Source organism: Camelus ferus, chromosome 19, assembly GCF_009834535.1.
Source record: "Camelus ferus isolate YT-003-E chromosome 19, BCGSAC_Cfer_1.0, whole genome shotgun sequence".
NCBI classification, from domain to species: domain Eukaryota; kingdom Metazoa; phylum Chordata; class Mammalia; order Artiodactyla; family Camelidae; genus Camelus; species Camelus ferus.
Window position 1 is genome coordinate 31,601,706 of NC_045714.1, and position 144,179 is coordinate 31,745,884.

Sequence of the window (144,179 nt, forward strand, 5' to 3'; positions counted from 1 at the left end):
CAAGGACACATGCTGATACGTGGTAAAGTCAGGAGTCACACCCAGGCTGTCTGGCTGCCGGGTCTCAGCTCCTCACCACCATTGCATGCTGCCGTGAAGTAAAGGTATTTAGAAGGAAAGTCATGATGAATCCACACTTTTCCTAAGTGACTTAGAAAGTGTCAAAGCCTTGGACAAGTTAGACATGTTAAACGAGTCTATTAGCCCAGGAGAAAAAGGATGCATACACTTGGTGTTTCATACATCTTGTTTAAGTTGTCAAGGCCACATCAACGTAGAGTGTCCCATGGGCTATTGGAATTACAGGACAGGAGTTTGGGAGATTGTCAGTTCCTTTCCTTCAGCCCTTGAAAAGTGTGCCGCTTCATCCTGGCCTCTGTGATTAAGGATGAGAAATCTGCTGTAAGTAATGCATCATTTCTCTCGGTTATCCTTAAGATTCTTTCCTTTGGTTTTCAGAAGTTTAATTGTGATGTGTTCTGATGTGGATTTCTTTAGCTTTATCCCATTTCAGGTTCATGCAGCTCTTGAATATGTAGGTTTCTACCTTTCACCATTATTTCTTTGAATATTTGCTTAGCCCCACAATCTTTCTTGTCTCTTGCTAGGATTCTGAGGATATAGATGTTAGAGCTTTTGTTACTGTCCCCACAGGTCCCTTCTTTTCCCCCAGTCTCTTTTATCTCTGTTTTTCAGATTGAGTAAATTTGATTGAATTGCCCTCAAGTTTAGTGATTCCATCTTTTTTCATCTTCACTCTAGTTTTTTTTCCTGATGGTTGTACTTTTCAGTTCCATAATCACTTGGTTCTTTTTTTGTAGCTTCTATTTCTTTGCTGAGGTTTTCTATTTTTTTTTTTCACATTTCGAGGGATTTCATAATTACTTGCTGAAACTATTTTATGGTGTCTGCTTTAAAGTCTTTGCCAGAGAGTTCCAACATCTGATTCGTCTCACTATTGGTGTCAGCTGATTATCTTTTCTCACTCAAGTTGTGATTTTTCCTTTTTCTTGGTGTGTCAAGTGATTTTTTTTATAGTATCCTGGACATTTTGCGTACAATGTTAGGAGACTGTTGATCTTATATAAATCTTCTATTTTAGTAAGCAGCCACCCTGTTTAGTTTTTCCAACCCCTTCCTCTTGCCACCCAAGATTTATTTTTGTAGGCTATCATTTCAACGATAGTTTAGTTTCCTGAGCACTTGCAATGCTGTTCTGGTCTACTTTGTTCTTCTGGTTCTGCTTAAGCTCCCCCTGGATCCCTACATGTGATGCCTACATGGGTAAAGGTACTTCCCTGGGCTGCCTGGTATCATTAGGCAGATATAGGGTGATGCCCTGGGTCCGCTTCTGCCACTGGCACTACTAATGCAGGTGAGGGACCTGCCAGCTATCACCTGGTGTAGGGGCAGTGGATGAGCTTGGTTCCTGGATTTCTCTGTTTCCACCAATGTGGGCAGATTGGGTCCACTGCTGCTGCGGATCGGGTAGGGCACAGGATGGCGTGGCCCACCTGTGTTTTTCTGTTGCCACTGCTATGGGCAGATCAGTCTGCTGCTGTCTGACTAGGGAGATGGAGATGAGTTGGAAATTCATTTCTGCTTCTTGCTGCTGCTGTGAGTGGGTTGGTCCTGCTGCTGCCCCTGGGTGTGAGTCTCCCCAGTAAGTCTCTGGTGTGATTCTCTTTTCCTGGTCCTTTAGGCAGAGGGAGCAGGTTTTCTTCCTTCTTCCTTCTCTCCCCCTCTCCTTCCCTCCCTCCCTCCCTTCCTTCCCTCCTTCTGTCTCTTTCTTTCTTGCTTGTTTGTTTTTTCCCTCTCTCTTTCTTTTTTGTCTATTTTCTGTTGTTGGTTTCAGGTTATAGGCTGGCTGGTGCCCAGGATATATGGGAGATAAAGAGAAAACCCAGGGAACTCATTGTGGTGTTGATCTGCAAGTCATGAGGTCCCTAGCCAGCCCACCTTCTTCTTTCCACCTTTAAGTGTCCTTGTATGATTGTCTGTCAAATTCTTTCCATGGCATTTAGTTGTATTTAGAGGAGATGAGCCAGGAAAAATGAGTCTGTACCTTCTCCTGGAACTTGCCTTAGGATTCTGAGCAAATGTTAGTTAATTTGAGCCATTGTATTAGTTGCTGACTGCTACTGCAACAAATTAGCACAACCGCAGTGGCTTAAAACAACACAAATACATTATCATTTGTTCTGGAAGTCAGAAGTCCAATAATGAGTCTGTGGGGAAAATCAAGCATTACTTCTGGAGGCTCCAGGGGAGAATCCATTCTTTGTCTTGCTAAGGAAAGCTACCTGTGGTCCCTTCCAGCAATGGCATCACTCTGACCTCTACTTCCATTGTCACATCTCCTTCTTTGACTCTGATATTCCTGCGTCCCCCTTATAAGGAGCCTTGTGATCACATGAGGTCCACCTGGATACTCCAGGATGACCTTCTCATTTCAAGATCCTTAACTTAATCACACCTGCGAAGTCCTTTTTGCCATATAAGGTAATGTATTCCCAGGTTTCAGGGATTGGGACATGGACATCTCTGGGGGCCAGTCTTCTGCCTCCCACAGCCACTACATTTTTGGTGTGTTACAGAGCTAACAGACACACCTTTGTTTCCAGCCTCCCAGCTCTCCTGCACGGAGGCAGCAAGAGTTATGTTTCTTCTGCTGTCTCCGAAGATATTTTAGGCATCCACAAACATTTCTCTTTGCCTCCATTTCCCCCCACAAATGGTGGTTTACTATATAGAGTCTTTTTCTCCAATTAATAATATAATTTGGAGATATTTCTACATCAGAATAAAAAGAACTTCTTCATTCTTTTTATGGCTGCATAGTAGTCCATAATGTGAAAATGCTATAATTCATCTAACCACCCATACTATGGGACATTAAAAGCCCTGCTGGGATTTAAGGGGATGACTAACAACGCCCTTATTTTCAAGGGAGGTGGGTGCCAGCCACGGTCATGGCTGAGAGGGGCTTTGGCTGAGCAGCAGTAGCGTGGAGGCCAGATTAGAAAAAGATAACGAACTAGTGAGCATGGAGCAAACGGGGCCACCTTACAATTCCACTGGGCTTTCAGGCACATTTTACACACATACATATTGAATAGTCATTAACTTACGAGAGCCCCATAAAGACTCTGAGACATAATAATCATCTATTAGCTATAATTTGCAGAGAAGTAAATTCAAGCCCAGAGAGGGTAAGTGACACTCTTGGGGTTGCACAGCAGCAGAGCTATCTCAGGGTCTTCTCTATTTCCAAATTCCAGCATCCTGTGACTTAGCTGTTTCTTGAGTCCAGAAGATGGGAGCAAAGGGAAGAGGAGGAGCTGGACAGAGGCCAACATGATTAAATGAAGGGATTTTTTTTGTGCATGAGTGTGTGTGTGTTAATAATTTTTTTTAAGATAAAGGAAACCTGTAAATACATGGCAGAAAAGGGAGAGGAAATGGGAGACGATTGAGGATACAAGGAGGTGAAAATCAGGGGAGGGTTAGGCACTGCATCCTTGCTGCCAGGAGTTCTAACTCACATATCTGAGAATCCACACTTTACATCCAAACGGACCACACACCTTTTAGAGAGTCAGTGTGGCGACAAGCATAAATCAGGATCCAGGGCATCTTGCAAAGGTAATCAGAACACTTCCACAGTTTTAATACACATGAATTACATTCTCATGAAATAATAACGGGTGCTTAAGTCATCTGACATTAAGGTGCAAATACTGAAGGAAGCAGAGGAACAAAATAACAAGAGATGGAGGGATCCTACATCTTGTGTCTTCTGTGAAGGCACCGCCAGTGCGACAGCAGTTGGACAGGACTCACTTGGGTGGATCTGGAGAATTCTTACTCTGATGCACAGCTTGCAGGGATCTAAGAAAAAAGCAATGAGAAAATAAGGCCAGTGGCTTGCAAACAGGTAAATAAGCCTGACTCTGGTCCACAAGCCTACTCATCCCAAAGGGGCTGTCATCTGGACCACCTCAGTATGTTCTTTCTCTGCATGTAAACTTGCTCAAGGAGACTGAGCTCTCAGATGCATAGGGAAAGTGTTTTTCCCCTGGAAAACAAACATCTTTATTAACCCTGGACAGGACTGATCTTTTCAATTTTTTGCCAATCATATGAATTTTATTTTATTTATTTTTTTTCAGGAGGAAAAGTTATTTATTTTGCAGTTTATAAAATGTGGGAACATACACATAACAGAAAATTTACCATTTTAAGCATTCTTGAGTGTGTATGAAATACATTCACAATGTTGGGCGACCATCACCTCCATCCATTCCTGATCTTTGTCATCGTCCCAAACAGAAAATTTTAAGCTTTGAACACTAACTGTCCATTCCCTGGAGGGGACCCCAGGCCCTGGTCAACTCGATTCTACTTTCTGTCTCTATGAATTTGCCTGTTCTAGGAGCCTCACTTCAGTGGAATCATACAATATTCATTCTTTTGTGTCTGGCTTATTTCTTTTAGCATATACTGTTTTCAAGGTTTGTCCATGTTATAGCATGTATCAGGATTTCATTCCTTTTTATGCTGAATAATATTCCATTGTATGCGTGGATGGATCCCATTTTGTTTATCCATTCACCTGTTGATGAGTATTTGGATTGTTTCTACCTTTTGGCTACCGTGAATAATGGTACTATGAACATTGGTGAACAAGCGTTCGTTTGAGTCTCTGCTTTCAATTCTTTTGGAGATTTCTCTAGACGTAGAATGACTAGATCATATGGCAATTCTGTGTTTAACTTTTTGAGGAACCACTAAATTGTTTTCCATAGTGACTGCACCATTTCACATTCCTACCAGCAGTGCACCAGGGTTCCAATTTCTCTACATCCTCTCCAGCACTTCTTATTTTCAGTTGTTTTTTTTTTTTTTTTGATAATAGGCATTCTAATAGATATGAAGTGGTCAATCATATAAATTTTAAAATGGCAACATCTTTTAAAACCTGCATTTCTGTCGTGACTTATATCAAGTGGCTATTCACATTATCAACTGAAAAAAACTTGCACAACTTAAAGCTGCAAATTATGTTTCATTCAGGGACCTTATTAAGAACGATAGCCTTGGAAGGCAGCTTCTCAGAGACCTCTAAGGAACTGTTCCAAAGAGGTAAGGGAGGAGCCAGGATATGTAGGAGTTTTTGCTGAACAAAAAACAAACAAACAAAAAAACCCATGTAATCCAACATCAAAAGGTTACCACTAATCACAAAAACCAGACATCTCAAGTTATTGACTTGAGTGCTTTTCTCTGTATGGGAAGACGCAAGAGTCTGGGGTCATTGAAATTATTCCTTTGATGTGCATCTTAATTGTCTGAGGCCAGTATCCTGTTTTTCTCCATCCTGAGTTTCCCTCAGGGTGCACCGTAGGGATAAAGCCTCAGCCTGCTTAGAAATTCATCTGCCACTCTGCCCTCTGCGGACTGTGCCCCAGCCACAGAAACTGCCTTCTGTCTGGACACTTCGCGCTCATGCTAGGCTGTTTCATGCTAATTTTGCACATGCTGTTCCCTCTGCTTGGATGCTCCAGGCTTTGTGCGGCTGGCTCTGGCGAATCCGGCAGCTCTCAGTTCAAAAGCCACTTCTTCAGAGTCTTTCTCAGACCACCCAGTTTAGAGTGCCCCCACGAGGCTCTCCTACAACATCACCTTAATTGCCCCAGAGCACTTCTCACTATTTGAAGTTACCTGGTCTTTGTCACCCTCCCTGGGGGGTAGGTACCGACAGCAGGAGACCTTCCAGGTCGGGCTCACTGCCATAGCTCCGGCTCAGTCATCGTTGTAGAATGGATGAGCTGTTCGGTCAAACAAGGGAGACTTTTATCATTTTGATAGAGGTTGCCAAGTTGCCCCGAGAAAAACGTTGCCAACTCACCTTCCCGTCGATGGTCAGTCAGGGTCTCCCTGCACCCCTGCCAGCACTGGAGTCCTTCCAACGTTTTACCACCCTCTGGAATACAAAAGTCAAGAAACAAAAACTAACCCCAAACAACTAAGGGTATCTTATTTAAATCAATTGAAATTTATTTAATTTCATAAATTGTAGTTCTTCCTGTTTGAGGGTATTTGTGCAAGACTTTATGCCTCTTAGCCACTTAGGTATGTATTTTTTACCTGTTGGTTCATGTCATTTGTCAGGTTTTTTATTTGGTGGTTTTTCTAATGATCTGTAAGGATTCTGTTTGTTAAAGAAAAAGTCTCTCTCTTAGGTGTGTTCCCAGTATTTTTCCTCATTTTGATCTGTTTAGGACAATATTCTTTTGCCTGCAGAATTTGAATATTTCTAGAAGGTCAGCTTTACCAAATTTTTCCTTTAGGAATTTCAGGCTTTGTGCCATTCTTAGAAAGATCTTCTCTATCCCAAGGTATCTAGATCTCTCTTATCTATGTGTGTGTGTATATATATATATATATATATATATATCACTCATTTTTCATTCTAGCATTTTTATGATTTAAAAAAAATTGAAATCTTTAATCCATCGGAATTCATTTTGATACCAGGAGTGAGATGAGGAATCTAACCTTTTTTACTTTCCTCCTCCAGGGTGGGGAGCCAAGAATTCTAAGACCATTTGCTTTAAATTCCACCTTTTCCTTATGGATTTGAAATGCTACCTTCATCATATATTCAGTTTCCATCTGCATTTATATCCATTTACGGACTGAACTCTTTTTCTTTGTCTATTTTTGTTTCCTTGTTGCTTTAACCATTGTAGAGTTAAAACTGTTTTCATGTTTGACAAGGCTACATTCTTCTCTTTAATTTGCTGGCTACTGATGCATGGTTTGCTTTTTAAAGGGATTTGCACTATGGCTGCGAGGTAAAGAGAGGCAAAGGTAGATGTGGGTTTGTTAGAGCAGGCAGATGGCTCGACATGAGCAGAGAAAGGGGGACACAGACCAAATGGCAGGAATTGGGCAGAAAGGAGGGTCACAGGCCAAATGCAGGAAACCACACATCATGTAAGCAGCAGGGATCCTTGGGCAGAGAAAGAAAAGCAGGAACCTTGGGGCTATTAAGGGATCATGCCTTTTGGGATGACAAGTGGCCTGGAGAAGAACGAAGAAAGGTGAGAAAAGGCAGAAATTTCTAGTGTCCGAATGTAACATTTTGCTCATTATGCCCTCATTTCAATAAAATTAGCCTTGCAGATCAGAAGTATCCATCACGCACCGACGCCATGACACTTCCAATCCAGACTAAATAAGGACAAAAATCCCTCCTCCCTTTGGGAAGGTGGAGTTGGGATGATAATCAGGGAATATGACCCCAAACCCTTCCCTTCCCAATGAATATTCTGCCCATTCATTTTTACACCCTATGTAACTAACTTGCCAAAGAAACTCAGGGCAGCCGCTCACCTGAGCCTGCCCGCTCTCCCCTGCGAGTGGACTATCCATCCTTTAATAAATCCTCACTTTACCTGTTTTAACCTCTAAGTCTTGTCTCTGAATTCTTTCTGGGACGAGACAAGAACCTGGAACGCCGGTTGCATCTATCGGCAACATCTTGACCTGGTGGAAGTTGCTTGCAGTATTCCAGGAGACAGATGGCAGAATAGAGACTAGGACACAGAAGAAAGCATAGATTATCTGTCCCATGGTATTACAAATTTCTGTCATTTTCCAGTATACCACTTTTATAATTATTGACACGTCTGTATGTTAGCTACACTATTATTAATTTAACTTTTTCACTAATTCTGAAACCAAGCAGGACCCTGTGGGGCCCTTCTGGGTACAAACCATTCCTGTCCTCCCCATTTCTTGTTTGTAGGAAATAGGCTTCATTCAGCCTCCTTGACTGAGTTTCTAAGGGCAGTTTCAAACAGTTGCTAGTCAGGGAGGTGAGGGAATGCAGAGACAAGGGTGGAGCAGTCAAGAAGCAGCTCAATGCAGCAATAGGGCAGGGTCCTCGTTCCTCCTCAAGGAATATATATAACAATGCCTTTGAGCCCTCTGTAGGAACTAAGGCCCCACCCAGATGGAGGAAGGTAACTTCAGGCTGAGTACTAGATTCTGGGAACACCGCCCTCCTACCCCACCATCAGCCAATCAGAAGAAAGTGTGAACACAGTGGAACATAACGAAGACTCTGACCCCCTTCCCCAAATGATTAACTTCCGTTTCTCTCTTTAGCAACGTTTATGTTCTGGCAGAATCTTTGGAGCTGGTTTTTGGACATGAGTCCACTTTCTCACCAGGTTGTCGGCCTCTTGAATAAAGCAACCTTTCCTTTCTAACCAATACTTGTCTCTCGAATATTGACTTTCAAGTGGTGAGCAGCCAAACCTGGGTTTGGTAACAATTCAATTCACTTTAAAATGTTAAATGCTTACATTAGATGTAGCCTATGTAATATCCATGAAAGCATAGATCAGACGTAGCCTATTTTTCTAACATGTTAAATCAAATAGATAACAAAGGAAATAAACATTGTTTGTCCATGTAGCACCTGCAATTCTCTTGTGTACTATCAGTAGTTCAAGAACACTGACCTGAGAAAACCATTCTCATCAGTTCTTCAAAGACGAAACTGTCCTCTCAGGAGAAGGCTGCCTGAGCGGGCTGGTAATGCCTGTTGCTTGAGCCGGATGCTGGTTGCACAGGTGGGTTCAGGTGGTAAAATCTTTAAGATGTTCACTTTTACATGTGATTATAAACACTTTTACATGTGATTACAAGTTTTAAAAGTAAGCTTTAAAAAAGTTTTAAAGTATCACTGTATTGTTTTGTGCTAAGTACTAGTAACAAGGTCTATTACATACGTAAGTCATGCAAAGAAACAGACTTTGAAGTGAATGACAGTTACATGAACTTAAAACACTGGTAGTGGTTCTCTTCCTTCGAGTTCTGATGCTCCTGCCAGCAAGTCCATCCTCAGAGACCTCTGAAAAGATCACAGATCGTATCCTAGATAAGTCAGTTCACAGGATGATGAGATGTCAGTGAAGTGATCTGTAGGGCAGAATTAGACAATAATGCCAGAGGCTAAAGCCTTAATATCTTTATCTCTTTGTCTTTATTAAGGGTAAACAGAGATAAATGGAAAATGCCATCCTAACCTCATGAAGATCAAATTAAGGGGCCAGACTGCAAGGAATCAAATATTTTGTACCGACCTGTCACAAGCACTTACTCAGATACAAACAAACACACGCCACACTCTTTTTTCACCCTAAAGTGATTCTGGCTTTTAGACTTCGAAATTCTCTGCTTTCAGAGTTTACCTTTTTTCTGAGCATCCACAGCACTGACATAAATAAAGTTTACAAAGTCACTGATACTAAAATCTCATTGCCAAATAGAAGCTGCTGCTTGCCAGCATGGAGATTCAAATAGCTTGGATCTTTTGTCCCTTAAAAACTGTATAAAATAATCCAGTTTCATTCTGCTGGTAGTCATGGAAACCAATCGCCAACATTTCAGGGGCTGAATAATGCTAAAAACTACAGCATTCTTCAAAAGCATCTATGAATTTGCTTCACATCAAAAAACAGTAAAACTAGCAACTTCAAAATTCAACCCCTATAGATTTTCAAAGGTAAGTCCCGCTGGTTTCATAGTTATCTGGAGGCCAGCTGGAATCGGAGGAGCCCATGGAGAAAGATGCAGACAATTGCTTGTCAGAGGAGAACCTGGAGTCCTGGTCTCTCAAGACCTATTCATTTTGCATTCCCTACCATTTAAGTCTCCTTCCAGAGGTGCCTCTGCACTTCACTGTGGATCCTGTTTCTTACCTCTGATCATCCCAGAACCGGAAACCTCAGTATGTAATTCCTGACTATTAAAAGGCTTCTCTCTCCATTCCAGAGTTCCCAAGAGACCTGGCCGGAGAGGGCATGCTCACTCTTAGCATACACTTGTAAGAAGATCTATTTGTATCATCTGCTTTCTGGAATCTTCTGGAGTCTTATGCCAATTAAATTTCACTTAAAATTTCTCCAAATCTTGGTATTGCCAAATTCTCTTGTTGTTCCCCAGATCAAGTGATATAACCTTTCTGTCAGAGTAATTTGTTTGAAGGACCGTCAAGGGAGAGATGAGCGGGAGACTGCCAACCACAATATCAGAGAGCTTAGTGCCAGGTGATGTCATCCTACCAACCGAATCCTGTAACGGGGGTCAGGACGCTGCTGAGGAACAGAGCACCTGCCAGCCCGGGCTATTTAAAGCTGCTCCCTGGCGAAGCAAGGACAGGACAGGGGTGAGAGGCCAACTGTTCGGAGGGTGACAGAGGGCGCTGGCAGCAGGCAGACAGAAGGTAAAATTAATGAGAGGAAGAAGTCCACTTGCACAAAGGATTCCTTTTTCTCTTCCACCACAAATTGACAAGGTCGCATCCACCAGCCTACCATAATGTAACTGAGCCGACGCGATCTCTGGTGGGTGGCACTCATTGGTTTTTTTCTCATCTTTCACATTTGCAATCTGGTGGAGAAGAAAAGATTTTTTTTTTTTTAATTTGAGAATCTCAGCTGTTATTTTAGATGGTTCAAATGTTCCTTGCACACCCGGTTAGTGCTATAAAACAGGAATTTCTGACTTTGGAGCGGTGAGGGTAGGATTAAGATGTGATGCACTTCGGGGAACCGTATTTAAATCTTTGTATTATTTCGGGACATACGTTCTCAATCACATGGTCACAGTTTTACAACTTGATAAAATTCTTATACTTGATTCAGCACAGGGCTTTGTATCTTTCCAAAAAGTCATTGAATGAAATTCTGTCCTCTTAGGTTGGGTTCTTCCAGAAGTAAACTCTGAGTCAAGGATTCAGGTACAAGACATTTATTAAGGAAAAGCTCCCAGGGGACACCAGTAAGTGAATGGGAGAAGGAGGGCAGGGGAAGAGAAGGAGCCAGGCAAGATCAAGACTTCACGAGAAGCCCCAGCCTTGGGCTGACCAGGAGGGGAGCTCTAGAACTGAATTATACCTCAAAGCATGTCCTTCCCGGAGGCAATGAAGCTGGGTTTTTGGACTCCTACACCAACTGGTCACTGGCCTTAGGTCAAAGGGAGTGGTAGGTTTGGGTGGGAGGTCGGGTGGCCACAGAGGCAATAAAGTCCCCAGACACTGCTGGCTCTCCATATGGGCTGAAGTGGCTCCAGGACCAGATGACAGATGGCAGCCTTCGCCAGCAAAGCACTTAGCTGGGAGCTGGGTACACGGGGCTGGCGGGAGACCTGAGGGGTTCTGGGTGGTGCACCAGCGGTATCGGCCCCGAGGCTACCTTCCACGTGCCTGCTCCCACCACCAGGCACCAGTCATGGGTCTTTCATAATATTCTGCTGCAAGAGGAAATGAATAACATCTTTTGAAAGTCCTGGGGTCAGCTTTTCATCCTCCAGAGACTCACTTCCTTCTCCTGATGGGTAGAAGTGGGCGGCCCTGGAACGCCTCTGCAAGGCTGAGCAGCCGTCCCGGTTGAAGATGACCCGGGCCATCTGCAAACTGCGGAGGGTGTACTTCTGGTTCTCCTGGCCCTTCAGTTCACTGATTTTCTGAGACAGGCACCGGCAGACAGACGCGGAGAGCGGATTTCCAGAGGCCGCCTGTGGATGGCCAAACGCTTCATAGAATGTATCCAGAGACTGCCGAAGTCCATCATCCTGCAGCTTGGTCTCTGGCTGGCCCTTCACAGAAGGGTCAAGACAGGAGTTCTCAGAGGTCCAGCAATCATTTTGTTCAGTATTTAGGTTACAGGTGTCTGCAAGACAAAACACATTCCAATACTCAAACACATACTTTAAAATATCAGAAAGCAAGGCAAGACCAGATGCTGTCTCTTCAATTTAACACACTTGCTGTTCCTGAGTAACTGGCGACGGCAGCTGATTTCAGAATCTATTTCCATTACGCCACTTGTTTGCTCGAAATAAGAACATCTTACTTGCATATATCAACGTTCTTAACCTGGGAGTCCTTATAGAGAAATTCAGGGTGGCTGTGAACTAGGATGGGAAAAAATCCCATCTTATTTTCTTTTACCTCTACCTGCAATTAAGCATTTCCTTCCACGATGAATGTAGGCAACACACATATTAGCAGCAGTACCTGTGACTCTTACCAGCAGATCATAGCTATTTTTATTTCCTATTAGTGTTTGTTAAAGATGTTTTAAAATATCATTTATGCTTATCACTATGCTATGGCCCAAACCATGTCCCTCCAAGATTCATATGTTGAAGCCCTAATCCCCAATGAGACTATAATTGGAGGTGGGGCTTTTAGGAGATTGTTAAGGTTAAATGAGGTCATGAGGGTGAGGCCCTAATCAGATAGCAGTGGTGGCCTTACAAGAAGAGGAAAAGATCTCCCTCTCTCTCTCTTTCCCCCTCTCATCCCCTTCATGGGCAAAAACCAAGGGAAGGCCATGTGAGCATGTGAGGACCCAATGAAAAGGTGGCCTTCTGTAAGCCAGAGAGTCTTCACCTCAACCTGACCATGCAGGCACCCTGATCTCAGACTTCCAGCCTCCAGAACTGTGAAAAAATACATTTCTGTTGTGTGAGCCACCCAGTTTATGGTGCTTGATTGTGGCAGCCCAGGTAGACTGACACGCTGCTTTGAAATTACCATAGTTATGAGTTCTGACACTGGATCTTAATTATGCAAGCATTAATTAAAAAGCATTATTAACCATGACAATATTCATATACTTGTTCTTTAAATATTTTAATAACTACATTTTCCTTAGTAATCCTATAGATTTTACTTTATGTATTTAAAAACATTATTCTGAGAATGGGTTGAGAGGTTTTACCAGATACCAAAGGGATCCACAGCGTAAACACAGTGAATACCCCGAATGCAGACGGTCTGGGTATTTACACAGTTCAAACATTTTCTTTTTCTACTCCCCACAATAATCCTATAGACTCTTTACCTCCAAATTAAAATGACCACCTTTGTGCTTTTTAGAGGACAAGTAACAAATAAACTAAGTGATTTAAAAATAGACAATAAGATAAAATGACTATAACTCAATGAAAATGTTTAAAAAAATAATAATAGACAATAAGAAACCAGAATTGATCTAACTAGTTCTTGATCAAACTTTCTGTACCTCTCTGGGCACCCTAATTCTTAACATAGAAATCTCTTAGGTATTTTGAAACAAAGAATGTTCCTTTCAGTGTGTTCCAGAAAAGACTATTCAAAAGATTAATTCGCAAGTTGCAGAATTCCTCATATAGCTATCAGTTTTATTCTTTAAAGTTTCACACTTTAAAGCAAAATATATTTTCCTTTTTTCACTATGATATAAGCTTAGGAAGTTACTAGGTTTAATTCCACAAACACCCCCACCTTTGCTAACTCAATTAGCAGCTATAATAAAAATATTTCTACTTGCTAATGATGAAGAAAGTTGAATCATGCATGTGGGTGGAGTTTTAGAAAAGGAGATAGGATGGGGGGTTTTGACTCTAGTTTTGCTACCAGCTAGATACGTCATCTTCCTGAGCTTCAGCTTTCTCATCTACAAAAGAAGAGTTTTACTAAGTGACCTCTGTCTTAGAACTTCCACGGTAATGCAAGGAATGGAGAAGTACATGATCCAAAGCAGTAGGGTATCCAAAACGAACATGGGCACGTGTTCTGTGAGACACACGCACGCAGGACCACACGTGGACAAGCATTCACTAACTCAACAAACATGTACAGAAAGTTGATGATATAAATGTAACTCATTGCAAGTTGCTACAAGATACATAGAGGATGCTGAAGACCGTGTCTTCACCTGAGATAGGGGGACCTTCACTAGGAAGAGGAGACATACTTCTAGACATCAAATGACTGAAAAATACTCACAAGATATACACAAGCCCAGCATCACTTCTCAGATAGTCCTGCCTAAGGTGCATCACCTGAAGCAAATACGGGGAAGCAGCAGACAAAACCAAATTGAGGGACACTCTGCAAAATGACTGGCCTGTACTCTTTAGAAGTTCCTAAAACCTAGGAAAGACTGAGCAACTGTTCCAGGCTGACGGAGACTACAGAGACAGGACAACCAAATGCAGCACCTCCTTCCTCTGGCTGCTTTCGCTGCAGAACATTCTTGGGACTCTTGAACGGGGTCTGACGGTAGTAACGTATCAGTTACCTTCCTGATTTTGATGGTTTCACTGGGGTTACGTAGGAGAATGTCCTGGTTTTGTAGGAAAATCAGTGGTGATGGGCATTAGATTGGCAACTTACTCAAATAATTCATGAAAAAAAATTACTTGTACTTGCAAGTATTCTCTGAGTTTCAGATTGTTTTGAGAAAAATATTAAAACAAACTTCTGGAGGAATAGTTGTTAAAATCTCTCTGAGTAGCCTACTTTAATGTTAAAACAAGCAAAAATAGTCTTAGTCCAGAGCTTGTCAGACGTACTTGCTAACAGGTGGTACTGCTATAGGGAGCCAGGGGGTGAGGCGCAAGGGTCCCACAGCGGCAGGGTGAGGTGCCCCTTCCCGCCTTCTCCCCCATGGATGATCTGGTCCTGGGGTATAAGGCAGGAAGCCAGGGGCTGAGAAGGGTTAAGGAGAAGAATGTAGGAGAGAAGGGAGAGTTCCCAGTAACACTTGGAAAGGTGGAGAGTTCCTGAAACTGCCCACCGGGGGCAGCCATTTATACAGAACCCTCCTTGTAGCTGAGCACGGACTTATTAAGCAACTGGTCAATCACTCTGGTACGCAGATTTACAATTTTTCACCTGGGCTTCATTTTTATATGCCATTTAATTTTTGAAATTCAGCGTCCATGAAAGAACCTAAAAAAATTAGCCAGTCTCCTCTATTTTTCATGCAAGTGTCAGGCAGACTGCAATCCATCTTCAAAGAAACCCTCCCTCTCCTTTCCAGAAGAGCAGTGACAATGCGGGTTGAGCTATTTACTAGGACAGTTCTTTTGAATACTGTCTCTGGTTCATTTCGGTCTTTGATTTCCTTTTAACATTTGTTTTACTACCAACTACAAAGCCATCTCTCTAATCATGTGGCCATTGTGGACTTTTGGACACATACTGTTTCTTCACCAGGATATAAAGCTAATCAATTCTTTTCCTGATGCACCTACACGTGGACAGAATGATGGATCTTTGATAAAGTCGCTCAGTTCCTGCTCAGCAGTGCATCCTCACAGCTATATTCAAACCCCATCTTATTCTACCTGTTGTTAGAGCTCAGACTTGTAGGGGTCTCAACTGGGGACAGTGATGTTTACTCTAGGGACACACTGGGGATGTTTTTGTGTCAGTGATTGGGAAGTGCTGCTTGCATTTAGTGAGCAGGGTCAGGGATGCAAACATTCTGCAAGGCACAGGACAGTCCCATGCATCAAAGAACCATCCTTCCCCGAATGCCAATAGTGCTCCCCCCAGAGAGGAACACTGGCTCGAAGAATTGTGGAAGGAGTGGGAAGTGAATGCTGAGGCGCACTGCGTTGTCACTGACTTGCCTTGTGTTCCCCGAGGCACTTGGCTATCCGTCCCCACACAGTGAACGCCCTTCTTGCTGGTTCTTATTCGCGCCATACATTCCTTCCCTCTCAGACCTTGAGATGGCTTTCTTCCTCCCGAGTTCCAATGATTTTAGCATTATTTAAACTGGATGAAATTTCTTTTTTACTTCAATATGCTTTCCAGCATGAATAGATTTCTTTAGGATTTGCCAGAAGAAAGGGAGAAGGCCGGGACTCGATCTAACAATGCTTTTGTGTGCATTGCTTCAAGGTCACCTAGCCATCAGAGCATCTGTTTGTTAAATTTTCTTTCAACCAAGGAGAGAAGAGATAACAAAAAGATGTTTGACATTCTTATAAATCTAAAAATATGTTTATGTCTTTAGGAGTCATAGACGCTAATTGGAGTTCAGTAATCCAAGACCAACAGTTAGCAGGGAGCAGGAGATTAATGGTTGCGTTCTGCGAGATGCCATTAGCCTTCAGAAGCCCAGGTATTTAATGGGGGTTTCTTCCAGCGAATCTTCCACGGCTACTTCTGTGGTTGATAAATGCACTGCAGGATTTTCTCTCTATGAAACACTTTAGCCTTCAACTTTAACAAGTTTCCTTTAAGTGGATTTGATATTTAGAATTCTGTCTCTTTCGTGCACCAGCATCAGTAGCCACCCACTCTGCCTTATTTGTCCACAGTTTCTTTTACCAGCAACTGCTAATTGGGAGGATCTGTGATTCTAAGGTTGTACAGAGCTGAGACTTAATAAAAAATACGGAGAGTTATCAGGATTTAAGGAAAGAAGGAATATGTGGTTTGTATGGTCGCCTGTGTTGCTTGGAGAGGGAGCCACCCCTCTCTTAGGGCGCTGCACGGCACACTCCTGAGAGTGGCCCTGCTGCCATGGTTTGTCTGTTGGAGGCTCCCTGGGTTCTGTGTGGCTCTAGGAAAAAGTCACGGGCATGAGGACAAAGTGAGTGGGAGGAGGGGGCATGTCCTGGTCATCAGTGGTCACTTATTGGCACACTTTGGCTGCAGTGACTCATCTCCTTCATGACAGTTGTCAGAAGGTCTCTACACAGGTGACACCAATTTTAGCATATTAGGGGCTGTGGCCCAAGGATCTGGGGCCCCGCTCTGCTAGGCTGCATCCTCCTGCTCCAGATCTCACTTCCTTTTCCTCAATACCCTCTTCTATTCCTCTCATTCCTGCCACCCGACTCCGTATTCTGTGCAGGAGAAGAGGAGTGAACAGGATCACTGGATGAACAAGAATAAGTCCTACCTCCAGCCCTACAGGCTTCATGGAACTGAGACTGGTGCTAGATTGCCTTGCATCGTTTGCTCGAGAAATCCGCTTCTCTCCTGATTCTTGAGTACATCAAGAACATTCATTCCCTCTTCAGAACCGGTGTACTTGCTGTTCCTCCACGTGGAACATGCTTTCTCCACACGTCTGCATGCTTGGTTTCCTCCCCACCTTCCTGTCTCTGCTCAGATGTGACGTCCTCAGTGAGGCTTTCTGTATTAGTTAGGCTGGGCTGGGTTATGCTACATAACAAGCAAGCCCCAACTCTCAGTGGGCATAAAACAACAAGGGATTATTTCTTATTACTTGCACTCTGTGTCATACTACAAGCAGATCTCTATCATCCTTGCCCTTACCCTGGAACCCAGGCCAAGGGGGCAGCCACTGTCTCAGTATTGCTTAGTGACTGTGCAGCGGAGGGAAAAGAGCACAGTGAAGATGGTCACTGAGTGAGCCCTGTCACTTCTGTTCACATATCATTGCTATTGTTAAGTTGTATGGCCAAGCCTGATTTCTAAAGAATGATGGAAAATTCTACTGTAGGGAGAGGCAGAGATTACTGGTGAACAATTATTCAGTCTACCATACTTTCCTTGACCACTTTATTTAAAATTGTACTTCCTCCACTCCCCTAGACCCTGGCTGTCCCTAACTCCCTTGTTTGCCTTATACTTCCTATACAAACCTAACAGCATCTAACGATAGATGATTTGTTTATTTGTGTGTTATTACTAGGGTGACCAGTATTCACCAGGGTGACTGGCAGGTTTGCCCAGGACAACCCTGGTTTATTGCCTGTTGTCTTAATTAATTATTAATAGCACCCTCTTGCACTCTCAGAAGGGCCCTGGATTACACAATCCATGATGTGACTACAGATATCATGAATACAGTGCACACACGAGCTGATGCTGGAGGAGTGAGGCAGATATGTCTGGGTCAACAGTGAGATGTTCCACTGCCCATTCCTGGGGTGGGGGTGGGGCTGAGTTTTGATGCCAGAAATAATCCCAGTCTGTGGTATAAATAACATTTCTACAGACTTTTGTTGTTTCGCTTTTGGTAACCCTTCCATGGATTTGTTCGCCTGCTCTGAGACAATCCTCTCTTCCTTTCCCCTCTTTTTCACACTTGGCATTTCTCCTACCCCCTTGCTGTCCAAGAACATCTTGATTACTGCCCTGCAAGTGAAGGGCCTCAATTCACTCACCCCAACAGCAACCTGCTTAGATTCCTCTTTCTGGTTGCAACTGTCTGCAACCCTCCCAGGAATAATACCAACCTTGGAGGCAACTTACTTCCTATCTTATTAATAACATAAAATTAATGTCAAAAAAAAAAATCAACCAGCTTAAGCCTCCTTTTGCCTGATTGCAACCCCGATGGTTTATACGTTTTAGAATTTGCAACTGTTCTTTAAAGGACAAAAACCACATACTCATAAGAGGGGCAGGGAGTTGTGAACATCAAGATATTTAATCCAAATTAATACTTCAAAGGGTGAATGGTCTGGTCAGGTGCTTTGGAAATCACATCTACGTCTGTACATGTTTACATCTGAAAGCGAAAACTGGATGAATCACCCATGTTGTCACCTTTCATCTTAATGACGAACAGATGCAAAGCACAGGGGACAGAGGCCTCTAAAAGGCAACCGCTGAGAAATAAAACGATGCTGGAGAAGTACAAAAGTAAGTGCGATGAGTGAACAGCCCTAACATTAAGTGCCCAGGGCAATTAATAAGGTCAGTCTGTACTGTCTGATTTGTGAGTTACCTTTCCTTTACCTTGGAATTTTATGTTTTTTTCTTAAGAAATTAAAATGTTCTAAAAATTACAGGGAATTATAACATCCAAGTTCACACCACTCCAAATTGACAATTAACATATGGTCATATTTGCTTCAAGTCTTTTTTCTTATGAAAGAATTAGACAATTCAATTAAAGTTAACCACTTCTACACATAAACTGATTCCTTCCAGCCCGTTTTTAATACCTTACGTATATATGTATCCATACTCAAGACAGAGCGTTGCTTTGTGTGTGATGGTCACTTTAATTTTATTTCCAATGTACAAAGTTTTGCTTTTTTTCACTCAGCCTTATGCTTTCTTACTTCTAGCCACTGTTGGTATACACATATGTGCATCTGCTTTATAGTATTTTAATATAGGAACCTGCGGCATTAATTTTCATCCGTTCTCTTGCTGAAGGACATGTAGGCTGTGTCTGATTTTTCACTATCACAGACAAGGCCTGACCGAGCCCCTGTGCACTTGTGGGAAGCTTTCTCTGGAAATACACCCAGAAGTGGAATTGCTGAGTTGAAGGAGACGTGCGTTTTCAATTTCACTAGTTCCTGCCAAATCGCTCTCCAAACTGGTTGTAGCATTTATAGTCCCACCGGCAGTGTCTAGGTTTTCCTGCTTCTCCGCAGCTTTGCCAAAGCCTGATAACTGTCAGGCGGTTCAAGTTGTGTGTCCTTATTTGGGCTCACATTTCCCTGATGACTCGTTAGGCTGAGTGGCTCTTCGGTACATCACGGGCCACTCGGGTTTCCTTACGGTGAACTGCCTGTTCATAATCTTTACCATTTTTCTACTGGGTTTTTGTCTCTTTTCCATCTTCTTTTTAATAGTGTACAAAATGAACTGCAAGGAAAACAGTATCTTTGCCTGACTTTTCTCCAATTAATCTCTTGACTAGATTGTTCCAGTCTAAAAGGTATAAAAAAAATGTGAAGGTGAAAAAAAGACTTTGTGAGAAGCTTTGCGTTCTCTTTTTGTTTTGATGGCAAAACTTCTCAAGCAAAACAAACGTCATGGTGTCGCTTATCACCACCAAAAAGTGGTACTGTGTTCCTAGTCCATTTAATAAAAAAGAGTCATACACCAAGCCTCATCCGGGGGAGTGGGGGATGCGCTCAGCTTACACAGTCTCATTTTCCAAATAAGAAAATTGAGATAAGGACCAAGTCTCCAGAGTCACTTGATGAAGGGGCTGGCAAAGAGAACATGAAAAAGGCTAGTCTGCTCATTCATTTTCTTCATTAAAGTCATCTTCCTATGGCTACCATTATACCACTGCCATAACGGGGACCAGTGATAGCTGTACATGTGGGAGATGATGGCAAGGCAGGGGGTTCAAAAGCCTCCCTAGATGATTCATAATCAAAGTTTAGGAACCAAAGGAGCCTAAAAATGCTTAACAATTCTCTCCTTTACAGTGAGACGGAGGTTTAGCCTGAGGCTTGATTTAAAACAGCTTGGTTTTGCATTTTGTTAAGTAGTAACCAAGTTAATGGAACAGAAGCTGACCCTTTTATAGCTAGAAAAGCCATGGGGAATTGCCTGGTCCAATTTTCACTTTCTGGACCAGAGCCTTTTAGCCAGAGCTGGAACAGGACCTGTGAGCCCTCGACCCCATCCACGCTCTGGGCATAAGGAGCCCTCAGGAGGGATGACAAGGCCGTCAAACAAGGGACCTGAGAGACCCTCCTTCAGGAGCCATTAGGAATCTGCAGCTTCACAGGAACATTTAGAGCAATCATTTTAGTGTTTTCCGCCCACCAACCCAATGGCTTTTAAAATCTCATTTACATGGGATGTTTCAGCAGATTTGTTTCATAGCCTGGCCTAGATAGTAAGGAACAATTGTGAGCAGAAAGAAAAAGCAAATGATTCGGATCTAGGTTGCCATGGCAACACTGCTATTTTTGAATATGACTGTTTACTTCAGCGGACTTAAGTTAAATGTGAGCTGCTAATTAAGATGATGCTTGGAAACTTTAACCTGAACCTCCACTGTAAGAAGAAGAAAAAAAAAAGCACTTTTAAAATGATGCTTGAAGTGTTGCTGGAGACACATTTAGCAAGAAGATCATTCCCCTTTGCTGGGGAAGCAGAAACCTGATTCTTTTTCCTCGAAGAGGAATGAGGGCCTACTCACAATCTGTCCAAATCAGCAAGTTAATATTTCCTAATTTTAAGATTTAAAGAGGAACAGAACAGAATTCGTATCAAAACAAAGCCAGTTCCAGGGTTGACACCAGCAGAAAGACTTTCTGGGACTGTGACGGACGAGGGAAGTCCGATGATTTTCTACACACGGCCGTGTTTATGTTTGTATCTGTGTAAACAGATTTCACTTCACATCAAATCAAAATCAAGTGTATCTATGAAGGAACAGCTTGAATTGTAAACAAATACACCAGAATATAAACATGTAGCTGAGTGATTCCCCCTGCAGAGTAATCACCCCCAGGGAGGGGAGGCAAGCTCTTATTTTAAAAATGCTGACATTACTGAGAACGTGTTGGAGCCTCTTAGAAAGTGTCCTTGTTTGCTCTGGAAGCTTCTTCTGGATGTCCTCATGGGTGGCACATCTCCATCCTCAGAGGATGGAATTACCTTTTTGGAAAATGTCAAGAGGCATTAGGAGTGAAATCTGGCCCATGACGTGGGTGATCATGCAGGGTAACATGGCATGAGAAGCAAGGTTTAGTTCCAAAAGGAAATTGCTTTTCTTGTGTTTCACATGCGGATTCTGAAAGCAGCTCTCACAAGGGGATTCCAAAGTCGGTTCTATGCCATGGCAGGCATCACGGTTTCAATATACACTCAGATTTGTTACCTTAAAGGACAGACTAATGTGGATTTAAGTTCTGGCCTTGGTAAAAAAAAAAAAAGCTCATAGTCATAGATCAGAACTCTGAGGGGGGAGGGTATAGCTCAGTGATAGAGTGCATGCTTAGCATGCATGAGGTCCTGGGTTCAATCCCCAGTCCCTCAATTAAAAAATAATAATAAACAAATAAATAAATAAACCTAATTACCTCCCCCACCCCCACCCCCAAAAAGAACTCTGAATGCTTTTGTCCTGACAAATAAGATGCTGGCGAGTGTGTACTTTGTATTTAGAAGACTTGCATTTGAGTCCTACGATGGCCACTTACTGGCAATGTGACCTTGGACAAATTACTTAACATCTCTGGATTTCTACGCCCTCATCTTTATTTATTTATTTATTTAACTTTTTTTTATTGAGCTATAGTCATTTTACAATATTGTGTCAAATTCCAGTGTAGAGTGCAATTTTTCAGTTATGCATGAACATACATATATTCATTGTCACATTTTTTTTTCGCTGTGAGCTACCACAAGATCTTGTATATATTTCCCTGTGCTATACAGTATAATCATGTTTATCTATTCTACATTTTGAAATCCCAGTCTGTCCCCTCCCACCTCTCGTCCCCTTGGTAACCACAAGTTTGAATTCTATGTCTATGAGTCTGTTTCTGTTTTGTATTTATGTTTTTTTTTTAGACTTCACATATGAGTGGTCTCATATGGTATTTTTCTTTCTCTTTCTGGCTCACTTCACTTAGAATGACATTCTCCAGGGATATCCATGTTGCTGCAAATGATGTTATGTTGTCGGTTTTTATGGCTGAATAGTATTCCATTGTAGCCCTCATCTTTAAAATGGGGATAATAATAGCTCCTTCCTTTATAGGGCTGTTGTAAGAATTAAATGATTTATTAATATAAAGCCTAGCTTGCAGTAAGTGCTCAAGAAATAAAAGCTACTTTATAACTACCATAGTGACGAGAGTTGTTACATGTATTAGGGTATTTGTCATTTAGCATCTCGGATTTTTTAAAAAATTTTTTTGTTTTTTGGAGGGAGTAATTAGCTTTTGTTTGTTTGTTTATTCATTCATTCGTTCGTTCATTTATATGGAGGTACTGGGGATTGAACACAGGACCTCTTGCATGATAAGTATTTACTCTACCACTGAGCTATACCCTCCTCTCTAGCATCTGGGATTTTAAAAAGTGAATTGTAAATGCTCCAATATGTCTACTTTGCAGTGATAAATGCATATCATAACAAAAGTCCAGACAAACAAGCATTTATCCCCGACTGGAAGGAACATCACCTTTACCAATAACTACTGCCCCATCCTGGCGTCAGAGCTGACGGGGTGAATCATAGTGAACACCACCCATCTCACAGCAGTAGGACTGTGACTGCAGAGAGGTCCCAAGTGCATGCTCAGCAAAGCAAACACGATCCCAGCGTGGGTGGAAACAGCAGGTGCCTCAGTGTGTGGGCATGTCAAACACAGAAGCCCAGGCTGCCGGAGCCCTCCAGCTGTCCCCCACCACATCCCCCCAGGAGCACCAGCACCAGAGAGTGGGCGGGACTGAAATGACTCAACCTCCAGGGAGCCTGATGGTGGTGGTGGTTTTTGGAAGTAGATGGAAATCAAGTGAAGAGATTCAGGGAAAAGTTTAGGTTAATAAATACACTGAAGAAAGAGAGACCAGCTACCTTAAAAAAAAAAAAAAAAAGACTGAGAAACTAGGCAGATAGATCTTGGGTTCACATAAGAACTGCTGGTTGAGTCAGAACTGAAGGGCTGAGTTACATTTTCAAAAGCAAGACGAGCCTGGGAAATACAATGAGCAGCTCCAGGAGCTCCTCACTGCTCAGTCTCCTTCCCTCGCCTTCCTCTTCCCACTGACAGTTGAATCTGAAGAAGGGCAAAGCTTTGAGCCCCCTATTCTGTAACAAATAACTTCAGAGAACATGGAAAACTCAGAGGAAGTGGGGAAAAAAGCCACAAATAAAAATTTAAAATAGCGTAATATACAACCTATGCAGAAAAGGCTTATAAACAGCAGAGAAATGAAAGCTGAGGCTGACTGAATGGCAGCAAATATGGGCTGTGAGAGGCTCAGGATGTACTTGTGTTGAACATGTTTCTAACACGGAAACATGAGCTACACGAGGGCTAAGAGTGGGTGCAAATATGGAACTGAATTTCCATCTTTACAAGGACATGAAAAATCCTTCCTGTTACCAAATATCTAAAAATGCTGGCTAAAATACTTTAAAAAAATCTCTTAAAATGCATGATTGAGCTGGAATAAAGTGAAGAAAGTCCCTAGAGACCAAAAACAAAACAAGAGCGGGTGTTCCAAGAGGTAAGTGAATCCTGAGCCGGTGGCTCAGCTTCAATGGCCACACAGCATTCAGGATACAAAGCCTAGATCGTGGCAAGATGGGGTGCTTGAAAGGAGATCACTGCACAGGGCTGAGAGCCCTGATGTTCCACCCTCAGAGAAAAGATGAACTAGAACAAAACATACCTTGTAAAAGGATTCAGTAAAAAACAAAAACAAAAACAAAAAACTTGTCTGTTTTGGCTTTGCTCTGAGTGGGGAGAAATGGAACCATCTCTCCAGAGAGTTAACCATGAGCCAGACCTCACATCTGTTTGTGGCCTGAGTTGACACTATTCTGTGGTCTAAAACCCTCTAAGCCAGGGCTTTATTTTAGTATGGTTCAGACAGATGTGCCCTCATATGTTTAGAGAAAGCAAGTGAAGATCCTCTTTAAAGGAATGTACTCCCACTTCAAATCTCAAAAGAAACCCTACACAGAAAGTTCCATGGAATATGAGTTTACAATAAAAATGATACTCACAAAATACATATTGAAACAAGTTACCTTTATTGAGAGGGAGTAAACAAAAAGAACCAGTACCAGAATGAGACTCACAGAAACAGATTATGGAGTTAATAAGAAAGAAAATAGGGAATAGAAAGTTTGAGTAAAGAACAAGAGACTATGAAAAACAAGCAGGTAAATTAGAAAAGGAAACAAAAAAGCTTAGGAAGTGTAAAATTATAATAATAGGTATTTATACCTCGGCAGATGGGTAAAACTGAAGATAAGACACTGTTGGACAGAGAATTAGAAAATGAACATCAGATGTGAAGATATTGCACAGAATTTAACACAGAGATACATATGGGAGAAACAAAACAAAACAAATTTAAGAGCTGTGTAAGTCAAAGTGAAATGTTCTAACGTGCATCTAATTGGAATTTGAGAAAGAGATAACAGAATGTGGGAAAGGCAATGGACAATGAGTTAATGGGTGAGAATTTCTTAGAACTGATAAAAGCATGAATTCTCAAATTTAGCAATCCCAATGATTTGCAAGCAGGACAAATAGAAAGAATTCTATGGATAGGTACAAGATAAAACTGTAGATTGTCAAAGGCAAAAACCCTAAAACCACCCACAAGGAAAAGACAAATTACCTATAAATGAATGATAAGGAAGCTGACTCAACAGCAACAATGCAAGCAAGAAGGCAGAGGAATAACATCCTCAGAGTTCTAGGAGAAGATAACTAGCAATCCAGGGCCACTCGGGAGGTGGTGAGGAAGTGAAGACACCAGGCTCTTAACTGGCCGTTGAACACAATGATCAGTGTCACAGCCCGAGTGCCTGCAGATCCAAAGCGCATTTTCTAGGAGGGCTTACAATGGACAACATTCTACCAGCGAGGACGATTCATGGGGATTTCATCTGAAGGCAGAAGAATGAGCTGCATAGACGTTTCATGTTTTCTATTCCTTTGGTGACATGAGTCTGTTTAATTCATTAATATGGTCCAGCGATCCTTGCCACAGCATCCCAAAGCTAGACTTTGATCCCAGATCATGCATGATCACCTTCAAAAGTGTAGTTCATGTCCACTCTGCATTTTGTTTTTGTAAGTTTCGTTCTGTGATAAGTTAATTATGCAAAATCATTCAACTTCGAAGTTGTACTATTAAAAGTTGGTTTTATTAAAAATGTTGATGCTCTGAATGTTTTGCAGGTGTTGTTTTGTCTATAATCAACTGTTTCCATTGTTTTTCAAAAATTACAAACTTGAACTGTGTGTTGAAGTCCTAACCACCCTCCATGTGGTGGTGTCTGGAGGTGGGGCCTTTGGTAGGTAATTAGGTTTAGGTGTGATCATGAGGGTGGGGTCCCCGTGACGGGGTTGGTGCCCTTCTAAAGAAGAAGAAGACAGAGTTCTCCCTTCATGCTGAAGAAGGCAATGAGGACAGTGGGAAGGCGGCTATCGACAAGTCAGGAAGCGAGCCCCCACAAGGACCCACCCTACCAGCACCTTGATCTTGGACGTCCTTGCTCCAGAACTGGGAGATGTAAATGCCTGCTGTTGAAGCCACTCACTCTTTGTGGTGTCACTCTGGACACCTGAGCTGGTGAAAACACAAGTCTGCTTCTTCCCGGGCAATGTTAACCCACCACACTGCCATCACCCATGTGGGTTTCACAAGGCCATCCCTGGAGGCACTCGGGGACACCGAGCACCTGCTCTGGGCACCCTGGCTCCGGTATCTCCAGTTCCACACGTGAGGATGACCCCACTCCTTCTCCTCGCCCCATCCCAGCCTGTGATGAAGTCCACCTCACCTCCTGGAGATGTCATATTTCCTCTACTTCATGTAATCTGAAGTTAGAGAAACCAAAACCGGCTGTGTGTTAGCTGCTGAGAAGAAAAGCATGATTTAGAGAAAGTTATTTGCTGTGGTACAGAAAGAACAACCTAGCATTGAGGCTGCATTTTTTTCATTTTTCAATCAGTTGAGTCAGGATGGCACAACTCCAGCCTGAAAACTATGTCTGTTTCTCCCCAGCTATATTCTAGATGATTAAGAAGTCTTTACTATCCCGTTTTCTTTCTGCCCTGGACCTCATGAGAAATGTTGATTCTTGAGAATGTGAGCTTTGGCTACAGAGCCAAAAAATATTGACCATCTCTCCCTTAAAAAAATAAATAAATAAAATTATGAACTTGATCTTCCTAACTCAGCTCGTGCTGCTGCCCTCGTGCCCTCAGCACCACAATACTAATTGTTCAGCCACTGGCCCACAGACCAAGCACTCTTTTGGAAAACGGGGAAAAATAACTATTTTTACTGTCTTGTGATACTCAATTTCTTTGAAGAGATCACATGAAAAAAGCAGTATAGCTTAATTTAAAGAACGCAGTTAAACTTTCTTCTAGCCAATGAACTATGTCAATCATAAGAAGATAAGCAGAAGTTATGACTCACAAAGTTATTACTGGTGATATTTACTGCCTTATTTTTTTAAAATTTTTTTTTGGCGGGGAGGAGGTAATTAGGTTTTTTTTTTTTTTAATTTATTTTTAACTGAGGCACTGGGGATTGAATCCAGGACCTTGTGCACGCTAAACGCGCACTCTGCCACTGAGCTATACCCTCCTCCTCCTGACTGCGTTGAAAGATTTTGCTACCTAAGGTCCTCCTTAAATTCATTTCATTTCACACATAAATGAAATCGTTTTCTTGCATAAACCTAGAAAGGGGTACACATTTATAGGGGACTATGAAGAAGAAAAAAGAAAAAAATGACCTGGTTATACTGGTTATTCTGGATGACTGAATATTTTTGACCTCTGAGTGGCAAAATCTCAAATGCATTTGAAACTTTAACTCCTAAAGGGAGCCAAAAAACTCCCCCATGCATGCAATAAATCCTTCATATACATTTGTTTTCCTATACCTTGACCTGAGTATTGGTTAATTGTGTATATACGTATGTAGAAATCTACCAAGTTGTAACACATAAAAACCTGTGTACTTCACTGTATAAAAATTGTATCTCAATTAAAAAAAAATCTATACACACACATTCCCTGTCTTCAGTAAGTTTTAGATGTGGCACACATATTAAGGTTTAAATAAAAAGGTTCGTAGGTAGTTCTAATGTTCATTTAACATCTAATGTTCAGTTAGATTCAGCTGCCCTAAAACAGCTGGAACATATCTTGATGAGAATAACCATCCAAAAAAAAAAAAAAAATAGCTGTTCAGCAAATATTTGTTTCAGTGAATGGATGAATAAATGAATGAATCAACGAACTGTGTTGTTCATGGTTGTTGAGAGAAAGCCCTAAGAATATTAAAAAAAACAAAAAGGCAGGCCAGATGTTTTAAGCACTTTAAATGCCTTATTAAACCTCACGACAGCTCTCGCAGTAACTTGATCTTTCGCTGCAGCCAACGTCAATCACTTTGTCTACTTTAAGCAGAAAGAGATGTATTAAGAAGTAGAACACAGTTCATATCACTGCTGGGAAAGCTGCAGAAACAGACACGGAGCTGAACTTTTAGGAGCTCCTCCTCTGGACAGCCGAAGGGGCTGCTGAAATATAAAGAAGCAGGAAGCTGCTGCCACAGAGGCTGCTCCAAACTCAGATTCTGCTACAATTTGGAAGCTTCGCAGTCGGGCAGCTGCCTGTTGAGTCAGGAAGCTATGACTGCAGTTGCCAGTTTCAGAACCACGCAGCCTCTGCCACACCCGACACCAGCCAGAAAGGGATGTCCCATCCCCCACCCCCTTCCCCCGTCATCTAGGTGTGAATTCGGAGGTTTACGGGGATGCATTGGGTTAGCAGATCTAACTCCAGAACTCTAGCTGCAAGAGATTCTAGAAACGAAAACTTCCATCTTCTAGAAGGCAAAGAAATCATGCTAGGAGGAGGCTGGAAGGGGCATCAAGTAGACTAATGGATAGACCGGCAGATAATGAAACTGAGGCACAGAGAAGAAGAAATGTGGTCAAAGACACACAGCTGGTAAACGGCCAGGATTCAAAACCAGAAAGTCTGGTCCCAAAGACTAGTAAGACACAGAAGAGAATAATAGCACAGTGCACAGGCAAGCTCACGGGTGTGAGGCCTACAGTCCTGCCCACATACTTTCTTTCCTCATGAAGAGCAACTTCGAATTCACTGTATTTATTAATCCTGACATCACCTCTAGAATTTTGTCTTGTAGTTTCTTATCTTCGAAATTCAAAAATGTATCATTAATTTATTTGACCATTTTATTTTTGGTCTAGGAAGTGTTCTTACGTGTGTCAGGGTGGGGATGGGGTGAGGGAGAAAACAAACAAACAAAAAAACGTTTTGGCACCAACGAGTGACTAAAGCCATCCATACTCAGGCTTCAATAACCACCTCCAACTCCAGCGCCTCATCGTCATTCCATGGTACAAATTAAAGGAACATTTTTTTCATTTATATATTTTTATTTGGAAATGTTTCAATCAGTACAGTGAAACTAAATTTTAGAGACCCTGGGTGTCATTAGTTCGGATATCCATTCGTTTATTACAAAAGAGAGATGTGGAGATTATTTACATGATGAAAAGATTTCAGAACTTCAGTGGAACGGGCAGCTCCATGTGATGCCATTACAGTAGTGATATTTCAGTCTACGTATTTTCCAAGAATGTCACCATCTCTAGATAAGAAATAACTCTTGTCATCTAGACTATATTGGTGTCCTCCATACTCTGGGAGAAGTAATGTATCTCCAACTTGCATGCTCACTGGTTGAATCTCTCCACCTTTTCCTTTAGAGCCCGATCCAACAGCTACTACTGTTGCCTGCGATACTTTTCCTTGAGATAAAAAGCATAATGCCTCCTTTGGTTACAGTTTCGGCTGCACTCCTTTCAACTAATACGCGTTCAAAGAGAGGAAGAAACTTTCTAAATGCCTGTCCTGCCACGACTCTGGCCACTGCAGTTCGTGCTCTGCAGCCGCAAGGAGAAACCATAAAGGGACATTTAAAAGTATCCTGATGTCATCTTAGGACTTCCTAATGGAACATTTACTGATTCTATTTTCATCAAAAAGTTTTGAGAACTACGTTGGATGGAACTGAATGATGGTAATTTAGTCTCTGCTTCGAAAACTGACCATTATTCAGCTGTTATAGACTGGAAACATTGGGACCAAAGCTTGTGGTGTATTCTCTGTTATCTGAAACTGTATTTCCACACATCCTTAGCACGGTTCTGCCTGTTAGTCTGCCTGCCTATCTATCTATCATCTATCTCCATCTACTCACCCACCCACCCATCCCTCAGTGAGAATGACCCAGATAGCAGAATAAAAACATTAAACTATATCCAAAATAAATATTTCGGTAAGTACAGACTAAGGCTGAGAGGTGTGAGGAGGGTCAGTTCTAAATCATAGGATGGAAATGTTGAAATCTGCCCACAAAGGAGAATGTGTCAGCTATTTTTAAAAGATTATAATTTGGAACAAAGACCCTTCTGGGGTGGAGGAAAGAGAAAATGCTTCATTTAACATGAAAACTTATAAGTTGCAAATCTGTCGGTTTGGGAAGGGTAACATTTGCTGAAGGTTAAGTACATGGCAAAGGTACATCATTAAATCTAAAGTAATTAAAAAGCTCGTTTTAGTATCACGTACATCTACTCCATCTTTAATAAGCACACAGCCTCACCAACCAGGAGCCGCAGTCCAGTCTATCTCCATGGTGCAGAAGGAAATGATAAATGTCTTCAGCTTGACTTCTAACCAAGTGCGCCTGAATTAATCATTCTTTGTGCAAGGGAAAATGGATTTGGTTAAACAAATGAGCCTGCCAGCCAAGGACATCAGCCAGATGCTGGACTAAATTTCATATTAATCAAATGTACATCAAACTGAATCAGTGACCTGTGCACAGAAGTAGGGCTGCTTAAAACGTATATTTTAATTCCTCATTTTTATGTTTATAAAAGTAATAAATACTCAGAGCTTTTAAAAGTCACATGAGGCTAAAAGTTTGACCTTGAGTAACAAGAATTCCCTGCCCCTCTATCCTCCTTCCTGTCCCTCAGGGTCTCTACATTTCAACTTGCTGCTCCCTGGTTTTTAAATTCTTTTTATGTCTAATAAATATGGTCTTGTACGCTAACTTGTCAGTCTTAGACATTGTTCGTCGATGTCATTAGCGTCATGCACATGCACTCATATATGCACATTCAGTGTGTAAGTTACTCTAACTACATAAAGTTGATCCCTGCTTTATTGTACAATGTTATTGTTTCTGTGCTTAATTGTTATTTCTCTTTCGCATTTACTTGCTTTGCTTTGTAACTATCCCTAACTCTACCCACACCCTCCAAGAGCCTCGCAGGGTAATTTCCACCTGTCCCCCTGGCAGAATAGTCTTTTGGTTGCCCAGCCCTCTGAGAGCTCTCCACCTTCTGGCTCCAGCCTGCTCCACAGCTGTTGACCTGGGCTTGCCTCCCCTCTGTTGCTCTCCTAAAAGTTTTGTACTATTTCTATGGCGATTTCCTCTGCCCCACATTCTGGGTTTTTTTGTTTGTTTGTTTGGTTGGTTTTTTTTTGCACATTTCTTCTGCTCTATCATTGTCTCTGTTTCTTCCAAGTTCTTTATTTCTCTTTAGTCTTGGTTTTTATATCTTATGATGGAGGACTTCCATAAGTATCTGATCTTTAATATTCGATTGTGATCTTTGGTTGTAAGTTCATAATTTAAGGGTGAGGCAATAAAAAGCTAACTGGAAGCTCTTGCCGTGGTAGGGCTTAAGAGACTGGTGGACTTCATATAGGGTGACTAGGAGTGATTCAGGTTTTCCAGGGGTGGATCCTCTCATCTCCAAACTGGCCAGAGAGTGATGGATAAGGATGCTGTTTTAGACAGGAAGTTCTAGACAGTCTTCTCTGAGGAGACGGCATTTAACTGGAACCCTAAATGCAATGAGGGAGGAAGCAATGTGACTATCTGGGCAGATGGGTTTCAGACAGAGGAGATGGCAAATGCAGAGTCCCTTAGATAGAAACAGGTTTAGCAAGGGTGAGGACCAGCCAGGAGGCCACTGTGGGTACAGCAGGGTAAGCAAGATGGATACAGAAGGGACAATGTGCATTTATAATTTATGGAGATAATTTTCACATAGACCTTGTCAGAGATGTTAATAAGCCTAATATCAAAATATTTAGTGATATTTTATAAAAATGAATCTGAATCACTTTTACAGTATGAGACATCAGTTAAAAAAATCACTATGTTTGGTTAATCAGACAGGCTAAGAGTTATGTGAAATTATTTATCCTTGTTCAACCTTGTGAAGATTGTGAAAGGTGAAAACTCTATACCTCATAAACACTGACACTAGAGACTCTGAATAAGATATAAATCTGTACACATGCCTGAGATAAATCACCTTTGATTTATGTTGTTCATGCAGTTCATGTTGTTGAGAAAAATCGAAAGCTTAAAAAAGAAATAAAAACAAAAACAAACCCAACCAGTTGCCAAGGCAACAAGAAAACAAATTAGACAGAAAATTTATTTTCCATCTCAGCCCTACCACATTCAGAAGCTGAGTATCTCCCTGCCCTGCTTTTGAAGTTCTGTTTAACCTTTATTCAGTCATTCTTGGAGATGGAACGAGAACTGAGAGTCCACAGAACCGTGGCCTTCACCAAAGCTGGGCAGGGGGGCAATGCGCTCGGAAAAGGCCCCGTAAGAGAGGGGGCGTGCACCCTGTGGGTCACAGGCTAAGGCATAAGAATTGCTTTCTTTACTTGGAATTATCCTGCGACTTTGCCTGTATTGAACCATTTTACAGAGAACTTCCACTTATGAGCTAGACACCAAATGGTTGTTGAGAGACTGGAAGGTCAAATAATGTGCTGGAGGATTGCCAAATCCTTCCCCGCGAACTTCTGCAGTTTCAAAGAGTGACTCAGAGCTGACATTAAACGCCATCTGTGCTCCTCCACCAGCCACCCCGCTAAAAGCCCTGCTGCTCGCAGGCTGCCAAGCCTGGCCTTGATTCTCCCAGCTTCCTCTACCTGGAGACGGCTGCTCCTCGGGGACCCCTGCCCACACGCCCCCTCTGTGAAGCCTCGCCAGTTCCCCGGGTAGAGCAGGCTGGCCCCACCCCACGTCCCGCAGTGCTCAGTGTTCGGCTCTCAGCGGCTCTTCCACATCCTACAGAAAGCCCGTGGGCATCTGTTTTCTTATCTGACCATGGCTTCCTAGAGACAGGGACCCTCTCCTAGCTATAGTGGGACACTGTGCCTGACACAGCCTGGGCGAAATGGTTTTAGGGAATGAGACAGAATGAATTAATAACTGCTCTCGATTTTAATGCTAAAGAACAGTCCCCAAATATCAACAAAACAAGTAGTGGGCAGAATCGAAAGCTGGCAGGTGGGTGGGAGGAGGCAACTGTGTCTGGTCCCAGCTTGGGCCCTGGCCGGCCACGTGACTACTGAACCTCTCTCATTTCCCAAGGGTGTCTTTAGAATGCCACCTGTGTCCTGAGAGAGGGCAGCAGGTGTTCCACAAAAAAAAGGGGGGCTGGATTTTCTAATAAGTTCAAGATGGTGGGATTGAAAACACCACTGTGGACTTTGCACAAGAGTGTCTTCCTTGGAGGGGGACGGACGGAAGCGCCTGACAAATGCTGACGCCCTTTCATTCCTGTGCTCTGCTCACCCATCTACACTCTGTAGAGTTTCTTTTCCATCAGACTATAGATTACTTGTAATTAAAAAAAAAAATTAAGCTACTTTACTAAAAGAGTTGGTCAAATTAGAATGTAACCCAATTGGATGAATTTGTATATTTTTCCCTATAAGTGTTATGGAAACCATCCCTTTCCTAGGTCTTCTTCTGCATAAAAGTTACGCACTGTTAATTTCTCTATCAAAAAAAAATTTTTTTTAAACTTTAGAAAGTTATATTTGAAGAAAAGGATTCACAGGATAGGAGAAACGCTCACCCTGGGTGCGGGAAGGCTCCACCATAAACCTTCCTCCTGCAGGCAGCTCTGTTCCAGCCTCCAGGGAAAAGGCTTAGGCATGAATGGTAGCTCCCCATCCGCCTTCCCAAACCCTGAGCGCTGCCTTCCTGATAAGGTGGACATAAATTCCACATCTATGAACTCGCCCGTAAGCAGACATCTGCATTCCAAAGGTCACAAAGATGAAGGGAATCAAATGTAAACAGGTGTGAAGTTTTGTCTCTTCAATGCCGAGGGCGGCAGACACATCTTAGATGAATGGGGTTCCAGGCAAGAGAGTGTCAGGGCCATTTCAGGTAACGGAGCCCAGGCCAAGGATTAGACAAAACAGAAATGATAAAGTAGCAATTTCAAACTTCACCCTCTTTCTCTTTTCTACATCTCTTTCTGCAACTAGCCTTTCTGTAGCTATTCCGTGTGTGTGTGTTTCTCTGTCTCTCTCATGCACACAGCACAGGACTCACATTAGATGGACTCTGTGCAGGACAACCATTTATAATCACACGGTTAAGCAGAGGTTGAGAGATAACGTGAATGTCACGAGGCTCCAAACAGAGCTGAGCCAGACAAACGCTGCGTCCACTAAGGTATCTGGAAGGTCAAGAGGAACAGTCCGTCAGTGTTCCAGGGGCGGTGTTTCTTGCCAATGAATACTCTCATTTAAATGACTATCATTTAAATACTTTAAGAGCCTAAAGAGAAACAGGAACAAAAACTCAGAGGAGTCTGGAGCGAAAAACTGAAGGAAGAGGCAGGAAGGACAGAAACAGGAGTCTCTCTTAGGGCTATTTTGAGAGAAAAATGCCAGCGTACAAGCCTGCACGGCGTGTGCACCCAGGAGCATGGCAGATGGGGAGGTCCGGGTTGTGACGAGGAGGACAGACAGGTCAGCCACCTGGCACTGGGATAGGGAAGGCAGTTACCACGTGGTTCCAGAAACATGAAAGACCAGCACAGCCTTGGATGACTGACTGCCCAGAAACCTCTACCTGGAGAACCAGATCTTCGGCAGAGACCTAGGATGAATGGGATTTTAAGGTCTAAAAGATGCTGAAGTCTACGAGATCTAAAAGATCGCATGCTGCTTTCAGGATGCGACTGCGCACAATGACATTAGCACACGGAATGGCTCTACCCTGGGAGAACTCTAGGTCTCTTCAGTGATTCCAAACCACTGGAATGTATCTGCCAGCCATGCTCATCTCACAAATGTAAGCAGTGGATGAGAGAAGTTAAATATCGTGACATACTGTTCTACAGCAAGGCATGAAAGAAAGCTCAGCTCTTCATCCAAGGGACCCCTTCACACATGGAGAGTAAAGAAAACCAACGCGGGAACACGTGCGGTTTCTACTCTACCCGAGAATCCCTCAAAAATTTGGAGAAGTCTCTCCTAAACTCACTTCCATTCCCCTTAAGATATGAAAATAAAACAAAATAAAATAGGGGAGAAGAGAACAGGGAGCACGAAAGCAGTGGCATCAAAAGGAAAGCAAAATAAAACACAGCAAACTAGGAAGAGTTTCTCTCTGCATGGAAGGATTATGGGTGTTTATCTTCTTCTTCTCTGTGCTTTTTAAAAATATTTCTCAATCTTCTACAACAAACATGTAAACAAGAAAACTAAAATTTAAAGAGAGAGAGATCAAAGGGATCGGAGGAATCACACTGAGATGATGCAAAGGAAGCAACACAATTATTGCCACTTAAATGCAAATGTCTGCTCTGCCTCAGGCAGGGTCTCTGTTCATCTTCCTGTTTTTTTCAAGGGCAACCGTCATTTGTCAAATATTTATTAAATGTGTGCCCCATGCCTGACCCTGGAGAAATGAAAGGTGGGGCTGTTGTCCTCAACAAACTTGGAGTCAAGAAAGAATCCGAAGAAATAAAACACCTAGAGCACTATAAAAATGTTCTTTTGATGACGGCTGTCATCTAGCTTATAGAGAAGAGAGGCAGTGCTGGAAAGAGTTTCCTGAACTGGGAAAGCGGAGCTGACTCCGAAAGGAAAAGGGATTTGGCTGAACTCCCATGGGTCTCCACAAAATGAACACAGCTAGGCTGAAGTGTCTCCGTGGTTCCTACTGGTAGTTAGTATGTTTCTGTTTAAAGACAACGCAGTACTAGTGTGCCCTCGAACCTTCTGTCAAAGTGTCACTGTCAAGTTCTACCTTTTCTAATGAGTCAGCACGAAAATTATAGCAATGTCCTATTTTCAAATGGAAACATTTTACACGTTTTATTAAATAATAATATAGGTCTATGAAAATGCCTAAATCATAGTTCTATTTATTTCCACAAACTGAACATACCCAGTATAACCAGCACTCAGATCAAGAAACAGATCAGCACCAGAACCTGAGGAGCCCCCTCCAGTTACTACCCTTCCAAGGGTTACTGTCATTCTGACTTTTAACGCCTAGGTTGCTTTGCCTTCTTTATACTGTACACAAACGGACTTAACACTGTAGATACAGTTGGTATCTGGCTTCCTTCACTCAGCCTTCTGTTTGTGACACCCCTCCACACTGCTGTGTAGAGCAGCGGTCAGTGCATCTTCAATGACGTGTGTGTTCCATTGTATGAATACACACGTACTGACCCATTCTGCTGCCGCTGGGCATTTGTGTGGTTTTCTGGTTAGGGCTGTTGTAATGAGTGCCGCCAGGACTGCTTCAGTGCACGCCCTTCCAGGCACACACGGGGGCATCTCAGCTAGGTGTGCATCTGGGAGTGGAGCTGCTGGGATGCAGGGTATACAAACGTCCCATTTTTAGAGATACTGCAAATACGTGTCATAGTCTATCTGAGAAATAAGGGCCCATCTCTGCTGTTTGCTTGCTCCTGGCTTTGAAGATGGAGGCAGGCCTGATCCAAGTCTGATCTTCTATCATTGGAGATGGAGAGCCCCTAAAGCATTCTGTTTTCAGCTGCCTTAAAAATACTGTCTTCATGGACGTTGCCTATGCTTATTTTTTTCCCTAAAGAAAAGGCTGTGAACCAAGAAGGGCAGAAGAAATTACACTGCTGTTAAAGGCAAATTACATGATAAAGGACAAGCTGTCTACCAAAACACAACTTATAATTAAAATTATCTTCAAAATAAATCCAATTATCCACATAAACCCAACCACTCACTGGTAAATTAATGACAAAATGACAATGTTGAGCTTTTAATTGCTACTATTGCAAAACCCCAAGCCTACTTCCGTTATCAGGCAGAATAGAGGCAATTAGTTTGCAACAGATGAGCCAGTGAAACCTGTTACAATGCGGCCCAGGAGTTAACAGCTCCCAAGTTTATGAAGTCCATCTGTCTAGTTTTTTCAGGCTTTCACTTTAGACAATCCTCCCAACTAATTGCTTTTTGTTTTGTTTTGTTTTTGAGCAGGGTCTTTTTCTAAGATTTTCAGTATATAAGCTTCATAAGAGCCCTGTTATCTCAAACCCCAAGTTTAATTTCATTTTCAGAACTTATTCTTTTTTTCCAGAATGTTAAAGCTCAAGCAAACCACAGATGGAAAGATTACTGAGCAATGGTAGGGCTTAAATAAATTAAGGTTTCCAGGCTGTATTGCTACTTCCTATTTCCAAAAAGTAATCTTTTTCAGGTTATCAAACATCATTTATGACCTTTAAAGAGCCTCCTGAAGTCATTCATTCATAATAAAATCTGGTTAGACTATTATGATAGTGAATAATGTAAAATGATGCCAGTTTTCAATTGTAAGACCTGATAATGTCTTTGATACAATTTCAATATTACTGGATAGGTTTGAAATGGTCCAAATAACAATCAAATATATTTTGCTTGGCACTGTGAGATTAAGAAACTACAAATACACACAATTAGAAAAGAGGAATAAGAAACAGAATAATTTTGGGAAGAAAATTTCCCCCAAGATTATATTCCCTATGGAGATAAAAGGAAATGGGGATTTGTTCTTGGCACAAGACGGGCTTCCATTCAAGTAGAAAGGGCGGGTACTCTACTGACGGGAAAGCAGTAAGGAATGACTTGAGGGTCATGGAAAGCAGCTTCATGGGCCCTTCCATGGCACCTGGAATCCCCACTCTGCTGGCCTCCTGAGGTTACGACACGTCACAGAGTATTGCGACCAATGTGTTTATTCATTCAACAGATACTTGTGAAGGATCAATTACGTACCATACACTGCTCTATGGTCTGGAGATTGTGTGATGAACAACACAGGTTATGGCCCCTGCCCTCATGGAGCCAAAGACCTAGAAGAGGAGGTAACACAAGGAATAAATGACTCCACAGATAAATTCTAAGAAGTGGCACACAGGGGCCCCAGCAACTAAATCTGTAGGGAGAGGGCGTCGGAGGCGGGCGGCCTGGTTACGTACGACACGCGACACAGTTAACCAGTGTTAAAGATGCTGAATCCATTATTCATAACCAACACCATCTGGAGCCAGCTAAGTGCCGTTTACTGCATCTCCTCATTAGTCATTTCAATACAACTGATTTTTTTTGAGCACTTGTTTCTATTTCAGCCAGTTGGAGGCACCACAAAGGGACGCAGAGTTGAGTATGGTGCGGTCTCTCAAAAGAGCAGACGATCAAGCCTATCGAGGAAGCGGGCCCACAAGTAGTCCGCCAGACCACGACGTGAACTGCAGAGTCATGGAGCGCTAAGGGACTCTAACGGGAGGCAGGGGACAACTGCAGAGAACCAGGGTATTTGGGCTGGAGCCTAGGATGATGTAGCGCTTCTCCAGGCCTAGAATGAGGAACGGGCATTCCGGGGATAAGGGAATGGGCATGAAGAGTTGAAAGGCGGTGCAACAGGTCACGGTGTGTTTGATGAACAGCCTGCAGACTGGCAGGGGGGACCTGAGCAGGGGGGTATGACAACAGAGACAGGAGGGCCTATGGGTGGAGAGACGGGTGTGGGCCGACTGCAAGGGGCCGAGCAGGGGCTGTAGACCAGGGCACCTTGGGGCACTATGCAGATATCTGCCACCCACCCTCTGGTCTAGAGCCACTCCTTACCCAGTGTCACCCTGCTCTGCCCTGGGAGGCTGACTACGTGGACTGCATTGTTAGGTGCCCTTGCCCTCCGTCTTGGAGTTGGGAGCCAAAGGGAGTCCCGGCAGGAGATGCAGGGAGGGAGAAAGGTGACGCCAACTGTTTCCAGACTGGCTCCCTGCCTCAGTGGTTGCCGTGGGCTGGCCGCATCCCTTCTCCATGCTCACAATCCCCTGCAGGCAGGCTCCTGTGAGCGCTCTCAGGCCCACTGCACTTCCCCTAGCATTGTCCCCACACCTGCTCACCCCTTTGTACATGATCTCCTTATGAAGCCTTCCTCACATTACCTGGTTGGACTGTTACCTGTTCCCACCAGGACCTGAACGGATGCAGTCATGCAGCAAGGAAATTGGGAAGTGGCTGATGAAGGCATTAGAGGCAAACACAGAGAGGGAGATGCCTGTGGGAGAAGGAGGGGACTGGGGATGTAAGGTCATGACCACAGTGAAGAGTGAGGTGGTGGGGGAGGTGGAAGGCCAGAGGAGTCACATACCACAGCACTTAAGTGACACCTGCTGTGTGCCAGATGCTATTCCACAGGCTCTAACAGAACTCACTTAAGTCTTACAGCTGCCTTATGAGGCATCCCATTTAACAGATGAGGAAACTGAGGCCCAGAGAGGCTGAGTGACTGGCTCAAGGTCCAAAGCTAGTAAGCTTGGATTTAAACCAGGGGAGCCTGATACCAGAGTCATGTTCTGTGCTAGACTGACTGCTCTGGCTGGGGGAAAGAAAGGGAACTCAGAATTTAAGATCTTGGAGGAGGCAAGGCACTGGCGACACCAACTCTTGGGAAAGCCAACCATGTAGCTTGCTAAAGTAAGGCCACTCGAAGAAAACCTTGCTACCCTATACAAACTCTGCCCCCAATGACAATGCAGAATCCTGTCCAGGTATCAGATGGCAGAAATCTAAATTAAAAAAAAAATGACCATGTCCAAATAAATTACAGCTAGTTCTTCCATAAAACCATAATTATTTTATGTTCCTAAGAAGCCTCACATTATCAAAAAACATATCACATAAATAGTTACTTCAAAATGGGAAAAGGAGGATGGTGGTTAGAGTTGATAAGACTAGATAATTTTTCCTGTTTCGAGTTTTGACAATAAAGTTTAATTATATTTTGTTACCATCTAAAAAGAATGACTTGATAACAGACCGACAGAGAACCAAAAGTAAAACCCAAACAGCACAGAAAAATAACCTTCAGTCAAGTTCACAACCAATGAAGATAAGAAAGAGCCCTGGACGCCAGCTGGCCTCCGGCCATTCACACAGCAGCCGTGTGCCCTGTGCTCTGGAGCAGTACTTCCTTCCTCCGGGCCCAGGGCTCCTCTGATGGCGCTCACATCTCACCCCCTAGTGGTCCAGAAAATGCAGACCATGCCTCCCACACTCGGATGCATAATAATCAGATCTCAGAATGAAAACTTACACCATAAGGAAAATATTGATCAGTGATGTTTGTTTAGGGTCTCCCGCAGCAGGTAAGACCATGAAATCATCAGGGCTCTGGAAGATGAGGCCAGCTAGAGACACATAACTCCAGCCCCACCGGTCCAGTGACTTTTAAGTTGCATCTCACACCTTAACTCGCTATCTGAACTCAAATCACTTCCACAGCAGTCGCCTTCCTTTCCTTAAAGGAGAAAGAGAGGAAGGGAAGATGCTCCCTACACAGACTCATATATTTTTCATTTGCACAGTGGGCTGCGAGGTTGTAATGAGGAATCCAATAACGAGCTCTTAGAAATGTTGCCGGAGGCCTGCAGCCACACGGTGGGTGTCCAACAACGGCTGCTGACCGTGCTGCCAGCCTCTGCCTCTCTCTGCTCATCCTGCACAGTCAAGATGGGGCCCCAGGGAACGGTTTATTTCCGTAGTTGTTCACTTGACATCACAGGCAGTTTGCCGTGATCATGTGCACACTCGGCTTTTCCATGCAAGTGGGGTAGCTGGCAGATGACACTTGTTAACCAATGTTTCATACATTCCTATTAACAGGTGCCAAGAAAACCTACACTACTGTGAACATTAGTCCTTTCGGGCTCAAACTGCTAGTTTGTTTTTAAGGAGCACACCCTCTCTTTGGGGTACAACAGGAGAGAGTCAATAAAGTCCTTTGAAAGGGATGTGGTTTAGCTAAGGGTCTTGTCAATTTTTAAAACGTCCTATTTTCCTGATGTCTCAACACCCCCACAAACAGGCTGTGAGCACCCGCCAGGCAACCGGGGGTTGTGATAAGGCTGGACTCTGCGACAGGTTCCCCTTCTTGCCCTCCCCTGGCTGTGACCGAGTGACATTCAAGTACACTGATAAAATCCCTTCACACCTTTTGCTTGTGCGGGGATCAGGCCCGACCCTGATGGGGCCCTTGCCCACCTGCTCTCACTTGCCCTCGTACCCTACCTGCTTGTTGAGTCTGCTCCCGGCCGCTCCCCCATGTGCCCCCTGCCTAGGCTGCATGCCTCCCTCCTCTAGGACCTGTGAGTATTATAAATGCTTTCATTTCATGTGCCCATCACTTATGTGGCTGTGTTGACATCATTCTTAAAGACCCCACAAAGGGCACCGAGTCCCCATTCACAACACACTAAGCATCCAGTGGTTTTGAAAAGGAAGCTAAGCCTCTGATGACTGTGGCAGTTGGGAAGATACTATATCTCAATCTACACTGTAGAAAATTGGAGATTTCACCATTAAATTGTTCCATGGATATATAGTTCCCTTAAAAATGCCTGTTTGGGAAAGAGAGATTTTTTTCAGCTGGATATGGTCAATTTATCTAGTGTATATAATATTAACTAAATATGTTTCTTTTTTTATTTTAAATGTTTCTACTTAAAAATATTTAATCTAGATTTTTAAAAATAGGATTTATCCAGTGACTGATAATATTTCTCTCCCTGTTACCACTTGTTTTCATCTTGCTCAATTCCCTAAGCCCCCTCCTTTGCCAAGAAGTTGTTCATTTCACTTAAACCATGACCACGGGTGAAATTCATGTCAAAGTTACAGTCCACTTCAAACTACGTTTGATACCTACCATAAAAAGCAGCACCTCTAGTCCTCTTGACTAAAGAGTAAAAGTAGACAGCTGTGGGCTTTAGATCCTTGTGCAAGATGGTGGCTTGGCTGGTTTTGGAGATTCTACATGGCTGTTGCTTCACTGGGGAAATAACACTATATCAAGGCAAAAAGTAGATACACAGGCTAATAACCCGTCCCAGATCTGGACTATAGTGTTTAAAAATACAGCTCTTCAATTACGGTGGGAGAGGAATCTTCATTCATTCATTCATCATTTAACACCATTTCTTGAGTAGCTGCTATGCGTCAGGCATTATTCTAGCTGCTGGGGATACCTCAGTGAACAAGAGAGACAAAGCACTTGCTCTCATGCGGTTTATGTTCCCACTAGTCAAACAATAAATGAACAAATACAGAATTTAACTGGAGACAGTGACAAATACCACGATGAAAGACAGATCAGAGGAAGGGGGTAGAGAATGATGTGGATGGGGGGGCCAGGATGGATGGGGGAGGCCAGAAAGGCTTCTGGATATTATTTAAAGGGATCAGTACAGTTGAGCCAAGTCTCTCCCCCAACACACACCATAAACAGGCTCCTACCCAAGAGACGCCACCTCTGGTGGGTGTGTCAGCAGGATGCAACACGAAACACATGGGACATTAATGTTCATAGTGGCATCATTTGTAAGAGTAAAAATATTAATAGCTAGCAAAAAAAAAGAATAAATTATGGTATATCTATATAATGGAATGTTTTCCAGCCATTAAAAAAGATGTTTTTGAATTTAAACAACATAAGAAAAGGCTCAGGGTACAATGTCTATAGGAAACTGCAACAAATGGCAAAAACTGAATCAGGTCTGTGGGTTAGACAATAGCTCTGTATAAATGTTGATTTTTTTCTGATATTGATAATGGTGCTATAGTTACATAAGAGAATATCCCTGTTGTTAGGATATTTACACTGCACTGGAGTATTTATGGGTAAAGGAGCAGCTTGCCTGCACTTACTCTCAAATGATTAAGAGAAAAAATAATACACAGAGAGAGAATGATAAAGAAAATGTGGGAGAACATTCTCAATGGGAGAAAATGGGTGGAGGGTATAATTTTTCAGAAAGGCAAATCACACAATGGAAAAAGAGCCAATGATATGCACAGACAATTCACATGAGAATAAATTAAAGAAAATTGTGTAGGGTGATGCTCAAATCTCACTAATAATCAGAGAAATGCAAAGTAGGACAATGAGTTCCTGGTTTTCACCCATGTCAGCAAGGGTGTGGGAAAACAGTCACTCTCAGACACTTTTGGCACAGCCTTTTGGAGTGTTATCAGCACTTACCTAACAAATTTGGAAATGTGTGTGCCCTTTGATGCAGCAACTCTACCTTCCAGGCACCTACTCTACAGAGTGAAAAGAGCAGCATGCAAAATTATACACCGAGAATCATCCTCATTTGGTTTTTAAAACCCCACTGTCCCCTGGGGGGCAAAATCTCCGCTGGTTGAGAATTGCTGTTGTGAATCCTTGAGTAATCTACACAAATGAGGGAGGATGGATGCACTGTTCTAAGACACAGAATAACAGTAAGTTAGAAGAAGACTAGTCCTGGCCTGGAGCTGGAGCTGCTGAGGGCCCCCTGTACTGAGCCATTCTCGGTGGCAGAGGGACAGTCCCTTCAGGAGCAAGCTGGACTGTGGCACTGGGGACCCACCTCATGCAAGACAAACAGCTTTTTCCAACACGGAAGGTGCTAATCAGACACCTGACCATAGGGTTGGGCCCATAAAGGGAGACAGGGAATTAAGTGTGAACTCGGAGCAAATAAATCTAATTCTAAGGATCTACTGAAGGATATTTAATGCTATTGATATTCCCTCTAAACAGTAGTTAGTATTCATTTCATGGAATTAACGTGGGTTGCCTACTTTCGTGCAAACCTATACATTCAGATCCTTTCTCTTATTTAGTCATACATCTAGTTCTTTGGTGATTTTTTTTTTTAAAGCTGTCACTTTAATCACTTATGAACACAGTTTTAGAAAGAAAAATCCACCCCAACGTTTCTCACCTCCTCTTATGAGAAATTCTTTTTTAGTTCCACCTTTGGAAGTACATTCTAATAATGTATGTGCCACAGCTCTGGATCTACCACTAAAGAAATGCGTTTAAAAATGCCACCCCCTTAATTCCTTCGTGGCATATTAATTTGATGTTCTAAAACAAATATTTTACCATGAATTAACTCCTAGCAAATAATAAGATCAACCTAACTAAACTGGCTTCTGTCACACTTCCACCATCTTTAAATGTGTTTGCTATGCATTTTTTGTTTGTTGGTTTCCTAGACACTTTTAAAGAGATCTTTTGTTAGTTATTAGGCTTCATTATAAATATTCTTTATTAAAAGCTACTAAATCACTATTCTTTCAAACACAGCAATACATTTCTCAAGCTATGATTCAACTAATGAGAGGATTCATTCACCAAATTCATTGGGTAAGATATGTATGAGGAAATCTACTACAAGATTCTTTGTGAGAATAAAAAAGTGAGGCCAACCTAAACATCCATCAACAGACATCACATTAAATAAATTATGGTCCAACCATACAGTGGAGTACTATGCAGCCACCAAAAATATGAGATCTCCCTGTACTGATATGACAAGATACCTTAATACAGCATTAAATGAAAAGAGTAAGATACAAAATAGTACATATGGTAAAATTCCATTTGTATTTCTAAAAAATAGATATGTGCATTGTTTGTGTGTGTTAACATGTGTATGTGTGTATATATGTATGTATGTGTATGTATAACTATATGTATATACAAATTTTTTTAATTTTTAAAATTTTTTACTGATGTGTAGTTGATTTACAATGTTAGTTTCAGGTGTACACCAAAGCCATTCAGTTATACATATACACACATATATATATTTTTTTCTTTTCAGATTCTTTTTCATTATATGTTATTACAAGAAACTGAAGACAGTTCCCTGTGCTATACAGTAGGTCCTTGTTGTTTATCTATTTTATATATAGCACTGTGTATCTGTTAATCCCAAACTCCTGATTTATCCCTCCCTCACCCTTTCCCCTTTGGTAACCATGGTTTGTTGTATAAGCTTAGAATTGCATAGAAAATATCTGGAAAGATACACAAAAGTTATCTGTGATCATCTCTAGGTAGAAGTGTTGAAGAGACACAGGACTTTCACGTTTCATTGCATAGTCTTCAGTACTATTTATTTTCATAGCTTTTTTAAAAAAGGATGACTAATACCTTCATCACTAGTATCATAGCTACCATGCATATACCAAAGTGGGGACCTCACTGCCTGGAATCACTAACGGCTTCTAGGGAGCACGAATCCTGAAGCCTGATAAGAAAGGCTGTATGCCTGAAAGGAAGACTCCAGCGCCATCGCTTTTGCAGCAATGTTCAAGTACTCCTAGGCTGCCTGGCTTACCAAACTGGGAACATTCCACAGAAGCAGGACTCTAACTTAGGAAACTGCTCTGAATAACGCAGCGTCCTGTATAGGAAGAGGGACAGATATTATTTTCAGAAGTCAGGAGTTTTCATTATATTTCTGGATTTCAATTTTTTTTTAAACCAAAGTGGTGTCATTGTCCCAATTCTGAATCACAATTTAAGCACAATCAAATGTGGCCAAGAGCTGCCCTTGGCCCAGCACAGGAAAGGGACACAAAGCAAAGGCTGAGCAGAGAGAGCAGGGCCCTGCAGGGCTGCAGCTGAGAGCAGCGGGCACTGTCCTGGCAATGGCCGCCAGCCAGCTGACTTCTAAGCCCGTGTGCGCTGAACACAATGGGAATTTAAGGCAGAAAACTACAGATGATGGTTACAGGACCACTCACTTGCTCATAGGTATTAAAAGCAAGTCGTGCCGTGAAAGATACAATGTGTGGTGTTCCAGTGGAGAAGATGGAGACAGAGGTCTGGGAACCATCACTGCCACTCTGCACCCTCTCCCACCCCAGGTTACTCGGTTTACATGCCCTGGATGCAGAGAAACAAAAGCAGGGGATACAAATAAGGAATGTTGGTACCTTGGTAACAAATAACAAATCACCTTGGATACAAATAAGGAATGTTGGTAACGGATCAGCACACCACAGGCAGGCAAGATGGCTAGGAAAGCCAATTCTCCCAGCACACTGAAGTGGCACGGTGACGCTAAGTCTCTCTGTCTGTGACCCAACGCAGATGCCAATGACTTCAGCAGCTCCTGCATCAACACCGTGGACCTCTGTTCCACTTCCTTCAAGATTACTGTTTGATTTCTTCTAGGTGTAAACCTAATTCTTTTCAAACGTGGGGAGTAGTTTATCAAAACTCATGCCTGACTGGTAAGGGTGGAAACGGACACCAGGCATTTATTGGAGATAATCTGCTTTCTCACAGTAATGTAGGGAAATGACTGGTGCTTCTTCACCATCACAAGAGATGGGAGATATGACAGAAGAAAAAGAGACAAGTAAATGTTTTAATTCTCAACAGGGAGGAAGAAGCTATAATCCACAAATCTATGCCTTACGGACCACTGAGCCGGACACTTAAGAGTTAAGCGTGGGGGTGGGACTGTTACTTGTGACACCAATTGTGTGTCCAGTCCCACTGGTTAGGCATCATGATCTCCGTAAAACAGATGAAAAAACTGAAACTCAGAGAAGTTCTTAACACATCTAAGGACACCAAGTGAAAAGTGATAAAGTCTTTCAAATCCCCAAAGCTGTAGTTTCTCTCCATCCAGCAGAGAAAAGGGGGTCGCCAGGCCAGGCCGCCAGTCCTGCCACATTAGGCTTACCTCTTCACCTCTGCCTGGTCACAAATTAAGCAGGGAGTTCAAGCATTTACTTTCTTATTTTGTTATCTGCCCCAAATAAACGACCTTTCTCCTATCTTAAGACACTGAAAAACGTACCACTTGTAGAGGGGAAGTTGGGGCACTGATTGATAAGTGACAGCGAGCAGGGGAAACACAGTCATGTTGCTGCAGCTTTATGACCGTTAGACCAAGAGTTAGGCATGAAGGGGCAGCTTCCCTAGTCCAGAGAGACAGGATCACCTTCCGGGAGGGGAAAGGGGCTCAGGCGGTCAGGGTTGTAAGGGTCTTGCTTCTCCCTCAGCTGATCGCCATGGGATGTTGCCTGGGTTCCTGCCGCCTGGATTCCAAGATTGCCCAGGCTGGACAAAGGTTTTATTCACAAGCAGCACATAACTCTCTTTTTAGTAAATAAACTGCCCAAGAGTCTTTGAATAGGTGGAATCTCGTGGGTTGTTTGTTGTTTTTTCCCCCCTAGGCTTCAAACACTTCAAGTTTGCCAAGTCAATAGCAAACATCTCGAGATCCTGCTTCTGAGCGCAAATCCCTCTCAGATGCACCAGCATGTGTATCCACGTACCCATGCCAGTCGCACGGTGTCAGGGGCACTGGTGTACGTGGGTAGGTGGCAGACACCTTCATCCAGCGTAACGCCTGTGATGGAATCCCTGCCGGGTCGTCACTGAGATGTTCTCTTACAGTCAGAGCAGCTCCAAGACAGTGAAAGACGATATAGGATGTGGCAGACCCTGAACAAACAAAACCAGCCTGCAGGGACCTTAACGTCACGTAAAAAAAACACACAGGAGACTGAGCGGAAGCTAGATTATCCTTTTCTTGAACAATACTGATGTTTTGCATTAATTTTAATGATCCAGCCACAGGAACGGGCACTCTTCTGAGTGAGGAGGCAGGAGACAGGCTCCCAGTCCCCATGCAGCAAACCCACCATCACCTCTTCTTGTCATTCTTGTTTTATTCCTTTAAATGTGACAGTCAAGGTCTTGGCTTCCAGAAGGTTACCCCCAAAACATGCTACGTTTGAACCCCCTCTTTATTTTTTTTTCCTGTGCAGAAAGTTTTCATTTTTTTCTATCAGATTTTTGAAGGGAACTTCAGTCAAGCACAGGGAAGAACAAACGTGCTCAAGGCTCTCTGATTGTCGAGAATGTCATGTTGAAATTCACCCCTCTTGAGTGACATGGGCTGTGGGCTTGCTGAGTGCCTGGTGAGGGTGAGAAGCCAGGACAGCGAGAAGGGAAGGCCAGGGCTGGCATTCCAGCCAGAGGGCAGCCAGAGCGCAATGTCACCCATTCCCCTTGACTGGCCCTGGCCTGGGGTGTGTGTGACAGAGAACTCAATGGTGTGACCACCAGGAGAAACCTCGAGAAGCGTTGCTGTATTACAAGGGGGTGGCCTGAAGGAGCCACTTGGTTAAGGGACAGTATTGAGCACGGTGGTCACTGACAAAGCTCTGCACTGAGACTGCCTCATTCCACCGTAGCCTTGGTTAAACAACCTAGCTGGGCCTCAGTTTTCTCAGCTCTAAAATGGGGATAAAATCAGTATCTCTCCTCTTGCTTATTGAAGGATCACCTGGGATAGGGCCAAGTAAACAACAAATGTCGGCTGTTGTGACAACTGTTTGTAGGTGACTTTATATCCATTTGTCATCATTTTAATGTAATCAGCCTTTGCAGTGAGCACTTCCTGAGGGTGAGAGATGGACTATAATCGCCATGCTAATTCTTTTCCTTAAGAACTTGCAGCCTCATGTCTTCAAAGTATATTCTTAGCTCTGCTACTTAACTATCTCAGAACTTCTATTTTCAAAGGACCAAAGCACGTTTATCTCCTCCACATTTTTCTAAGATTCTATTTTGTGCAGATATCATATGAAGTCTGCAATGATTTGAACATTTCTAAGCTCAGGAGACAAAATGACAAAGCAGATTTTCCAACCTCTGCCACTGATAACACTGACTGACTGAAAATGTCTCTTATACATACGATGCTTCGTTCAGTGCTTTCATAACTACTTTCAATTTTATTTATGTGGTTCTTTATTTATATCCCTACCGTATCCCATCAAGGGCTGAAGGTGGCTTTAAGGACACACGGTCTGACAAGATAGCATAAAATAAAGCCAGAGCCAAGGAAGAAAAACGAGGAGAGCACACCTAAAGCCCTGGGAACCAAGACGAAAAAGACTTTACTCCCATTTCACAGAGAAGGGAACCAGGGCACAGAGCCACTAAGGGACTTTCTGAAGCTGTGTGGGTTAAAAGCTAGAAATACCTGAGACTAAGGCAGCCGTAAAAATGGTATCCTGGGACTCTGGAGTACTGGGAAATTAACTTAAAACAAAACAAATGGCAAAGAGCCCACCATCCAGGTCAGCAAAGCTCCAGGGGGAAGTCCTGGGAGCTAGATGCAGACAGAACTTGGAGGGGAGGCAGCGATGACAGCCGGGATGGTAATCGTTGGTGCTCACAAGGTGCCGGGCCCCATTCTAAGGACTTTCTAAGCATCACTTCATTTAATGCTCACCACAGTGCCTAATGATATAGGTACTAGGATGATTCAAAGTTTGTAAATGAGGAAAATGAAGCCTAGAAAGACAACGTAAATTACCCAAAGTCATGGAGCGGGTGCAGTGTGTGGCAGATCTGGACCCCGGCAGTCTGACCAGTGCCCACCCCTTACCTCCAGTGTCCCATGCACACAGAGGCTGCCGGCAGGAAGGCTGAGCCTGGAGGACCAGGGGCATCCTTCCACAAAGCTGAGAGGGTGGGAAGAGCAGGCATGGTGTGTGGGTTAAGAAAGCTGCAAGGAAACACGAGGACGCAGCCAGAAAACGAGGGAAGTCAGGATCTAAATCTTCAGGGTGGGACGCCCTTTATCTGGATCCTGCCAGCTTGCGGGGAGGGAGAAATTCCTTAAGGTGACCTCTCAAAGGGTCAGGACACTGACTTGTTTCCAAAACCAAACTTATCTGCGAGACAAGCTAGTAGTAGGATGATGCCGATGATGATTATTAACAACAACGACAACATCATTTGCTTTTTTCCTGTGGTAAGTTTAGAGCCATCACTCCATCAATTAGTATTTCCTGAGCACCACTAACTACCAGGCACTGTACTAGGCGTAGTGACTTGGAACACAGGACTTCACTGAGAAGATGATGTAATTTCCATAGCACATTAAATATTTTTTAAACATTAAAAATTTTCTAAATTTTAAAATAGAGCACTCCTAATTCTCCCAGCTCTAGGATGTGGGTGGGTATCAATCTCCCAGACTGTTCACATTACGGGACTCTAATCAGTTGCTCTGCTTTCTGTACAGGTTCCCTCCTCCTCCCCGTAGCCTCAGGAGCCGCCCCACCTCCACACACGCTGAGCTGTGTCTTCTTCCTCCATCAGCTCCCCTCCACCTTGGCCTTTCAACAAGTCAGTAAAGCTCTATGACAGGCATTTCCAGTTCTCCCCTCTCTGGGCCGCTGCCAGGATTGCGCTTCCTGGCTCCTTTGTGGAAATGGGGCCACGTCATTCGTTTGTTCTGGGCAATGTATTGTGAGTTGAATCCCTGATGCTACTCACTTCTGCGAGGATCATTTAACGGCCAGTGTGAGGCTCTTTGAAGTTCTTTTCCCCCTTGTACATGACAATGGTAACATGTGAGATGGTGGCTAGGTTGCTGGGTGATGTGCCATCCTGGCTGCCCCAAATGATCGTGTGGCATTGAGACAGGAGGGGAGGGGGCAGGGCACAGCCATTCAAGGAACAACAGCAATTAACACCAAAATGGCAGAAGATTCAACTCCCAGTTGGCCTTGAGGATTAAGATGGCGGGAGATTTGACTTCTAGTAGACCTGGAGCTTCACTGTACGCTCATTATAACATATTAGCATGATAAATGTCATGCCCACAGGTGCCGTGACAGTCCCAAGACTAACCATAGAAGGTCAAAGAGCGGGTGGTGGCCAAATTCCTGGGAATCCCAGCCCCTTCCTCAGAGTAGCTGGAACAGTCCTCCCACTTGTAGGCATGAAGCTACCGAGCCCATAAATGCTGGGAACACCGCAACTTATAGCCTCCTCTCTCGCTCCCTCCTCTTCAGAGACAGCCCGCACTCTGTCTATGGAGTGTGTACCTACTTTTATTCTAACCTGAGAACCCAACCCCCACACCTTGTGGCCTTTCTCTTGCCTTACACTCTATGCAGTGTGCATCTCTCTAAATAAATCTACCTTTACTCAACTGTGGCTCGCTCTTGAATTCTTCCCTGTGTGAAGCCAAGGACCCACACTTGGCAGGGCACGTCCCAGGGGCTCCACCGAGACCTGGGACACGGCCTCCCTCATGCCCCACACCTGTTTTTTTTCCTGCATCACTTTGGGTCAGTGTTAGTATGAATAACTTCTCTGTAAGGACTCTGTCCCAAGACAAATCACTTTTTCACCCAGTCCTGAGCAACATGAAAAAGCACAAGGCTGGTCTCCTCCCGAAAGGAATTCAGTAACGAAGAAGTGGGAGTCCAGAAACAGCCCCAGTGGCAGTACTGGTTGTAACAGCAGTGGCAGTAATGACAGCTGGCCTTCACTCAGGATGCTAAGCTCCAGGGGCCTCACTCAGTTCTCAGGACGACCGAGGAAGCAGGCAACACTATCAATCTCATTCTACTGATGAGGAAACAGAGCAAAGACAAGTATGGCAACTCGCCCAAGGTCAGGAAGCTAACAGGTCAAGGTCAAACCCAAACTAGTCTGGCTCCCAAACCAAAAATAAGAATGCAGAATACAGGTTTTTAAAGTGAGGGCAACATTTACAACCAGAGGGAAAAGGATATCAGTAAGTAAACAGCATTAAGACGACTGGCTCCCCTTTCGGAAAATAATAAAGCTGTCACCTTGCCCCACACCTTACATCAAAATAAAGATTTCAAAGTTAAAAAAATAAATAAATAAACCTTAAAAATACCAAGAGGTACCTACTTATATAATTTTGGGAGTAAGAATGATTTTCTAAATATTACACCAAAGCAGAAGCATCGATTGATAAAACTGACTATATATGAACCTAAAATCCCTAAACATCAAAAAACAACATATTTATCTGTAATTGCCAGAAATTGGAGATGAATTAACGACCATTAGTAGGGAGATAGTTAAAAATATTATAGTATGTTTGTACTCCAGAACACTATGCAGACCTTAAAAGGACTGAGGTAGTAACATTAAAGAATGGCTGTGATAAAATGTGTAATTTCGAAGATGACTTGCAGAACAATATGCTTTTGTTATGGATTTTTTGGGTAAAACCTATACATAAATAACTTCACTAAAATACATACATTCACATGCACAGATATAGCCACACTGGGACGCATTTATGGGTAGACCACCAAAAACATCTGAATACACGCAACACTACTGGTTACCACTAGGATGTGGGAAGCAGAGGATGAGAATAAGGAATGTTCCGTTTCTGCTTTCTTTTGGTCTGCTGAGTGGTATTCCACAGGATGAATGCACCACGATTTAACTATTCTCCTGTTGAAGGATTATCTGGGCAGCTGAAGTTTTCAGCTATTATGAACAAACCTGCTATGAACATTCATGTATGGGTTTTTACATGAATCTTAAGTTTTCATTTCTCTCAGACAAATGTCCAGGAGGGCAACTGCTAGATCATGTGGCAACTGCAAGTTTAATTTTATAAGAAACTGCCAAGCCTTTTTCCAGAGTGGCTGTGCCATTTTCACATTCCCACCAGCGACGTAAGAACGTTCCAGTTCCTCCACCTCCTCACCAGCATTTGCTGTGGTCTTTATTTTCTCACTTAGCGTTCTCAGAGGTTCCACCATGGTTTCAGTTTGTACTTCCCTGATGGCTAGTGACGCTGAACATACGTGCACGTGCTTATTTGCCACCTGGACACCCTCTTCAGAGAAACGTCTCTTCATGACTTTTGCCCCTTGTCTAATTGGGTTGTTTGTTCTTTTCCCGTTGAGTTTTGAGAGTTCTCTATATTCTCTATAAACACCAGTCCTTCGTCATACATAGGATTTGCAAATCCTTTCTCTCAGTGTGTATCTGATCTTTTCATCCTCTTCATGAGGGCTTTCAGAGAGCGAAAGTTTTTCATTTTGATGAGATCCACTGATCAATTTTTTTTTTTTTTTTTGCTGTTGCACTTTTCATTCTCCCATTTCCATTTGCTTCTTTTTATAATTTCTTCGCTGAGATTTCCTATTTTCCATTTGGTTCTGGAGAATTTGTAATTGATTGTCAAGCATTTGTATGTTGGTTGATTTAAAACCCTCGGTCATTTAATTTCAGATTGGTGTGATTCACCTCACGGGTGGTGTCTGGGACTGCTTTTTCATTTAAGTTGTGACCTTTCAGTTCTTGGTGTGACAGGTGATTTGAGGTTGTATCCTGAAGATTTTTGTCTATTATGTTTAGAGAATATTCTGTTTAGAGAATTTTGGTCCTATTTAGATCCTTGGTTTGAACAGGCAGTCATCTTCCTCAGTTAACTCAGCACGCAGGTCGTGGCTTACTTCTGTGGGCTGTGGTTTGATTTTCAGAACCTCTGCTGCTCATTTTGGTGTGTCTGGTGCTGCCGGAGCTTCCACAGGTCCCTGCTGGTGCACAGACGGCCCGGCCTATGGGTGTCCCTTGGCAGGGGGAGATCTCAGGCCCCTGAGCAGGCTTCCCAGGGTGGGCTGCTTGTTGAAGTCGGATCCCCCTCTGCTGCTCCCCAGCTGCCCCAGTGAATGTGAGTGAAGGAAGGGCTTCCCAGGCCAGGTCACTTGCTGGGTTGCAAGAATCCTCTGTTTGTGCCTCCTGGATACCTAGGTCCGGCTTAGAAAAGGGGAGGCGTCTCAGGCCCAGCCGGAGGAGAGCACTACCTCTGGCCACTTATTGCGCTGGGTCCCTCATAGAGCCCCCCTTGCTGGGTGCTGGGCTACCCTGATGATGTTGGATGGACAACCGGTCAGTCGTGGGGACAGGAGCCTACATGGCCTCTTCTTGTTGCCAGGTGCAGGTCAGGAGGCAATGGTCCTGGTCACTTTCTTCTGCTAGGTGGGAAGAGATGCCTGCCTCTGTGCTGTTCTTTCCGCACTGGGGCCCTGGACCAACTCATCTTCTTACCACTGCAAATGTTCTCCTTGGTTGCCTCTTGCATTTCCAGGGTTGACAGCTGTACTCAGCACGGGGAAGCAGGGAGAAATGGGTCTATGTCATCCTGTTAGATTGTAAGTCTCCAAAGATTTTTAAAATCTCCTAACATTTAATGCCACTATAATTTCATCGAATAAGGCACACTTAAATCGTTTGGTCTTATCTTTTCAAAAAAAGCACAACTTTTACTTGGCAAATGTGCAAAAAAATTCTATCAAGCAAGGTGAATGAAGCGGTGTCCTCAAATTATATGACAATGTGAAGTAACTAGACCTCACACTGGTGGTGTGAAGACACGTTAGCTTCTCAGACTTCAAATGAGTAAAACAATCTCTATCAACTATTAAGTTTTAAGGTGCAAAAAACTGCAAAGAATGAATTACAAAGGCTTAACACTTTTGGTACATGTAAATTCTTTTTCTAGGTAAGGCTCAGGAACATGAAAAAAGGAGCCACTAGAGGGCAGCAGACTCAAACTCTTCCCCACAGCAAGATATGGCCGAGCTCTAGACCCAGCTTAGGTATTCCTGGTTAAAAACGGTGGAATATTATTTTAACCCATTCTCCTCCAAATTCTACTTCTAAAATGGCATTGGTCCCTGGGTAACTTCCTCATCTTTTTATTTATAGTGTGCCTAACATTCCCTAAGATTTCCCAAAAATTTCTTTGTCAAACATAATAAAGACATAACAACAACTACTGAAGATATTATGAAGAAATAGGAAAAGGGGCTAAATCTGTTTGTTTTTAGAATTTATTTAAATTTTCCACTCAGTTGTATTCTTTTGTAAGCAGAAAAAAACCCCACAATGCTATATAATACGTGGTAAAAATATAATTTTCTTAAGAAAACAGCTTTAAAAGGCAGTCTTTAAGGGTTTCCTTAAAACTGTGCTCTCACGTGCTGTAATGAGAGATATTTGCTGAAACAACTCTACTTGGAACATACTTTCTCCATCATGGGGAAACGTAGTAATAATTTTCTGTTTTCCATAGAATTTTATCTCCTCACAGATACTAGTTTCTCTGCTGTTCTCTTATCAAAGAAAAAAGCTGGGGGCCATAGAGAGAGACCAGTTTGGACTAGTCTGAACCCTTTTCAAATGAGCCGAGCAAATCTGCAGGGCTTACGTGAGAGTACACGCCATTCAGTGTAGAAGCTTTCTTGTCCTATAGTACATGTAAGATTAATCACAGCTTAAATTTGATGGTAAAATTATAAACTGGTGATCAAGGGAGTGTGATACTTTGTATCTGTTTAAAAATCTTGTCAAACTTCACTTAAGTGTGTTGTTCATTTATTCACTGAACCAGCTTTTAATGAGCACCTACTATGTGCCAGGCATGGCACCCTTACTCCCTACTCACCCGTCAGGGTTTAGGTTTAGAAGGCACCAGCTGCAGACACTGTGATGAGACCAAGCAGAGAACAAAACACGGACCCTGACCAGCAAGCACCAGGGTCCCAGGATGAATTAAAAAGCACTTAACCTTCAGAGCTATTTTCTAATAAGTTGGGTTTCTGTAACTCTCAGCCTTTTAGCAAAACCCAGCTCCATCAAGAACTCCAGGCAGCTTGAGGGTCCAGAAAGGCAGCCACTCAGCAAACAAAGAGCTTGATTTACAACTTCAAAAGGCAAAGGGCCAAGAATAAGAAGAGTTTCAAGGCCAGATGGGAAAATTTCTTCTGGACAGAAAGTTACTGAGGGTTCCATCCTTTCCAGCAAAGTAAAAAATCCAGACTTTGGTTTTTTTCTTTGGTTTTAACATAAGAAATTGGATCCTGTCTGGCGTGAGAAATTTATCTGAAAAGGCAATGCCTTCCTTGCAGTTAGTCTGCAGGCAGTTAGAGCTTCTTCAATGACTGGAAGACGAGGGGTTGAATGGGGGAACTTCGGGGACCGCGGACACAGCACGGGTGAAATAAGCCAGAGCCCTGGGTGACCAGGAGGGCACTGATGCCAGCTGAAGACGTTCCGAGTCAGCAGAAAGAGGCCAGCAGGGACTTTTCCTGCAACTATTTAAGGCCATAACTTGCTCATACCTTGATGTTTGCATTTCTTTGAAGTTCTGCCTTTGAAGTCAGTGTGACCCAGGCTTGAGTCTCAGTTTTCTACAATTTGGGGGGTGATAAATTAATACGTAACCTTTCGATGGCTCCATTTCCTCATGGGTAATGTGGAGAGCACAACAGTATTTATTTATTTATCGTTTATCCCTTGGGGTTGGTTGTGAGACTCAGAAAGAACAAGGCATGTGAAATGAATAGCACAGTGCCCGGAATGTAAGTGTACAGTAAATGATAAACCACTACCTTCGTGTCTTCCCTTAATTGTGCAGAGTCTTCTTTGTCCCATAAGTAATATGAGTGCGCCGAGTAACGGTATATGCTTGACTATCTTCACCAAGTTGTTGGCTCCTATTTTAAGAAGACACAGCTGAGTGATGAGCCGTGAACGAGTGCTCACCTGGAGAAGCCCGTGAAGGAAGTATCGGGTCAGATCCCGGGGCCACTGCTGGACAGCTGGACTGGAAAGATGAATGCCTGTCGGTGTGGCTTTTGACAGGAACGTGGCCTGTTTTTTTAAAAACTGTGTTTGCAGGCAGAGTACACAGAAGTAAACTGGTCTCTTCTCCCGCAGCAAGTGACCTTGAAACTTGAAAGTAAGGCTGATGAGAGATGACACAGATAGCAAAGGACATTCCTGAGCCCGAAAGATTACTCCACTCTTACACTATTAAGATCTCCACTGACTGTTGAACGTCATCTACAGTTTAGCAGTCTAAAATAGAGAACCGTATTTTTTAATTTTTAAGAAAGGGATAGAAAAGTCACAGTTAGAAGTAGTCTGTACAGAGAGTCACCAAGGAAATAGGAGTTGCCGGGTTACTATGTGACTCTGGGCGACTTCCTTCATTATCCTGGGGTTCAACTTCCCCTGTAGAAAATGAGACGACTAGGTGAGCCTGGAGGTTTTCGAACCCTTTTTTTGGCCCTGACAGCCGTTCTTTCAATGAATGATTATCTGGAAGTGCACAGTGTGAATAAACTGATACAGATGAACAAGAGCGTTGAGTCCAGGGCCCCTGGAAGCTCGCTGCCCTCTCCCAGGCCTGACCTCCCAGCTCCCAGGGGGCTGCCTGGAGCACAGTTTGAAAACCACTGGCCTGGAAGCTGGACCATTCTCTAACTCTGTGGGTCTTAATCACATACACTTACAGTTTATCCTTCACTTCTTGAGCCAGTTAGGACACACTCCTGCCCTCCAACAGTGGCCAGCAAAGAATTCAAAACCCATTCAGAACCTGAAAATTAAGCTTAGGTGGCCGAATCTGCAAAACTCAATCCAGAAAGTGGTAACCAGTGCACAGATGCACTGTCATGAAGGATTAAACTTCCCAAATAAAATCCATCCATGTGGTAAGTGACAGGAAGTTCTAGATCCTGCTCTGTGATTTCTCAGAGAACTGGCTCATCAGTCCCTTTCTCTCCCTTCCTGACTGTATCTGAGGTCCCGTTCAGAGGGAGCTGGGTCATCAGCCACTAGGTTAGATATGACTTAATGCAGCTATAAATTAGAAAACGTCTTTAACATTATTTACATGTTTGAAATATACTCTGACTCTTATTTAAAATGACAACATCACATCTAGAATTCTACAATTATGATGTAAATTCTATTTTTGAGAGTTTCAATTTAAGAGCTTATGATTTCTTACGGAAATAAAATTTTCTAGAATTACAAATGGATACCATGTGAATCACAGAAAGGAAAAAGACATACTTATCTACTCTTAAATATTAAATTCCTTGGATGAAATGCCTAAATATACAGGCTATAAAATGGCCTTTGAAGACTGGGATGTTGACAGATTCCAAAAGAAGGACAAGGGGCATCAAACCACTGTTTACTTTAAACTCACAGCTGCTTGTCAGCAGGGCCTTTAATCATCAAAGACATTGTTTAATACTCAACTTTGTATACATTCGACCGATTTCCCCAACAACTGCTCTTAGAAGTTCAAGTGGGAGGAAAGGGCGGAGGCTTCCCACTCCCACACTGCAATGTCAAAGCGACAACTGCAGAGAAACACTGTGTCCTGCACCAGAACGCACCCTGAGCACTCTCCAGGACAAAGGTTTTGGGGGGCCCTGATGAGACATGTCACGTGAGCTACCCAGTTTATCAAGCTACAGTGGTACACACAGGATTGCACCTCCAGGAAGCCTCCGGGACCCTGGACTTGAGAGGTTTCGCCCAGACCATGTGCCATATCACTCCACGCTTCCGTTCCATTTACTCTATGCTTTCCTTGAGCCCGGTAACAAACGAAAAAGGGAACAAGTACCTAAGAGGCAGGGAGTTCAAGTCCATCAACAAATAGGTACTTGGAGCTAAGTGATAGATTCAGTTCATCAGTCTCTGGCATGGACTGGAGCAAGCAGGGAGGGGAGCGCACACTTCGAGGGGGGAAGCAGTGCAGCTGAGGCCCTCAGCATAAAGTCAGGCCCCGCAGGAAGGGCGGGCCTATGCTCACGAGTAGCTGGGGACACCAGCAGGGGCCTAAATCCATCTGCTGTGCACCCCTATGGACTTGCCACTGGTTAAAATGTTGCAGCAGGGCTGAACTGGTTGTTAAATATTTTGAGCAGATATCCCAGACATCAGATGACACAGAGCTCTGAAAATGAGGCATAGGGGGCTGAACTGAAGTTGGCGGGGAAGCCGGAGTGGACCAGGACACCTCAAGGGGGCTTAAACAGAGGAAGGTGAAGAAAAGGAGGTTTCAGGAGGACCTTCTGGGCAGTGTGGGTCTTCTGCCTGACCTCACCAGGAAGGGCAGGGGGAGGGAGTTTCGTAAGCCTGAGCCCGGCCAGGGTGACAAGTTGTAGTTTGCTCCCTGGCACTTCATGAGAAGTGGCTAGTTAGTCACTTTTGGACAGACGAGCTCTGTTTATTTAGACAGATAGAGCCCGGTCTCACTTGGCTTTGGGGACCCAGACTGAAATGACCAAGGCGTTGAGGTTTTTCTGACTAATACTCTCGGATTCTTATCAACCCATTAGCTTCTTAGAAAGTGCTCTTAAGCCTCATGTCCCCTGACATGAATTACCTCCTCTGGGGTGTGGACAGGGTTAGATCAGGGCATCTGAGCAGGAGCAGTCGGGACAGAGGTCACCTGCCCAGAGTGAGGAACAGTCATGAGGGGAAGTGGGAGGGAGGCGTGCAGGGCTTCCTACAAGCAGCCGGGCTGGGACGAGCAGGGCAGTGACAGGTCCACAGCCAGAGCCAGCTGCACGGTGACCCGGGAATCCTTACAAAAGGAGCCGGGCCCGAGCTCCATGGGTGCAGCCAACAGGAACCAGGTACCAGGGTGGGTGCAGCCCGGGCCGAGTTACCCTGGGGACTAGTAACTGGAAACCCTTGATGTTTCACTAGTCCCTAGAAGAGCAATTTCCTAACAACATCCAGCAGCAAACAAGCAAACCAAGAATGCAAGTGGGCTTGGGAACCGGGTGCGTTAAGGAGCTGAGATAGACGGTAGCCGTGGGAACACCAGCAGAAACCCGTGTGAAGGCAGGCCGTGCCTCTGAGCAAACTGATGCTCAGAGCAGAGCAATCAGGCTGGGCACTTAGGAGAGCGACTTCCCTCAGAGTTTGGGACCGTTCCACCTGAAGGTCACTGCTTCGTAGTGACCAGATTACCAGTGACAACCTGAGTGGAAAACCTCTTTCCCACAAAAGGCAGCTCTGGAATGTTTACAACAAAATAAACAGTTTTCGATGCTGTGCAAATGTCCCCTAGTAACAGCAGCATGAAGGGCCTTTTGTGGCGGGTGAGCCTGAGCCCAGCTATTCCGGTGTCACATAAACACCAGAGAAGGCGCTATTAAATAATCGCGCGGCTGTCCTCCATTTGACCCCAGCGTGATCCTTGCTCCCATCCTGGCTCCAAGATACCATTTTTACTTATTTGTTGGGAAGCTCGGGGCGATCTGGTCCATTTTTAAAACAGTCATAACGAGTATCGTAAATAATGAATGGACTAACATACAAAAGCCCTGCAGAATGGCCGAGCGTACAGCCAAAGAAAATTGTTCTTAAGCATTTAAGTCTGAATGAAATGGCACCAAAACTTAACATTCTTCCCTAAAACTACCCCCTCCAACGTGAGCTGTTTGCTCTATCAAGCTAACAAACTCGCCTTAATTACTTCCTGCAGCTCCTCATCTCCAGGGTGTCATCTCCTTGGTTATTTTCCAGGTTAGAAAAGAGCAAAAATTTTTTTTTCAATGAAAATATGACTTTCAACACTGCCTTTGGATTCACCCCAGCTTTGCCACTTACTAAGTGACATCGGGTAAGCTTCCTGACTTCTCCAAGCCTCCATTTCCTCACGTGTAAACTAGGGTTGATTTCCACTTCCTCACGTGTAAACTAGGGTTGATTTCCACTTGTCAGATTTGTGATAAAAACTGACAGTGGCAAAGTTTGTGAGACTTAGTGTGGAGCCAACAACACAGAAGCCGACAGGCGGCAGGTCTCCGTAAACGGGGGCCATCACTGGCTCACGCACCCAGCTCTGCAGAGAGAAAGGACCAGGCACAGACCCCGACCCCGGATAGCACGTGCAGACCAATGTGTGTGTCTTAAACACATGCTGCAGAGGATCAAGGATCCACTGGGAAGGTCAAGCTCAAGCTGTGTGGGGGGAGGGGGAGCGGACTGTGCAGAGGCGGAGGTGGGGAACCTAAACAGGATGCATTCAAGGACATCAAACGCACAGTCCCAAATCTCTACTCTTCCTGCCCTTGATTCCAGAAATTGAGACTTTCCTTTAGGTTTAGGCTCAGTACTCTTAATTTTAAAAAAAAATTTTTTTTAACTAAGGTATAATCAGTTTACAATGTGTCAATTTCTGGTGTACAGCGCAATGTTTCAGTCATACATGAATATACATATATTCATTTTCATATTCTTTTCACCATAAGCTACTACAAGATATTGAATATATTTTCCTGTGCTATACAGTATACACTTGTTTATCTGTTTTACATATACCAGTCAGAATCTGCAAATCTCGAACTCCCAGTTTATCCCTTCCCACCCCTCTCCCCACTGGCAACCACAAGTCTGTATTCTATGTCTGAATCTGTTTTTGTTTTATATGTAAATTCATTTGTCTTTTTTTTTTTTTTAGATCCCACATATGAGTGATATCATGTGGTATTTTTCTTTCTCTTTCTGGCTTACTTTACTAAGAATGACATTCTCCAAGGCCACCCATGTTGCTGCAAAGGGCATTGTTTTATCATTTTTATGGCTGAGTAGTATTCCATTGTATAAATATACCACAACTTCTTTATCCAGTCATCTGTCAATGGACATTTAGGTTGTTTCCATGTCTTGGCTATTGTAAATAGTGCTGCTATGAACACTGGGGTACAGGTGTCCTTTTAAATTAAGGTTCCCTCTGGATATATTAGGCTCAGTACTCTTAAACAAAGAACTTCCTGTAAAAGCTAACACTTGAAGCTGCAGTCAGTGTTTTCTAGTCTGGTTAAGCTTCAAATTGTTTTGAGAGATTTTGATGGTGACACAGGAAGGCTGTGGACACCTGAGCGACAGGAGGAGGCCCAAGCAGGGAGAGAAAGTGAAAAGAACCAGGACTCCGAGGGCACAAACAAGGAGTGACTCACCTGTGTGTGTGTGCCTTACAGAAGCAGCACGGAGTTGAGACCGCTGCACAGGTGTCTATAACTTACTCTGCACCCATCAAATGGCTGACAGTTTGGCCACGTCTCTGGCACTTACACATTTGAACTTTTATTCTGGGAGGCAGAGAAAATGTGACAATCTCTTCCTCCAACGCTGATCACACTATGGGGCTAAATTCAGGCCTCACATAATTCGGGGCTGCCTCTGACCCCAACCCTTATACATGGAACTTTCCAAAGTTATCCATAACCAGCCGTAAGCTACGTGTTTGTGGGGAGGCCCACCACATGCCAGGGCCTAGGCCTCACACACACTCACCCTCGTTATGCTGACCCACAACAAGGCAGGTGCCGTGGTCTCCATTTCATAAACGAGGAAACCAACACAGAGAGAAGCCAAGTGACTTGCCCACGGCCAAACCACAGAAAGCAGCAGAACCAGAATTCAAAGCAGACAGTCTAACCCAGCACCACCACAACCACCACCACTGACACCATGCAAAATGGTCATCTCGGCATCAGAGCACTCCTTCCCGTGCTTAGACCTGTGTGAGGGTTTCCAAAAGAACCTTTTTTTTTTTTTCCGCATGAAATGTCTCAATTTTTAACAGATACTCCAATACAAATATTCCAGTGGTCAATTCACTTCAAATCCATAACAGTTGCTTCCTTAGGGAAGGAGAGGAGTGTAGAGGCAGCAGGATGGGAGGGGAAGAGGAATGGTTAAATGAACTAATAACCTGAGTCTGGAAAGAAAAAGGATAAGGCGTGATCTAATTCTCGGTAGGAACTAGATTAAACTGGAGGCTGACTGATCCTGATTATTCTATGTCCTGAAAGTCAGAACAGAATCTTTACACGGTGTTTGAAAGTTGTTTCCTCCCCACAGAATGCTTAAGGACAACGACAGGTACACACGCTACTTACTGCCTATATTGAACTCATCATCCTTAAGGTCCACATTTTCTTAGAACCTGAGTGCTCTTTAAAAATATTTTTTTGGGGTTTCTTAATATTAATAACAACAATAATACTGCAAAAAATAGTAACAATTGACTGAGCACCCATGTTCAGCAAACATCATGATAGGTCCTTTACATTGTTCCCCGAGTGAAACCTAACTCACCAAGGCAAGCATTTTCATCTCCATTTTGTAGATGGTTCTGGAGCTCAGAGGGGTTAGGAAACATGACCCAAGTCACACAGCCAGTAAGTGGCAGAGCTTTGAATCCAGGTCTGTGGACCTCTGGGTCTGGATTAGGCAATAAACACAGAGGGGAGGGGCTTTACAGCCAGAGATGGTCACTAACTATGCCAAGGAATTATCATTAAACTTATCGATAATAGACTTTTTGGCAATTTAATCAGGGAAACTTGTAGAAAAGTTGTTACCTAAATCCAGAGTATATTTCTGAAGAGGAATACTAAAATCCCAATTACTGTTACCTATGACACACCACAGGGCCACGTGGCTATTTTCTGAGGTTTTAAAAGAAAAAACAAACAAACAAAAAAACCAATTCCACTCTCTCCCTACTGAACCAAGTGCTCCCTGGCCTCTGAATGCCTCTGGATGGAGATCAGAAAGAGGCTCAGACAAAAAGCCTCCAGGAAATGGCTCCTGTCATGGTTACACCAGGGAGGCTATCCTTTGAAGTCTCTCCCAGCAGTTTTGCTTAGATAAGATGTTTTTCTACCCGAGACAATGAATCACTCCTCAAAGACCTGCTGTTAGAAGAGAGAGAAGCAAACTATCACATACCTCTACACGTCAGGATTTTGCTTGTGTTTTAGTGTTAGTTTGTTCTCAACTCTGCTTCTTACCTGGATCCACATCAGAAGAGCACGGCATAGAAAGGGCTTCTGCAGAACCAAGAGCCTCACTGTTGGCCTCCTGGCTGGGTCTCTGCAACACATAATCCCTTATGTCATAAACTGACGGCAGGTCCAAAGCACTGCTCTCCTCCGACTGGCCGTCTGGAGTGGCTTCCTGGGCTGCCATGGTCCTGCCATGGAAAAAAATAAAAGTTCAGTACAGAAGGCATGGCGAACAGGAGCCACCATTATAGTCATGGCTTAAAGCGCCTTAAAAGCCAAACAACAGAACAGTAGAACCAGACTAATTTGCTTCCCTGTTATTAATGGCCTTCCTTGTCTTTACTTTAGATCCAGTGTGTGTTTACCATGTTTATTCATCATGAGATACTCAGCACAGAAAGAAACCATGAATAATTCCAGTCGGAAAATAAACTGCATGTCTGATAAGGATGAAATACTGCCCAGCACTAAACTTCAAGGACTACACGGATACTTAATGAACAGGGAAACTGTTCGAGGATGTATTAAATGGAAAAAGGTTTTTAAACTATAGGTGGGGGCTGATTTTATTTAAAAAGCCAGATTTTATAAAATAAAATACCACATGGATTCTGTGTGTATGAAACACACAAACCTATAGCTAGGGAAGAAACCAAGTCTGGAAGGGTGTATTCCAAATTAATTTCAGTGGTAATTAATTCAGTGGTTTCATTGCTGGGTAGTGAGATTACAGGTGATTTGCATTTTCTTCCACAGCCTTCAGACAACTGTTACCATGCCAGGACCTGGGGATGCAAAGGTGAATGTGACAGAGGCTTCCTTCACGTTGCTCAGGTTGGGATGATCCAATCACAGAGACAGTGTTAACACAATGACAAGGTGGAGAGGAGCCCAGAAGGAGGCAGTAGGCTTCCTGGTGGCAGTTGTCCCCAGGCATGAGGCTTGGCCAGGCCACGGCCAGGGGACAGCATGAACCCCAGAAGAACCAGTTTGGGCAACACAAGCAGCATGGGGTGCCGAGAGTCCAAAGTGAGAGTTAAGGACAGTGACACATCGGGTAACTGAGGAGGGACAAACCCTGTGGTCTAGAGTGGACGGCATGGGGCCTCTGCTCTTCCTGTGCCGGCTCTGGGAAGGACAGTAAGGCCTGGATGCTGTCAGCAACTTGGATACACAAAGTCTCTAGCTGAGCTCTGGAGACTTCAAAGGTGGCTTATTGGGTTCAGCATTCAGACATTTCCTGTTAAAAACTGGGTGTTCCTTACCCTTTCTGGGTTGATGTCTACCTGTGGGCACTGGGTTCTCTACTGGAGGACTCTCTGCAGTGCATCCAGCCCTGCCCAACTCTCTATAAGTTAACTGTGGGCCTGGGGAGATCCCAGACCCTCTGCTCCCCTCTGCCTCTTAAGTTGTTATCAGTAAGTCTTATAGTCAACACACATCCCCAGCCACCATGCACCCAGCAGAGGAGTTGCATGGTCAGATCTGCAGATCTGGCAGCTGGACAGCAGGGGGATTTGCAAGGGCCTCAGCCCGGTGGCAGCACTGTCAGAAGCAACAGGAATTCATTCGCCTGCAGTGGTCCCAGTGTGAGTGGAAGGGCATGTGAACCAGGGCAGGGCGCCACCAGTCAGGAGCAGGGGCAGACTGGGGACATACTTAGGAATGAGAATGAGAGCCGAGCTTAGTAACTAACTGGATAAAGGGGCTAAAGAGGAACTGAGAGTCAACAAGGAATGGCAGCTTTGGCGATTGGGCTGCAATATCAACTGAGTCAGAGAAGACAAGGGAATGAATAGGCTTGGGAGGAGCAGGTATTCCAAATTATGGAATACTATCCAGCTGTTAAAACGACAGAACTTGAAAGATGCATGTTTGAATGACAGAAGCAATTTCAGAATAAGACGAACAGTGTAATAATGTGAGTAGTTAACATTTATTGAGTGCTTGTTGGATGCCAGGCATTGTGCTAATAACAGCTTCACCTGCAACAGCCCTGGAAGCAGGTGATCCTGTTACCACCCTCACTCGCAGTCCCACCGTCAGCCCGAAACACAGAGTGGGTAACTCACCCAAGGAAACCCACCTAGAAGGAACCAATCTAGGATGAACCCAGCTCCAAGCCCTCCCAGCCTTCCCGGCCTGCACGGCCTCCATCCTGCAGCGTGAGCCACTGCCTGATCAGGCAAAGACAAGGGGTGTATAAAAACAAATCAACAGAGAGACCTGGCAAGACCCTCCTTGTCTGGAGGCACCAGTCACATGCTATTGTGGACATTCGCTCAGGCAGAGAGCGAGCCAGGACACCAGCTGATTGCTTCTGACAGGAGTGAAGTGATCAAGGTTTCCCAAAGAAGCAAGAACATCCTGTCTCTTCACACATGCTATATCAGCCAACCAAGCCTGAAGTTTCCGCAAACTCTTCTGCTGCAGGCATCTGTGGCTCCTCCTCCTGCCCACCTGTTACCAAACACTGCCCTGGAGGCTTCTGGAAGGTCAATGAATGACATCTGCATACCCTGCCTGCCTGCAAAGATGCCTCAAAATCAAGCATTAATAGAAGGTACGGCGGGACAGGGAGGGTATAGCTCAGTGGTAGAGCGTGTGCTTAGCATGCACTTGGTTCTGGGTTCAATCCCCCGTATCTCCATCAAAATAAATAAATAAATAAACCTAATTACCTCCCCCCCAAAACAAAAGCAAACTAAAATAAAATAAGATATTTATTAAAAAAAAACCCAGAAGTTATCATTAGTGATATGAAATGAAAGGAATCCTTTTTGAAAATAAAGAGCACCTTGATGTGACATCTGTCTTTTCTTTTAGAATCACTTATATTAAATGTCAAATATATTCCAAACTGGGCACGTGAGCAAAAAAAAGCCTACCAAAAGGCAGAATCCTGTTTATGACAAAGTAAGTACCTGTGCATGTAAAAATTATTTGAGACGCAATGAATTTACACAGGAGAAAGCAGGCAATAGGGACAGACGAGACCCTTTTTACAGTCTGAAGCCACATAGGCCGGCAAGGAAAATGCAGTGATTATCCTCTGCCCCAAAACTTCTGTTATGTGGTTCGACTTCCTTCTCCAGAAGTGCTTATTTTCCTCTCTTAAAAGTGCCTTAATTACAAATCTAAATATTCTTTCCCAGTCCTGGGGATTATAGGATGCCCCGGGACTGCAGGGACAGTACATAAAGCCCTGCTTACCAAGAGAATTCCCATTACCATCTTCCCAGTACTCTACATATTTGCACAAACCTACCAATACAACTCAGTCCGAGTCCACGTACAAGAAGTAGTTTAACTTCATTTACTTTTTTTTCAGTTAAGCCTCTTTCCTCTCAGTACTTTAAATGAAAAATTTCAAACAAAAGAAAATTTGGAAGAATTATACAATGAACATCCAAATAGCTACTTCCTAGATTTCTTTATTCTTATTCATTTAAACAAACAAGAACAAACAGTTCACCTGTTTCTTCTACCCCCAACTTCTGTCAACCACTAATCTTTTTCTTTATCTGTAACAATATATACATACATATATACATTACATATATATAACTTTTTTCAGATTTCACATATAAGAAAGATCATAAAGTATTTGTCTTTCTCTGACTTATTTCATGTAGCATAATGCTCTCTGGGTCCATTCGTGTTGTTGCAACAGCAAGATTTCATTCTTTTTTATGGCTTTGTATGCTGCAGGCATAAAGGCTCTCCACCAGATTCTCTCATGACCCCTGCTTCTTCCCACTGCATTGTCTTTCCTTCTCTTGGGTAACTCTTCTGAAAAATGGAAGCAGAAGGAACACTTCCGAATTTACTCTACAGTCCAGTATTATCCTGACAGCAAAACTAGACAGAGATATCACAAGAAAACTACAGACCAATATGATAAACATAGACACAAAAATCCTTGACAAAATCCTAGTAAAATGAACCCAGCAACATCTAAGAAGGATTATACTCCACAACCAAGCAGAACTTATTCCGGAAATGCAAAGTTGCTTTAACATGTGAAAATTAATCAATGTAATATACTATATTAGTAGAATAAGGGACAAAACCCACAACAGATAAACACACACACACGCGCGCGCGCACACACACACACACACACAAAATCACTTGACAAAGTCAAATATCCATTCATGATCAAAACACTCGACAAACTAGGTACAGAAGGGAACTTCTTTAATCTGATAAAGGGCATTTTTGAAAAACCCATAGCTACCATCACTTCAAGGTGAAAGACCGAATACTTTCCCCTTAGATCAGGAACAGTTCAATATTATCTGCTCTCATCACTTCTATTCAACATTGTACAGGAGATGTTAGCTGCACTATTAGGTGAGAAAATGAAATAAAAGCCTTCCAGATTGGAAAGAGAGAAGCAAAACTATTTTCTATTAGCAGAAGACATGATCTTGTGTATAGAAAGTCACAACGAATCCACTTAAAAAATGGCTAGACTAATTAAACAAGTTAAACAAGACTGCAGGATACAAGATCAATATAGAAAAATCATTTGTATTTATAAACACTAGCAATGAACAATCTGAAAATGAAACTAAGAATATAGTTTCACTTACAATAGCATCAAAAAGAATAAAATACTTAGGTATACTTTTTTTTTTAATTTGTAAGGCATGTACACTGAAAACTTTTAAAAATGTTGAAAGAAACTGAAGATCTAAATGAGTGGAAAGACATCCTATGTTCACAGAATGGAAGACTATTTTAAAATGGCAATATTGCTCAAATTGATGTATAAATCAATGCAATTCTTAATGAAATCTCACATGGATTTTTTTTTCTTTTTCACAGACACTGACAAAAATTCGTATGAAAATGTAAGGGACCCATAATACCAAAACAATCTTGAAAACTAGGAACAGAGTTGGAGCACTGATAGTTTCCGATTTAAAAATCAGCTACAAGCTGCAGTAATTATGATTATGTAACTGGAAAAAGGACAGACATGTATATCAATGGAATAAAACTGACTGTCCAGAAGTAAAATGTTATATTTACGCTCAACAGATTTCCCACAGAATGCCAAGACAATTCTGCAGGGCCAGAACAGTCTTTTCAACCCTGGGACAACTGAATATCCACATACAAAAAGGTAAAAAGGCTCAAGTACTTTGGAAAACAGTTTAGCAGTTCCCCAAACGGTTAGTCACACTTGGGTCGGGAAATTCCATTCCTAGGTGTTTGTCTGCTCAAGAGAAATAAAGACTTATGTCCACACAGCTTTTACACAAATGTTCACAGCAGCTTTATTCATAATAGCCAAAAAGTGGAAACAAGCCAAATGTCCATCAGCTGATGACTGGATGAATAAAACGTGGTATATGAATACAAGGAATAGTTTCCAGCAGTAAAGGAATTAAGTTCTGATACAAGCAACAAGAACTTTTAAAGCACCATATTTAGTGAAAAGAGCTAGTCAAGAAAGGCCACGCATTTTATTTCCACTTAAATCAAATATGCAAACTGACAAATCTCTAGAGACAAAAAGTAGACTAGTAATTACCTAGGACTGAGAACTCTAGTGAATGGAGAGGGACTGCTAATGGGTACAGGGCTTTTCTTTTGGGTCATGAAAACAGTCTAAAATTAACCTGTGGTGATGGATGCACAATTCTGGGGATATATGAAAAACACTGAATTTTACACTTTAAATAGGCAAATTTTATAATGTGTGAATCATATCTCAAGAAAATTGTTTTTTTTTTTGTTGTTGTTGTTTGTTTTTAAAAAAGGGACCTAACCGCATGTAGCTCCACACGCAGCCCGCACATTCTGGGTCTTGCCCAGAGCACTGGCTGCCGGGACCTCCTGGAGTCCGGGGAGGAGAAATTTGGGAGTGTGCCAGGGAAAGCAGCCATAACTTCCCCATTATGGAGAATGGTCTCATGCCTTGTGGAGACCCCCTCCCTCACCCCCCAATCCAAGTCACTCCTGAGTCCATAGAGAAAACTGACCCAGAAAAGGCTCCAGATCTCGATTACACTCACCACCCTGCCACAGCAGCAGCCCCGAACCGGAAGCGGAGGCGCCATATTTGTTATGGGAAAAGCGAAGTTTGAACGGAAGTCGTCGGAACCATCTTTGCTGAGGGCAGTGAAGGGCAAGGGAAGGCAGCTGTGGTCGTCGTGACTGAGGGCACTGAGCCAGCCAATTATACTTTCCATGCATGGCTAGTTTGAGCAATTTCTAGAGGTTTATTGATAAATGTGCTTGGTAGACACAAAAGGGAACAGGAAAAATATTTTACAATTTTTGAAACTTAAATGTCTACATTAAAAAAACATAAAAAGTAGAGAGAAAGTAACAAAGAGAACGTTAATATTTAAGTATGTTGCATGCAGTTAGCTGTATACAACTTCCAGAATTGCAGGGCCACTGAAAAGAGAATGAGGGTTATTGTTCCACTTCACCATTTTATGAAGTGTCCTCTACACTCACTGCCTCCTATAGGTGCCTACATTGAGATAGAACCCCATAAATTAGGAGCCCTACACTTAGGATGAATATTTTAAATAACACTAACTGAGCTTTGGCCAACTACATACCAGATACTCTAAGCTTAAAACATCCTAGCTGACTTACTGACGTTTCAAAGGCAAATTTAAAGACACAATTAGAAGTAAAACTGACTTTCCTTCACATTCAGACAAACCTAACACAGCAACAGTAAATTTCATTTTCCTTCCAAATTTGTGCTTTGAAATCAGTGTATAATTTTGATTTTCACTTTTTTTCCATGTAATATATCTCATAAAAGCATTCTTTCTAAGTAACATGACAGATTGTAATTAGAAAAAGCCTGGAATGACATTGTTACTGTCCTGTTTGTTTTAGAAAATGACAAAATTCAAATACAATTGAATAACATTAATTATCCGGATTACTATGCAACCATTAAAAATGATTTTTAAAATAGCAAAAGAAAATCTGAGGTGGGGAGGGTATAGCTCAGTGGTAGAGCACATGCTTAGCCTGCATGAGGTCCTGGGTTCAATCCAGCACCTCTATTAACATAAATAAATAAACCTAATTATCCCTCACCTAAATAAATAAATAAATACATCAAAAAAAAAAAAAAAATCCTAGACCATTCATTGCAATCTCAGTTTTCATGTCTCTTTAGTCTCCTTTAACCTCTGTTTCTCAGTCTTTCTTTGTATTTCTTGGCATTGACATTTTTGAAGAATACAGGTCAGTTGTGCTGCAGAATGTCTCTCAGTTTAAGTTCGATGCTGTCACCTGGTTCTCAATGGCATTGAACATTGCTGATCACTCCTTCTGTCTGCAAAGCCCTTTTCCCTGTGTTTCTCTGATACCACCTTCTTCCAATTTTTCCCTTTCCTCTCTCAAAAGTCCATCTAAATCTCCCTTACAAGCTGTTCTTTCTCTTCAATGTGGACCTCTCTCAGGGTTTTTGACTTTTGTCTTATTTCCTTCTGTGCAGAAGATTCCCAAATTTCTAAGCCTAGTTCCCTCCTAAGATTCAAATTAACATATCCTCCAGCACCTTTAACTCAACCTCCCTGTACCTCCCAATTGATGTGCTTCTGTTACCCAAACACTGGGTTTGCCTTTTGGTGGGTGTTGAGCCAAAAGATACAACCAAGCTAAAGACTGGGAGAAGGAAAGATTTATTACTTGCAGCAAGTAAGGAGAACACCAAGATTTTTCCCAAAGCAAAACTGGAAAATATTTAAGCTAAGGGTACATGCATATTCATGAAGGGGCTTGAGCAGAGGCTAATTCAACATAGAATTGGGGCAAAAGTCAACAGGGTCCAGGCTTTAGATGATTGAAGTCATAAGGATCAGTAAAGGTGGACATCCCTTAGGTTGCAGTTGATCTGGTGGTTGAGCCCTCCAGGGGAGCTTAAATTCTGCAGAACAGCTCAAGAAAGGGCTTGAGGCTAATCTTTACCACTGAAACAGTACTGGGAGTCTTTACGACAGATTCATTATCTTTACTGTTGTAACTTCTCTTACCTGATGACAGTCATTTGTTCCTGCATTTTTTTGTTCCCTTAAGATCATTAATTGTTGAGACCTGTTAAAAGGTAAGCATTTTGGCCAGGCTTAGATCACAAAATGGCTTAGCCCCAAAATGACTTCTCTTATGTCAAGAAAGCCATGCCTGGTTCTTTCTCTGGGGACTCCCCCCCCCCTTCATGTATCCCCTTACACTCCTACCCCAGAATCTCCTGTCTCAGTGAGTTGGATGATTTCGTTGCCAAAGACAAACTTTTTTCTCCTCCTTCGTTAGCATGTTATCCATAGTAATCAAAGCCTCTCTTGCAGATTCTTCGGTTACCAAACTCAGGTTCACATGCTCGCCCCTCAAAAAGCCAATACTCGAGAAACAAGCACTGATTGGAAAGGAAGGGTTGCTTTATTCAGGAGGCCAGTCACCTGGGGAGAAGCTGAGCTCAGGTCTAAAAACCAAATCTGAAGATTCTGCTAGACTATTTTACAGATAGAAAGGGTAAGTTAGGCACAGTTAATCATCTGGGTAGGGGGACAGAGTTAATTATCTTCTACTGGTGCTCAGTCTGACGTTACCATCCTCCACTTGGGTGGAGGCGTTAGTTCCTGCAGAAGAATTCAAAGATATTACATGTATTCCTTGGGGAGGAACCAGGACCTGTTTTATCCCTGCACTGTTGTTTGTTCATTGCTCCTCCTTTGTTTTTGCATTCCCTCCCTTCCCTGATTAGCAGCTGTTTGAATCTGCCCTTTGGAACTCAGGGAAAGTCTAGGAGGCTGGGCCTCTTTCCTAAAAACAAGAAACAAGGATATGGAGAGCATTTGTACCTGGGAGGGCCCCCTATGGCCCTGTTTGGTTTCACTTTCTCTTAAAGATCTATTGACTTATCTTTTCATTCTCTCTGTCCTCACTGCAGCTTTCTGGGTACAGTTCCCCATTATCCACCACCTTGATGACAACAGTTTCCTGACTCCACTGCAGCCAGAGTTTTCTTTTTAAAATGAGGAGTGGTCACCACTCTTGCCCTCAGCCTAAAACTCAGATTTCTTAACCAGGCTTAGAGGACCTCCACTTTTTATCTCCCTTTACTATCCCTCAACCCTCTGAGACAGGAGGGAAGGGAGCAGGGCATAGCCATTCAAGAATGACATGGCAATTAACACCAAAATAGTGGAAGATTCAACTCCCAGTAGGCCTTGAGGCTCAAGATGGCAGGAGATTTCGCTTTTAGTAGACTTTGAGCTTCATTACACGCCCATTGTAATATATTAACATGGTAAATGGCACTCCCATAGGCGCCATGATGGCTTCGAGGCTAACCTTGAAAGAGCAAAAGGGTGGGTTCTGGCCCAATTCCTGGGAATCTCAGCCCCTTCCCCCAAAAGTAATTGGAATAATCCTCCCACTTGTTAGCATATGAAGCTACTGAGCCCATAAAAATTAGCAACACTGCCTTGTGGCCTTTTGCTCCCTCGTATTCCAAGAATTCCAACCCCCACACCTCAGGGCCATTCTCTCATCTTTTGAAACAGCCTATACTCTATGCAGTATGTACTTCTCTAAATAAATCTACCTTTATTCAACTGTGGCTCACTCTTGAATTCTTTTCTGTGCAAGCCAAGGACCCATGCTTGGCGGCTCTCGTCCCAGGGGCTCCACTGAGACCTGGGGCACGGCCCTCCTCTCGCCCCACATTTGCTTTTCCTGTATCACTTTTTCTCACCTCTGAGCTTTTACTTATACAATTTTCTACTTTAGGAGCACTCTTTTCTTGTCTTCTTTTGTCTCTCATGTTTCCAATCTCAGTTTAGGGAATTCTTCCAGACACCTTCTCTGACTGGTCAAGTGTGAGTTTGTTGTCCCTCCCAGGAAAGCTGACATTCCTCCATTTACCTTGATCACTCTAAAGTCCTTTGCCCTTCTTATTTCTTCCACTAGACGTTAAGTGCCTCAAAGGCAAGTACCACGTCTATTTCATACTTGTAATCCAGAGCCCAGCCTAGTGACTCTCATGTCAGTGCTCAAGAAAGTGCTGTTATATGCAGGAATGAATAAATCTCTTCCCACATTTCCTGCTTTCCCCAATCCCCGACCCCACCCCACTCAACCATTCCGTCTTCCAAGAAGTCTAAAAAATGTGACTTCTTTCACAACCCCTGGAGCCTTTTGCCACTGCCATTCTTTCCCTGAAAAACAAGTTTGTTGGCTTATAAACTAATTCTCATTTCATCTCCTGTGGCCTTTCCATGATAAGCTTTATCTTTCTGATGGGCTTCCTGGAGCAAATTTCTGAAGTCTGGAGTGACTTTCTTTGCCATATAGCTTACCTCTGACCATCCTTTTTTTTTTTTTTTTTACCATTTTCACTTGGTCAGTGCACAAGAAATGAAAACAAATTCAACTCATCATCAAAACAAAATAGTCAATAATTGGGATATTTAATCTGCAGAGACAGCAAAATTGTTTGCTGCATTCCAAAATGGCCAAAAGGGAATGCTGTTTTGCCATTGATTATATAATGACTGTATAAATTGAGTTATGTCACAGTCTCATGAAACTCTTATATTTCATGGTTGATTTTTCTGCCATCAGCTAAGGCAGCTACTTCAGCCAAATCTCTTTCAGCAGAAAGAAGTCACTTTAGGTGAAAGACCGAAATAGCTCTTTCAAAGTGGAGTAATGTTGTTTGCAATGACTTTATCTCTCTTTGTCACTCTGAACCTTGATCTAGTCACTCTTCCATCTGGGGATTTAGCATAAGAAAGAAGACAGGAAATCTTACTTCAAAAGTTAGGTAATTGATGAATTTCAAATCATCTTACTGTTTTCCAGTCCTGCAACATTATAAAGCCAAAATGAAGCAATACATTGATAACCAAGGGAAGACAATCAGATAGACTGTAAATCCTCTTACTAGACTAGAAACGCTATAAAGGTAGAGGTGTGGATTTTATTGGCCAATGAATACCAAGCACTGGACAGTGAGTGTCTCATTTAGTACCCTCTTGTATATCTATAATGGACACAAGCTTGGATATTAAGACCTAAAATCAATATTAGCACAATGCTAGGGAAATGGTTTCAAAACTGAGTCCCCCTAAAACCAAGTTCCATTACTAAATTTATGATGAGTCTCTCTGTCCAAAACTTTATTCCCTTTCTTGTCCCCTCTGACCTCAGTCCTGTGCTAACTGAACACTAGTCACCCAGAGTCAGATGACTAAATTGAGTTTGTCGATAACATCGTTAATGTGCTAAATTGCTATTGTAGACACCATCATTAGTGTACAAACTGAGGTTGTTTCTCCAGGGCAAGGTGAACTCGCAGATCCCTGAGCCATGAACCACCTGGCTAGAGAATCTTAAACCAGAAGGATCTTAACTTTCAAAACCACGATTAAGAAGTGTCACAGAAATGTCATAGATGATAATCAATCCCAGGCTGTTTGTTCTTCCCCTTTAAAAAGCCCCTAACCCTAAGACCAAGTTGGAGTGGATCTGAGGCTTGTCTCCCACTCTCTTGCTTGGTGTCCTGCAGTCAGTGCTGTACTTTCCTTCACCACAACCCCTTGTCAGCAGGTTGGTTTTGTTGAGCGTCAAGTGAATGGAGCAGATTTTGGTTTAGTAACAATGTACGCTCCAAAAGTTCTCCTGAGTTGCGCAAGTCTTTGTTTTCCAGTCCTGGGAAGTGTCTTTCTATCAGTGAGAAGGTCTTCCTAAGCATTATACAAACCCCAGAAGGTGTGAGAAAAAGAGTGAAGATTTGACTATATAGAAATGTGAAACCACCCTAAACGCACAGTGGAGCCACAGGCAAATCAGACAAGGAGTGAATACCCATATTATGCAAAGAGGTGGCTCCAGGGGACCTGGTCTGTAAGGACGTCCAAGGTCAGCTGTTAGAAGGGACAAGCAGAGTTCTAAGGTAGCTGCATGAAAGTGCATAGAAAACTTGCAGTCAAGATACACTGGCCACCTCTGGGAAGTACCTCTAGGAAGTAGGATTGGGTGGGGCTGAGTGAAGAGCGGATAGTGTCATTTTCTACTTTATGTATATACATATTTTGTAGACTTTTTTTTACAACCAGCACAAATTACTTTTGTAATTCAAAATTATAATGTGCTAATAATAGTACTAAATAATAGTACTAAGTTTAGTAGAGAGCCCTGGACTGTGCTAAGGGCAATAATGAAATGGATTTCCACATTTAATCTTTATAAAGGGGGATGGTATAGCTCAGTGCTACAGTGCTCGCCTAGCATGCATGAGGTCCTGGGTTCAATCCCCAATCCCCAGTACCTCCATCAAAAAAATAAATAAACCTCATTACCTCCCACCACAAAACAAAAGACAAAAATAAAATAAAATTTGAGTTGTATTTTTTTTTAAAAATGCTGTGAGTAAGATACTATTATTATGTCCATTTTACATATGAAGAAATCGAGGCATAGAGAATGTAGGTAACTTGTGACAGAGCTTGTAAGTGGCTGGCTGAAAAGCTATTAAAATATATAAACTGCAAAGAATGAGATTGACTATTATAAAAGGAATCAGGGTTCTTATTCCCAGCTTTAGAGAATAATTTAAAAGTAAATTTTAATTAAACAAAATTGAACTGGTGCATGTTGAACTCAAAAGTTATTTTTTAAAAGCATTGTTGAAATAGAGCAGACTCAGCCCTGAATTGAGTATCTGTGACCCAAATCCTTTGTGTGCTTTAGAAACATGCCTCGTATGTGCTATAAAACCCCTGTGGCAGAGTGCCTCATTGCTAAAGGGTCCATTTAAAGGCCAAGAGAGGGGCAATCATTGACCAAGCATAAAGAGGAGAAATGTGTAATTATAAAGCTTAAATGCTCCAAATCGATGGACGGAGAAAATAAAAATGTAAAGATATCCTTTTCATCAGGTTTATTATCTTCAAGTAGGTCCCTCCTTTGTTGTGAGAGAAGCAGAGTGCTCACTTCCGGTCTGCCCGTGCCCCCAGGAGTCAGCAGCCTCACAGTTCCTGTGGTTCCCAGATGCTCCTGTTCTATAAAAAGGAGGCAGTAAAACCCATCTCCCCTCAGTGCCTGAAGGCAGCGTGTGAAACATACTCCCTGTTTGCTGTCAAAGATTTTGTCGTAGCTCCCTACCTCTTCTCTGAAAGAGAGAAGCACTCACCTGCTGGCCCCCGATAACATCTGGTTATAAATACCCATTATCCAGAAGTCCCTGGAGCAGACTGAAATCCACTAACCTCCAAGGAAGACAACGAGCCAGATGTTCCTGCAGTTCCAAAGGGCAGAGCCAGCCTCTCAGGAGGGTGAAATGGGAGGCTACCTATTAGGTCATTTGAACAGTACAGGCTAGAACATCCCTGCTCCAGGATATCTTTGTTCACATTATTTACGTGAAGTTCCACCATTAGAAATGCATTCCTTTGAATCATAGAGTCCTCCCTCAGAATGAAAATAGCCTTCATATTAGCTCTCCATGTGGTCAGGATTCCAAGTTGAATCATTGGGCATAATGCTAAAAGGCCCCTGGCCCTTGAGTCAGGAGGTGAGAGGGGCCTGCCCAGGAGAGAGGCGGACCATCTCGCCCCGGGCCAGCCCTAGGACCCCCAGGGCTCCAGACCTTCCAGGTCCGCATGTCCACATATAAACAAAGCCAGGCTGACAATCAACTTTCCTGCAGACATGAGCTTCCCAGGCAGGAAACCTGGAGACTTTTCCTTCCTCTGAACCCCAGAAGACTGGCTTTTTGTTTTTTGTTTTAAATTACATCATCATTAGAGATTTTCTAATCCTTTCCATAGAAAGTGAGTCAATATTCTGCTCAGATTAAGGATCCCAAGGTCCTTAACAAGAATGCCTTTTCCCCTCTGCAAAATGAACTCACTGCATCCACATTCGTTCTCCTAGCATATAGCCTGCCTCAGCTCCGACACCACCAAACTAGGGCTGTTCCCATCAGCCCTGGGCATCAAGAGGTTTTCATAACAGAAGACTATTCATGCGGATTTAATCTATAGACTGCCTGGGGCTGAGGGGGTGGGCAAAGAGGGAACTAGCAAATTGCACATGTTTGGACATCTACTGGCCCACAATCAGTCAGTCAGTGGTGAGACAGACACACCCCACGCATCAGCCCCTTCAGAGAATCAGCTCAGAGATTAATAGCATTAGGAAGCATTAGAACTTTGAGCTCTGAACAAGGGTTTACTCACCCAAGCATGTCACAAAAGGCAGTGAGAGTCTGCTCTGAGTTAAAAGTGATAAGATAAACGTGTTGCTAGTTTTCTTCTAACAGTTGTCCCTAACTTTCCTCCCAGAATCTTCCCAGCTTCTCTGCCTCTCTGTACCTGACATCGCTCACCCGTTTTACCCAACAAACTTAATAGTCTGGACATGATGTCTTCAATATACATTTAACTGCTTCCCCCTGACGGGTCCTTCATTTCCTCCTTCCTGGATCTCTAGGGAAAAAGTTCTCATGATGATGGAGTTGAATTAAAAGAAACTCCTTTCCCCCGAGGAGACAATAGAAAGTCAAACAACTCAGTTTTCAAGGACTGCCTGGAAAAGTCACTCACGGAGCACAACGGCGTCTTTGTGAATTCACCCTCACCCACTGCACTCACCCAATAGGGGCTGGTCTTTCAGCGGATTTCTCTGGGCAGTGCAGGCTCCTCCCCTTCACCATGATTATTTCAAATTTCTCTCCTCTCCTCAGCTGCTAACTTGCTTCCTAACACTGTTAAACATCCAAGCCCAGCCAGATCTGGACCACCTGCTCCTCTTTCCCTCCCTTTAACTCAGAGATAGCTGACAGTCCCTTTTTGTCCTTCTATGCCCCATCCTCTGTCCCGAAGTTTCACAGGACATCACACTAGTGATCTTCGCTCCCTCCCTCTCCTCCCCTTGTCTAGCCAATTGCTCCCTCACATTTGGTCCTTTACATCTCCATCTACATATCCATTCCTTTACCTGTAATACACATAGTATGTACAAGTTGCAAATATTTCCTCCAAGGTTGTCACTGGTCTTTTTGATTTTGTTTATGATTTTTGTTTGTTTGTTTGCTTATCGTGTTTTCAGCCATGCAAAAGTTCTTCTTTTTAAATAAACACATTTATCAATCTTTTCTTTTATTGCATCTAGATTTTGAGTTAGAAATATCTTTCCCCACCCTCAAGATATAAAGGAATTCATACATTTTTCTTCTAGAACTTGTACACTTTCACTTTCACACTTAGATGTCCAATCCATTCAGAATTTATTCTTGCATATGATATGAGATATGGATTCAGTTATATAATTTCCACATGGCTATTTATATATCCCAACACTGTTTATTAAAAAGTTTTATGGGGAAGGTATGGCTCAGTAGTAGAGCATGTGCTTAGCATACACAAGGTCCTGGATTCAATCCACAGTACATCCACTAAAAAAATAAATAAATACATTTAATTACCTTCCCCTCCAAAAATTAAAGCAAATAAAACAGATAAGTTGAAAAAAAAAAAAAAAGAGTTTTAGCCCCAGAGATTTGAGATGCCATCTTTATCGTATCCTGAATTTCCACACATATTTATGGATTTTCTGTTTTCTCTGTTTAGTTACACGTCTGCCATAAAACCAAAACAAAACAGAACTAACCATTCCTCAATCCTACATCCGTCTCTGTCTTTTGCCTTGGCTCGCCCTCCCCTTCACAAATTTTTCAAAAGAATTTTCCATGCTATGCTTCCATTTTCTTACCATTCACCCCTCAGTTTCCTCCAATGTGTCTTTCACCCTCATCATTCCATCAGAACATTTGCGCCTGAGTCATAGCCACGGCGCTAAATTCCTTGGGTACTTTTAAGCATCTTATTTGACATTGTTGAACACTCTTTCTTTGAAATGCTCTCCAGATTGGCTTTCAGGTCTCTGAAGCTCCTGGTTTCTTCCTTCTTCCCTGGCCAGCCTGGTCTAGTTTCCTATGCAGGCTCTTGCTAACCTACCTGGCCATTCAAAGTGCCCACTTCTCACCCCTTTCTACACGCTCTCTCTAGGTCATCTCATTTCTGCCTACAGCTTCAGTTCTAACCAACCCACACCCACCTCCCACCCAGTTCTCACATCTAAGTGAACCCAAGCCTATTTTTCCAACCTCCTTTATGATATTTTTCACTTGAATATTTCAGAGGCATCTCAAAGTCAATGTGTTCAAAACTAGACTCAAGAAAGACCAATTTCATCTGATTCTCATCCTCAAATCTGGTTCGTTTTCTTCCTCTCTCACTGAATCACATCACCATCCATCAGGTGAAGAAACCTGGAAACTCAAGTGTCATCCTTGATGTGTCTTTCCTCACATCCCAGATCTGAAGCATTGCCAAGTCCTCCTAAAGACGTCTCCTATCAGTCCATTTCTTCCCACAACACACCTTCAACTAGGTTATCCTGACCTCAAACTGGATTCCTGCCATGGCCACCAAATTGGTCTCCATGCTTCCTACTCTTACCTCCACCCCCTGTATTTCATGGTTCACTCAGACGAATCTATCTGAAATCAAACAACTTCACTTGCTTTCCAATGCTTTTAAGATAAGCCAAAATTGTAACACAGGCTGCAAGAAACTCTGTAGTCTGGCCTCTGATTACCTGTCCCATCACACTCCCTTCCCCATGCTCTCTGAGCTCCACTGAGCAAGCTGACTTTCAGTGCCTTTCATATTCTTCCCCATGGAGGGGCTTCTCCTTTGCTAGGCCATCCTCTGCATCCTTTCCCCATCCCAGCTCATCCCATGCTCTCCCGAACTGGAATCAGTGCTCCCATTATAACCTCTCTGGGTCCCATGTACCTCCCCCCAGAAATGTTTTAATCACAGTTAACCATTTTCTGTTTACATGGGAGATTCATTTTTAATATCTGTGAGGACAGGACCATATCAGTCATTTGTTTCCAGTTTATCCCAATACATACCTCTGTGCATAGAAAATAAATGAATAAACTCAAATCAACTATACTTCTTTCAAAGTCCTTATTTTCTACACTTTAAACTTTTAAATAAATAAGATTTTGTTTTTTAAGAATATATTTTTACGAAACATGGGACAGCAGCCAAGTATAGAGTCTGATATTATGTCTAGGATATTGCAAATCAGGAAACACGAGTTTTAATAGCAGTTTTAAAAACTTCAGTGGTGAATTCCGAAGAAGGTTTTAAATACTGTGTACTTCCCCAAAGCATGCAAAGTACAGCCACCTTGCTTCTATTTTTTCATTATGTTAATTGCCTTCATACTCCTCTCTCCCACTGGATGGTCAAATTCTTGATGGAATACCCCATTGTTACTGACTTTTGTGTCTCCATCATGTCTGTCATTACAGAGCACATAGAAGGTGCTCAATCAATGTGGATTAAATTGACTAATAAACGTGCAACATTTTATGGCATGGTTATTAATAGCACTGTGAAGATAATGTGGTGCTAACAATAGTTGAGGAAGAATCGAGGGGATTTCCATTGCAACTTAACCAGAAGTAAAATACAAGCAGAAGTACCCCAAATAGGATAAGCCAATGGTCAAAGACTTGAACAAGCAGAGGTGATGTCAGGTAAAACCATGAGGTACATGTTCAAAGAGACATTAGGAAAAGGCCAAACAGAAAGTTGAAGAGGACACAGGCATCTGGAATTGACAGAATATCAATATAGGTGAGGCTTTCCAAAAGAGCAGTGAGTATGGACAATTTAGAATTACTTCAGTTGTATAAAACAGAAATTTTACTTAAACATGACAGAAGGTTTTTCTTCATGTAAATGAAGTCCAGAGGCAGCAATTCTAGTGCTGATATATTGGCTCCATGACCATCTGGGACCAAGACTCTTTCTATCTTTGCTTTGCCATTTAAACTTACGGCTTCTCATGATCCAGAATAGTTGCTTGGGTGCAAGCCATTGTCTCTGCCTTCCAGCCACAGAGAAGAAGAGAGAAGAAAGCCACATACCCAGTTAAAAATTAGGGAGAATGAATAATGGGGGTCAATTAACAGTCCGTGCCTCAGCCTAGAATCAGAAGAACTCAAAGAGAACTTTGTGATGCAGAGAATGAAGTAAGAAGAAAATCTGTGGATTGAGCTAGTCCCCACACACTCACTGCCAAGTGCTACACAGCTGCATAGGTGGTGACCAAATGAGTGATCCTGGTGCCTGAGGGGGATCACAGCACCCCATTTAATCCCTCACTGGTGCCTGGTCAGCTCCCTCCTTCACTCCCACAGAGGCTGTTCCAAACCTGCATCAGTCTTCTAAAGCCACTGGCCTCCCTCCTCTCTGAGCTCTGTCAACTCAAATGAAATGGACGCTTTTAAGCATGGGTGCCTCAGCTTTCCATTCCACATCGACAGCCATATCTCTATCATTTCACCCCTAAACACCTATCTTCTAGATTTTTTGTTTGTTTTCCTTCTTTCTTTACTTCTGTGCCCTTTCTCCTGATCAAGAGAATTCCTGCCTCTCAGGAACCTCTCTCTATATCTATCTGAGAGATTTTGAGATTGAGAGATTACCCTGGATTATCTTGGTGGGACCAGTGTCATCACAAAGGTCCTTATAAGAGGGAGGCAGGAAGTTCAGAGTCAGAGAAGATGTGACAATGGAAGCAGAGGTGAGAGAGAGACACACAGACAGACAGAGATGAGACAGAGTTGAAGATGCTCTGCTGCTGGCTTGGAGAGGGAGGAAGCAGCCACAAACCAAAAAGTGCAGGCAGCCTCTCGAAGCTGAAAAACAGCAAGGAAACAGATTCTTTCCTAGAGCTTGTAGAAGGAATCCAGTTCTGCTGACCCACTTTGGCCTCTGACATTAAGAACTGAAAAAAGGACACTTATGAACTCATCTACAAAATAGAAACAGAATTGCAGACATAGTAAACAATCTTATGGTTACCGGGGAAAGGCGGTGGGAGGGGATGAATTTGGGAGTTTGATATTTACAAAGGTTAGCCACTATATATAAAAATAGATTTTTTAAAAAAGGTTCTTGTGTATAGTGCAGGGAACTATGCTCACTATCTTGTAATAACCTTTAATGGACAACGAATATATGTATGTACATGCATGACTGGGACATTGTGCTGTACACCAGAGATTGACACATTGTAGTTGACTGTACTTCAATAAAAAAAAAGAAAGAAAGAAAGAAAGAAACTGAAAGGTAATAAATTTCTGTTATTTTAAACCACTAAATTTGTGATAATTTCTTATAATAGAAATTGATAGAAACCATTTATTTTTGCTGTTGCTTATTTCAGAAACTAAACAAGACTTTCAGTAAAAAGCTGTTTCAGGAAGAATTATTTCTCTAAATATTTATAGATAAGATTGGATCAGTGTGACGGGAGTTGAAATGAAGGCCTGGACAGCGACTTCCGGAAACAATACATGAAGATACGGAGAAAAACAAAACTCTCAGATCACTGACCAAAAAGCAAATTTCCTTCTGCTTAGGACATAAGTACTCCCATGGAATGTAACATAAATACACTGCATTTGATACTTGAACTTGTTCAGTTTGTTGTGACAGGCCTGGATTGTATTTATGTAAATCAAAATATGCTTTAAATTTGGCAGGAATCTACTGGCCCTTCTGACCCCAGGTTGTAAGAAACAATGATGAATACCAAGTGTCAGTAGACTATTCATGTCTCATGAGCAGTACTGTGAAATTGGGCATGCCCAAATGCTGCAATTCCCTACAGCTGAAAACATGGAACACTTTACTTTCTCATATCTTTGTTGTCTCATATCTCGTAAATTACAAGATTCTCTTGAGAAATGTCTGAATCACATCTTCCATTTACCCTTTCAGGTTTACTCACTACCCTTCTCCACCCTGCTCTTTACCCTGGGAGGCTGTCCTAACATGGATTCATGCAGTAGGCTCTCTGGGCTCCTTGCCTTCTGGCTTGAGAGTTTGGCAAACAAAGAATCCCAGCTTATGACCAAAGGAAGTAAGAAAGGTAAAGAGAGAGTGTATGTTCTTTCCAGTTCTTCCAGTTTCCTCCTAAATAAGCTGGTCCTGGAATCCTTGATTAAGAGTCTGTTTCTGGGGAAATCCAGCCTCAGACACCATGGTGTCAGGGAACTGCTACCATCCTCAGGATGCGCTCCCATGGTCTTGTTTGTCCTGCCATAGCTGGCTAGACCCAAGCTGCACCCATCAAGATTCCCTCTCCCTGGGATTTTGAATTGGAACAGAGAGGATGTTGGTCAGTGCCTGCAGGAGGCTGGGACGCTCACACGCGAACAGGAGCTTTGCAAAGTCAAAGTGTACCTGAGGCAGGAAGCCCCATAAAAAGACTGGCAGGACCCCTAGGCAAGGCCGCTGCTCTCCTCCCACTAGCATCCAGTTCCCTGGCCCAGAGTCTTTATCTCACTTTTTGCCTCTAAAGCGGCTAACTTACACCTAATATTCTATTGGTTCCCTGAGCTCACTTTCCTTCACTCCTGATTGGTTGTTATTCTCACTTCTGATTGGTTATTACTCTCACTTCTGATTGGTCCACTACCCTAACTTCTGATTGGTCCATTCGTAGTACTTCATTTGCATGGAGCTCACTCCTGATTGGTCTATTTCTACAAAGCTTGTTCCTGGTTGGTCAACTTCTGTTGTACTTTATTTGCATATGATGTTGCAAAGTGTAAAACTGGCAGCCTATAAAAGGCCTGTGTAAATCGTCTGCGATCCGCTGGTCTAATAAACCTGCGTTCTGCAAGTCTGAGTGCTGCTTGGTTTCTCACTGGGATGCAGGTGGCTGTCACAAATGAGCTGTTGCACGTTTTACCCCAACATACCAATGGATAGGAGAAGCAGAGAAGGCCCGTTTGCAGGATGGGGTTGGGGGTATGGGGTAGAGTGTTAGGGCCTGGGGAGACACACAGAAAGTGAGACAGAGAGAGAGATAGAAAGGGAGGTAGAAGAGAAGACAGTGGGCCAGAGAATCAGAAAGGAGGTAGGACTTCCTGTTCCAAGCTCCATCCATTCCTAAAGCCCTCCTACGTCTGGCTCCTCGTCTGTGAGTTATGCCAATATAGGCATAATATAGGTATAAATTCCCCCTTGTCTCCTAAGTTAGCTCAAGTAACTTCTAAAACATACTACAAAGAGTCAATTAATCCATAAAAGCATCATAAAATCACACCCACTCTCTCAGTGAGCCAGGAAGTTCTGCTCCACTACACTCCCAGTGAGAAGTCCCTTCTCACAGCCCTGAAAGCACAATGAGTGTTAATCTCCCCACAGGTGAATGAGCAAGTCTTCAACCACCCTCTGGCCCAAAACCTGGCCTGAAGGCCTTGCTGGCACATAGAGCAAGATGTCTGTGGTCCAAGACAACCCAGAATGGAACGATTTATTCCCTAATTATTCTGGCTGGAGCAGCACAAACTCACCTAGCTGCTCCAGGCTTAGTGATACGTGGCAGTTAGAGGAAGTCAGACGTGCATGAGCAGGAACAGATTATGTTACTAATTCTGCAAACTCCCCAGCTCCTCCTTGCTGCCTGCCAGGGCTCCAAATCCTCAGCCTCTCCACCTTCCCTGCCGGGCCACCTGCGTTTGGGTGTCTCCAGATGGTGCTGTTTTGGGGGAGCAGCAGGACTCTGACCAAAAGGGTCCTGTCTTGAGCAGCCTGCCACCATTCATAAAATCCTTATTATTGAGTTGTACTTTTGGTTAAGATATTATTTCCAGAATGTCACTGCTAAAGCACAGAGGTACAATTAAAGCACAGAAAAAAGCCTGGAAACCTAGTCATTACCGTTTGGGCTCCACCACTCCGGGTAGGCCATGGAGCAGCTCAGTGGCCCCAGGCTTGGTCACCGAGATCCCCACTGCCACTCCACCCTTCACAGATGTCCATCCACACAGATCTGTCCCATGCGGTCCTGCCACCTCGCAGGACATCTTGCATGGGCAGGGGCTGGATCTACCTCCTTGTCTCCCAACGGCAGGATGGAGGCGAGTGTGGCCAGAATGGGGAATCCAACATCACCCTCCACTGTGTGCTGGAAAAAGAAAAATCTCTTTCTCTTCTCTCTCTGGGACAATCCATATAACTCCCCAAGGGACCACCCCTTCTTTTTCTTTTTTTAAGGGGTGGGGGAATTAGGTTCATTTATTTATCTAATGTTTTGAGGTGGGGGGAGGTAATTAGGTTTTCACTTATTTGTTTGTTTACTTATTTTTTTTAATGGCAGTACTGGGGATTGAACCCAGGACCTCCTGCATGCTAAGCACATGCTCTACCACTGAGCTCTACCTTACCCTCTAAGAGACCACCTCTTCTAAACAAAAGTCTGAGACTGGGGAATGTTTTCAACCCCTGTGTTCCTGGTCAAAACCTGAAAGGTTGTTCTTGCTGTTCCTTCTGAACAGTAGGAAGATTTCTTCTCCCAGTTTTTGGTGATCTGAGAGAAGATATAAGAAAGGGCTTGCATAAAAGAAAGAAGCATTCAAGGGCCTTAAACTCTGCTGAAATTGGATTCATTCATTTGTTGAATAAATATCTGTTGAGTGCCTAACACTAGGCACTGGGAATACAAAAACCAGTCTCCTTTTTTTTTAAGCTTAGAGATGAAAAATGATGGCTATAGATCAGATAGTCACTCCAAGACAGTGTCTCCAACTAGGGGCAATTATGCCTTCCAGGGGACATCTGGGGGTGTCTGCAGATATTTTTGTCACAACTGGTGGGGTTGCTGCTGGAGGCTAGTGAGTAGAGTCCAGGAATGCTGTTAAACATCCTCTAATTCACAGAACAATCTCTCCATAGTAAAAAAAATTATCTGGCTCAGAATGTCAATCGAGGTAAGGCTGAGAAACCCTGTACTGAGGCAGTGGTTCTTAAAGTGTGGTCCCCGACAGGCAGCATCGGCAACATTTGGGAACTTGTTAGAAATACAGATTTTTCGTCCCCACTGTAAATCTACTGAATCAGAAATTCTGGAGTGGCAGCCAGCATACTGTGTCTTAAGAAGCCTTCCGGGGGATTCTGATGCACACTGATGTTTGAGAAACACTGAATTAAGGAATGAAAGAATCTATCATTACAAAATGAGGCAAATACCCTGAAGCTTTTACCAATGCTACTCAGAAAGTGATTTGCCCACTCCTGGCAGCATCGGCATCATCACAGAGCTTGTTAGAAACAAATTCTTGGTCCTCAGCCTAGATCCGCTGAATGATGGGGAGCTGTGTAGGGGCCAGATCAAGAAAACCACTAGAGGCCATTCTAAGTAATTAAGACTTTACATGATGGGAAATTGGGGCTTTCTGAATGATTCAAGTTCCAACAAGAAACAGGAACAGGCTGGAGACAAGATCGGGAAACAGTTCGGAGGTTACCGAGGTAGCTCCCCAGGCAAATGATCCATGGCGGGGGGAGCAGGGGTAGAATGGAGGAAGTACACAAGGGAAAATCTCAGGAAGCAGAGGGCAGAGGATGTGATGACTGATTGGATTAGGGAAGGAAGGTGGGTCCGGAATGCTTTTGATTGCAAGTAACAAGAATTCTCACCTTAGAATGGCTTAAAGAAAGAGGACTTTACTTTTTTTTTTTTTTTTTCATAACAAGAAGTCTAGACTGAGGCCACTTCTGCCTTTGGTTCAGTGATTCAACAATATCAAGGTTGGTGTCTCTGATTCTCTTGGCCTTTCCTTAATATTTGTCACCTCATGGTCACAAGATGTTTGTTGCCTCTCCATGTATCTTATCTGTGTTCAGGGACAGAAGGAGGAAATAAGACAGAATTTGTTCCTTTTAACAAGAAAGCAAAATTTTTGCAAAACCCCCAGCAGATTTCTATTTATTGGCCAGAACTGCATCACATGACCTTTTATAGCTACCAGGCAGTGTTAGAAAATGTTTATCATCAACCTCTCCATGGCAGAGAAAGAGTTTGGGAAGTGGCATCAAGCCCTACAACCTACAGTCTCTGTAAGGGAGGAAGGAGGAAACTAGAATGACTCTGGCTTGAGTGAATGGGGGGACGCTGGCAGCAGTCCCTAGGATAAGACATGAGAAGAAACAAGTTTGGGGTGGGAAGAATCACCCATGCAAATTCCTTTAGCAGCTAAGGGAACATACAGAGGTCTCTGGGATAAGGACATAGGTATCTTTGAGGGGCCATAATCCACCCACCACATTGTTATTAGGGCCAGTCCCTTGATATCACAATTTATAAACATTCCAAACTAGTGAAGAAGGAGGCTCTCTGTGGCTCAACACATTTGCAGGTGATTGCAGGAACCCCCTATCGTGTTCACATCTACCAGCAGAAACTTACAGGCAAAGAGCACTGTCACCCAGCAACTCACCAGAGGTACCTGCCCTGTTGGAGTTGAGAATGAGTTTGGAATGGAGTTGGGTGCCAGAGAAAGCAAGAGAAGAAAGAGGAGAAGGAGAAATTGAGGCAGAAAATTCTCTCAGCCAGCTGCACAGAGGGTTTGCACTGAACCTCTAAACAGAAAATTTGGTTCCGGGAGGGAAAAAGGGATGTTAGGCACCAGTGTTACATTTAACCCAAGGAGTATTTGTTAGTTTGGGACTGATTCTCCAGAGAGACTTCCTGCCTCGGTGAGTCTTTGCTTTGCCAAATTCTCTCCAAGCTTCTCCCCGCTGCTGTTGATCTGACCAACTTCCCTCCCACTCACTCTAACTCCTCTCTTGTTTAGATTTAATATCATCTCAGGTTTCAAGAAGGACTTGTTATTGTCAGAGTGTGTACACTTACCAGTCATTCTCATTTCCTCTATCTTGGCTCTTTGTTAATAAACAAAGCATAATTTGCCCCCCTCACCAGTCTGTAGGAAAAAGGATATTAATTATTTTTGTTCAAACTAAGTAAACAGATTCAAAGGCCAGAGATATTTTTAGCATCTACACTAGCATATGAGAAAAATTAAAAAGTAGTTTATGCTCAGTGTGGCACCTTGTACTTTCCAAAGATGGCCACAAATTAGTATCTCCCTTCTCTCTCATTCTTATATCTGACACTCCTTCCATCAATAGGTACAGCCTGTGTTCCTGCCCCTGTAATCTGGGCAAGCATGTGACTAAATGGAACTGACCCTATGTGTGACTTCCAAGGCCAGATCATAAGAGATGGCACAGCTTCGCCCAGCTTCTCCTGGGATCGTCACTCTGAGAACCCAGCCCCCTTGCTGTGAGGAAGCCCAGAGATGTGGAGAGACCAGCCCAGCCCAGCCCAGCCCAGCTGAGTGCTCAGCCAACAAGCACTGCCAGACATGTGAGTAAGCAAAGCTTTCAGATGATGTCAACTTCAAACTGTCAAGTCACTCTCTGCTGTTTGAATCTTCCCAGATGAGGCCCCAGGTATAGGGGAGCAGAGACGAGATATCCTCACTGTGCCCTTTCTGAATTCCTGATCCACGGACCCATAACTATAATAAAATTCTGGTTGTTTTGTGCTATTAAGCTTGGAGCAGTCTGCATGGCAGCCACAGTTACTAGAACACTCAGGTAGGTTGGATGCAGAAATACAGAAAGACATTCTTGCCAGCAAACACAATAACTTAACAGGATGCCTGAATCTTACAATTTCCCCCCTAACATGCTTCTTAAGAATAACAAATGTCTCAGGGCATTAATTTAATCCAGAGCTGGCCTTTCCTTCTTCCTCCCATGCAATTCATTTTTTCCAAACAATTCATGTGGCTGGAGTTCAAAGCTGCAGAGATTTCATGAAACTTCACAGAACCCAGAAACAAGTCGTATTTAAAAGGATGTACTTAGTTTTTTCTTAAAAAGTGTTTTTGGGAAACGTAGTCAATGAGGCAACAAAGCATGAAGGAAACTCCTTTTTGGGGAGAGGGAAAGAACCGAGGACAAAGATTGAGAGTGAGGTGGCAAATCGTAACTATTCAGTAGAAAAAAATAGTCCTCATTTTCGCTTTTCTGAGGTTTCCTCATTCTTAGAATTTTGGAGATTATAGATCTGTCCGAATGGAGCCCTTCTCTGAGGTAGTTTTGGGATCTATTTTGCTAGGTTAAGTCTTGCTTCGACTCTGTCTGCCCTTCAAAAATATTGGTGGACTCTTGAGTTCAGGAAGTAATTGTTTCCTGATAAAGTGTTTTGTGAGGTCAGTTATGTGGAGGAAGCTGTTCGTTCTTTTATTCAACAAATATTTGTATTGGCTCTGTTGACAGGACGGAGCACGCGGTTGAGATGGGCATTTGGGGTGGGGCTGAGGCATGGTTTGATCAGTCTGAAATAAAGGATGTGTGACTATTAAGTGCTGCAATGCTGACACCAAGGAGCTTGTTCATTTCTCTGTAGAGTCATTTAAACTTACTTTGTGTTCTTTGCAATTCTTTTTAAAAATGTGAAGTAGAGAATTGCTTATTTAATAATTACGTCAGATACTTAATCTTATTAATATCAGCTACTTATTCTTTTGAATGTAACTGCTTTTTTGATGGCTAGCTCAAGAAAGTCAAGGCTGGCTGTCACGTGTGGGTTGGTGGATACAGACTGTGAATTTCATGACAGTTTATTAATCCTTGATTTCACTCCAACATACAGCTTATGGGAAGAGAAGACTGAGAAAGCATGGATGGTTGAAATCCTCTGACAGTCTCTAAACCACAATATTGACACCGTCCACCTCTGTCCCCCAGCCTTGTAGGGCAGAAAGCGATTTGCAGATAGGCTGAGTGCTGTTTCATTACCCACCTCTCCCTGCCCTGTTGCTGCTGCTGCTGTTAGTCAGCAAGAAAAAGGTGATGGTCTTTCTGATGATGACTAAGGGCATAATAATCGTCCTCATAACACACTGGCATCTCTAAGAAGGCTTCTGATTGCGTTTCATTGGTCCTATCCCAAGTAGGAGTCAGAACTTTAGAAATATTAACTAACTTCTTTGACCTTTGTAGCAATTTTAAGAGGTTTCTATTATGTCTCATTTAAAGATAAGGAAACTGAGGCACGGGTAACACATCCGAATTCATACTAAATAAGTTGGGATTTGACTCTGGCTCCAGAGCCCATGCTCTCGGTCATTACATAATGATGCTTCTAAAAGTTTATGTCACTCTTTATTATTAAAAAAAACACCCCCAAACAAACAAGAATTCTAAGAGGCCAAATTGCTGTTGCAATTGGTCTTTGTTCTGGCTTCATCTATCCAGTAATCAACAGAAGCAACAATTGTAGTCTTTTGTAGCTATTTTTACACAAAGAGCTTTAGAACATATTGTTTTGGAGAACCCATTCTTGGAAAGGATGCACGTATGACTAGCAGACAGCACAATCTGATTTGCACAACATTTTCCAGTAAAACAGTCGGTTTTCAGAAGCTGCCAAGGTTTCTAAATCAAAACTTGGGACAATGTTCATAATGGAAATACTCAGAGGCCAGGAATTGGCTAACTTCTCATGGTCATCTGAGGCAGTCTGGGAGGACTTAACTGGTCACTTACATATGTGCTATCATTCCATCATATCTCTGTTTATAACTTTACAAACCACCATCTTTGTGGATATGAATGACTGCTAAGGCCAAGTGGAAATTTCAGAATAATCAGAGGGTTCATTTATGTTATCAACATTAGTTGGCTTGTCTGCAGCATTTCCCTTGAAAATTTCCACCATCACCTCATCACCACCCCTACATACAAACACACACACACACACACACACACGATGTGATATACGAGAGAAAAAAAGTCTTGTGTTACAACTTCTTCCATCAAGAGATGGAGTCACTCTTTTTGGTGACTTGAATCTAGATTTGGCTATATAACTTTGTTTGTTCAATGGTACATTGCAAATGGGTTACAAACAGAGGCTTGAAAAGTGCATTGCTTTGGGGCTTACCTCTGGTGCTGGGAGCTCTTCTGTCATCATGTAAACAAGCCCATGCCAGCCACTGGATGATGAACGACATATGGCGAAGTCATCCTGTCACCCCCAGTTGATATCAAAACAAGTGCCACACAAGTGAGTGAACTGCCTCCCTCTATCCCTCGCTCCATCCCCAAGCCAATCAGCCCACCAACCAGCAGACAGTTGAGTGAGGCCATCCTGGGCCATCCAGGCCCAGCTTAGCAGGCCCAGGCAGACAAAAAGCTCATTTGACCAGCAGAACTGTGGGCCAGTAAAATAGTTGCTGTTTGGGGACGGTTTATAAAATAGCAAAGGTTAACTGCTACTCATCCTTACCTACCCACATGGCTATTTGGGAACCTGTTGTTTTCTTACATGATTTGCCTCTCCTCCCTGCCTTTCCTCACTCAGCCACAGTTGATTGGCTCAAGGATAATGATTGACTCAAGCTTGGCCAATCAGATTCCATCCCTGGGATTTTTCCAACTACGTCTAAGAAAATGAAGTAATCTTCCTCCAAGAGTAGAATTTGCAAGATGTGAAATTAGGGATTTGCTCATAGCCATGTTTCCTACTGGATAGATAATGCTATTCTGTAGTGAATAGGAATAAAACCAGCACAGAGAAAAAGTAGAAATGAAAGATGGAGAAAAAATGCATTTAAATACTTAAACATCATCCCTGATATGGTCACAGTTGGATGAGTTAAGTCTTCCTTGGGTTTCATGAGCCAAAAACTTCCACCTTTTCCCTAAGCAATTTGAGTTGGGTTTCTATCACTGGCTCCCACAAGAAGCTTGATTGATATATCCTGTTTATTTGTGTACATTATTACTTATGCAATAAAGAGATCAGTGATTATATCTTATGTTCAGTAGGATTTTAGGGACTGTTTTGTTTATCTATTGCTATAAAACAAGTCACCCCAAAATTAGCAGCTGAAAACAACAAGCATTTTATTATCTCTCATGGATCTGTTGGTTGACTGGGATCAACTAGGTGGTGCTTCTGCTGGTTTCATTTGGGGACTCTCATGTGACTGTAGTCAGATGGTGGCTGGGGCAGGAGTCACTCGGAGGCTGAAGGCTCAATAGTTGAAACATACAAAAATCACTTCTTTACTTACACATCCGGCATCTCAGGGCTCCTCCTCCTGCACATGGCCTTTATCTCCACCTGACAACTCATCTTCCAGGACCTGTTGACAGTTTCTGCCTTTCCAGCAGGATAGCTAGACTACCTATACGGTGGCTTGGGTCTCCCCTGAGCTTGTTCTTAGAGATTAAATTTCCTTACGACCCAGGTTTGGAAGCTGCACAACATCACTTCCACTGCTTTCTATTGATCAAGCCAGGCAGTTTCCAGTTCTCCAGTTTCCAGGAGAGGGAATTAGACTCTACTTCTTGAAGATAAGAGTGGCAAAGAAATTACAGCCATTTTAACCTACCACAATAACTCTGATTTTAACAGATGTTATTTAAATTTCAGCTTCAAAGTGTGTGATATTTGGAGACTCAAGGTAAAGAAAACCTAAACTTTAAAAACGTTAATGGCCAATAAAAATTTCCCCTACAGCCTCGTATTTCCACGTCTATGGATTTTCTTTTAGACTAGCACCTGCTTGAAAAGGTGATTCAGCTCTTCTGTTAAATATAACTTTCTCCCAAAAGTGAGTTATTTGTGTAATTACATGTTTAATGTTGGCCTCCCTCACTAGCTTAGGGAGTTTGAGAAAGCAAGTACCATGTCTCATTGGCACACAGTGTCTACCTGTCACACGATGAATGCTCCTTAAACGTTTCTTGAATGAATAAATGCAGTGATTCTAAACCAAAGGTGATTTTGCTCCCAGGGGACAATTGGAAGGGTCTGGAGACATTTTTTGTTGTCACAACTGGATGAGGTGTTGCTATTGGCATCTTGAGGGTAGAGACAGGGGGTGCTGCTAAACATCCCACAGTGCACAGGACAGCCTCCAACAACAAAGAATTATCTGGCTCAAAATGTCAATAGTGCTGAGTGTAAAAACTCAGGATGTGAAACTGATTGTGTTGTCATAGCCTAGTCTATTGGGAGTCTACTGAGCCATGGATTTCCCAGTCTTGTGTGCGTTATCCCAGTTAATTACCCCTGGTTTCCAGATGATAACTGGTTCCACAGTGGAAGAGGAGCCAGGACTAGAAGCCCAAGCCAGCCCTCACCGGCCACCTCCTCCAGGGATCCTCACTGTCCTTCTGCTCCAGCTTCAGAGTGTAATCCTGAATTGGATGCAGATGACATGATACACTAGCTATCTCACATTTGCAGCCCCCAGATCCAATCTGGACCTTTCTCCATTCTTTCCTATGTCCTAGAACTCTGGCCATGTGGGCTGCATTAATGGGCCCCTTCCCTCTGGCTTCCCTTTGGATTCAGCCAAAAAGAGTGATGGTAGAAGGAGAGTGAGCCTGGAGAACTGGTTTTCTTGGATTCCTCCCCGCTGGTTGCTGTAGACTGGCTGCATCCTTCTGCTGAAAGCCAGAGCTTCTATCAAGAGGCTACTGCTCTCTAATGTAACTGCTACCGCCTGTTGACCCTTCAGGCCCAGGGCTGTGCCCCCCCCACCACTCTTACTAGCCTCACCACGCTATGCCACTCATTTTGATTTCCCTTAATCTGCCCTGCATCTTTCTAAATAGTCTGTGAAATTCTCATCAGTTACCCAATTTGCATGTGACATCAGTCTTTTTCTGGGAAATACACTGGGAATTGCAAGACTTCCAGATGCTTTCCTGCAAGGAAGACTTTCTATCTATAAAGGCCTACTGCCTGTCTCATCTGTTGGTTTTCGTCATCTTGGACACCAGCAAGAACCCTAAGCAATCTGAGGGCACCATGCTCATTTGGATAATAGTAGTCTATGGAGTTACTCTACCATGAGTTGAATCCTACAGTTAATGCTCCTTCTTGTCCTTACTATCCACCATTGCATCTCAACACTCCAGGTCCCAGGACTAAATAAAACTAGGTCCTTCCATTTACCCAAGTGCATCGTGCTACTGAGGCTGGCAAGCACCCGGGACTGGTTTCCTGCTGAGTTGCGGTGTGTTGGCCCTGAATGACCCGTCCTTTCCTCACCCTTTGCCCAGCTCTGAACTCTTGGCACCTGCCTGCTGCTGGCATGAAGTCTGCAGCGTCTTTGCCAGGGATGACTGTCTCTCTGGCCCCTGCTTCCCTGCCTCTCTCTCTCTGCTATATCTATATGGTGCAATATTTATTACAATTACTTTTAAATTTGTTTTCCTTATAGATTTCCAATATTATCAGATGCTTTCTCAGGCACCTTAAAAAGTTATTCAGAGTCATCTAAGGAAGAAAAGGAGAAAAGAACTAATTTCTATAGCTATGTGTCATATCTTGCTATGGCAATTACTCTTGCTACATTAAAAAGTATCTCAAAACTGAGCAGTTTAAAAACAACCATTTTATTCTGTTTGTAGAGTCCATGGGTTAGGGTTTCAGGTAGCGTGGGAGTCTCTGCTCTATGATGTCTGGAGTCTCAACTGGGAGGACTTGAAGGCTGGGGATGATGACAGCTGGGCCAGAAGTCATCTGGAGTTCTGTTCAATCTCGTCTGACTTCTGGGCCAGGATGACACAATACTGCAATTGCCAACTGAAGGGTAACCTGTGGCCTCACTATGTGCAGCACATGGCAGCCTCAGTGTTTTCAGACTTCTTACATGGTAGCCCAGTCTCCACAAGTGAATGGTCCAGTGAACAAGGCAGAAACTGCATGGCTGTTTATGAACCAGCCTCAGAAGCCAAAGCAAGTCACTTCTGTTGTTTGCCACTGGTGGAAGACATCACAAACGCACCCAGATTCACAGGGAGAGGAAACAGACTGCGACCTTTGGTGACAGAGTGGTGAGGTCACACTGGAGAGAAGTAAATGAGGCATACGATACTGCTCAGCCATCTTTAGAAAGTGCAGTCTGCCCTAAAAAACCTGCAAAGCAATCGTTTCTTTTAATCTCAGCAACTCAGAGATAAGTGGTGGTTCTCCCACTTTACAGACAAGGAAACAGAGGCAAAGAAGGTGAGGAACTTGCCCAAAGAGGAAGTGGCAGACTGGCATAGATGCTGATCATTGAATGATAAAGCCTGCTTTTCAAAATATATACCAGGATTACATACAGACATAATGGATGTGTGTTTTCTATCAAGCAGAAACAATATATAATCTTGAAGTCATCTTTAGGTCTTTTCCTCCCTTAAATATAGTGTTAAAGATCTGGATTTCCATGTTTTCCCTGGCTTCCTGTAAAATATGATAACAATTTATATTTTCCAAAAATGGCCAGAACCATATTGCCTGGGTCCACATGTTCTTCTAGAACTTGCAACTCTGCTATCAAGTGGTAGATTTAATTTCTCCTCTCCTTGAAGCTGGGAGGCCTTGTGACTGTCCAGGCAATTGAGCACAGTAAAAAGTCATGCTGCTACGTGACTTCCAAAGCTAGGTCATAAAAACCCTCTGCCTGGCTCTGTCTTTGCGGGATGCTTGATCTGGGGAAGCCAGCCATCAGGCTGTGAGGAGCCCCAAGTAGCCCAAGGCAGAGAGAGCACATGGAGAAGCCTATGGTGAAGAAACAGATCGCCCAGCCCGTAGTCAGCATCCTGCTTCAAGATGTGAGCGAAGGAGCCTTCGGATGACTCCGGCTCCAGCCTCTGACTCTTCCATCAGAGGCCCCAGACGTTGCGGAGCCACACAATCCTGTCTGAAATTCTAGGACGTAATTATCTGTGAGCATAAGAAATGCTTGCTTAACACCACTGAGCTTTGAGGTCATTTGTTATGCAGTCATGACTACAGGAACACTGTATCATCTCCTTACGGTCTACTGTACTTTATTGGCTTGGGCTGTCTTTATTGGTTTTGCCTCTTCATAGCCAAGTAAGTCTCCCCAAATTATTAATGAAGTGATTCTTGACTCTGGCATTAATATAGGATTACAAGATATAGAAGATTGAGAATTAAAATCCCAGACTAATATCAGGAAATCCTTGAAGCATTTTTTTTAATTGAAATATAATTGAAACATAACATTATATTAGTTTCAAGTGTATAACACAATGATTCAACATTTGTATATATTGAGAAATGACCACCACGATAGGTCTAGTTTACATCCATCAACACATACAGTTATAATTTTTCCCTTGTGATGAGAACTGACTATACTTCAATTAAAAAATAAATTTAGGGGGGTGGGAAGGGACAGACTGGGAGTTTGAAATTTGTAAATATTATCAGGCATATGTAGAATAGATAAACAAGATTATACTGTATAGCACAGGGAAATATGTACAAGATCTTGTGGTAGCTCACAGTGAAAAAGAATGTGACAATGAATGTATGTATGCTCATGTATAATTGAAAAATTGTGCTCTACACTGGAAATTGACAAAACATTGTAAACTGACTATAAGTCAATAAAATACAATGTTAAAAAATAGTAAAGTAATACATTTACATATTCAAAAAATAAAAATAAATTTAAAAGATAAAATATATATGTAAATTTTAAAAAAGATATGCTCTTTGAGTAACTTTCAAATATACAATATGGTATTATTAACTGTAGTCACCAGGCTGTACATTACATTTCCAAGATTTATTAATTTTGTTTTGAACACCTTCACCCTTTTCACCTAGTCCCCCAACCTTCTTTCTGGCAACCACCTACCTATTCTCTGTCTCTCTCTGATTTATGAGTTCTTCCTTTTTTTTTTTTTTTTAATTTCACTTGTAAGTGATGTCTTACAGTATTTGTCTTTCTCCCTCTGACTGATTTCACTTATTGTAGTGCCCTCAAGCTCCATCCATGTTGTCACTAATGATAAGATTTTCTTTCTTTTTCATGGCTGAATAATATTCCATTGTGTGTGTGCATGCGTGTGTGTGTGTGTGTGTGTATACATATACATCTCTCACATTTCCCTATCCATCCAGCCATCCATCCATCCATCCATCCACATTTGGGTTGTTTCCATATCTTGGCTATTTCAAACAATGCTGCAGTGAATATGGGGGTGCAGATATACTTTTGAGTCAGTGTTTTCATTTCCTTCAGATAAATACCCAGAAGTGAAATTATGGGATCATATGGTAGTTCTAGAAACAGGCACAATTAATCAATGGTGATAAAAATCAGAATGGCCTTTGTTGTAATTCTCTAAAATTAACTTTCCAACAACAATTTGCCATGGAGAACATATTTTGAAATTTCAAACTCTGCCTTGTTTCAGTAGCTTCTAAGTAATCGTGTTCAACTCATCTCTGGGGACACTCCAGGTTCTGGGGATGACGTGAGTCCTGCCTGTTGTCTCTGGTGTGCGTGGTAGATATAGTATTTCCTCTTCTGGATGGGGCTCTGCGTACTTGCAAGGGATGCTGTCCTCTTGTTCCCTGCCTCGCCTCTTCTCCAGGGCAGATGCATTTCCAGAGTCTCTCCAGCTCCATCTGCTCCATGCTGCAGTGTGAGCCACACTGGCTGGGAACCAGAGTGTCACCACTGCTGCCACGGGGCTAGGAATACAGGACAACCTGCAGGCCTGAATACCTGTGGGCAGAACTTCAGTTTCAAATCACTACTCTCACTTTGAATTCTATCCAAAGCAAGACCCCAAGACAAGATCTTGGGTGCAGGTGGTTTATTTGGGAGGTGACTCCAGGAAGCTCAGTGAGAGGGGAGGGAGAAAAGCCATGAAAGGGTAGATTAATATGCAAGTCACAATTTAGGACACTTTGGACCCAGTTCCCCTGGGGACCCTCTGAGAAACTGTATAGAACGTGCCTCAGACATATCACTGTGAAGGATAGGGAAGGTGGCGGGTTTATGCACTGTCATAGACCAAATCTCTGTGCCCCTCACCCCAAATTTGTATGTTGAAGCCCTAACTCTGGGAGTAGCTGTATTTGGTGGGGGGTCTTTATGGAAATAATTAAGGTTAAATTAAGTCATAAAGGTGGGGCCCTGATCTGGTAGGATTAGTGTCCTCATAGAAGAGCCACCAGAGCTTGCTCTCATAGATCTCTTTCTCTCTCTCTCTCTCTCTCCCCTCCTCTCTCCCTGTACCCACACTTGCTGAGGAAAGCACAGGGGAGAACACAGAGAGAAGGCAGCCATCTGTAAGTCAGAAAGCAAGGCCTCACCGGAAACTGAACGGGCCACTTGGTCTTGGACTTCTAGCACCCAGACCTGTGAGATAATTCATTTCTGTGTTTTAAGCCAGCACGCTGGTATTTTGTCATGACAGCCCGAGCAGACTAAGACCTGGGTGTTCCATTCTCAGTGACTGAGGGTTGCCCTTGAGGGCACTGAAGTTGGCTTGACAAGGTGGGGAGTTTCGTCAGTACATACAGAACTTTCCACCTCGGCTGCAAGTGAACTCAAGAGGACCGTGGGGATGTGGCAGGTCCAGACAGTGTCTGCTCTACCGTGGTTTCCAATTTTCGACTTAACGAAAAGCACTGCTGTATTGATTATTCTTGTGCATGTCCCATTTTACACATGTTGAAGACTAAACTAGGACTAAATTTGCTCATTCACACGGAATGGGTGTTATAAATGGCTATGGATATGACCAAATTATTCTCTTTGAGGATTGTATTATTTTACATTCCATCTGCAATGTCTGATTCTTCAGGACCTTTCCAGCACAGCAAGCCTCGTAGGTGGACCATAGTGTCTCCCTGTGGTTTTCATTTGTAAATTTCTTTTGAATCATTGTCATAGAGCATGAGACGAACGTGACGGTGAAGGATGCTTTCCTGGCTCATTGTCAACCTTAGGTCTTACATCTGTTTTTCACTGAGAGCATGGATAACACAAGGAACCTCAAAGGTTGTAGTGTCTTTGGCCTGGCTGGGGCAGGAAGGAAATCCCCTTCAGTAGAATCTGGTCTTGGTATCATTTGATCTTAGTGGTGGCCATGGTAACAAAGGCAGCAGAATTTGTTTCAAAGCATCAAAGGCTTGGAGCAGATTAAAGCCCAGGAAACCACAGCGAGGGTGGGGTTGGGAGGCAATTGTGTGTACTGCTGGGTAGCTATGTTTGTGAGCTCACCTAAGTTCCTCCCTGCCTTCTCCCAGGAGAGGTGGGATCAGAGACAGAGAAAAGCCATGTGTGCTGTTACAGTGTTCCTGTATTTTTATCTCTGCATTGGGGGCCACAGTTATTTTGCTGGGCTTCACCAAAGACTCTATATTCCTCCAGAAGGGAGAAGGACCATAGCGTTCAAGCAGTTGAAAACATTATTTGCTGTCACCTCCACTGTTCCCGTACACAAATCAGACAGGGGATGACTGCCTGGAATGCTGGAGAGAAGTCACAAAGCCAGGCTGGCCTGCACCCTCTTCCTTCCCCTGGATGCCAGTTCTCCCTTGAGTTTGCATCCTGCAGCTTGTAACTCATGTCCCCATAGTCATTAAAGGGACTGTATTCAATTTCTGTTCAGAAATGTGTACTATATGAAACTGTTTTTAGTGACATAAAAATTGCAGTAAGAGAATCAAGGAAGTCCCGGGGCCTTTTGCGGAGAGCTGACACACCAGATAGCAGTGGCATTTCTGAACCTGCAGCCTACTCATTCCTGGAAGTCTCCACAGGGTTGCCAGCCAGAGGTATCTTTTTCTCTCTGATGAGATGAAGTCTTTGTTCCATGCTGATCGCATTACTGGCATGTTTCTATTTTAGGCTAACCTTGAATGACATGGGTTCTTTGCTAATACAGAATCAAATAATTGGTTTACTTACAGCAGGCCTTCTGATTTCTCTGCTCCATCCCTGGGGCAGGCTGTCAAAAGGACACCTCCAGCATATGGTGGGAAAGCATAAAAGACGCCTCTGTTTTCAGGAAAGGCAGCTACTTCCCAGCCTGGGCGCAACAGATGCCTGTGCCCCTAAAATCTGCATGTGCTGTAGTTAAAAATGACTGTACGTTTCCTTTTTTCAGTGTACTGAGCTGATTCCAGGCAAATATCATCTGACAGAAAGGAATGAGCTACGCTTGCAGCTCAGCCACATGAAAGAGTTGTCATCTCCAGTCCCCAAGCCTCCCTCAGCAGCTAGCCTCACAGTCTTTCCCTCCCCTTGCCTTTCCCCGCTGTGCGCTAAGCACCCCCCCCCCGACACCCCTGTTTTTCTAGGCACGCGTTCTAACACTTAGGTTTGGGGATCCCTGTGAAACTGTAGCTAGAGAAAGAGGCAGCCAGGTGGTTCATTCATTGATTCAGCAATATTTCCTGTGTTGTTCCCTTTTCCCACTTAAGTCCTTTAAAATCTTTTTTAGTGGATTTTGAATTAGTCCAAGGATTGAATCGGCCCCTGCATGTATCAAATCAGATTAAGCCTGAAGCAAACCTGGGCTTTTGAAAGTAAACGCAATTTCTAGAGAAAAATCAAGCATGCCAAAGGTGTTCAGTAGAACTGGTCTAATCAAATAAGGAAATGAATTCCACCTGACTCCTCTTCCTAGTTTTAAATTCACTTCTCAAGAAGGAAGCCTGCTCACCTCAATCAACCACAGAATGCTGATCGGCTACAATGTGATAACTAAGTTCTCCCGATGGTATAGACAATATAACATCCTTTGTACTACTATTAAACCCATTACAAGGATGAACAGGGAGAATCAGAGAAGTAATGTAATTACGATTTCACAGGGAGACTGGAAGGGCGGAACCACCTTCAAAGCTCAAACTTCTGGCTTCTATTTATGTATGTTATTTCTAACAGCACACTCCATAATATGTGCTCCTTAAAAAATACTAAAAGTGAATGAATAAATGATTGGCTGAGTAAATGAACAAATGAATAAAATCAAAGATGCAAACAAACAAACCAGCAAAATCTTTCTAATAGAGAAAAGATTTAGTCCCAAACTCTCCAGTCAAGGTGAGGTCAACAGTTTTTAGAAAAATATTTCAAAGTTTTTTACTTAATTCAGGATAAAATTAGATTTGTTCACCTTTTCTGAGAGTAATTTATTGAATTGATTACAGTGCACCCATCACTTTTGAGATGAAAAGGATTCAAGAAGAGTTTGGTTGGGAACTGTGGCTTTGACTTTATGTCCCATAACTGAGTGGTGCTGGTATTACCAAATTATTAAAACAAAAACAATAATTGGATTCAACCATGCTCTGAATAAAAGCTGGATTATAATTTTGTAATAAATGCTGTGCAACCACACATGGTATCAGTAATGTAGTATTTATAATGACATATAATACAATACACAATTATATTATAATATACAGTTGTTACAGTAGATTCAGTGCCCGTATGTTATAAACCAATAATTGAAAGGAAAGCCAGAATTAAGGGATGAAGTTGAGAAAAGGTCAATCATGTGTCAATTTCTTAAACCTTTATATTTTGTAGGCTTCTTGAAATAGTTTGAGAAGTGGATTCACCCACCCGGAATGCACCAGTACAAGGCATTCTGCCGGCTTTCCAGCAAGGATGCAGTTGGCAACTGTACTGGCATCTTCGTCTCACCAATCAGGTAATGGATAAGGAGGTTAAGAAGCTCACCTAAGGTTTTACACTGTGCGTCAGTAACAAAACCAGCCTTCAAACCAAGCAGCATCAGACACTCAGTGCGACGTGCCAGTTACATGTTCTGTGAATTGGCAGCCTTGCAGAACTTTGAATGTGACCCTCCTTCTTCTCATATTCTGAATGTTAATGTAACTCTTTGTTTCTCAGAAATTTCCTCTTCAGAGACTAAAGAGTTTGAATACAGTATAAACACATAAACCCCACAAGACAAAGGTTTTTTGTTTTTGTTTTTGTTTTTCTTTTTAAGGAATGGCTCTTAGGAGTGGACTTCAGCAAACTCACTCTTGGCCTCCTGCATGAGTTTTTGTGCTGGTGAAATCATTTCAAGTTATGCCAGTTTCAGCCCTGCAAGGTTACAAAGAGAGAGAAAGAGGCTGAGAGAGAGAGAGAGCACGTCTATTTCTCTTTCTTCTCCAATAGCGCAGGCAGCTGATGGGCTGAACAGCACATTCCAGACCTACCTTGAAGTGAAGCCAAGTTCCAGGAAAAGGCCTCCCACAGCTCGAGTCCTGGGTCCATGTCCTTATGTGCACTACCCTAGGCACATGCATGTATTCATAAAGTATACGTGTGTGCATGGTTGTGTAAGCCAGTTCCTTGCACTGTGTCCCGCAGTTGAATTTAAAGTCCATCAAATAGTAACACAAGGCCAACTACTCCTGCAGGACCCATGACCCTGTGCATGGTACCCAAGGCTGCTCAGGGTGCAACAGGCTGCTGTAGCCTGAGATGCATAGCACCCCAGCCCCTCGGGGTCTCAGATAGCTGAACTACATCCTCCACCATCCTCTGGGAATCCTGTTTTCTTCCAAATCAAGAACATAAAAAGAGGCAACTTCTGGCTTGGATACAACCTCAGCCAATCATCTCCCTCAGATACAATGAGTGACCAACCAGCTAAGACAAGCAACTGGGAGCGTAACCTTTACAGTTAGATCCAAGTTCAAATCCTGCCCCTGTCACTTAGTGGCTATGGGACATTGGGCAAGGTACATGATTGCTCCAGTGTCCTAGTTTGTTCACTGGAAGCAGATCCTGAGGCTAAGTTTCAAGAGCAAATAATTTATCTGGCTGATGATCCAGGAAACCAACACGGGTGTGGGGGAAATGAGATCAGAAAGGGAAGACAGACAACATAGGACAGGGTGTTGCTGGCCAGGAAGGTATCTTTCTCAACCTTCTAGGTTCTTCTGGCTGGTCTAAGAATTAAACTGACATGAGAGGTTAACAGGAGAAAACGGAACAAATGTTTAATGACATGTATATGTGGGAGAGAGCTAGAAAAACTGAGTAACTCACTAAAATCGCTGAAGTCCTCACCTTAAATACCACCTTCAGTTAAAGACAAAAGAGAATGTTTAAGTAGTAGTTTGGGAATTCAAAGGAGGAGGGCAATTCCTGGAGATGGAAAAGCAAACGTTTGGTAAATAAATGTGTGCTGGACCACACAGAGACAGAGGGACACAGAGTGGACTCTGGTCTCTAGGTTCTGTTCCCCAACACAAAAAGCCCATATTCTTCGCAGATATCTCCAGTAATAGCCCTAGTCTGGAAATAGCCCTGCTATCTAAATTTTTAATTATTTATTTTTATTGAAGTATAGTCAGTTTACAATGTTGTGTCAATTTCTGGTGTACAGTATAATTTTTCAGTCCTACATATACATACATATATTCCTTTTCACTTTCTTTTCCATTATAGGTTGCTACAAGATATTGAATATAATTTTTTGTATGATACAGTAGAAACTTGTTGTTTATCTATTTTATATATAGTCATTACTATCTGCAGATCTTGAACTTCCAATTTATCCCTTCCTACCTTTCCTGTTGGTAACCATAAATTTGTATTCTATGTCTGTGAATCTGTCTTTGTTTTGTAAATAAGATCATTTGTATCATTTTTTAAAAATTCCACATATAAGTGATATAGCATTTTTCTTTCTCTTTCTGGCTTACTTCACTTAGAATGACGATCTCCAGGTCCATCCATGTTGCTGCAAATGGCATTATTTGATTCTTTTTTATGGCTGAGTAATATTCCATTGTATAAATATACCACAACTTCTTTATCTAGTCATCTGTTGATGGGCATTTAGGTTATTTCCATGTCTTGACTATTGTAAATAGTGCTGCTATGAACATTGAGATGCATGTATCTTTTTGAATTAGAATTTCCTCCAGATATATGCCCGGGAGTGGGATTGCTGGATCTCATGGTAAGCCTACTTTTAGTTTAAAATTTTAAAGCCAATTAGAGAAAAGATCAAGGTTTCTTCCCAAGTCTCTCTTAATCCACATACCAGGGAGATATTTTAGGGTGGCAAATTTTGCTCCCCTACTGTGTGTTACCAACATGTCACCACTTTAGACAGCTGCAGCTTGATGCCAGTGGGGACCCTGGGAGATGGTGCAAAGCATGCACCTAAGAGTCTTCCCAACCGCAGCACAAAGGAGTTGGGTCTTTATCAGGCATGGATTGAGGGCTGTTTAGGGGTCTGGGGAACAATGATCCCTTGGCATTTGTGACCTGTCCCCCTCTCTCGATTCTGCAAGCCAGAGAAAACCCTCAGGCAAACAGTTGTAAGTGTGGACAGTTGGAACTCTGTCCCTGGATCCCAACTATGACAAGTGTGAGGGGATACGGGTAGAGCACTATATTTTCTGTTGGCTCTAAAACCCACCTCTCAGGGCCCACACATAATGCCCTTTAATCCATGGAAGCTGCTATCACTACAGCCAGAATTGAGTAGGATGTGGAGAGAAGGTGTGGTAAACTGAGTAATGGCCCCTCCCTCAAGATGCCCACATCCTGATGCTTGGAAACTGTGGGTGTGTTAACTTACATGGAAACAAAAGGAGCTTTGCAGATGTGATTAAATTAAGGATCTCAAAATGAGGTGACTGTCCTGGATTATCAAAGTGGGTACAACGTCATCACAAGGGTCTTTGTAAGAGGGAGGCAGGAGGGTCAGAATCAGAAAAGGAGATGTGATGATGGAAACAGAGGATAGAGTGATGTGGAGCTGCGAGCCAAGGAAGGCAGGCAGCCTCTAGGACCTGAAAAGGGCACAGAAATGTAACCCCCCTAGAACCTCAAGAAAGAATGCAGCCTTGCTGACCCATTTTAAACGTCTATCTAATTAAGCAAGAACGTCATTACACAGACTGCCTCTGATACCTTAGCAGCCTAAGTAAACAAACCAAAACTTAAGCCTGTAAATGCCTCACGGTTAAGAAATCAAAATCTAAGGGCAACTCATCACAAACAGCCAACTAGACTTTCCCAACAAAGGCAACCGCTTAAGCTACAGTCAATCAGATAATTTCCTTGCTTTGCTTCCACTTTTTGTCTATGAAAGTCCTTCCCTGAGACCCTGCCGGTGGAGTCATCCTAACCACTTCCAGTCTGATGCTGCCCAATCCGAATTTATCTTTGCTCAAATAAACTCTTAAAATTTTTAATATGCTTTTATTTATCTTCAAACAGTTTTGATCTGCAGCACTATAAGATAATAAATTTGTGCTGTTTTAAGCCAGCTAAGCTGGTGGTAATCTGCCACAGCAGCCAAGGGAGACAAATACAGAGTGGTCCCCTAGGGGCAAGACTAGCTAACACACAGTAGTGTTTCCTATGAGCCAGCACTAAGCACTTGAAATACACTCATTTAATCCATAAACCAACTGTAGGTGTATTTACTAAGTGGACTTTAACTCATTTTGCCATAGTGAATGTCCTTTCAGAACTCTTCTTTTCTGTAGCTTTAATGTCAAAAAGCTTTAATTTTATCATTACAGTTTCCTGAAGCATACAACCAAATCTTTTCTGGAAAAAAAGTACATCAAATGGGCAAAAGGAGAAACACAAAAGAGTGAAGGCTGACTCAGTTCTGCCTGAAGCAGGTGGAATAAAAATTGGCCGAGGCTCCTTTAAATCCACCTGATTACAAATGGATACTTTTTACCCTTTGCAGTGTGCTCTGGCTGGGTAAGTTCATTTAATTATTCAAAGGAAGACACCACTGTATTTTCACTGCAGAAGTTGCAGCTTGGACTAAAATCTTACTTCCATCATCTCCAACAGTGAAGTTTCCAGGTTGAAGTAATGGTCATGTCAGTGATGTGTCATTCCTGGAGTCCATTCTCTTTACTCTGCAAGAAAATCTGGAGCTGGGCTTTGGGTTGTAGAAAAATGAAGTTCCTCACTCACTAAAGCTGCATCAGCAGGCAAATCCACCCGAGCCTCTAGGCCAATGAACATATTGATGTGAATATAAAAGTTACCATGAAGATAGCAATGCAAATTTTTGTATTCTGGGAAAATTCTTGGAGTTTGGAGAAAGAATCTCTATTAACTTGCAGGTCAGTATGCTATTATTAGTCTTTCTCTCTCTCTCTCCCTTTTCCTTGGTTTCTCAGTTATTTCCAAATAATGCCAGATATAAGGGGGAAAGGCACCTACACTATCACCACATAGAGAAAGAAAGACTGATGACTTATTAACAGGAAAGTCATTTAGTCAAGACTTTTAGAAACAGATTAGCAACACCATAAAGAGGGAAAGAAAGGTTTATTTGACTGAATCTTCCTTGGGTCTTTTGGAAGATTCAGGCTTTTATTGTATCAGCTTTCTACCTGTTACTTTATATGTCTTCATTTTTTGGCCATAAATTTCTCAGGGCAAGACCTCAGCCTTATCTTTGTTTCTCCAAATCCCAGGCAGTTCCAGACACAAACATCTTCAGTGCTTACTGAATGGAATGACAAGTTGACTATATACATTTGTATGTGAGCATATAAAAGTTCTTACTTTACTGTTGTCAAGTCATTACAGATTATAGCTGAACATCCAGCACAGAGCCTGACAGAGCTCAGTAATCACTTGTCAAATATCAACATAGGCAAAGCTGTGAAACCTGAGCCTCAGCCTCCCTGAGCCCCACCTGAGCCCCACTTACCCCCTTCTCCAGGACTCTCAGAACAGCCAACCCTACTTTGGTGATTTCATTCACCCACGTGTCATGAAACTGAACTCAACAGAGCTTGGGTCTGCTCACCTGACTTGCAGCAAAGCCAGTCTACTGACAGAGGTTGTGCTGAAGGAAAGTACAGCATTTATTGCAGGGCGCCAAGCAAGGGAGTGGGAGACAAGCTTCAGAGCCACTCCAACTTGGTCTTGGAACTAGGGGGTTTTTTTAAGGGGAAGAACAGAGAGTGGGATTAATCATTGTTGTGTGACATTTCTTAATCTAGTTTGGGAATCAAGATGTCTCTGGTTTACAATTCTCAGGCCAGTGGTCCATGGCCCTGGGGATCCATTAGCTCACCTTGCCCTGGAGAAAAAACCTGACTTTGTACGTTAATGATGGTATCTATAATAGCATTTTAATGCATTAATGATGTTATTGACAACAGCAAATTTAGTCATCTGACTCTGGCTGATTAGTGTTCAGTTAGCACAGGATTGAGATCAGAGGGGACAAGAAAGGGAATACAATTTTGGATACGGAGATTAATCATAAACTTGGCAAGGGAAATCTATTTTAGGGGGACTTGGTTTCACATGTTTAGTCACTTCAGTGCCATTCAACAACTATTTCTTGTGCTCTGATGGAGATGTGGAGAAAGATATAGCAGTTCACAGCCTGCACAAAATCGTTCAACTCCAATCACCAAATGACTTTGGCAGTTGTGATCTGGTTCACTTCTTGCATTCTTGTCTTCATAGGTAAATCATTCTCAGGACAAGAAAAACATTCTTTAAAACACTTTTAGAACAAGAGATACAGGAATAGCAAAGAAACAAAAACAGGGTTAAAAGGAAGAGAGCAAAATACTGGAATGAGGACCACTGTGAGGAAATACTGCAGCGTGAGGGATTAACCTGGAATTGAAAAGGGGAGAGAAAATGTACTTTCTCCTTAAACCCAGAGTAAGAAAATACATTCAAAAACAGAACTACAGAAAAAAATTGTACATTTTCAACTTGGAAAGGTCATAATGAAATCAGAAGAGGTTTCTTGAGTTTTAAAATCCAAGAGTCTCTAATATCCGTGGGAGTAGTTCTGACATACTTCTAGATGAGGTCATGATTTCTCAAGTGGCCAGAGAGATGTCTCCTGCTGAGTGACCTTGGGTGAGTTGCTTGACCTCCCTATGCTTCCATTTTTGCATCCACATCCTCATGGAGCTGTGATGAATCAATGTCTGTAAAGGGCCTAGAATGATGCCTGGCACCTAGTAAGTATACTGTAATTATTATCTGTCATCATAGGTTTTTGTTGTTGTTAGAACAACTCAGCAAAATAAAATTCCAGCCAATCGTCTGACACATTGCTTCACACATACATCAAACAGGCCAAACAAATAATAAACAGCAACTACATTGACCAAAAAAGGTAAAAAAATAAGAAACTTTTTATCTTTGGCCTTTTTAACCATCTTAGACAAACCAGCTACTTATAGTTCAGCTAAATACATTGTAGGGGAGGAAAATCTTCTACTCTCTTAGGTTCAGTACCTGGAGACTGTGAATTAAACTGACAAAAGCCAGATGAAGGGACAAAAAAATTACCTTGTATGCATACAAGAGCCAACCAAAGAAGCAGTTGACTTGTCAAATGGTTAAAATTAAAGGCTTGTATACCTAACTTAGTAGAGGAAAGAGAGTGAGGAGAAATGGCTAATATGGGAAGAACAAATAGATTTCTTAAGGAAAGACATATGGGTTTTTAGAAGAACAGATGGGAGGTGTCTGTGATAATGTCTGTCTATATAGGGATGAGTGGTCTTTCTGTCTTCTTCAGAGCCATAGAACTCCCCCTTTTCTAAGAGATTTATAATAGCTTCATTTCCCAGAAGTTGCTACTTTCAGTCAGAGACAAGAAGCTTTAAGGAGGCTTTTTTCTGCATCTGTTGAATCTTAAAAGTCTTCAGCTCAAAATAATCTTTATAGTAACTCGGGTTCCAAAAAAATTAATAAGTGCTCAGAATAAGTTTTTTTTCTCCTTTGAGTTTATAATGAACATGGTCACACCATAAATCAAGTCCAAAGTAAGACAGAGAATGTTCTGACACCCTGTTTTGTCATCCAAGATCATTAAACAAAGCAGACCCCGAACAGAAATATAAAATGTAAATTAAAAATACCCCCCAAAATGCTTCTCAAACTACTTTTAAGGAAAAAAAGCAGAGCCTTGGAAGTTTCTGGTTCTTTTTTCCTCCCTTGTTGCAAATTCCCATTATGGTTCTGGTTGGGTGGTGGACAACATGTGTCACCTGCGGGTGGTCCTGCCAACGGTGATGAGACGGGAGAATTTTCTCCAAGGTGATATTGATGCTCAGATTGGGCCACCTCAAAATATGCCACAATAGCATACTGATGATTTTGAATTGAAACTGCTTGAGAAGTAGTCGTTGCAAGAAGGCAACTCTGAACCTCCTTTGTCTCCCTGAAAAGCAGGAAATAAACCTCATATGAAAGGTGCACTCCTTGCACCTGGAGGTAGAAAATTCAGAGCCAAGAAACTGTACAAACCAACATCGTTACTTCTTAAATTTACTACCTCAAGCCCAAACTCTGATTAGATCCTTTGCTAACTTAGCACCCCAAACCTAAGTTCCTCTGTCCTGGCCAATTCCTCACAAATGTACGATTTCTTTATCTGAAAGGTATAAAAACTGCCTACTTTGGCCACTTTTTTCGGTCTCATTTCTGTGGGACCTCCATGCGTATAAATTCAAATGTATTTCTTGTTCGCCTGTTAATCTGTCTTGTGCTGATTTTCCTATAGGTCCAGTTACAAGAACTCAAGAAGGGGAAGTTTCCTCTTTCCAGACAGTTACCACATTTAGATTCTAAGACCAGAGGAAGGTGACGGATTGGACAGGTCACAGTGGCCTTTCTCACTTCTCTCTCTGTCTCTGTTTCTCAGTCTCTTTATCTCCCTCTCAACTTCTCCCTTGTTTCTGTCCAGTCATCCTCACCGGTGTCAACATCATCAACTGTTTACCACAACTGTCTCAGCCCCTCATCATCTCCATCTTCATTCTCCCAGCAACTTCTTCTTCATCCTCGTCCTCGCTGCCATCAGCCTCCTGCTCTCTCGATATTATTTCCATTAGCAGGGGCATCTCTTCTGCTTTCAGCCCTGGGCAGTGCTCTTGGAGCTGCTGGGGCACGCAGGGCCTCTGATGCAGCCTGCAGACTCGGGTTACAAGAGGCACACGGAGGTGGCTGTGGGAGCGAGACCAGGACCATCTCAAAGAGGGCTTTTCAGAGCGACCAGTCAAATGCAACTCTTTTTAAGGGACACACAGTCTGACATAATCGTCAGACTGCGTACCAGAATCACTCAGAATATCCATATATGAACTTACTTCAAGGCTTTTAGGTTAAGGTTTCACCTTAAAGAGCCCAGCCCGCAACACCCAGGACAGAACGTCCAGTGAATCCCCCATTCTGCCCTCTTTACCCTTCAGAGATTTTACATTCACCCCATTCTCCCAACACCTGACGCTCCCAGCACCATCTGCCTCTCAGGTGAAGAAAGGGAGGCCTGACGTCTTAGCCCAAGTTCCCTACACAAGTCCTGCCAGGGTTCCGGCTCCCGGATTGGATCACCTCCCACAACTCTGCCCCAACTGGGCCTTTCTTCTTTTTTTTCTTTTTTTGTCGTCTTTTGTTTGTTTGTTTTAATTTTTAAAATTTGTTTGGGGGGACGTAATTAGGTTTGTTAATTTATTTATATTTTTAATGGACGTGCTGGGGATTGAACCCAGGACCTCATGCATGCTAAATGTGCACTCTACCACTGAGCTATACCCTCCCTCCTGGGCCTTTCTGATGACAGTATCCTCGGATGCAGGTGTGGAGATGATGCAGAGGATGGAGAACATCTAACAGATAGATGCTCTACTCTGTTAAGAGGCAAGTTTCTGAGCATCTCTTTTTCTTGATCTTCCTGCCCTTTCTTTCCCTGGTGTCCCCCCCTCACACCTCCCTGCCAATCCAGAGGAAAGGGATCTTGTACTACAGCTATCACTGGCATCCTTCTTTTTTCCTGGGGCATTTGGATTTAAATGGGGCCTTTAGAAAAACTCTCCTCTTTATAAAGCAACTGTTTCCTAATTTGCTATTCTTTTTAGCATCCCCGAGGCAAGGCCAGGACTGTCTGCCACCCCTCCCGCTGCCACAAGTGTCTATATTTTATTCTATTGCAGGATGGGAACAATGCTAGAGTGGAAGACAGAAGGCCTGGGCTCTAGGCTTGGTTCCTCTCCTGGCCATTTAGGCATTTACTTTCTCCAAACCTCAGCTTTTTGATCTGTAAACTGGGAACTATGCCACTCTATTTAATGTGAATTATAAATGTTGACATGAACGCAAAGATCAAATAAAACCCTGTCTGTGAAACTGTCTTTTTTAAAAAATTAACATATAGTTGATAACAATGTTGTGTTAGTTTCAGGAATACAGCAAAGTGAAAGTGTTTTGAAGGCCTTAAAACACTCCACTCATGGGTCAGGGTAATTTATTGAAAAGCAAACTTGTTTTTTATTTTCCAGGTGCAACCAAGCCCTCACCATCTGCAAAGTAAAAGCAGCTCTTCCTATTTCCGGGGAAGGTTGAAGGTCACTGAAGATAGGGGTGGGAAGTGAGTGCCTTTGAGAGAGAGTGGGGGAGTGGTACAGGGTGGTTGTAAGGATGCTCTGGTGCCTTCCCAAGTTCCCTTCTTCGGGATCAAGAGCCTCACCCCCTCAGCTGCCAAGGGGCTTGGCCTGCGGCAGCTGCCTTGACCAAGGTCATGTGCCTTGACCAAGCCCGTGCCCAAAGACCAGTTGCCTCAATTTAGGACAGTTCTGACAGGCCCCCAGCTCTAGGGCTCCAGGTGGGGCCAGTTGAGACCTCTATAGTGAGAGCATCACGGCCAGCCTCCCTGTCTGCCCAGACCTCTCTCCTGTGCTCCCTTAGACGTACTGTCCCTGAAAGCACTCCCCAGTGAACTTCCTACAAGCAGCTCTTCCCCTCAGATACGAAGTGCTAGACCCCATTCTAGCTCTGCCAGCCCCTGGGGACGGAGGCCAGCTTCCCTGAGAGAACGGCTGCCTGCCACCTCTCAGGGGAGCGGGCGCAGAGAGGCGATAAACGTCTTCCTCAAGTCTGCGCCTGCACCCTCTGCCTGATCGCCCTCTGGCACACAGGTTAAGTGATACCCACATTAGCTGACAGAGCACGTGACCCCCGTCGGAAGTCACCAGACATCTGTTCTACTGCAAGGCTCTGTGTCCTCCTCTGGGCTCACGCCTGCTGTCTTACGTGTCTTGGAGCACAATCTTTCTGGAGTCCACCATCTTCCCTTGGCACCTAAATCAACTCCCAGGGTTATTGCCAAAATTCAAATAAACAACCCTGACCTCAGCCTGAACTGAAGGGAAAAAAAAGAGATAACCTCAGATAACCTTTTCTCCCCGTTTTAGGCACACAGACCTTTTAGCACATGGCTCAGGAGAATTTCTATCTTAAGCTATTTATATCCCCTACCCACAAGTCTTGAAATGGAACCAGCCAGGAAGGACGTGTCAGGGACAGTCATTTATGTCATGGTGCTAACGTGCTGACGCGGACCTCGTTAGTTGGGGATGACCTGGGTGGCCTAGGCACCGATCAACCAAATGGATGCCAGCCAGTCAGAACACATGCCTGTAAACAAGCTGTGCTGGTTTGTACTGGCAGGGTTCTGCCTTGCAGAAACCTGCAACGCTAACTCCCCATAAAACATCCACGATAAACGCTGTCTTAGTTGGACTCCCCCAAAAACAAAGTCTGAGGGAAGGATGCAAGTGCAGACAATCTATCTGGGAGGTGACCCCAGGAAACAGAAGTGAGGGAGTGGGGAGAATGAGACAGGGAGGGAGACAAGCCAACACAGGGTATTAATGAGCCGGTTGCCACTGTGGGCAACTGAGGCTCAGCCTTCTGGGACCTTCTGAAGAGCCAGGGAGAAAGCACATCAGAAGTGTTGCCCCAGAGGATGGAGGCTGCAGCATTTACCCATTGATCCCCATCCTCTGTTAGATGAACATTGCTCCAGGGTTGTTAATTCCCTTGCACTTTCAAGTTACCTGAATTTCCGGTGTCTCAGAGAAAGCAGAGAGCTTCATGCTTTAGGATGGATGCTGGCAAAGTGTACCGAACTGACTACCAAAGGGGCACTGAAATCAGGTGAGCTGACAGGGTGTGACATAGGACATCACAAACATCTTAATAAAAATATAAAGGAAGTGTACCACGATGGGGGCCCACAACCCCTTAAGTCTTAAATGATGGTAAAGGACAGATGTTTTTCATCTGCCCAACATCCCTTCCTTTGGGAGACCACCTTTCTCCTCATTTCATTGTGACTGTGTTTGTTCTGTGTGGTGTGCAGAATTACAGGGCCCCAAAGATACCCACGTTACAACCCCTGGAATCTGTAAATATGTTAGATTACGCGGCAAAGGGGAATTAAGTTTGTAGAAGGAATTAAGAACGCTAATCAACTGACCTTGACATGGGAGATTATCCTGGGTTATCTGGCGGACCCAATGTAATCACAAGGGTCTTTATTATTGGAGGAGAGAGATGGAAAAATGTGAACCAGAAAGGAGACACGGCCAGGATGTTACTGGCTTTGAAACTGGAGGAATCGGGCGGGAGCCAAGATGTGCACATGGACTCCAAAAAGTGAAAATGGAGTCTCCTCTAGAGCCTGAGAAAGGAAGGCAGCCTGGCCAACATGCTAATTTTAGCCCAGTGATTCCCATTTTAGGCTTTTGACCTCCAGGACCATAAGAAAATAAATCTGTGTTATTTCAAGTCACAAAGTTTGTGGTAAATTGTTACAGCAGGGATCAAAAACTAATACACTCCGTATGCTTTGATAAGGCTAACTGGGCCAATTCCTCACCTCATTCACTAGTAGAATCATGACCCAGCATCCACCGCCTGGTCCACAGTGATTTATTCAGGAACAAGCATGTAACCCAGGCAGGACCAGACCTTCCCCAGTCCTAATGGGAAAGACACATCCTCTTTAACTGGGTTACATTATGGTCTTTATTGTTCTTCTACACGCAAGGATCCTTGTGATTACATCAGTCCCACCAAGATCACAGCAAAAGAAGGAAAAGCCGGGAAGGATGGCTGTCTGTGGGAAGCTTTCCAAAGTCTAGCCAGGAAATGACACGCTTCACATCCACTGATCTTCCTTTAACCAGAACACAGTTCCCAGGCTCTGCCCAACTGCAAGGGAGGTTGGGGAAAGTGGTCTCCGGGTCCCGGGGGGAGGAGGAAAAGGATTTCAAGAACAGTTAGGCATCTCTGCCTCATAGGCTTGGCTGTCAAGACCCTTCGTTTTTAATCCAACTGGAATTTATATTCATGCTAATAGAGTCACCATGAACATAACCACTTATTTAAATAAGCCTGCTCAAATTCTGCTTTCCTGGAAAGAACCCATGGTGACCACCTTCTCTTGGGCTCCTCAACCTAGAATATTGTGTATCAATACTTTTTCTGCAGTGTTTGTCAAGGTGAAAGAGAGAAGGGCAGATGCTGAGGGTAAAGGGGGTGCTATCAGAATTTTTCCACCCACACAGTGTGCTCCCCTGCAGATTGTGTACCTGCTGCCAAGGAAGCCTGGCTCTGGCTCAGTGAGGCTCAGTGCCAGAGTCAACCACAGCCAGTCCAGGGGGGTTGGGGGTGTGGGTGGGGGTGGAGGAGAAGGACAGAGGTATACATTTATCACCGCAGCATGCACATCTGGTCAAAACCCTTGCTGGTAGGAATTTATTATTAGATAAATGCATATAATACTACATGTCAGACCATGACCCCTAGACTACAGCCACATTCAATAAACTCAACTTTAACTGCAACTAAAGGTGTCAGATTACCACCTCCTCCTCTTTATTTTTCCACATGGACCCATTGGCAGCCTGGTGGACCTCTTTCTTAGAATGTTTTTGAATTCATAAAATAAAATATGTAAGGATTCAAAAGAAACCAATTATGTTGAAATGCTTAATCAAAATATTTAAAAATTAACAAAGGTTTGACACATATGCCTCTTTATTAATGCACTAAATATCAAAATCTAACTGCAGGTCTAAAACCCAAGATTTTGAAGGAGTGATGAGTCTGCAATCTGGAAATATCTGTGTACTTTAGTAATGACAAGGTGACAAGTCCTGCCGATAGCACTGTGTTTTGTTACCTGCATTCATCATTGAAAGAAAGGGTCAATTTTAGTTAGAAGTTAGTGCGAATAGAGATAATTTTTTTCCTGTCCAAGTTTATCGACCTCCCAAATTTTACCTACAGACTCCTTAGAAACCATGGACCCCCAGATTCAAAAGTCTTCGATTATGTTTCCACACTCCCCGCAATAAGTCACATTTTTAAACACAGACTACAAAGGTGACTCATACCTGCTACCCAGCTTTCTGTTCAGATGCCCCCACTGCCCCCGCCCATTCCCGGTGCGTTTTCCTCTTAGACACAGCCAGCCAATCATCATTCACCACATGCGACACAATGCTAGCGTTTGTCATCACTGAGGGCTGACTGGTCACCAACCTCTTTTGTTTTAATTCTTCTTTCTTTCAATTTTTTATTGCAATAAATTACATGTACCATAAAAATTACCATCTTAACCATTTTCAAGCATATGGTTCAGTGGTATTAAATACATTTATATCATTGTGCAACCATCAACAATCATGAATTTCCATAGTTTTTTTCACCTTGAAACTCTGTGCCTATTAAACCCTAACTCTCCATTCCCCCTTCCCCCAACCCCTAGCAATCAGCATTCTACTTTCTGTTGCTATGATTTTGACTCTCCCAGGTACCTCATATAAGTAAAACTGTACAGTATTTGTCCTTTTGTGACTGGTTTACTTCACTTGGAATAATGTCCTCAAGGTTTGTTCATGTTGTACCATGTGTCCAAGTTTCCTTCCTTTTTAAGGCTGAATAATATTCCATTGTATGTGCATACCACAGTTTCCTTATCCATTCATCTGCTGATGGACCATCAGATTGCTTTCATCTCTTGGCTATTGTGAATAATACTGATATGGCCTGGGTGTACAAATACCTCTTTCAAACTCTGCTTTCTTTAGGGGCATACACCCAGAAGTGGAAATGCTGGATCATATGGTGATTCTATGTTCAATTTTTTGAGAAATTGCAATATTATTTTTCACAGTGTCTCTGCCGTTTTACATTTCCACCAACAGTGCATAGAGTTCCAATTTCTCCACATCCTCGCCAAACCTTGTTATGTTCTGTTTTTGTTTTTTGGTTTTCATAATAACTACCCTAAATGGGTGGGAGGTGGTCTCTCTTTGTGGTTTTGATTTGCATTTCCCTAATGATTTGCAACGTTGAGCATCTTTGCATGTGCTTATTGGCCATCCACATTTCTTCTCTGAGAAATATCTATTCAAGTCCTTTGCCCACTTTGAATTGGATTGTTTATTTGTTGCTGAAGTTTAGGAATTCTCTATGTATTCTGGATATTAACCCTTTATAAGATCTATGGTTTGCACATATTTTCTTCCGTTCTGTAGGCTGCCTTTTCAGTCTGTTTATATGTTCTTTTATGCAGACAGGCTCTTAATTTTTATGGAGTCCAATTTATCCATTTTTGCTTATGCTGCCTGTGCCTTTCAGATCATACCTAACAAATTATTGCCAAATCCAATGTTGTGAAGATTTTGCCCTATGTTTTCTTTGAAGAGTTTTATAGTTTTAGCTCTTCCATTTAGATCTTTGATCCATTTTGAGTTAATTTTTGTGTATGGTGTTAGGTAAGGGTCCACCATACTCTTTTAAACCATTATCTAATGTAGTCCTTGTGACAACCCAAGGAGGTGGGTAATATATGTACGCATTGTATGGCCACCAAGAAGAGCAGTGAAGTCACCTGCCCAAGGAGACACAGCTAGTAAGGAGGTGGACTCAAGATTCAAACCCCTGTTTGTCTGACTCCCAACCCGACTCCGCTGAACACTTTACAACAATCTTTTGCTTGTGTTTTGTGCCTCTGTGTGCATAACCTATTTCCCTCTGCCTGGAACACTTTCTCTGGTCTTTGCCGGGTAAACCCTCCCCCTTTGTAGCAGATGTCACAGGTGTCTTCTTGGTCCCCACTGGGTCAGGTCATGCCAGCCAGATTTCCAGCTGCCAGCACCTGCAACTTTTTGCCTGAGAGTTTTCGAAAGTCGCTGGTGCCTGCTCCTGCAGATACACCTGGCAGATCGGAAGTGCTGGGGAACTGGTGCCCCCCAGGAGAAGCTCCCCAACAACAATTTTATGTTCTCAGGAGTCCACACTGGGGGCTGGGCTCAGCTCAATATTTCTTTTGTTGACGTCCCCCAGTGGAACCCAGCCTCCGTTGCCTATAGCAGGAAGCCACGCTTGAAAGCTTTTCTCTCTTCCTTCTCACCTTCCTCTCTTCCTCATTTGGGCTTTCTGTGATCAATCCCCAAAGAAAGGGCTTGAACCCAAGTCTTTATTGCATGGCAGTTACTGTCACAAATATAACATTTTCCTTTTTATTGTTACTTCCTGGGGTTGTCTGCTTAGGGTGTTTCATCCTGGTCTCAATCCATCTGTCTGTATGTTACTTTTGCAAAATGTGTTCTGCTATTATTAAAAATACGAGGGAGGAAGGTATAGCTTAGTGGCAGAGTACTTGTTTAGCATGCATGAAGTCTTGGGTTCAATCTCCAGTACCTCCAATCAAATAAATAATAAACAAACAAACCTAATTACCTCCCCTACTAAAAAAATTTAAAAATAGAAAAAAAGAAATGCCAAAAACAATATTGTGAAGACCACAGTGTATCATAAATGTTTACACTTGCTTAGTTATTAAAAATACAACCAGACCCCACTTCTGCTTCACTGGATGGTCCACATTCAAGGTCTTCTTATGATCAGAAATCAATCTTTTTAACTAAATTTGTCCTGCTTCAGCCCTTTGTTGCCTCTCTGGGGAAAAATTATCCAATAATCTAGATAGATTTCATGCTGGGGCTATAGAATTTTATTTCCTCATTTTCTCTACTACATTCTGTAACTTCCTTTTTTTTTCCCCCCAAACTCCTGGTCTGAACTCAAAAGCACTGGTTGGCAACCAATTTCCGTTTCTTGACAAAGAAAGTCTTGTTTACATTCAGAGTTTCCTATTCTGTTACATAAGGGTCCAACAGTCATTTCCTCCTTATGCTGTACAAGCAGTTTATATCAAGCTGCGTTTACACACAGCAACAGAACAATTGCAGAAATCTTAGGATCAGAGTCCTTCTGCACAGCCAGAGCCTAAACACAGAATGTTCTCAGTTATATGTGAAATCTAACGAACAAAAACCAGACTTAAAGAAAAAGAGATAAGATTTGTGGTTACCAGAGGTGGGGATGGGGGAAGTGGAAGAAGGTGGTCAAAAAATACAAATTTCCAGTTATAAGCATTAGGGATGTAATGTACAAAATGGTGATGATAACTAACACTGCTGTCTGGTATATATGAAAGTTGTCAAAAGAATACATTCTGAGTTCACATCACAAGGAAAAAAACCATTTTTTTTTCTTTTCACTTCTCCTTTTTTTGTGTCTCTATAAGATGATGGAGGATACCAAAACTTATGTGGTAATCATTTCACAATATATGTAAGTCAATCATCAGACCTTAGCATCTTAAACTTACCCAGTGCTGTATGTCAATTACATCTCAATAAAGCTGGGGGGGGGGGAAGCATGTCAGGTTTTGAGGGCCCACAATTTACCCTCTATTTTCAAAGAAAATAATCTTGAGTGGTGGAGTTATCTGTAATGAAGTTGTTTTTTCTGTTTAATTTTCTGTATTTTCCAAAATTTTGTAATGGTCATGTTTTACCATCAGCACCTTCGGAAAACCTCTTTTGGGTTAACAGATCACCTCCAGGAAACTAATTGTGAGAGGCTGCACATGAATTCATGGCATCCAATAAGATCCATGTCAACCAGGATTCTTTGGTTGCAAGTAAAAAACCCCGACTCTAATCATGGTAGACACCAAAGGGGGCTGGGAAATGTTACGTCCTTGTGTAAGCAGAAAGCACAGGGTGCCGACTTTCTGCAATTCATCCACACAGAGTGACCATTAGTAGTACTAATACGTCCTTCATGATAATTGTTTTGTCCTGACTTCACTGTCACTCTTGGAAATGACAAGGCATAGGGATGTAAAGAGTGCTCTTGCACAGGGAAATGCAAATTAAATCAGCAATGAGCTCTGATTTCAGAGCCATTAGACGGGCAAAGTTTTCAAGTCTGATAATGTCAACTGTGGTCAGAGTGGAAAATCAGGAACTGGGCTTTTACACTCGGCCTGTGGGAGTGAAAAACTGGAATAATTGCAATAGGGAGGAACTTTGCAAAACTTAGTAAAAATTAATGTGGGCATAATGGTAACTCAACAGATATACTTTTACACAGATATGACCAAACGAGTTTCCTGTACATGAAACAGCAGGACCCTGGTACAAATCCTTTTCTTTTCCCCTGTTTCTTGTTTGTTACAAAATCAAGTGGCTTTGGTTATTCCAACTGCCTCCCAGGGACGGGGGTGGGGGGGTGCGAGGAGGGGGGACATTGTGCAGTAATTCACAGAATGTTGTACTTTCATCTGGGATGAAGTGGAAATATCACAGCATTGCTCTGAGACATGAGAAGTCAGATTCATGCGGTAGATGACTCCAAAGCTTATGCTGCTGAAGTCATGTGGAGAGTCTCCAACTGGTTCTCCAATCTGTTTTCCTGGATTCCCTGGAGACTAAGATCTATTTTCTCAGGGATATTGCAGTTCCTTCTCTCCCTGTTGTTTATAGTTCTAGGAGCCAATTTACTTTTTTGACTTATACTTTGTTGTATTCCTCTTCTTTGTAAAACTGCCGTGAAGACTCTTCTAAAACCCCCTGAGAATTGGTATGATCACGTTCGTTCCTTCTATCAGAAGAATCCCTGGACAATGCCCCAATTCAGCGGGAAGCAGCCAGAGGAGATGGGCACCCATTTCCCTATTTCCATGGAAATGGAAGGAATGAACCAATAGCAGGGATTTGAAAGAGCAGAAAACTAACAAGATGGCTATTGAGTTGTTCAAGCCTGTGCTCCTAGCTAAACTGATCTTATGACTAACACGCTCCTCACCCCACCCCCCACGCAGTCTTTTCTTAGAAGAATTTATCCTTTTACTCAAGAGGTCTGTGCGGTGCCAACTGGTGCCAGATGAGGCCCTGCAACCCTTGAAGGTCCAGCCCTTAGGAATCCATCTGCTCCTCTTTGGAAGATAAAGTACCTCCTTTCCTGACATGTGTTTGCCCTAGCAAAACCTACCAAAATTAACTGCCCTGGGTAATGTCTAAACACACAGTGAGAAACTCCAGACCAATTGGTCTATCTCAACCCTGTGTCTCCATCTTATTGGAGTCATAAATCCCCCTGCCTTGCCATATACCAAAGCCCTTCCCTCGCTTACAGCCAGTCAAAAATCTGTTCCCCTGTCCCTCTTGTGTTCACAGCCCGTCCTCAGTAAGAGACCCTGCACATTCACCCCAGTGCTCACACAGGCATCTCTTGTCTGTGGCCCACTGTTGCCTAGAGCAGCTGTTAAAATTTCCTTTGTCTCTTAAAATTTTCTTTGTCCCTGGTAAATTCTTTTACTGCCCATGACACCAGCCCACCATGTCCCACAGTCTTGAAAGAAGGTCATGGACTGAATCTTGACAATATGGGCAGACCCTCCTGAATTCCTCCATAACAGCAGCAAGTTCTTCTCAGGATGAAATGAATGTAGCCCCTGCTCACACCCCGACTGTTATACCCTCCTGTTCCCATTTTTCTATAAAACCCAGGGCCCTTACCCCGAGGGGGGCTCACAGTCTTTACAGCATTAGCCTGCTGTGACTCGCTTTGCCCGGCAAAGCAATAAAGCGACTCTTTTCTAATTCTCCCAGAACTTTGTCTCCGACTTTCAATTTAGCTGTCGGGGCACAGAGGCAGGTTTTTCAGCAACACACATTTGGGGCAGGCCATGTGGACACCAGCCTGTTCGTTATAGCATCGCTTGTGACAGTAAAATTATGGAATACTGTAAAGCAGTTAAAATGAATGTATAGATGAGAGCTCCACTTTTTTTCATTGTGGATGGACATCAAAAACATGATGGTGAATGAAAAAAGCAAGCTGCAAAAGCTGTAAAAGTATGATACTATTTAAGTAAACTTGTAAAGTATACAAACAGTTTTGTTTTGTTGTGGACACATACTCCCTGAAACAGAGCGGGGTTCTGTGGGATCCTCCCTGGTACAGACCCTTTTCGTGTCCCTTGTTTCTTGTTTGTAGGAAATAGGTTTCATTCAGCTTCCTTGACCTTCCCTGAGTTCAAAGGGGCAGATTCAAACTAATCAGAGAAGGGAGAGAGAACAGAGACAAGGGAGGAACCATCAAGAAACAATAGTGCAGCCTTGGGGCAGGTCCTGGTTCCTCCTCAAGGGATACACATAACCGTATCATTGAGTTCTTCTGCAAGAACTGCAGTCCCCGCCCAGGTGGAGGATGGCAACTTCAGGCTGAGCACAAGATTCTTGGAACACCGCCCTGTTACCTCACCACCAGCCAATCAGAAGAAAGCCACACACCCAGAGCCCTGACCTCCAATTTTGCCTATGAAAACTTTTCCCTGAAAACCATCTGGGAGTTCGGGAGGTGAGTGGGTTTGATGGTGAACTAACTGTTCTCCTTGCTTGGACCCTGCAGTAAACATTTCTCTGCTCCAAACTCCAGTGTTTCAGTTTGTCTGGCCTCACTGTGGGTTGGGCACACAAATTTTGGTTTGGTAACATCTCCAGTTGTTAGATCCACCATTCTGTCTCCTCCACCACACTCAGGCCCTGGGAGGCCTTAGGGACGTCACCCACGAGCCCCCTTTTCTCTGGCTTTAGTTGAGTTCATCCAATGGGGGGGGGGGCACCAGTAGGAATCTGAGGGGAGGAGGAAGGGAGGCTGGGTATTAACTCTAACCTCTGCTTTGCCCACTCCCTCCCTGCCGGGTAGGCTACAGATCTGCAGGGGCCGTGTTTATTCACTGAAGAGTACGCTCCTGTGGCCCCATCCTTTGGCAGCAGTTCTTTCTCGCCCTGTAGCAGGAACCTGTCTTTGTTCCTTGAAGCCTAGGCGAGACCATGACTCCCTTGAGTTGCTATCGCCAAAGGGCTTCACCGTCCTTTGCTGAGTTCCCTTACCACTGCCGACACATTTGCAAATAGAACTTACCTCAATCTGCCCAGTTGCAAGTACCTGCCGAGATTCTGAATGATGCACATGTGTTATGTGGGGAGATTTAAAACTATGCCTGGAAATGTTATACACTCAGCTCAGAAGGCTGGTGATCCCTTCAAAAGGAAGTGGAATTGAGGGTGGGGAGGAGGAGAGGGGAAAGGTTTAGCTGTATTTGAAGGTTTTTTTTTTTTTAAATAAATTTAAAGAAATCACATCCGAAGCTATTACATAAAAATATTTAATTCAGTTAAATCTGGGAGGTTAACACATGGATGTTATAGAGTGTTTTGATTAAAATCTTTCTGAAAACATTTTCTTTTAATAAGGAGCTTTAGAGAGTGAAATGCTTCCTCATTCAGGATGACGCAAGAGTGTCACAGGAGGCCCAAGGTTCATGGCGTCCTCACCCTGGATACTCTTCTCACCAGTATGTCTTCCAAAGACACAAGATAAATCCTGCACAATTGGATGTGACCATTCCATCTTCTTTGCTTGGAGAGTGTGGAAAAGTGTAGAATTGCAATTAGAGCTATGATACCTGATGAAAGCGAGGTAAAATTGGCCTCCAGTCAAGTCTAGAAGCCATCACGGTAGGTGACAGCCATGACTGCCAACCGAACAGATCATTTGTACCTTCCTATTTCTACAAATCATTGTTAACCAAGGCCTCAGCGCATTTGTTTTCATATTGCTAAGGAAGTTACTTGTGTAGCCAGAATAGCCACAGAACAGCATTGGGAACTGCACAGTTGTTTGACTTCCTTGAGTGAAACATTTGTAACTCAAAAACTTAGAGCTTAGAGTCAAAGCCTGTATTGCCTTGCCTTAGACACTGCTCTGAGTGTGTGTGTGTGTTCATGTGCAAAGTTGTGGTTTTAAGATTTTAAAATACTTGCATTGCTTTTTGAAAATTGAAGTATAGTCAGTTTACAATGTGTCAATTTCTGTTTCAATTTTACATATACATACATATATTCGTTTTCATATTCTTTTTCATTATAGATTACTATAAGGTATTGAATATAGTTTCCTGTGCTAGACAGTAAAAGCTGGTTGTTTATCTAATTTATATATACTAGTTAATATTTGCAAATCTCAAACTCTCAATTTATCTCTTCCCACCCCCCTGTTCTCCTGGTAACCATAAGACTGTCTATTGCGTCTATGAGTCTGTTTCTATTTTGTAGATAGGTTCATTAGTGTCTTCTTTTTTCTTTTTTTAGACTCCACATATGAGTGATCTCATATGGTATTTTTCTTTCTCTTTCTGGCTTACTTCACTTAGAATGATGGTCTCCAGTTCCATCCATGTTGCTGCAAATGGCATTATTTGATTCTTTTTTATGGTTGAGTAGTTTTATTGCTTCTTAGAGTATTTGCACAATGTACCTTTATTGCTGTGAATAAGTAAACACTATGAAGTGTAAAGTTGACAGAGTAAGTCCTGTGGCTGTCTCAGTCTCACCCAAGCCCCTCCTTTTGCCAGAAACAGACACTGCGATTCAATGTGGTGTTTTTCCTCCTAGACTGTTTTCTATGCATGTAGAGGCATGTGCATATAAAAATATTATCTTTAATATTAAAGTTTTGAAATCATTCTTGATGTTTTACCACTTGTTTTTCCCATCGAGTATTTGAGCGCTAGGAGTATTGATAGATTTCTATGAGACAGGTACAGTTCAAAATTCTCCACATGCATCGATCTGCTTAATCCCCCAACCTCCCCGCTCAAAACCCTTAGGAAGCACATACTATTACTTTTCCCATTTTACAGGTGGGAAAGTGGAAGGATAGAATGCTTCACTGAGCGTAGACAGGCAGGAAGTGTCAGCACCACAATTTGAACCCAGACAGGCTGGTGTTAGGGCCTTTTCACGGGTTGCCCCCGTGCTATATTGCCCTCATCTTTAAGATCGTGTCCTGTCACTACATATAAGTCTTCCTAAAACTTGTTGGCTGCTGCATGGTTTTCAGTAGCATGGAGGAATCATAGTTTACAAAACCATTCTCACGTGCTGGACATTTGTATTGTTTCACATTGTTTTGTGACTCATGCCTCGTCTTGAACATTCCCTTTGTGCACATGGGTAACTATTTCTCCTGGCTGGGTACCTAAAATCAGAATTCAGGGTCTGCACACTTAAAATGTTGACATAAAACACTAAGTTCTCTTCAGGAAGAGAATTTTCAATAGAACATCTCCTCATAGACACTGGGTACTATTAGCCTTTTAAATTTTCTAAGAGAATCCACATTCTCATAAACTCTAGATATTACCAAATTTTAAAATATATTTTAAATTGATAGGCAAAAATGACATTTCTTGCTGGTTGTAACATCTATATCCTTGGTTTGTAGTGAGATTGAGATTTTCATATTTGTTTATTTGAAAATTTTGATTTCGACTTCCATACATTGCTGTTATCTGTTGTCCAATTTTTATTGGATTCTCTTTTTCTTTTTGATTTGTGTAGTGTATATGTATATAATTTTAAAATTCTTTTTTGGATATGCATATTCAAATATATTCTCTCAGGCTAGCCCTTGTCTTTTAAATTCATTTTTGGCGTCTTCTGTCTCAAGAAGTATTTAATATTTATAAAGACAAGTTCATTGGTCTTCTTTTTGGTTTCTCAGTTTGAGTCTTTCTCACTTTCTCACCTTTAGAAAAAAATACATAAACATATAATACAGGCTTATTATAGAAAATATAGGCACTGCAGATAAAAATGAAAAGTTAAAATCAAGTATAATTCTATCCCCCAGATACAAACAAAAAACTGCCAATGTCTTGTGTATTTCCTTTTAATATTTTAAATATAAGAACAGATAAGAGGATATTTTGTGGTTGACTTTATTCCTTTGATAACTATGTAAGTTTAAAAAGGTAAAACTCTAAACATTCTTAGAAACAATGAACAGTACATATATGTAAATTTTAAAAATATGTGCCATATATTGTGTATATGTATTTACATGCAATATATTGTATATGTGCAGTCAGATTGCAACAATTCTACTTAATAAAACTGAAAAATGAAAAAAAATAAATATTAAAAAAATTTTAAAGAAAGAATAGATAAGAGGGAGGTTATAGCTCAGTGGTAAGAGTGTGTGCTTAGCATGCTTGAGGTCTTGGGTTCAATCCCCAGGACCTCCATTAGATAAATAAATAAACCTAATTTTCTCCTCCTAAAAATAAAAATAATAAAAATTTTAAAACACTTTTTAATGAAAAAAAAAAAAAGAACAGATATAGTTACACTATTAAAAGAAGAAGAAGAAAAAGAAAAATCTGGGTCATGTTTTTTAAGAAGTTTCTGACGTAAGCATTTTTAATGGCTAGTGAACTGTTTTAAGACACTTTCGAGACCATGTAGTTATTATTATACACCAAGGAAAGCTCTCCATCCTTACAATCTGGGCGGGAGAAATGCAGAGGGGACATTTCCAAGCTGCTAGCAAAATTAACCTCTTTTATTTCAAGGTGAGGGGAGGCTATCCAAACCAGTATAGGCAGTGCCATTTGTTGGGGAGAGGTGTCTGCCCCACAAGGACCCTCTGCCCCTTGTGTTGTAAATGGGTAGCCAAGGCCTTCAGGATCCAGCCCTTCCTCCCTCCATCACAGGCCCCATCTGAGCACTTGAGCCCCAGTGTCACCCGGAACTTTGTCTGAGCCCCAGATTCTCACGGGTCTCATTTACTGTCTTGGTGGAGCAAGGCACGAAAGAGGCTGAGCACAAAGTTCCCATTGTTTTCAAAGGAGACTTTGCACTCACTGAGCTCCTGAGGCTGTGAGAAAAATCTATGACTTTCAGCCTCTCAAGTTAAAGATAGGGGGCATTTTTTAGTTTAAAAATTGCATTTTAGGAGTATTGTTTTACTCTCATGTCCAGTTCTGACATAAACATCATTATAACAATGTAAAGGGGAGAAAACAATCATTCATCAATTCACAACCACCTGTTTTCATTTTCAGTGCCTTCCCACAAAAGCAGTATGTTTAAAAGAAAAATTCAATTTTTCCCTTCTAACTTCAAATCACTCAGAGTACAGGACAGATTCTCTGCCTGTCCTGTGTCCATTTCTATTACACGTGATCTCTCTCTGGCTGGTAAGTCCCTCACAGTTTAACTCATGTATATTGTCAATTCATTGGAAACTCTAAGTTAGAGAGGTATTGAAATTTCCACTTTCTTCAATCACATTTTCAACCATGCTCTTTTGAGTCTCCCTTCCCATTCTTGGTATCTACAGCAGATGCCATCAGTGACTTGACCAGATGGCTCTCACCATTCACACCTAGTGTTTCTTGATGCAAGCACTTGGATTTTCCACCTGAGCTAACTCTAAGGAGGGCAAGGAATTAACACCTCTGGGAGGACCCCTCAACCAGTGACTGGTGAGAGCTGGAGAGTAAGTACCCCAGCTCCCTCACCCCTCATGTAGGGCAACTCTGAGTTGTGCTCCCAGAGGTCCTTGTGGAGTCGAGGCCCAGTTGTCCATTCTTTACTAACATATCCATGGCTCCCTTCCTTTCCCTATGTTGCTTCCCTCCTCCCCTACAGGTGCTTCCTGGATCATCTCCCAAATAAAATACTTGCAGACACATCCTTGTCATCTGGTCTGCTTCTATGGGAAGCCTGCAGCAATCTCACACAAACCATTCCCAATTTCTGGCTGTAGCTAGTGGGACCCAAGCCAGGCACCTGCCTGGGCTGATCACATTCTTTCTCCCTGGAATCTTGTACTGGAAGAGAGAGAATGCTGACTGTTGTCTGCAGGAGGTTGGAGGCTCTTGCAAGTGAACTAGGGAGCTTTGTGGGGTTCTAGTGTTCTAATGGGTAAGAGAAGCAAAGAAAGTCAGTCTGCAGGGGAGAGAGGGATGGAGAGAGGAAGGGAGATAGATGGAGGGAGAGAGAGAGAGAGAGGATGGACAAGAGAATCAGAAGTGGGAGATAGCTTCCTGTTTCAGGCTCACCAGGCTCAAATCAAGCTATCAACAGGGTTGCATTACCTTCTGAGGCTTTAGGGAGAAATCTGTTTCTTTGCTCATCCAGTTTGTTGGCAGAATTCAGGCCCTTGCATATGTGGGATTGAGGTCCTCTTTTTCTTTCTTGTCTGTTAGTGAGGGCTGTTCCTACATTCCTTGGCTCATAGACCCCTTTCTCTACATTCAAAGCCAGAGATGATGGGCCAAGTCCCTTTCATACTTCAAATCTCTCCTGTCTCTTCTTCCATAGCATCTCTCTGACCAACTCTTCTGCCTTCTTCTTCCACTTTTAAGGGTCATGTGACTACATTGGACCCACCCAAACACTCCAGGATAATCTCTGTATGCAAAGGTCCATAAACTTAATTCTATCCACAGAGTCCCTTTTAACGTAGGTCTGTAACATGCACAGACCTAACATCAGGGATTAGAGATCGACATTTCTGGAGGGGGCATCATTTCCTTTACCACAGTGACCCCAGAAGAGAGTGTCAGAAGAACCACCCAGCTGAGCCCAACTCAGAGGCTGACCCACAGAATCATCAACAAGTAAAATGGGTAGTTTTTGCTAATGGAGCAATAATGAACTGACACATCCTATCCACAGTAATATCAAGTCACAAGCAGCCAAAAGAAAATGTCTTTGCAACATGTACTCAGAATTCCAAAGGGGTCCCTCAAGCCTTAAAAACTCTTAGAGACAAAGTTCTCAGGGCTCGGATCCCTGGCACAAGCTTCTTGCTGCTAAGCGGCTTCCCAAAATGGAAAATGGGTGATAAGACTTGGGAGTCCAATGGACTCTCAAAGGACATTATCAGTAAAATCTACAAGTTGGACCCAGGGGGTCATTAAATGTCTGCCTGTGCTCCATGCTTTCCTGATTATCTCACTCCTGGCTTCCTGGTGAAAATCAGTAGCGCTGCCAGATGGGTCCTTTCTGGGCTGCCACAGGTCCTGGAAAGGGTGGGACACATTGCACTTCATCATACAGCATCAGTTGAGAAAAAAAGTTTTATTGTGAAAAGGCAAAAGCCACAAGATCAGGGTGAGAAAGACAGATGCACAGTCTTCAGTTTCTCATCAAATCAAGGAGCAATCTGCCAGAGCCAGGACAGCTGCTGGACATAGCATGGGCCCCTTCCAGTGAAAGGACAGTGTCCAGGCTCTGCTGCTCATTGGAATGAGATATTTGGCCAGGGGAGGAGAATGCAATAACCCTCATACTACAAGGCCCCCAACTGCCCAAGCTGCAAAGTACTTGGCATTCCCAGACAATTTCATTCAACAGCTGACATCTCAAATCCAAGCCATTTGGCACTAGCCTGTGCCGTAGGCAGGAGGGAAGTTTTTCCACTAGAATAGAACCCACAGCATGTCCACCAATGCCCTGGCCCTGGTCATACCTTCCTTGAGATATGAAAGGAGGTGGGACTGCCTACTTCTCTGTTTACTAGTTTTCCCTTTCCCTGATACAGCTGCTTCCTTAACTGATTAGATTCTGCCCCCAGTTCTGATTCACGGTCAGGGAGGTGATGGTGGGAGGCACACCGCCAACAAGCAAAGCTCCAGACATGAGCTGGGTCTCCTACAATTCAACTCAATTCTGACAGGTAAGGGTTCAGTCCTACAAAACTGTCTTTCCTCCCCAACTTCAGACACCCATCGCAAGCCCAGGTAACTACCCACATTTCTAACAGGATATAAATCAGAGGTCCCCAGGATCCCCTCCTCAGGTTTGATTAACTTGCTAGAGCGGCTCACAGAACACAGAGAAATATTTTAATTGCTAGTTACAAGTTTATTATAAAAGGGTATATACCAGTTTACTATAAACTCAAGAACAGCCGTACAGAAGAGATGCATAGGGCAAAGTGTGGGAAAAGGACAGAAAGTTCCATTCCATCTGAAAGTCACATTCCCCAATCTCCATGTGTTCACCCCATTCTTTTGGGTTTCTATAGAGGTTTCATTACACAGACAATCGATTAAATAATTGATTAAATCATTGACCACTGGTGATCAGTTCAGCCTCTATCCTCTCTCTCCTCTCTGGAGGTCAGACTGGATAAAGAAGATGTGGTGTAGACATAGAATACAAACTTGTAGTTGCCAAGGGGGCAGGGGGTGGGAAGGGACAGACTGGGATTTCAAAATGTAGAATAGATAAACAAGATTATACTGTATAGCACAGGGAAATATATACAAGATCTTGTGGTAGCTCACAGTGAAAATAAATGTGACAATGAACAGGGAAATATATACAAGATCTTGTGGTAGCTCACAGTGAAAATAAATGTGACAATGAATATACGTATGTTCATGTATAACTGAAAAATTGTTCTCTATGCTGGAATTTGACACAACATTGTAAAATGACTATCACTCAATAAAAAAATTTAAAAAAGAAGAAGAAGATGTGGTGAATATATATAATGGAACACTACTCAGCCATTAAAAAAGAATGAAATAATGCCACTCACATCAACATTGATGGACCCAGAGATCATCATACTAAGTGAAGTCAGAAAGTGAAAAACAAATACCATATTACATCACTTACATGTGATATCTAAAAAAATGACATAAATTATCTTATTTACAAAACAGAAACATACTCACAGACACAGAAAACAAAAAAATGGTTTCTGGGAAGGGGAATGGTTAAATTCAGAGTTGGGGATTTGCAGATACTAATTACTATGTATAAAGTAGATAAGGTGGGGAGGGTATAGCTCAATGGTAGACTATTTGCTTAGCATGCACAATGTCCTGGGTTCAATCCCCAGTATCTCCATTAAAAAAAATTAAAATAGATAAACAGCAAGGTCCTACTGTATATAGCACAAGGAACTATATTCAGTATCTTGTAATAACCTGTAATAAATGAAAAAGAATATGAAGAGGAATATACATGTATAACTGAATCACTGTGCTGTACACCAGAAGCTAATGCAACTCCACTTCAATCTGAAAAAGTAAAAATAAAAATCTCTCTCTGTAAAAAAAAAATATATATATATAAATTAAAGTCACCTCATGGAAATAACAAAAGGCACCTTTGCATCTTTTATCATTTAGGAAATTCCAAGGGTTTTAGGAGCTCTGTGCCAGAAATGGAGACGAACACCAAATGTATATTTGTTCTATATCACATTAACTCATTCTGTGTGACACTGTAGAATTGGTCCCTCCTCCTCATATGACAGGTGTCAACCCCAAAGGGTTCCACCCTGGCATGACATTAGCTTTAAACAAATATACAGATTTCCTTGTGTCACTTAAGATCAACTAAATTAGAATTTCCAGGGATGCGCCCGGGAGCTGGGATTTTTTGTGTGCCGTGGGCCTTGTTTCCATCTGGCAAAGCTTACGGACTCCTTCTCGGAATCAAATTTTAAAAGTATAAAATAAAAACCCGACAGTAGTTGATTGAGGCCTGGGATCAGGGAAGGAAACACGTCAGAACATTCGAGGGTGGCAGTGATGTTCTATTCTTTGACTGTGGTGACAGTTAAACTCTTTGTTGAAGGGTGGAGCTACATCGCACAAGAAGAAGGGTGGACTAGGAAGGAGGATATTAGTTCCCCTGAAACCTGAGAGGAACTGTGTACAGATCTGCTGAGATAGGGCCTCTGAAAGGGCTGGCTGCCAAGTGTGCAAAGGGTTGAGGGCCCTGGGTGGTACTCAGGAGCTTTGGCCAAGAGCCCTCACCCCAATGAGGGGAGGAGATGCTGGAGGGGGCAGTGGGACTCCACTTCATCTGGATCAAATGGCAAGATACCTGGATTGAGTAAACTCTGGGTGATGGTATGATCCTAAGGGAGTGAGGAAGAACTCTTCACCAAAAGTCTGGGATTGGATTTCTCCACTACTAAAGCCAGCAGAGGCTGAGCCAGATCTGATTTTGTTTGAGAATTTAAAGGAAGGTGACAGTTCCTGCGTTTGATTCTCATGGAGCAAATTCATACAGATTCATATATATGAGCATAAAATCATATTAAGAGACGGATGTTATATCCATATTAAGGAAAGATGTAATATCCAGAAGAAGGGACAACTAAAGTTGGTTTGGGCACCGATGGAAGCAGTGAGACGACAGTTTGGCAGCAACAGGGCTCCTCACTCCCTTAGGATCTTACCAGGGAGCCCGATGCTTCTTACCCTGCTTTGGTGAGACTCACTTCCTTGGGCTTAGTGACTTTGCAAAGAAACGTACTTCAGTAGTCTGTTGTGTAGGAAATTAAAAGTCAACTTAAGCAACATGTCCCAATTTGCAAGATTTGTGCAAAACAGTTTGCATTTGCCAGACAATTTGTCTTGAACAGTTGCCTTGCCTACGAAAGGCAGCCAGCAGAAGATAACATTGCACCACATCAACGCGAACAAAGGCTATGATCTTATAAACACGTGCCCTAAATACTATATGCAATTCACCCAACCTTGGACTTAGCAGTTGCATGGGTTTGTTTGTTTGTTTGTTTGTTTTTGCTAGATTTTATTATTTATTTGCTTGTTTGTTTAATTTATTGAAGTATTATCAGTTACAATGTGTCAATTTCTGATGTACAGCATAATGTTTCACTCATACGTACATATATTTGTTTTTATATATTTTTTCATTACAGGTTACTATGAGCAATTGCATGTTGATGTAATGATTGAGAGTTTTCAGGTAGGAAAAACCCAACAGATCCAAGGTGTGTTTTTTCAAAGTAAACTGGAAGGATGGGTGATATGTTAACATCAGATTAATATATATTATTTATTGCTTTTATTGCTTCAGTAGAACCATCTCCTTACACATTATCTTGGTTTCATGATAGTTGAGAAAAGCACTTGCATATATAAATACGAAACTGTGATTATATTGGGTGTACAATTTTTTTAATGAATAGAATTTATCTTTTTAGAGCAGTTTCAGGTTCACAGCAGAATTGAGCAGAAGATACAGAGAGTTTGCACATAGCCCTCCCCACCCACATATATATACTTAACGGGAGTATAATTATTGTTGGTCTTTAATGATTGATCAGTATCAGTGGATTAAGAGCTTTTGAGATATCTAAGGCTTGTCCCAGTCCAGGATGAAAAGGGACTTGGAAGAATGTTTCAACCTGCTTCGGCTGCCATAACAAAACACGATAGACTGGGTGGCTTAAACCACAGAAATGCATTTTTCTGTAGTCCTAGAGGCTGGAAGCCTGAGAGCTGGGTACCAGAGGGGTCCAGTTTTAGTGAGGGGTCCCTTCTGGCTTACATGTGTCTGCCTCCTTGCCTCTCCTCAGTGCTTGTATGTGAAGAAAGAGAACGACTTCTCTCTCCCTTCCACTTCTTATAGGGACACCCACTCCATTAGACCAGGACTCCATCCTTATGACCTCATTTAACCTTAGTTTCCTCCTAAAAGCCCCATCTCCGAACACAGTCATGTTAGGAGTTAGGGCTTTAACATAAGGGGTCACAATTCAGTTCATAGCAAAGAGTGAGCAGTCCTACCCTCATCTCAGCATGGAAATTTCAATGTAGCCACCACGGAACCTATAATGCATGAAGCAATAACAATGGGTAAGAAGGTAGCTCAGAAAGACGAGGGCTCAAAAGAGTCTTTCTAAACGGGGGAGGGTATAGCGCAGTGGTAGAGTTCATGCCTAGCATGCGTGAGGTCCTGGGTTCAATTCCCAGTACCTCTGTTAAAAATAAGTAAATAAACTTAATTTAAACATTTAAAAAAAAGATCTTTCTAAATTTGAGACTCTCTTGGGACCTTCAAGCCTACATGCAGATTTTCCAAACCCGGGTATTTCCCAGCTCAATGGCTTCCTATTGCTCTAAAGAAAATGTCCAGACTCTTCACCACTGCCTTCTGACCCCTGACTCAATTCCACCTCCCAGCCTCTTCTCTTGCCACCCACTGAGCTTCCTTCAGTCCCAAGGAACTCCCCTTTGTCTTCAGGCCTGTGCCCAAGCAGTTCCCTCTACCTGGAAGACTTATCTACCCAACATCTCACATCTCATCCTCCTCCCTTCAGTTTGTGCCTGCTGGCTCCTCTCATCCTTGAGGTCTCAGGTCAGAGGACGCTTCCTCAGAAAACCCCTACCAGCGCTGGTTACGTGCATTTTGTTTTCCCTGTAGACCGTGGTAAAGAGAATGGCATTGTGAACCCTCAAGTACCCAACACTGGTCTTCATTTGGTGATGGAATATCATCAAATATTCCACCAGGATTCACATTCCCCCAATCATCGCATAAATAATTTAATAGCTTGTTTGTATGACTCAAGATACGATGTTCACACTTTGCAAAATAATACTTACATTATTTCACTGAAATAGTAGGCATATGTTACTCATCCACTGCCCATCCCTTACTATATTGGTTGAACCACCAAGTGTTATCTACCCCTGCACACACACACCCCCGACCCAGGAAGCCCACCTGGGATGCAAACCTCCAGTTCTCTTTCATGTCTACAGAGCTAACCCCTAACCACAAACTATTACTGACATTGTACCCTCAAAGCTAACTCACCCAAATTTATTGACAGATGGCCCAGATATATCACCAATATGTCATTTTCAGCACAATCTGACCTCATTGTAGGGTTCTTCCAGAGCTGGAAGACTAACAATGTGTTTTAAAGGAAGAGAAGGGAAAGGGTGTGAGATGCTCCAGTTGGCAGCTCTAGGCTCTGCCAGCACCATCTCTGAGGGCATCTCAGGAAGTTTATAATAAGTCAGAGGAAATGTTCATGCACATGCACCCTGTGAGACATACTGTACCAAAAGCTGGATCTAAGTTTAGGTGGATTCCAAGCTCTTTTCCCTCCCCAAATCCTCTAAAAATAGCGTCTCTGTTTCTTAGGAAATCTGTCTTGCTCCTGAACACAAATATTCTTTGATTCAATTCCAGCAGAAAAAAAGGCATTCCTGACTGAAATAAAAAACAGGGCTCTTAGCAAGGGACGTGACTGGGTAAGAGAGTATCTGAATTTGCTTTCCTTGTCTTTTAGAATGTATGTAATGCTCCCTCCCCCCGTTTCTGTATTCTATCTCGAAAACACAGTGGAGAGGGGACTTCGCCTATATATTTGGTGAGTGTAGGAGGAGGCGGGTAACAGGCAGCATATCAAGTCCTGCTTTGTAGCACAGAACATGTTGGAGAGAGAAATGCTGAAACACAGAGAGAATAGGGGAGGATTTATATTTCCATGTTGGCAGTTGATCACACTCAGCCTTATTCAGCGAAGCTGCTTCAGTGCTCGTTGCCATGGGAACCAGACATGATTAAGTAGTTTATTGGATGCAGCTTCTATGGACCAATGTTCTAAAGCTGGGTCAGAGTTTCAGCCTCACTTTAGGTGTATATTCTTCCAATAGGTGTGTTTCTAATTTCACCTCCACTGATCACTTGAAACTGAGATAAAACGGAGATAAAATTCAGGAGGCTAATTTTTGTAGAATTTTGGTAATTTTGTGAGAAATAAAATAATTCAGCATGTTTGCCAGAAGAAGGCCGTAACTGTAAATTTTACGTGTATGTACGCTGAATTTTGCATCACAGTTGTAAAAGGGATCATCTTGCTTTGTGAGATCGCTACGGCATCCCGGATTTGCAGTCTTTTCTCTTTCCTGACTGTGCTGGTTCAGAAAAACATTCATCATGGTGGTGACGTCCTTGTAACCTTTCCAAGTTCTTCACATTCCTCATTTGTTCCAACCGGACAGTTCTCTGGTGAGAGTCTGGCCAGACAGCTTGTCTCCCTAACCACCTAATGAGGTATAGCAGTACCGCTTTCCTCCTTGTGTTCAGCCCCCTCAGTTACTCACATGACACACACGGATAGGCAGCTGACACTTAGGTACTCGGTATTTGGGCTTCTTTCCAGAAACGCTATACAGCGGTCAGCGTGTAGAAATCAGCACACACCGAACAGCAGCCAGATGGGGGCAGAGCCTGCACACCTGGGCTTTGCTACTCAGAAGCTGAGTGGCTTGTTTCCTTTCCCACGACTGCTTCAGGGTTACTGAGACGCGCTGCGCAGATTCCTCTTCGGACCGAAAGGACTTCTTCCCCCAGCTGCTGGGAGTGTTGTCAGCTAACAGCCAGGTCCCTGTCCAGGAACTGCCTTGTCCCGAGAAAAACCGGCTCCCTTTGGGCCATGCTTCCCTCCTGGGCATCCCACAAACAATATCTGGTTCCTGGGGGGAGGGTGTGAAAGCCCAGCCCCCTCACGCCCAGCCGCCTTGCTCCAACTCAGACCCCTCTGAAGGGGCACCCAGATCTCATCGTCCAGCTCCTCCTTCTGCTCAACCCTGCTTCCTTCACTTCCTTTCCAAGGGTGCTGTGCGCTGGGGCACTTCCTGAGAGATGTGCATGGCCATCTTAGAGTCTGCTTCCCTGGGTGAAAATCTGCAACAACTCTGATCTTCCTTTGAGATGTTCCCTCCCCTATTTTTCACAGTGCTGCTTTGGGGTGATTATTATTCCATATCCCCTCAGGTTTAAAGCATTTGGAAAAGTCCATTGGTTCCTCCATCCCCCTCCAACCACATGATTCCTGATTTAGGGCAATGAAACAATGGGAAGAGGTCTGATGAAGACTTCTAAAAATGGTCACAGAAGCTGTGGTATATTTATACAATGGAATACTACTCAGCCATAAACAAGAATAAAATAATGTCATTTGCAGCAACATGGATGGACCTGGAGATTGTCATTCTAAGTGAAGTAAACCAGAAAGAGAAAGAAAAATATCATGATATCACTTATGTGTGGAATCTTAAAAAAAAAATGAACTTATTTATGAAACAGAAACAGACTCACAGACATAAGAAACAAACTTATGGTTACCAGGGGGGGAAGGGTGTGGGAAGGGATAAACTGGGAGTTTGAGATTTGCAGATGCTAACTAATATATACAAAACAGATAAATAACAAGTTCATACAGTATAGTGCAGGGAACTATATTCAATATCTTGTAGTAACTTATGGTGAAAAAGAATATGAAAATAAATATGTGTATGTTCATGTATGACTGAAGCCTTATGTTGCACACCAGAAACTGACACAACATTGTAAAGTGACTATATTTCAATAAAAATATATATATACCAAAAAAAAAGGACTTCTAATAACGAAGCTTTCCTAATTTTCCAAAGGATCTACCAGAAGAGATATTCTCTGTCATCAGATATGAGCAAGGAAGCACGTGGCCTTTGAATTAATTCTTAATATGATGAGAAGCTTGCTGAGATTACAGCCAACATGGGAAAGTGGAGGCAAGAAATAATCACTAACTGAGCCACAGGCTCACACTACACCTGCAACAGTTGCATCTGAAGCCAGCCTACGCCTGGATTTCTCAACCTGTGAACCAATAAATCACACTATTGTTTAAGTTAACTTCAAATGCCCCAACTGTAAAATGGCACTGATGATGTTTGGAGAATAAATTATCAATGTAGCCAGCACATTGGATGTACCCCATGGATGTTAGTGATTCATTCAGCTTCCAAAATCCATGGCTGATTTTCATGATGGAAGACAATGCATTTCTTTTAAGCATTGGTTCCTCAGAGGTACGAAGGTCTTTACTGAACAATATCAGGGACTCTCCTTCATCTGTAATTTGATGTTTGATCCAGAGTGGAGATGTCGAATTTGTAAGCACTGGCAATTTTAAAAACTGAAATCTCATGTGGAAACCATAGATGTGCATATACATAATAATACTTTTTTAAAAATACGGCACTTGCTGTGTGCCAGGTCCCATGCTTGGCACTTTCCTTTTAGGTTCTCTGTGCAGGCTTATGCAGTATATGAATTCACTGAAACTTCCCAACAACCCTGGGATATGCACACTATCATCATCCATTGTATCTTCTGCAAGACCTCTCCAGTGCGTTCACAAGGGTACAGAGGATGGGGGAATTTGATGACTATAACTCTTTATTTTCTCTGAATAATGGGTACTTTGAATGCAGCTTTGGGTCACAAGATTTTTTTTTTTGAAAAGCAGGAAATAGAATATACATAGCATAAATAGTCTAAAGTAATAACTACACACACAGAGATATTCAAAGCTTTAGATGTGTAGCTGAGAGCAATTGTTGAGAAATGAAGCAGCTCTTTCATATTGTACACAGTCCTGGAAAAAAAAAACAATTTGAAAGGGGAAAGGGGAAGGGAAGGCAGATTAAGGAAAGAAATGCATATATAGAAATGTGAGATTTTACATTCATTGGGGAGAGATAACTGCAAATTATAGGGTGAGTTAGGAAAATGTTTTACTCCCCCCTTTTGGGTTTAGATTTGCACTGAGAATTAATGTCTGTCGTTGGAGACTCTGTCTGTGTGTTTATGTGTGTAGAGACTTCAGTTCCTGGATGGGCAACTAGGAAATGAAGAGTTGTATCTGCAACCACACTGGTAGGAAGATGGGAGCTCAAGGTTAGGGCTGAGGGACCCATGTCCATTCTGGACTCTTCAAAGGGACCTGGGATACCAAAACCTCCAAGAACTCATCTGACTCTCATGCCCCTAAGGTTTGAAATCAGCCTCAGGACCATGTACCATTCAGGGAAGAACACTGACAATCATTTTCTAATTAAGTCCTTTATTGAGACTATAAGAATGTCTTATTCTTCCTCCTACACTGTTGGTGGGAATGTAAATTGGTGCAGCCGCTATGGAGGACAGGATGGAGGTTCCTTAAAAAACTAAAAATAAAGTTACTGTAAGATCCAACAATCCCACTCCTGCGCATATATCAGGAGAAAAATATAATTCAAAAAGACACACGCGCCCCAATGTTCACAGCAGTACCATTTACGACAGCCAAGACATGGAAACAACCCAAATGTCCCTCATCAGATGACTGGATAAAGAAGATTTGGTATCTACATATGCAATGAAACACTGCTCAGCCATAAAAAAAAGAATAAAATAATACCATTTGCAGCAACATGGATGGATCTGGAGATCGTCATTCTAAGAGAAGTAAGCCAGAAAGAGAAAGTAAAATGCCATATGATGTCGCTTATATTTGGAATCTGAAAAAAAAGGACAAAATGAACTTATCTACAAAACAGAAACAGACTCACAGACATAGAGAACAAATTTACGGTTACCAAGGTAAAAAGGATGAGAAGGGATAAATTGGGAATTTGAAAATTGCACCTCTTGGGGACTGATGGGAAATGTTAGCTATCTTGATTGTGGTGGTGGGTCCATGAGTGTACACATCTATCAAAATTCACCAAATTGTACATCTGAAATATGTGTGGTTTACTGTACAGGAACCAGACCACAATAAAGGATTTTTTTTTAAAAAGATGATCATGTCTTCCCTAAGTAAAGCCAGCTTTATTTCAAAAAAGAAAAAAGAATGTTCTACTCTGTTTTATCAGCTTCAAGGTAGAAGATTGGTCATAATTTTTTCAAAAAGTGAGAGCACTGGAGGAGGTAATCCCTTCTGTCCATTCCAGCTCTGAAATATTTTGGTTGTGTGTCATGCATTTCCTGAAAGTGGAGATGTTTGGAGGAGGTCGGGCCCATAGGACCCAATTAAAAGGAGAAGGCAACAAGCTCAGGGTGGCCAATTTGGCTGACTCATCGACAGCAGAAATGGGCCCTGTCTGCATTTGTTGAGCAATAAAAGGAGAGCTATGTCTTATAGTTAGTGGTGTCTTATAATTTCTTCCAGGAGTTCAGCAGACACTGTGAATTAGAGATGGAACTGGTATAATTTTATACATAGATGTTAAGCTGTGAGACTCCATGCAGGACTCAGGATAAAGAACTCCCTTGAGAAGCAGCCAAGGAAATGATCTTAACAGATACAGTATGCTTGGATGGTTTAGGACAGTCTCTTAACCCTATCATCCGATTCGTATAGTTCAAAAACCAAAACAAAAATGCTTCTCTCAATATCTCTTAAAATTTCTGATTGAGTTCTGAGTAGGGACTGGTGTTAAACTGTCAGGAGAAAATATAAAAGGTGTTTTAGCTCTGAAATAAGCTTTATTCCTCGTAGGAACAAACACAAAACAACTGGGCACATTTCCTCCTCATAGTTTCCTTGGGAGCAGATGATCCTGGGATCTCTGACCCTTGTGGTGTGTGGTGACTTACTCTCTATATGCAAAAATCATTTTAGTTGTCTGAAGAAGATTTTCCAAAGCAGGCCTGTTCCCTGAAAAGTAGATTTCTTCCCAGAGAATTTATCTATCCACTCACTGTCTTATGATTTATTTCTCAAGAGCTTGAAACATTTTTGTTCCCCCTGGGTGACGATTTGAATTCACTTAACAGAATATAGGCCCCTTTGTGAGCTAGAATTTCAGGGTCTGTAACTCAACAAAGGTGACTTACGGCTTTTATGAATGTTGGAAAGTAAGAACTTCAGTGGATTAAATTCCACTGAAAACTTCCTGGTGATTTGTAGCCAACATTTAGTGATTTATTAACAAAATAAAGGAGAAGCTGTTTAAGGTATTAGAATAGAATTCAAATTCCTGAGTGAATTTTAGCCGAGTAAATGGCAACTTCAATTGCAGAATTATTAGAACTGTTTCTAGCTCAAAGTTTTGCCGTAGACATAAAAGTGAGAGATTGCACTTTAAAGGATATAGTTTCTTACCGTTGATATTACTGTTGATATTTTCTATGAATATAAGAGTTTTAAAGTGCCAAGATCTAGAGTTTCATTCATGTGCTTACACAGAAGAATTTAAGATGAAATCAAACCTTCTTCTCCCAGTCCATCAAGACAATGTCTCCCGTGGGACTTTGGTCTTAGAAGAGGGAAAAAAAGAACAATAATAAACTCCAAGGAGAAACACAGGAAGTGAGACTTGTCGTGAGAAAATTCTTCTAGTCCCTGCATGTTAGGCTGAAGGCAGCTGTGTCATGGAGGGTCACAACCGCAGCAAAACAGGAACTGTCCAGCTCACCACTTTCCACTGAAGTGTCTCAAGAATGTCCCTGCTTTGGGTTTCTGCAGCTGATTCACCTTCCATTTTCAGATGTGGGTGCTATAGGGTGGGATTGGTCACATCCAGCAGGACCCCAACCAGGAGAGAAGTATTTCATTGTTTCTACCACCTCTGATTTGTCTCAAATCTAACAAGTTTCATAAAAGTCTCCCAATGTCCTCCTTTGTGGAAAAATTGGGCTGGCATCATAACTATGGGAGTAACTGTGATGATGGGAAAGAAAAAGGAGCTTAAAAGAGAATAAAGAAAGTAAAGAGACTTACTTCTGGTGGGATGGTGAGGAGAGGCCTCTCCAAGTGGACAATAATTCAGCTAACATCTGAAGGAAGAGAAAGAGCCAGAATCAGAAGAGCATGGGAAGAGCGTCTAGGAAGAAGAAACAGCGTATACAAAGGCCCTAAGGCTGCACGGGGCTGGTGTAGTGCACTGAAGAGAGAGTGGTCTGAAATAAGCTTGGGAAGGTGGGTAAGAGGCAGGTCCTGTAGCAGCTTAGAAAGCACTGAAAGTTTATACCTAATTCTAAGTGTAGTAGGAATCCACTGAAGAATGTTAAATAGACCATGGCATGAACAAATTTTTATCTTACGATGCACCTACTCTGCATGCACAGAATGGGTTGGATAGGGCAAGGAGATTGGGTGGTAATGGAGGACAGGTTTGAAATGGACTTTGAGGATAAAATCAACAGCACTTCTGATGAACTGAATACAGAGAGTGCGGGGAAGGATGACTCAAGATACGCTGAAGTTTCTCACCAGGTGCCTAAATGAGAGACAATACCATTTATGCGACAGGTAAGGCTTAGGGTGGGGCAACAGTTCGGGAGGTGAGGAAACCAAAACACCAGGAGACACGTTGTGATGTCTTTGAAATGACCTAGTGGGAATACCAAGAAGGCAGTTGGATATGGGAATCTTGAGTTCCAGGAAGTGAGACCATGGCTGGATAGATTAATGTTGACATTGTTGGCATTTGCATGGCATCAAAGCCATGTCATTGGATAAAATTATGCAGACAGAGCTAAGAAAAACAAGAGGAATGCCCAGAAATTCCAATATTTAGAAGATGGAGAGTGGAAAAAGAACTTACACAGATGGCAGTGAAATGGCAGACAAGGAAAAAGTGATATCCCAGAAACCAAGAGGAGAGTATTTCCGGAAACAGTAGGGTGGTCGGACTGGGTCAGCGCTGCTTAGAGATCAGTAAATACAAAAACAGAAAAATGTCCCTCGTCTTGGGCAACAAGGAGGTCATTGTTAACCCTGATGAAAGCAGGTTGGATGAAATGGTGGGGGCAAAAGCCAGGCCACACGGAATGAGGGAGGGGAAGAAGCAGAGAGACATTTTTCCAAGAAATTTGGCTCTGATGAAAGTAGTTTCAAAACTCTCAACATTGTAAAATGACTATAACTCAATAAAAAAGTAAAAAAAAAAAAAAAAAAAAAAACCTGTCTGCTTCCCCTCCATGTTGTGAAAGGACAAAGCTCTAATGTTCTTATCATATACAATCTGGCTTTCTCTTCCTGTTTTGATTGCAAAATTCTCTTTGGTTCAGTTTTCAATTAGCACTAACTGGAAAATCACCTCCTTTCATCCCAGCATGAAACCTGGACATTATTGTCCCGTAAAGTAATTACTAATCACATTGGCAAAAGTAAATTTCCTGAAACACTGTGTCCTTGCTAAATAAAGGTATCATTTAGGCAACCCTGATTTCTTGTTAGAAGCTGAAAATATCTTTCTCTCTTCATAAAACCAATTAATTATTCAGAAATATTCCCCTTATAGTTCAGCCAAGAAATTGGAAATGAATTTTTAAGGGCAGGGGCAGCTTGTCTCCTGTCATGAGTACAGGAATCACTTTGGGAGAGGAAAAATTGATCATTCGTCTCACCTCTGTTCTACCTCTTACCTTTAGCAAGATGTGTCAGGGACTACCTTTCTAGACTCTCTAACCCATTCCCAGCTTATTACTTGGACCCAAATTATTACTTGGCTTTTCCTTAAAATGCAACCGGTTCTAACATTACATACCTCCTTTGTCTCTCCTTCTCTCCTCTCCTTGGCTTAACGGAACTCAGTTTCCAAGATGACCCTCAATGGTCTCCCACCTCCTAGTTTTCATTTCCTTGTATAGTCCCCTCTTTCACTGAACAGGGATGACCTCTGTGACCAATAGGATATTACAGAAGTGACAGAGGAAACTTCCAAGGCTAGGTCACAAAAAACCTTGTGACCTCCACCTTCCTCTCTCTTGGACCGCTTACTCTGGGAGAAGGCAGCCACCGTGTCATGAGAACAGGAAAGCAATTCATGGAGAGGTCCTCATGGGGAGGATCCGAAGGTTCCTGCCCATAATGAGAACTATGCCAGTGCACCATCTTGGAAATGAATCTTTCAACTCCAGCCAACTCTTCAGGAGGCTACAGCCCTAGACAACATTTTGCTGTAGCCTCCTGTGAGATCTACAGCCAGAACCACTTATCTGAGCTGCTTCTAAATGACTGACTCAGGGAAACTGATATAAAATGTTTGCTTTATAAAACACCAAGTTTGGGGTTTGTCTAGCAATAGACAACTAACACATCACTGAAACTGAATGACTGGGAGGAGCTCCACAGCCTTCCCGAAGAGTTTATATATTCCAAAGAGGATTGTTTTAAACTCAAATCTGTAATTGATCATTTTAGACAACAAAAAAATGTGCAGTGAAAGATTCAAGGCAGGGAGTAAGGGGAAGAGTTAATTTTTCTGTGCATATGTGTGTTTCAGGAAGCAGCAGAGGGCAGAAGATATTAATATATAGTTAAGTAGGTCCTGATAACCTGCCTACAGAGCAAACCCCTCCTAAACCTGTACTTCTTGTCAGAGCTTCTTTCCTTCCTTCCCTTAAAAAAAAAAAATCTATCTATCTATCTATCTATCTATCTCATTGAAGTAGATCATCACAGTAGATTAATAATAGCCACTCCTGAGGGAAGCCAGTCACCACATAAGGTGTCTGATTATCCTTATACCACCACGCTGGGAGGAAGTGCAAGCTAGCTATCCTGGAGAAGTACTTTTTACAGAGAGAGAAGCCTGAGCTCTTCCAGTCTTCCCAGCTAAGATGCCAGACATGTGAGTAGAGAAGACATCTTGGATGTCTACTCGGTCAGCCTTCCAGCCGACTCCAGCCCCAGCTGCCCTCTGACTGCAACCGCATAGGAAACCCTGAGCAAGAACCTCCCAGCTGAGCCCAGTCAGCCAACAGAACTGAGAAAGATAATAAGATGGTTGGTTGGAGCCACTAGATTTTGGAACGGTTTCTTCCGCAGCAAACATCGTTAGAACAATGAAAGAGGAAATCGATCAGAGAACAGTAGGAGTGCCTGTTTATGCTGGTGATCGTTAGTTTGTAATGAAGCCATTTTTCTGGCTGTGTGGCTTTCTCCAGCTCAGGCTCTCAGGTGCGGGATCAGAGGGAATGGACAGTAGGACTTAGGCAAGATGATGATAATGATGATGATTTAGTGGCTAAAACAGTGATTTGTTATGATCTTTTAGAGTTCTGGGCCTGAAGTGCTCAGCAGGGCAGTCCTTACTCGGAGTGTCTCCGATGGTGCCGGCCAGAGGGCTTCTTTTTCCACCCAGTCTCTCTAGACGGGCTTCCTCGCAGCTTGGTGGTTTCGGGGCACTCAGATTTCTTACATAGCAGTTGGCATCCCTCAGAGCAAGCATTATAAGAGACACCAGCAGAAGCTGCAAGGCTTTGCAAGATTATTATTTTGCCAATGGCATGAAGAGACATCAGACACCCAGCGGGTGAAAAATGGGTATGTAATGAGACACCGTTTAATTTAAAAAGGATAAAAGGAATCCAAGAAACAGAGCTGTGATGCCCAGAGACTTGTTGTCTAGGGCCAGTGTTGACCAAAGAATTAAGTTATTAAACAGACAAACAAAAAAAGCTAGTAATTGACCATTAGCATTTTCTCTTCTGAGCTCTTGGCACCTTGTTTCATCCACACTTTCGTGTCTTCCATTGTAGTTACTTAGGCACTTGAGTTATCCCCAGCTATGAAATGGTGACATCCAGTGAGACAAGGGCTATCTTACTCTTATGAACACCATGGTAGTCCCATGCCGTATGCTTCAAACAGGTCTTCTGTAAAAAGTTTGTGGTGCTGCTAGGTATTTGGTTTTTAAGAAGAAACATCAACAGCCTCTTATTGGTCATATTTTTCTTGATCGTAAAGCAGAGTGCTGGAAGCTTTCAAAACCACCAGAGATATCCTTTCCGTCACCGTCTTTGGTCACTTTGATGACTCTTCTTGATCAGGTATCCTCCTCAAT

General features: G+C 42.7%; 1 protein-coding gene, 1 long non-coding RNA gene and 1 pseudogene across 6 annotated transcripts; 1 reads left to right on the forward strand and 2 right to left on the reverse strand.

Annotated features, from left to right (window-relative positions):
* Positions 1 to 3,637: 3,637 nt before the first annotated feature.
* SHLD1 (shieldin complex subunit 1) lies at positions 3,638 to 69,040 on the reverse strand. 5 transcript variants are annotated; one of them, XM_032461863.1, is made up of 9 exons: positions 68,967 to 69,040; positions 62,977 to 63,158; positions 41,393 to 41,515; positions 9,780 to 11,750; positions 8,538 to 8,997; positions 7,464 to 7,604; positions 5,912 to 5,986; positions 5,725 to 5,831; positions 3,638 to 3,891 (listed from the first exon to the last, which is right to left on the reverse strand). In XM_032461863.1, exons 2-4 carry the CDS (start codon positions 63,152 to 63,154, stop codon positions 11,308 to 11,310), a joined length of 744 nt encoding a protein of 247 aa, XP_032317754.1. In that variant the 5' UTR covers positions 63,155 to 63,158; positions 68,967 to 69,040; the 3' UTR covers positions 3,638 to 3,891; positions 5,725 to 5,831; positions 5,912 to 5,986; positions 7,464 to 7,604; positions 8,538 to 8,997; positions 9,780 to 11,307. The 5 variants fall into 5 exon arrangements, with proteins under 5 accessions (XP_032317754.1, XP_032317755.1, XP_032317757.1 ...); XM_032461864.1 differs by lacking the exon at positions 41,393 to 41,515 and having other exon boundaries at positions 8,538 to 11,750; XM_032461865.1 differs by lacking the exons at positions 3,638 to 3,891; positions 5,725 to 5,831; positions 5,912 to 5,986; ... (2 more) ...; positions 9,780 to 11,750; positions 41,393 to 41,515 and adding exons at positions 36,248 to 36,280; positions 37,456 to 37,532.
* Positions 28,789 to 29,532, reverse strand: LOC102506659 (annotated as a pseudogene).
* Positions 50,473 to 72,629, forward strand: LOC116657962. Its single transcript, XR_004313148.1, has 3 exons — positions 50,473 to 50,530; positions 58,198 to 58,203; positions 72,610 to 72,629. It is a non-coding gene; the product is annotated as an uncharacterized LOC116657962 (long non-coding RNA).
* The last annotated feature ends 71,550 nt before the right edge of the window (positions 72,630 to 144,179 follow it).

Coding starts and splice junctions, on each gene's coding strand:
- SHLD1 (XM_032461863.1), bottom strand. CDS start 63,154: ATGGCAGCCCAGGAAGCCACTCCAGACGGCCAGTCGGAGGAGAGCAGT. Junction 41,516..62,976: donor CTCTTCTGATGTGGATCCAG/GTAAGAAGCAGA, acceptor TTATTTCCCCAG/TGAAGCAACAGCCATGTAGA. Junction 11,751..41,392: donor TAGAGGTGCTGCTTTTTATG/GTAGGTATCAAA, acceptor TTTGTCTTGCAG/ACACCTGTAACCTAAATACT.